We start from the raw sequence: 130,232 nt of genomic DNA on the forward strand, positions 1-130,232 counted from the left end.
AAAACCAGAATATTTTTGGATCTTAGAAGCTCCCTGTGTGCCTCTCCCTGAGGTAGCTACCATCTTGTCTTTTGTGTTATCATTTTGTATTAGTTGGGGGATGGAGAGGATAAAGTGCTGAAATAAATATATTCAACATTGCATTAAGAAATAAGGAAGTTCTGGGGCCTTCCCTGGTGGTGCAGTGGGTAAGACTCCATGCTCCCAATGCAGGGGGCCCAGGTTCGATCCCTGGTTGGGGAACTAGATCCTGCATGCAGGCCGCAACTAAGAAGCCGCAACTAAAAAAAAAAAAAAAGAAAGAAAGATTCCACATGCCGCAATGAAGATTCCGCATCCCGCAACTAAGACCTGGCGCAGCCTAAATAAATAAATAAATAAATATTTAAATAAAAAAAGTTTTTCCCATGCCAGTCCGATGTGAACAGTTCAGGTTGGCGGGGCAGCTCTTATTTTATGTGGTCATTCTGGGAACCTGATTCCTTACATCTTTGTTTTCCGCTGTCACTAGGGCATTTCACCATCTGTATGGTTGAAGCTGTCACTGGCACTTGTAGGTGCCAGTGGCAGGAATGGTAAAAAAGATGGGGGGGCGCCCAAAAGTCTTAGACCCAGACCCAGAAGCAGCATGTCACTTCTACTAGGTCCCATAAGCAAGACCGTAGTCACATACTTAGCACCTCAGAAATGCAGTCCATCTGGACAGCCCTGTGCCCAATAACAACTCTGTTACCAGGAGAGAAGGGGAGAATACATTTTGTGATTTTATCACCTTGGTGTATACCTTGCAACAATATCTTTCAGTAAATAAAACAAAGAGAAAACTAAATGACAAGAAGATACCTAGCTGTGTAAAGAAAGGACAGTGTTACCATGATCCGATGGAAGGTTTCCAGGGAAATATAAACTAAAGAGAGGTTCTAGGTCATAGCCTGGCTTCAGCTTCCGGAATTGTTTACAGGAGCCCCTTTTGGGTAAGATCAGTGGGCAATTATGCAGAAAAGAGTTCACAGAGCAGGCCTGAGACTGCTTTCCTTAGAAAGGTTGGCCCTTGCAACGTTGGCCCTTGGCTGGCATCTGGCAACTTGGATTTCAGGAGGGTTTCCACCAGTCCCTAAGTGATAAGTGTGGTTCCTTGTGTGTAAACTATTTATGCAAACAATATGGCTTGAGTTGAACACCAGCTTTCCTTCTGGGACTCTGGAAGTCTGGTGTGTGCTAGGTGGAGGGTGACTCCAATCAAAAGTCTGGGTAGGGCTTCCCTGGTGGCGCAGTGGTTGAGAGTCCGCCTGCCGATGCAGGGGACGTGGGTTCGTGCCCCGGTCTGGGAAGATCCCACATGCCGCGGAGCGGCTGGGGCCATGAGCCATGGCCACTGGGCCCGCGCGTCCAGAGCCTGTGCACCGCAACGGGAGAGGCCACAACAGTGAGAGGCCTGCGTACCGCAAAAAAAAAAAAAAAAAAAAGTCTGGGTACTAAGTGTCTGATGAGCTGCCATGGTTGACATGCTTCATGTGCGCTGTCACAATTTGATGCTGGAGGAAGTAAGGTAGCCTGTGTGACTCCACTTGGAGAGGACTCTCGGCTCATGCCTGGTTTCCTCTAGACTATACCCGTTCCTTTTTTCTTTTGCTGATTCTGCTTTGTATCCTTTTGCTGTAATAAATCACAGCCTCAAGTACGACACTGTGCTGAGCCCTGTGAGTCCTCCTAGTGAATCCCCAAACATGGGGGTGGGTCTTGGGGAACCTGTCGCAGCAGGGTTATGAAAGTGTGCTGGGAAACCCAAGTGTCACCGAGGTTGGAGCATTTGACTGGACTGTAGGGTGGGTCAGGTTCAGGATGTCTCTCGGGACTGATGTCAAGATGAATGGGATTTGCTGTATTTTTCTGCTTCTTAGTTCGTCTTGGCCAACCTCCAACTCTCAGGAGTAGTTCAGAGAAGAGTATTTCTACGGAGTGAAATGAATGCTCTCAGTTCATTCAGGTGGCAGGGGATGGGAGGGAGGGCGGGAACTTCATCAGTGCATGGTCCAGGCAGCTAAGTACAGATAAGAATCTGGGTCAAGATAACCAGAGCACTTTGTTCTCAGGCAAAGTGGGACTACAATGGCGGTGGGCATCTCGGAGGCTGCTCCCATCTGAACTGGTTGTCCTTTACATCTGATGCAGAACTATTCATCCTGGGATCTCTTTTCACGTCTTCCTGGGGGCTTCCCATGTCTCTCCCCCAGAGTTAGAGGTCTCCTATTTCCTGTACTGTTTGCCTTTCTATGGTTACTCTCTTCTTTTGGTGGACACATCCTCTCATTGCTTCCTGAGAGAGGGCACAGGGAGGGTAAATCCCATGTCCAAACATGTCTTTATTCTGCTCTCATACCTGATTGATGTTTGACATGGGTTTAGTTACAGGCTGGAAGAAGTATTTCCTCAGAATTTTGAAAGTATTTCTCCACTGTTCTCCTTCATTCAACACATTTATTTTCCCAAATATTTATTTATTTATCTAGGCTGCACTGGGTCTTAGTTGAGGCATGCAGGATCTTTTAGTTGTGGCATGCGGACTCTTAGTTGCGGCATGCATGCGCAATCTAGTTCCCCGACCAGGGATGAACCCAGGCCCCCTGCCTTGGAGCGTAGAGTCTTAAGCACTGGACCACTAGGGAAGTTCCAAAACATTTTTTAAAAAATAAATTTATTTCTTTTATTTTTGGCTGCGTTGGGTCTTCATTTCAGGCTTCACTGCAGGCTTTCTCTAGTTGCAGCGAGCAGGGGCTACTCTTCACTGTGGTACGTGGGCTTCTCATCACGGTGGCTTCTCTTGTTGCGGACCATGGGCTCTAGGCGCGTGGGCTTCAGTAGTTGTGGCACGAGGATTCAGTAGTTGTGGCTCACGGGCTCTAGAGCGCAGGCTCAGTCGTTGTGGCGCAAGGGCTTAGTTGCCCCGCGACATATGGGATCTTAGTTCCCTGACCAAGCATCTAACCCTCATGCCCTGCATTGCAATGCAGATTCTTTACCACTGGACCGCCAGGGAAGTCCCTTATTTTCCGAAGTTTCTTACAAAAAAGGTCATCCTGGTCTTGATTCATGGATACAGTGCCTATTTACCTGAGAATACGAGCATTTGTTTTCAAATTTCATCTCTTTGCATGACCTGTTTTCTCCAGCAATGCTTCTTTTTGTTCATTTGTTTTGATCTCTAAAACTCACGTTTAGGGGCTTCCCTGGTGGCGCAGTGGTTGAGAGTCCGCCTGCCGATGCAGGGGACATGGGTTCGTGCCCCAGTCTGGGAGGATCCCACATGCCGCGGAGCGGCTGGGCCCGTGAGCCATGGCCGCTGAGCCTGCGCGTCCGGAGCCTGTGCTCCGCAACGGGAGAGGCCGCAACAGTGAGAGGCCCGCATACCGCAAAAAAAATAATAATAATAAAATAAAATAAAATAAAATAAAACTCACGTTTAGAGGCTTTTCTCGGATGTACGGATAATCCTTGGTGGTCTGCTTATGATTAAGAGACGGAGATTAAAAAGCTGGTAGATCTGAGCACATGGTCTTTAGGACTTTCAGAGTTTGGGGTTCACTGCAGGATAATCGGCATGGGCCATTTCTTGGGGGAAGCTTTTATGCCTGTATCTCGGGAATTGCCAGATTCTCCAGAAAAGAATCTAAAATTTCTGTATTGAGAGTAAAGACTTGGTTGTCAATATCCTGGGAGCCTAGTGGGCATATTCAGTAGTCACATGCTCACTTAATCCTCATATTCAAGACACTACTTGTGACCTTAATTTGGCTTACAATCCCCTGTACAGAAACTCTTTGTTTTGCCTTTCCCAGAGAATAAACTTTCAGATTTCTGCTAGGATGGGGAATCTAGATTTACAAGGGTATATGTTGGATAAACTCCAAGAAGTGGGATTGCTGGATTGAAGAGTACATAAGTTTTAGTATTAGTCATTGCCAAATTATTCTCTATTGAGCTTGTACCAATTTACACCACGACCAGCAAGATATGAGAGTATCTGTTTCTTCAGACCTTGTAAACAGCAAACTTTTTCACTTTGAAAACAGATGGAAAATATTTTATTTTATTTATTATTATTTTTTTTTGCGGTATGCGGGCCTCTCACTGTTGTGGCCTCTCCCGTTGTGGAGCACAGGCTCCGGACGCGCAGGCTCAGTGGCCATGGCTCACGGGTCCAGCCGCTCCACGGCATGTGGGATCTTCCTAGACTGAGGCATGAACCTGTGTCCCCTGCATCGGCAGGTGGACTCTCAACCACTGCGGCACCAGGGAAGCCCTATCTATGCTATTTTAATTTACATTTTTCTTAAGTCTGAGATTGAGTATCTTTTCATGCTTGAGACATACTTCCATTTTGTTTCCTCTTAAATGTTTGATCATATCCTTTTGCCCACTGGATTGTTAGCCTTTCTTTGATTTCTAGGAGCTCTTTACTTTTTCCAGTTTCTTGTTTGTTGATTTTGCTTACAGTGGTTTATCAAAAGGAAAACTTTTTTTTTTTTTAATAAAGCAAACACTTTTCTTTTCTCTGCAAAGGTGATTCAGAGAATTCATATAAAGGCAGGAGAGGGGCAGCTGACCGGGAAGTTTCCAGTGCAGCTTGCGTGACACAGCCATGGGATCAGGCACGCCTGCTGGGCCTTCTGCTTTCCCTGATGGGAGTGGCTGACTGGATGGGCAACCTCAGCCTCCACCGTGCCTGCCCTTCCCTAGGTGCCCAGTTAGCAGGGCTTTGGGCCTAGCCTGAGCTCTATCTATCACATCTGAGTTTGGGGGTGTTAGATACAGGGGGAGCAGAAGAAAACTGCCTGTGCTGAATCATGTCTTTCCTTGTTTTGTTTTTTTCGTTTATTTTGTTTTGGCGGGAAAGGTCCCTGCAAGTCCCCTTCCTGGGCTGGGAAGAGACCAAAATGCCATAATAGCAGTAGGGATGACAGCGTCCACCACAGATGACCTTTAAAGAACACAGGTCTGAATTGGGCCGGTCCACTTATGAGATTTTTTTTCAATGAATACGTACTACAGTACTACACAATCCGTGGTTGGTTGAATCCAAGGATGCAGATCTGGCAATACAGAGGGACGACTGTAAAGTTATACTGAAGTTTTGACTGTGCAGAGGGTCAGCAAACCCCTGAATTGTTTAAGGGTCAACTGTATTGAGGGGGAAAAGCATTTTTTAATGTGGTCGAATTTTTTCTATGGCTTCCAAGTCTTGTGTCATATTGAGAAAGATCTTCTACTTCTGAGATTTAAAATGCCTCCCCTCATTGCTTCTATTATTTTTTCTTTCTTTTGGCCACACCCCAAGGCATGTGGGATCTTAGTCCCCCAACCAGGGATTGACCCTGCGCCCCCTGCATTGGAAGCACGGAGTCTTAACCCCTGGTCCTCCAGGGAAGTCCCTAGTTTTTCTTTTTTATATTTTAATTTTTCATCCATTTGGACTTTTTTCTCCCAGATGGCTACCCAGTTGTCCTAATTCTCTTTATCAAACATTCGTCTTTTACTGACAGATTTTCAATATTTTTTTTAAAAACGTACAAAATTTTTACGTGTATTTGTGTTTATTTCTGGAATTCTTGTTCTGCTCTGTTGATCATGTGCCTTGCTACATTATTTTATTATAGTTTTATCAAACTTTTAATATTTGATAAGGCTGATTCCCCATTTATTCTTCCTTTTAGAACTTTCATGGGTCTCCTTGTTTGATTTTTTACTTTTTCCACTTGAACGGTGAAATCATCTTGTCTAGTTTCCAAATATAGTTTGGAATTTTGGAATCACATTAAATTTATAGATTAATTTAGGAAGAACGAATACCTTTATCATGTCGAGTCTTTCTGTTCAAGAACATTGTGTGCCTTTCCACTTGTTCAGTTGTTCTTTGGAGTCCTTCTGTAGTGTTTTAAAGTTTCTACCATAAAGATCTTGCAGTTCTTATTAAGTATATTTCTAGGTGTTTTATCTTATTCGTAACTATTGTAAATAAAGCCATTTATATCTATGCTAACTGGTGTGGCTTGTGTACATAATGACTTCTGTACAGCAATTTTGTACCTAGCTACCTTACTGAAATCGCTTACTGTTTTGTAATGGTTTCTCCATTCATTTTCTTGCATTTTCCAAACAAATATCATTTGTAAATAATGATAACTTTACCTTTTTCCCTAATTTGTGAGTTTTTCATATCTGAAATTCACTTGTTTTTAGATATCCTGATTACCTCTAGCATCTGTATTCGTCTCTTAGGGCTGCTGCAACAAAGTGCTACAAACTGGGTGACTTAAACCATTTATTGTCTCACAGTTGTGGAAGCTAGAAGTTTCAAATCAAGGTACAGGCAGGGTCATGCTCTCTCTGAAACTTGCAGGGGAGAATCCTTCCTGCCTCTTCCAACCTTCTGGGGTTTGCTGGCAATCCTGGGGTTCCTTGAATTGCAGCTGCAGCACTTTGCTCACTGCCTGTCTCATGCGGTGTTCTCCCCTCCGTCAAGTCTGTCTCTTCTTCTCATGAGGACAGCAGTCATTTTGGATCTGGGCCCACCCTAACAGTGTCATCTTAATTTAAGTACATTTGCAAAGGCTGTATTTCCAAGAAAGATCATATCCACAAGCACCGAGGGCTAGAACTTTAACATCTCTTTAGGGAGGACACGAGTCAACCCATAACAGCATCGAAATGTTTTCCTCTTTTTTTTAAAAATAAATGTATTTATCTTATTTATTTTTGGCCGCGTTGGGTTTCCTCTAGTTGCGGCGAGCGGGGCTTCTTCTAGTTGAGGTGAGTGGGGCTACTCTTTGTTGCAGTGCGCCGGCTTCTCATTGTGGTGGTTTCTCTTGTTGCGGAGCACGGGCTCTAGGCATGTGGGCTTCAGTAATGGTGGCACGCGGGCTCAGTAATTGTGATGCAAGGGCTTAGTTACTCTTCAGCACGTGGGATCTTCCCGGACCAGGGCTCGAACCCGTGTCCCCTGAATCGGCAGGCGGATTAACCACTGCGCCACCAGGGAAGTCCTACGTATTTGTTTTTTTTTTTTTTTTTTTTTTTTTTTTTTTTTTTTTTTTTTTTTTTTTTTTTTTTGTGGTATGCGGGCCTCTCACTGTTGTGGCCTCTCCCGTTGCGGAGCACAGGCTCCGGATGCGCAGGCTCAGCAGCCATGGCTCACGGGCCCAGCCGCTCCGCGGCATATGGGATCCTCCCAGACCGGGGCACGAACCCGTATCCCCTGCATCGGCAGGCGGACTCTCAACCACTGCGCCACCAGGGAGGCCCCGTATTTGTTTTTTAACAGCTGCAATGTATGGCATTTACATATTTTATTTATCTAATTCTTTACTGATGGCTATTTAGGGAATTTCCAATTTTTCACTATTAAGAACAATGCTTCAGTGAAAATCCTAATATAAACTTTGCACATTTGTGCAGGTAAATTCCTAAAATTGGAGTTGTTGAGTCAAATCACATAACTACAACAGATATTTTGATAGTGATTAACAAACTGTCCTCCAGATAATAGCAATCTACATTCCTACCAACGGGGACTGTAAGTGCCTTCCTCTTAATACTTTTGCCAACACAAAAATCTGGGGCAACACTATTATCAAGTTTTTATTGATAATTTATATTTTCCAATGTGACAGTAAAAAAATTTTTTGTTTTAATTTGCATTTCTTTCATTATTAGAAAAGTTGAGCATCTTGGAGCAGGGAAGTTCTTTCTAGGCATGACAGGAAACTCAGAAGTCATAAACAAAAAGTCTGATAAATGCAACTTTTGTGAATTTCCTACTTACGTCCTTTGCCTATTTTTTAAACTGTGTTATTTTTCCTTTCTCATTGACTTAAAGAAGCATTTTTATTTTTAGGGATATTATCCCCTTGCCATATGTTACAAATATTTTTCCCAAGTTTGTTATCTTTTTAAGTGGTGTTTTGCATCATGCAAAATATAGAATAAAAATAGACTAAGACTTGTGAGTTTTGGGTTATCTTTAGACAAGACTTCCCTATTTCAAGATTACCAATGTATTTATTGAAGTAGTTTCTTTTCGGACTCATGGTTAATTTTTATATTTAAATCTTTGATCCATCTGGAGCTTATTTTGGATTGAGGAAGGAATTAGGAATCCATATTTATTTCATTATAAATGGCTAGTTGGTTGTTCCAGTACCTTTTATTAAATTAACCCTGCCAACTCTATTATATCTCTTCTTTGTTGTTGTTGTTGTGTTGGGTCTGTGTTGCTTCATGCGGGCTTTCTCTAGTTGCGGGAGTGGGGGCCACTCTTCATTGTGGTGCACGGGCTTCTCATTGCAGTGGCTTCTCTTGTTGCAGAGCACGGGCTCTAGGCGTGTGGGCTTCAGGAGATGTGGCACATGGGCTCAGTAGTTGTAGCACGCAGGCTCAGTAGCTGTGGCTTGTGGGCTCTAGAGCACAGGCTCAGTATTTGTGGCGCACGGGCTTAGTTGCTCTGCATGTGGGATCTTCCTGGACCAGGGCTTGAACCGGTGTTCCCTGCATTGGCAGGCGGATTCTTAACCACTGCGCCACCAGGGTAAGCCCCGAAACAGATTTTTAACTTAACAAATGCATCTTACTTCCTATCACAGGCCCCCAACCACTACTCTACAGAAGCCTATGGCTAGAAATCACTCAACTTTACTGGCTGCTTCTCAACAGCCCAGTAATGTTACTCCAGAGAGTAGCTGAGAAGTTCTTCTAATCACATATAAGCAGCATGTTAATTTTTTCTTTACATACAGCATACCAGCTCTTTTGTTTTCAATTCCCTTCTCTCTCTTTCCTGTTTAAGGTTCTCAGATAGAAAGTTAGAAATTGTTACTGAGGCTATTAAGCTTGAAGGTCCTTGCTCTAATCTCTAAAGAGATAAAAAAGTTCATTGGGCTGCTTGGTCATTGAATCTGTAACTGGAGGAGGTTCACAATGAAAAACTAAGTTAGCACAAGTTCTAGCCACAAAAAGCGATGTCCTAATTTGGGTGCAGTTCTAAGAATACTCTAAGAAATAATTCAACTGGTTCTGTGTCTGTGAGTGACAGACAGAATGTCACAGCCTTGTGATGACTGATTCTCTCATTCTCTTCCTATATTTTTTCCTTCATTACTGTGGTTTGGAGCCCACATTTCTGTCTTATCTCTAGAGTCTAAGACAATTAAAACAGCACACATGGAATTGTATTTATATGAGGTGGGGGAGACAGCTGTGAGTCTTTTAAGGCTGGGAGTAGAGAGACTGGGTAATAGATAGAGGTGTTTCATTTTTAAGTGGAGAAAAAGAGCACTTCTGTTGCCTAGTATTCCTTGCTCAGCACATTTGCACTGCATGGAAGGAAGCAGCGGAGCAGCAGTGTGGGAACTTGCCTAGGAGACAGGGAACATCACTGCTGAAGCATGCTGTCCTGGAGCGCACAAGAGGGACTTGCTACCAGAGCATGGGGGAGAAATTTGTTTTGAAAAGAAGAGATGCCTCTTCCTTTGATTCTGGAAGAAAAGAGTAAGAATGGGTTCAGAGAGACATAAAAATGCAGGTACAACTTGGAAATTGAGGGAGGTTCATGCCTCATGGCAGATTCCCAAACTTTCTTGTTTCTCAGAGCCCTTAGCGTCTCAGTAATTTCTTCACGTCACCCCTAGACCAAAAGAACACCTAACAGTTCTGTTTATTGTTTATTAGGTGAGTCCAAACAACCCAATACGTAAGTATTTATTCCTAATAATTTAGTGGCTGTTCGAAAAATAAACTGGGCCCTGTGTAGTTTGCTCTAGTTTTGATTTAATAGCACATACAACTCACTCATTTAAAGTGTATAGGGACTTCCCTGGTGGTGCAGTGGTTAAGAATCCACCTGCCAATGCAGGGGACACAGGTTCGAGCCCTGGTCCGGGCAGATCCCACATGTCGTGGAGCAACTAAGCCTGTGCACCACAACTACTGAGCCTGCGCTCTAGAGCCCGCGAGCCACAACTACTGAGCCCCTGTGCCACAACTACTGAAGCCCGCGTGCCTAGAGCCTGTGCTCCGCAATGAGAAGCCACTGCAATGAGAAGACTACACACCACAGCGAAGAGTAGCCCCTGCTCGCTGCAGCTAGAGAAAGCCCATGCACAGCAATGAAGATCCAACACAGCCAAAAATAAAATAAATAAAGTGTATAAAATTCAGTGGTTTTGGGCTTCCCTGGTGGCACAGTGGTTGAGAGTCCCCCTGCCGATACAGGGGACACAGGTTTGTGCCCCGGTCCAGGAAGATCCCACATGACGCGGAGCGGCTAGGCCCGTGAGCCATGGCTGCTGAGCCTGCACGTCCGGAGCCTGTGCTCCGCGACGGGATAGGCCACAACAGTGAGAGGCCCGCGTACCGCAAAAAAAAAAAAAAAAAAAAAAAAAATTCAGTGTTTTTTAGTATATTCAGAATTGTATGGGACTTCCCTGGTGGTGCAGTGGTTAAGAATCCACCTTCCGATGCAGGGGACACAGGTTCGATCTCTGGTCGGGGAACTAAGATCCCACATGCTGTGGGGCAACTAAGCCCATGCGCCATAACTAATGAGCCCGTGTGCCACAACTAGAGAGCCCACGCGCTGCAACGAAGATCCCACGTGCAGCAACCAAGACCCGATGCAGCCAAATAAATAATTAAAAAAAAAAAAGACTCATGCAACGATTGCAATCAATGTTAGGACATTTCTGTCACTTTAAGAAGAAAGCCTGTACCCATTAACAGTCAGTTCTCCTTCCCCCTCACCCTTCCAGCTCTAGGCAACGACTAACCTATTTTCTGTCTCTAGAGATTTGCCTGTTCCTGACATTTCATATAAATGGAATCACATGATATGCGGCCTTTCGTGTCAGCCTTCTTTCACTCAGCATGTTTTCAAGATTTATCCATGTCGTAGCCTGCACTGGTACTTCATTCCTTTTTATGGCTGAATAATATTCGAGTGTGTGGCTAGACCACGTTTTGTTTATTCATTTATCAGTCAATGGAAATCTGGATTGTTTCTACTTTTTGGCTATTATGACTAATGCTGCTATGAACATTCGTGTACAAGTTTTTGTGTGGACATATTTTTACTTCTCTTGGGTATAATATACCTAACAGTGTAATTGCTAGGTCATTGGTAACTGTTTAAACTTTTGAGGAATACCAGACTATTTTCCAAAGTGGCTGCACTGTTTTACATTCCTACCAGCAGGATATGAGGGTTTGAATTTCTCCACATATTCATCACTTGGTATTACTGTCTTTTTGATTACAGCCATCCTAGTGGGTGTAAAGTGGGATCTTATTGTGGTTTTGATTTGCATTTCTCTGATGACAATGATGCTGAGCATCTTTTCATGTGCTTACTGGCTATTTGTATGTCTTCTTGGAGAAATGTCTATTCAAGTCCTTTGCCCATTTAAAAGCTAGGTTGTTTTTTGAGTTGTAGGAGTTGTCTATACATTCTACATACAAGTATCTTATCAGATATATGATTTGCAAACATTTTCTCCCATTCTCTGGTTTGTGTTTTCTAGTTTTGAATTTTTTTAAAAAAAACTTTGAATTAAAAAAAATGTTTGCTAGAGAACAGACTTGTGGTTGCCAAGGGGGAGGGGGGTGGGGGAGAGATGGAGTGGGAGGTTAGGGTTAGCAGATGTAAGCTACTACATATAGAATGGATAAACAACAATGTCCTACTGTATAGCACAGGGAACTGTATTCAGTATCCTGTGATAAACCATAATGGAAAAGAATATAAAAAAGAATGCACATAGATGTATAACTGAATCACTTTGCTGTACAGCAGAAATTAACACATTGTAAATCAACTATACTTCAAAAAATTTTTTTAAATTTAAAAATACATGTTTGCTTCATCTGAATTGCTATTCTTCCCCTTTTAGTAATGTATAGTTTAAAAATGAGCATATTGGGACTTCCCTGGTGGCACAGTGGTTAAGAATCCGCCTGCCAATGCAGGGGACATGGGTTTGAGCCCTGATCCGGGAAGATCCCACATGCCGCGGAGCAACTAAGCCTATGTGCCACAACTACTGAGCCTGCGCTCTAGAGCCCTCAAGCCACAACTAGTGAGCCTGCGCTCCAGAGCCCACGAGCCACAACTACTGAGACCTCATGCCACAACTACTGAAGCCCTCGCACCTACAGCCCGTGTTCCGCAACAAGAGAAGCCACCGCAATGAGAAGCCCGTGCACCACAACAAAGAGTAGCCCCTGCTCGCCGCAACTAGAGGATGCCCGGGCACGGCAACGAAGACCCAACGCAGCCCAATTAATTAATTAATTAATTAATTAATTAATTTTAAAAAAGAGTATATTTTTGTTACTTTACTCCAAGAAGTTTCTCTTTTGAGACCTGAATTCGAATTTTGTTTCTGCTAATAGCTAACTCTAGGGTAGTAACTTGGACAAGTCACTTCATCACTCTCTTTTCTCACGTGTGGACAGGAGGTAAGGGTACCTCTTTCACCAGCTTGTGCATGAAGACCAGAGGCTGTGTGAGCTCTCGGCCTAATGCCCATATAATAGGCGCTTCCCAAAGGAGCTGTATTGGAAAACCCTAAAAGAGCTCTTTAAAAAGCACTTTTGGGCTTCCCTGGTGGCACAGTGGTTGAGAGTCCGCCTGCCGGTGCAGGGGACACGGGTTTGTGCCCCGGTCCGGGAAGATCCCACATGCCGTGGAGCGGCTGGACCCGTGAGCCATGGCTGCTGAGCCTGCACGTCCAGAGCCTGTGCTCCACAACGGGAGAGGCCACAACAGTGAGAGGCCCGCGTACAGCAAAAAAAAAAAAAAAAAAAAGAAAAAGCACTTTTATTGCAAGACGTGTGAAATAAGAAGTATTGCATCCACTTAATAATGATTATTTAAGAAAGAATAAGATGCTTTATACAAGATCAATTTGTACATATCATAACTGAACAATCCCAGTGGTGTCTCAGTTTAACCATTCTGCAAATCTGAAGCAGAAAGGTGGAGCACTCTATTAAGGACACTATGTTATGCGATGTTTTCCAAATTTGTTTTCAAGACTCACAACGGTGTTATAAGGAAGTACCAAGTCATGATGTACTAGTAGAATAAACTCATCCAACAAGATAAATCTGGGAGCTTGGTTACTGTACATAGTGAGTCAGTAAGGAAGTCGAATGTGGTTCCTAAAGACACCCGTCTATGCCCGTTTCTCTTTATAAGGTCACTGTGGCAAACACTATTTCTCTTCAAGGTTAAAAAAAAATAAAAAGCTTTTCAGCATCTTAATGAATTAATCTCTGAATCAGAAAAACAGTAAGTTTGGTCTAAAGTGAATACTCCATATGTACTAAGCTGCAAAAAAAAGGTATTTTTTCATCAACAAATATTCCTCCTCTTCTCCTCCACCTCCTGGATTGTCCCACTGTTCCCACTCGCTCCCCTGGTGACCAGATCCAGGCTTTAGATACCATCAGCAAAGGACTGGCAAATACATGCCGGCAGGCCAGACTTCTCTCCAGACCTGATTATTCAACTGCCTCCCGGACATTTCCTGTAAGTGCCTAATAGACACTCCACATCCAACATGCTCAAAACTGAACTCCTGGTCCTCCTTTCAAGATCTACTCTTCTCCAGCCTTTTCATCTCAGTTCATGGCACTTCCATCCTCCAGCTGCTTATGCGTATTGTGGAGTCATTCTTGACTCCCCCATTTCTCCCACGAGGTCTGCTGAGAAATTCCATTGATTTTGGCTTTACCTTCATAAAACAACTACGATTCTCTAGCCCTTTTTCTGGGGGCGGTGGGGGGCGGGGGCTGCACTGCGTGGCTTGTGGGATTTTAGTTCCCCAACCACGGATCGAACCCGGCAGTGAAGCTCGGAGTCCTAACCACTGGACGGCCAGGGAATTCCTTCTTTAGACTTTCTTAACCTCAACTGCTACCACTCCCTGAGCAAGCCTCCATTACCCTTGGCCTGGATGAACACCGCTAACCTCTGAAGTGGACTCCCTGTCCACTCTTGCCTCCTTTAGTCTACACTCAAGCCAGCAAACAAGTGGATTCTTTTTTTTTTTGGCTTCGTTGGGTCTTCGTTGCTGCACGTGGGCCTTCTCTAGTTGCGGCGAGTGGGGGCTACTCTTCGTTGCGGTGCGCGGGCTTCTCATTGCTGGGGCTTCTCTTGTTGTGGAGCATGCGCTCTAGGTGCGCGGGCCTCAGTAGTTGTGGCACACAGGCTCAGTAGTTGTGGTGCACAGGCTTAGTTGCTCTGCGGCATGTGGGATCTTCCCAGACCAGGGCTCGAACCCATATTCCCTGCATTGGCAGGCGGATTCTTAACCACTGCGCCACCAGCGAAGTCCACAAATGGATTCTTAAACCCTGCAATGGCTTCCCCGCTCACTCTGCTCCAGCCACACTGGCTGTCTCGGGATTCTTTAACATGCTATGCACACTCCTGCCTTGGAGGCCCTGGGGGACTTTTTCCTCTGCTTGGTCAGCTCTTTCCCCAGATCTTCCCATGGCCCACTCAGTCACCTCTTTCAAGTCTTTGCTGAAACGTCACCTCTCAAGGAGACTTATCTTGGCCACCACATTTTAAACTGCGAGCTAGTCAGCACACTCCCAACCCCCCTTATCTCGTTCTACTTCTTTTTGCTAGCACAATCACGACATGATTTATTTATTCATATTGATTGTTTATCTTCTGTCTTCTCCTTACAAGAATATAAACTCCATGAGTGAGGGATTTATGTTTTCTGATGTATCCCAAAGGCTACAACAGAGTGGCATATGTAGGCGCTCAAATACATATTCGAAGAGACAAAGAATTTTAACAAGGTCCCTCATATGTTGGAATGTGCATAACAATCTTGCTGAAAGGCAGCAGTGCATCCTAAAAGATAAACATCAATACAAGACAATTAGCATATGCTGATAAATACCAAAAGAAGATACCATTTTAGTATAGTACACAGGACAAATGAAAGCTCAGAGAAGTTTAGAGTGGTAATTTTTAAATTTGAGGGGAAGGTGGTCACACCTCTTTGAAAATCTGATGAAAGCTATAGACTCCGATGATATAATGAACATGTACACAAAATTTTGAATGCTATTACAAGAGGTTCAAACACTCCCTGATGCCAGCTATGCTGAATGGAGAATCCTTGGTTTCAAGGATTGTTTTATCACCCAGGGCTTGGGAAAGGCTTGGTGAAGATGGGACTCAAACTAGCTCTTAAAGAATAGGCCATGAAGAGGAAACAAGAGGAAGGTCTTTTCAAGCAAGAGAAAGGGCTAAGCGTGATGGCAGAACAGTCTGACTGGAATGGAGGATTCATGCAAAACGTAAGGACAGGCTGAGAACTGCTTGGTGTATGACTTAAATAACATGGATATTCAAAGTCTTTGAGAGTGTTTGGGCAAAAGAATGTAATGTCTAAAGCATTGTTTTAAGAAAATTAATTTGGTAGTTGTTTATAGGACGAAAGTTGAGAGAAAAAAGTGAAATTAAGGAAATACTCATGAAGCTATAACGATTCAACTTTGAAGATGTGGAAAGGGAACTGATAAAGTTTAGAGGCGGATGAATTTGAGGCACGAATCCATGTAGAAATGCCTGGTCTGAAACTGAAAATCAGAAATAAACTTTAGGTCAGGCCCAGTTATATAAATTTGGTGTTATTTATTGAATCTATGAGTGTGGGGGGAAAAATGACAAAAGTATTTAGAGATTATTCAGAGGCTTCGGATGGGACAAAGTGAACAGCCTATTATTACTGTGACCTCAATAAAATGTTAAATTTATGTAGAAGAAAACCTTAAGAGAAGACTAAGGTATACAGGTATTATGGGTAATTGAAAGTTGGTAGTTAATTTGAGGGCTGCTAATATAATTTTTATGTTTTAATTTTTCTTGCTGAGGTTTTTTTTTCCCTCCAAAATGTATTATTACGCTTTTTACTCCTTGGTAACTAGGGAACACAGCTGACTTATTTTTAGATGATTCAGGAGGTCACTACCACTCAAGGAGAGTATACACATTTCCAATGTAAAATAACATGGTTATAGGAAATTGGAATAAATCCATGGGACCGCAGAATACATCCTGGCCATTTTATTTGTTTTTGTTTTTTTTGTTGGTTTTTTTTTGCGGTACGCGGGCCTCTCACTGTTGTGGCCTCTCCCGTTGCGCAGCACAGGCTCCGGACGCACAGGCTCAGTAGCCATGGCTCACGGGCCCAGCCGCTCTGCGGCATGTGGGATATTCCTGGACCGGGGCACGAACCCGCGTCCCCTGCATCGGCAGGTGGACTCTCAACCACTGTGCCACCAGGGAAGCTCAATCCTGGCCATTTTAAAAGGCTACTGATATCTTTTTGACCTTTAGCAGAAGATAGATAACATCAAAACAACTGTAACGCAAAATTTTAGGTGTTTTAGGTATCTATTCCTTTTTAAAAACTTACTTATGTATTAATTTTGGCTGCGTTGGGTCTTCGTTGGTGCGCGCAGGCTTTCTCTAGTTGCGGGCAGGACTCCTCTTCGTTGCGGTGCGCGGTCTGGTTATTGCGGTGGTTTCCTTGTTGCGGAGCACAGGCTCTAGGCGCGCGGGCTCAATAGTTGTGGTGCACGGGCTTAACTGCTCTGTGGGATCTTCCACAGACCAGGGCTTAACTGCATGTGGGATCTTCCTTCCACAGACCAGGGCTCGAACCCGTATCCCCTGCATTGGCAGGCAGATTCTTAACAACTGCGCCACCAAGGAAGTCCATAGGTATCTATTCTTTAAGTAGGATTTACTCCAGTGCTTTTTTGCCAGCATGTACAAAGGATACAGGATGTTACTGTCAAATGCATTATTACCTCATTGGCACAGTTTCCATTGTCATTACCTGCTTATGTATGTAAGATGTTTAGGATTCAGACTCCTCTTTAGAACCTACTGCCCTCTACCTCTTTTGTGGCCCTCCAGCTATGATTTGTACTTAGAGGGATAAATCATTCTTGGTGTAACAGATGTTGGCTCCCCACCACCCCCACCTGAAATTCTATCAGGATGTTTCTGTCACGTTAGAAACTTTCGTATTCTACTGCAACATGCCAAAAAAACCAGCTACAAAACGGCGATTGTTTAATCTGCAACATGTGTGCCGGCCTTACAATTTGTTTTTCTGCCTTACATTCTAGACCTAGTACAGTATATTCACACAACTATGCCTAGTGAACAATTCTGCAGATTCCACTTGAGCCTTAAAAAAAAAAAATCAACAGCCTCAAACTTTACTAAGAACTCTTCATAAACTGTTGAGCAAGAGAAGTGAATCATGCTTAGATTCAGCCTCTGGTTCCCAAAGCCATTTCCCGACCTGACCCGACCCTCCCTTCTCTAAACACCTGGTGGAGACAAACTTAAATAGAAGCGCCAACACAACCTGCTTTCCTTAAAATTAGCCAATGCTCACTACAGATAGGTATTCAGATATTTGACTTGCAAACACAGATGCTGTGCATCTATACGCTCCTCTCCCCTCCACCCCACCTTAAAAAAAAAACCAAAACAAAACATGGTGAAGAGGAAAACTGAGGTCCTTCAGTACCTTCTCGGAAACTGACTCGGGGAGGTGCACAGGGGTTTCCTGACCCGGGCATCCAGACGACTGCGCGTGGTGGCCGAGGGGAGACCCCAGAACAGGGGGACCGGCCCTCTCCCGGACTCGGGGCTCCCCCGCACCCTCCTGCGGGTGGAACACTGGGGCTTGAGCGCTCGGTTCACGGCACCCCACGTGCTGACCCCGAATCTGCGGCGGCAGAGGCGGCTCTCTCCTCCGCTCCTCGGGGTCCCGGGACCTCTCAGGACAGGGCCCGAGGCAGCCGAGGAGGCCGCCGCGAGCTCCCTTCAGCGGCGCCGACCGCAGCCCCGCTGCGGCTTCCCCTTGCCGGCTCAGCCCGGCCGGGGCGGCGGAGTAGGCGGCACCACTAGGCCGCCCTCGGACCCCAGAGAGCAACACCTGCGCCGCAGAGGGGTGGCCCGGCGGCCCCGCCCGCGGGAGGAGCCTGCGGACGCCCTGCGCGTGGAGCGCGCCAGGTGAGCACGCCTGCGCAGTCGGGCCGTAAACAAGCCCGCCCCTTCTCCTCGCCGGCCTCCGCGGGGCCGGCTCGCGGGTGGGAGGGGCCAGGAGGAAGGGGCGGGGGGAGGGCGAGAGCCCGGGACGGCGCCTGCGCCGTGGGCGTGATCCGGGCACTTAGGGCAGGATGAACGCTGCTTTCCAAGATGGCGACGGAGGGAGGAGGGAAGGAGATGAACGAGATTAAGACCCAATTTACCACCCGGGAAGGTCTGTACAAGCTGCTGCCGCACTCGGAGTACAGCCGGCCCAACCGGGTGCCCTTCAACTCGCAGGGATCCAACCCTGTCCGCGTCTCCTTCGTAAACCTCAACGACCAGTCTGGCAACGGCGACCGCCTCTGCTTCAATGTGGGCCGGGAGCTCTACTTCTATATCTACAAGGGGGTTCGCAAGGTACCGACCCGGGCGTCACCGGGGCTCGCCAGCGGCGTGGGCAGAGGCCAGGAGCAGGGCGGTGACAGCGGGGGCCAGGGTGACCGATGGGCTGGCCGTCGCTCTTACTTTTGAGTGGGCCGGTAACTCCACTGGAGTGCTCCTGAGGAAGGGGGATTCGGGAGTGAGGAGGGTGGTGGCGGTGGTGTTTCGGGGCGGGGGGGCGATGGAACGGGACCGCGGGGTGCGGGGCTCCGGCTGGGAGGCCCCAGAAAGGGCCGGCTGCCGCCCCTGCGGGTCCGTCAGGCTCTGACACGGCCCGGGAGCGGGCCTGCGAGTCCCCGGAAGAGGTGGGGTGGCCGTCTGGTCTGCTGAGACCGCCTCGCCTCCCAGGAGGGTGGAGAGTCTCGCTCTGGGTTAGAGACCAGGGGCTCGGGGCGGCTTGGGAAGATCTGTAAGGCGGAACCGGGGCTGGGAAGCGGAGGACCTGAGACTAGGTCAGAAAGGACCTGCTCGGCACGAAGGGCTACTCCACTTGCTGCCACACTGACACTTCCTAGGAGCCTCTCCTTCTGGTGTTAACACTTTGTTTCCAAAAACATCCGAGGGAGGACGGCTGTCACTGCCTCCTCGAAGGGAACCTTCTCCTGAGAGAATGTTAAAGAGGGTCCTCCTGTCCCTTATAGGTATGGGAAGGGCTGAGTACTACTACAGTTAAGAGGTCCAAAAGATGTTTCCAGTGGACTGGGCTGGTTCATAGGGGTTGTGTGTGAGCGTGCCCAGATCAGTCTTGTCCAACAAGTCAGACTGTGTCCCAAACAGGGAGGGATATGCCTTCAAAGCTACTTCACAAGAACCATTATTCTTGGCGGGCGATTTAACAGGAATGCTGTCAAGCATGTAATCATCCTTTAAAAATATCTCTTTAAAAGAAGCAACTTATTAGAGCTGTTCTTTCATTGGCTACGTAACTTTGTTCTTATTGAGAACTGCTTACTTCTGAGATATGTGGTCTTTGAGTTGACTCTTGGAAGAGTGAGGAAATTAATGCCCTCCACAGTACCTGGGCGTGGGAGAAGGTGATAACAGATTAATTTATAAATAGTCAGTTAGTGTGAAAATAAATTGTGTATATTGAAGGGTGGACATTTTCCAGGATTTACTGTATCCAGAAGCAGTAGGTTTTTTCTTGGTTACACGAACTAGGGATGTGACAGTGGTATCTAAATGTAGATACAAACGTGTTACAAATGTAACAAGTTGTCTCATTTGTTCGAGGTGAGTTTTTGTTAGTGTTTATGATAAGTGTACTACTGTGTTTGAGGTGTCTTGTTATAAATTACTGAAAGTAAATCGCTTGACTTTACTTTTTCGGAATTGGAAAAGTGTGAAGTAATTAGTAGTCTAGAAGCTGAAGTTTTAGTCCTGTCCCCAACTTTGTCACTGACTTGTTCCGTGACCTTGGAAGAGTTGCTTAACTTCTATCTGCAGCTCTTTAGAAAGAGAATATTGCGGTGCACCCGTTGTGATTCATAGCATAATGACTGTAATGAACTTTAAAGACCCGAAACACTCAGTAGATGTAAAATATAGTTAAAATAGTCATTAAGAGCATCTGTCAAACAGGAGCTGCTATCTTGACATTGATACAAGGACTGAAAGGATCAGCTTTTTCTCTGGTAACAAGTTTAGAATTTTAAGTTATTAAATGGATTTACATAAAAATTTTAAAGTGCATAAAAACTAAATATATTAACGATTACTAGTGTAGATGTTACCTTTTTAAACAAGTTTTCTTTTAAAGTATATTATTTCTGAAGCATTCTAGTGGCAAAGCTTATCTGGATCTGGTAGCTCTGGTTTGCATCATAAAAACATCTCTTGCCTGGAAGTATCATAATAGTGTCCTCTTTTAGTGGGATACTATTGAATGAAGGATAAACTAGGAGAGCTTTTCAAAGCTACAGCAAAAAATTATTTTAAACAAGACAAATCTTAAACATGTAGATTTGCCTTCAGCTGCATAATTTACTTGAGCACATTAACTTTTTTGTAAAGCTTCATTTTCATGTGGTAGTATCTTGTAGATATATTTGCGTTATATGGTGGACATTTCAACTGTCTCCTAGCCACTGTAATTTTTTAAAAAATTCATTTTCCATGAATGAGTTTGCATTTATTTTTTGTTATTTCTGAATACAAGTGATTGTTTTTGTGACTTTTTTTCTGATTTTAAAACAGAGCAGATACTTTTCCTTAATCAAAAAACCAAATTTTACTTTTTGGGGTTATGAGTTATAAATCCATTTTTGACATTTAGTCGTTTTGACTCTTCAAAAATTTTTTTCTTTAGGGCATATAAAGTTTTACAACAATTAATCAGATTATTTAGAACATTCAGAAGGTTTAAATTGGATGAATACATTCAATTTAAATCTGCACGTGAAATGAGTGGAAACTAGGTCTTTTTATTATTTTATTAAAGTAGAGTTGATTTACAATATGATATTAGTTTCAGGTGTACAGCATGATGATTCAGTATTTTTACAGATTATACTCCATTAAATGTATAAGATAATGGCTATAATTCCCCATTTTATGCAATATATCCTTGTTGCTTATCTATCTTATACATAATAGTTTGTATCTCTTAATCCCAGATTTAGGAGGTAGTCTAAAATCTAAGCTAAGGAGTGTAATCTTCGTCCCTTTAAAACACAGGTCAGTTTCTAGAGCTAGAAGGCACCTTCAGTTTATGGAGTCTCACCCTTCAGAGAAAGCCAAGGCTAGAGAGCGTGTGCAAACCTGTGATGCAGTTTCTTTCTCATGGTAAAGAATTCATGGTAAAGCAGCACAACTGAATCTAAAGAACTGTCTTAGTGAGAAGAGACTGATCTAGCTTTTTGGTTACACAGATAACCGTATACTCCAAGCACTTCAGAATTTACCCCAGCGTTTTACCCTATGTTATCTCATTGAATCTTGCAATCCTGTGAGGTGGATGAAAGCATCTTCTTTTCTTTTTCTTTTTTTTTTTGAATTTTTGAATTTTATTTATTTTTTTATACAGCAGGTTCTTATTAGTTATCCATTTTATACATATTAGTGTATATATGCCAATCCCAATCTCCCAATTCATCACGCATCTTCTTTTCAAAGCTGAAGTTCGGAGTAGGGTTTCTTGTGTGAGGACATCTAGTTTTGTGAATTTGTTTTGCTGAGCTAAAAATAATATGAACATTGATTTAGTACGGAGGGTGAACTCAGCATTTCAGCAAAGATTTGAGTGACTACCAAGGGGATGTGGGGTAACCAAAGATGAGTGAGACACTGCCCCTCCTCCCAAAGAACTTTCAGCTACTAGCTTTCAGATCTCTTTATAGCATACTTTGCTTTCCTCTTTTTAAAAAAGAGGTGGTCTTAGGATAAAGATGCCAAAGGTACTGGGCTTATTGTACCAACCCTTTCATCTTATAGAGATCTGTTTTTACATAAATGCAAATGGCCACTATTCAGATCTAAGCTTAAACATCACTTCCTCAGCATGTCCTTCTTTGAATTCGCAGGCTAGATCAGTTTTCCCTGTTACACGTTTTTATAGCATCCTGTACTTTGCCTTTCTAGCACTTTTCTCAATTTGTAATTCTCTGTCTCTTCTGTAAACAAAGCTCCCTTAGAACAGGATGTCTTTTCTGCTTTCTCTGTCTTCCTAGTGCCCAGCACAGCATCCAGCATAGAGTAGACCCCTACTGTTAATTTGTTGAGTGAATGACTGGATAAAGCATCTCTGTCCATCTATGTCTTACTTTAAAAAGATCTTTAGGAGCTAAAAATCTGTTCTATTTCGGGCCCAAAAGTAACAGGTATTTTTAGTAGCTCACATCCTTTTTTTTTTTTTTTTTTTGGCGGTACGCGGGCCTCTCACTGTTGTGGCCTCTCCCTTTGCGGAGCACAGGCTCTGGGTGCGCAGGCTCAGCGGCCATGGCTCACGGGCCCAGCCGCTCCACGGCATGTGGGATCTTCCCGGACCAGGGCATGAACCCGTGTCCGCCGCATCGGCAGGCGGACTCTCAACCATTGCGCCACCAGGGAAGCCCACCCCACCTTTTTTTAATTGAATCAAGCAACTATTTAAAGCTATACTCAGAATTACTTAACATTCAAATCAAAGAGCGTTTACTTTTTTCCCCCCACCTTAACATTCTAGGCCACAAATATACTGTCCAGAGATTGAAGCAATTCCTACAATAGATGAAAGGTAGAATTGGATGGTGTCCAAGGCCTTTTCAACTCTTAAAGTTGTATAATTCTGTGCTCAGTAATTTTTAAATGAAAATGCATCTTTGTACTGGGAGATGTCTTCATGTCTTGGATTCTTTGCCTACTTCTCTGAATGGGAATTGGGAAGAGTGAGGTGTGTTGTGAAAGCAAGTTGAACACATAGTGACTCTAGGTCTTTATGCTAGAAAAAGCTTGTGTACTCACCAGGCTGAGATGAAGCTGGGGCCAGAAGTTCAGTTAAGAATAACAGCTAAAGGGCCTTCCCTGGTGATCCAGTGGAAGCAGACTCCGCGCTTCCACTGTAGGGGGTGCAGGTTCAATCCCAGGTCCGGAAACTAAGATCCCACATGCCACAAGATGCGGCCAAGAAGTAAATAAATAAAAATTAAAAAAAAAATAGCAGCTAGAATATTTTTAGAGCTGGAGTTATCCAGGAGGGTAATGGGTTGGCTTGAGAAAGAATGAGCATTCTGTATAGGAAATATTCTGTGTCTTTATCAAAGACTGCAGGACTACCTGTTGGTGACTGAGGGATTCATGCTTTGTGTGGGAGGGTGAACTAGATGCCTTTTAAAGGTTTTTACCCACAGACTAGTTTTAGATACTGGATTGCTCCAGAGAGGATCATATTCGCACCCTTCTCCCCATTTGTTATTTTCACATCTCTCTGCTCTCCATTTATTATTTAGAAAAAGGCTTAGAAGTCTAGTTTTTTGTTTTGTTTTTTTTTTTGTGGTACGTGGGCCTCTCACAGCTGTGGCCTCTCCCGTTGCAGAGCACAGGCTCCGGATGCGCAGGCTCAGCGGCCATGGCTCATGGGCCCAGCCGCTCCGCGGCATGTGGGATCCTCCCAGACTGGGGCACGAACCCATGTCCCCTGCATTGGCAGGCGGACTCCCAACCACTGCGCCACCAGGGAAGCCCTAGAATTTTTTATATCAAATTTACTTTAAGAAATTTTGTACTTAATTTAGTAGGGCATATGTGGAATTGGATGGGAATCTGTTTTGTTTTGTTTTTGTTTTTCCCCATTAAGGGCCACTTAATGACTTCTGAAGTATTGATATAAAGATTTAGTTATTTGACTATAGCATCTTCTATACTGAGGGAAAAGCATGTTAATTTATCCCTTAAAGCAGGCTTGAGAAACTTTCATATGATACCTTGGTTCTCTTGACCTTGAAGAGGAGGATGGTGATGAGATTTTGAGAGACTCCATGGGTGGATGTAAGCAATGGTAAGCTCCCAGAGTGTGTCATTGAGATCCATGAGCTAGTCATGAATTGTCATTTTTTCAGTAAATACTTGTGGGGCACACCTACCAGATACGAGGTACTAGATATGTTTTAGACGCTGGGTATAGACAAAGTCTTGCCATGAAGAGATTTGTCACCTATATTTATTAACATTGAGTTAATCATCTCATGCCTTTATTTATTTATTGTGCTCTGGTAGAAAACTTGAGCAAGAATCAAAACATAGTTAGTGGATTTTGTCACTGACTAGTTAGGCTATATGCCTAAAGAACCTTATTTTAAAAATAAATGTAGGGCTTCCCTGGTGGTGCAGTGGTTAAGAATCCGCCTCCCAATGCAGGGGACACGGGTTCAAGCCCTGGTCCGGGAAGATCCCACATCCTGCGGAGCAACTAAGCCCTTGTGCCACACACAGCTACTGAGCCTGCGCTCTAGAGTCCGCGAGCCACAACTACTGAGCCTGCGTGCCACAACTACTGAAGCCCGCGTGCCTAGAGCCCGTGCTCCGCAACGAGAGAAGCCTGTGCACTGCAATGAAGAGTAGCCCCCACTCGCTGCAACTAGAGAAGGCCCGTGCACAGCAACGAAGACCCAGTGTGGCCAAAAATATATAAATAAAATATATAAATTAAAAAAAAAATTTTTAATAAAAATAAATGTAAAGATTTTTGTAGTCTGATATTTGATGTCTTAGAGAACAGTTTTATTTGTGTTTCAGCTAGGTTAGTTTGTGCAGAAATATCCTATTTGTTTATTTAGGAATAGATATCAAAAATAGAAATAAATTGGCAGACATTCTCAGTTTTAATTTTCAGGACATTTAAAATTCAGAATATCAGTGACAAGTTATCCTCTGAACATTTGGCATCTATTTTTCATAATAGAGTGCAAGATGCGTTTTGCTTTGAAAAAAGTAATCCTCATTCATCAAGTGTTTATTGCTGAATTGTTATATACAAGTTACTACTGTCTGCTTTGGGTGATGTGACGGTAAATTAAGACACTCCCTGTCTGTAAGGAGCTTGTATTTTTGTCTTGATAATTGTAAGGTAAAGTAGGTGTGTGCTCAGCACATGGCATAAGCAGTATAGGCATCAGGTGGAATTAAGGAGTAAAGGTGAAATGAAGAGGTATTTCTCTGCCTAGTGGAAGAATTTTGGGTTGGATTTCAACTAGATGATTTGTCCCAAAATGTTGTGTACAGATCACATTTTTGTAAATTTCAAAATGTGTAACCTTGTATTTCTTTTCTTTTTTTTAAATAGATTTATTTATTTATTCAGTTAGTTAGTTAGTTTTGGCTGCGTTGGGTCTTCAGTGCTGCCCATGGGCTTTCTCTAGTTGCAGCGAGTTGGGGCTGCTCTTTGTTGCGGTGCGCGGGCTTCTCATTGCGGTGGCCTCTCTTGTTGCAGAGCATGGGCTCTAGGCACACGGGCTTCAATAGTTGCAGTGCATGGCCTCAGTAGTTGTGGCTCGTGGGCTCTAGAGCGCAAGCTAAGTAGTTGTGGCACATGGGCTTAGTTGCTCCGCGGCATGTGGGATCTTCCCGGACCAGGGCTCGAACCCATGTTCCCTGCATTGGCAGGCAGATTCTTAACCACTGCGCCACCAGGGAAGTCCTATTTTATGTATAGTAGTGTGTATATGTCAGTCCCAATCTTCCAATTTATCCCTCCCCCCCACTCTTATAGCATTTTTCTCAACTTCACAGCTTCTCTTCCAATTGGTAATTTGTAAACTGAATAATGTTTTGCATTGTCAATTCTATTTTGTAATATGGAATTTTTAAAAGTAGGGTATATTGTAGTAAAAACAGGCCAAATCAGTCTGTGCTACATTTTATCTTGTTTTGTAGCAGTAGGAAAATGTACTTGAAACTATAGAATTTATGAGAAAGAAGCAAGAACCATTCACGAGGAAGGAATTTTTAAGGTTCTTGTATTTTAAAGTAAGAATAGGAATATTTTAATGTATTTTCAAGTAACCAAATTGTAGGTTATCACTGTGACCTTAAGCTGTTTTTCTTTTGGTTGGTTCACAGCCAGCTCACTGTTGGGCTGTGTGTGTTTTTTGTTTTTCTGCTACAGCAAAACTGGTACAGGTGCTCATTCTCTACTTACTTTGATCTTCGTTTCAGAGGCTCTGTCATGTCTTAATGTTTCATTTAATAGATATTTGAGTGGTTTTATGTGGAAAGCAGTATACTAGACTATGGGAAATCAAAGAAGTATGACATTATCCCTGACCTTAAGAGGATCATCTTCTAACCAAGGAGACAAGATATCCACACACTCATTTATTCTATCAAGATTCGAGTGTCTGCTCTATATTGTTGTTGAGACAGAATCTCTGCCATCAAGGAGTTCACAGTCCAGTAGAATAATAAATGGCTTGTCCATCCACCTAACATTTATTGGACCTATAGGCCCAAAGACAAATAAGACAGTCCCTGGCCTAACGTGACTACAATCTAGTGGTAAGATGGATGAGTAAATAGTGGTGAGATGTACGGTGTCTGCTATTTTAGACAGTATTCACTTCTTAGGGCTTTTTTTTTTTTTTTGCCACACCATGCAGCTTGTGGGATCTTAGTTCTCTGACCAGGGATTGAACCCGGGCCCTCCACAGTGAGAGCACCGAGTCCTAACCACTGGACCGCTGGGAATTCCCTAGGACTTCTTAATCTGATTAGAATTTAGGAGGTATGTCAACCTAGATGGAAAGAAATATTTTACATCCTTATTTTTAACTGAACTTCTAACTGAATTTTAACATGTTCTTCAATTATGAATATAGGCAACAAATCACAGTAGTAACAGACCTGTGACTTTATCACCAGTGAAAGTCACAGATGTTTGCCTGTCACATTATGGTTGTTGCAGACATAGCAAGTATCATTTGTACTCATCACTGCTCTGAAATTACTGTAGTTAGTGGATCTGCTGCTAGATCCTGTTACTCAATGTGAAATAAACTTTAAAAAATCCTAAATTTGTTTAATGTACTACAACTGTATTTTAATATAATTGATCTCCTTTGTAATCTTTTGTATTTAAAAACATTATTTTGAGAAGGAGTCCATGCACAGAAAGTTTCAGCACCCTGATTAGATGTCTTGGCTTACCTTCTTTAGTGTCGTGTGTGATTGAATGCGAGGAGGGTAACTGGTTTCTTCTGTCAGGTGAAACTTTTAGCTCCGTGGAGAGGTCTTTGTGGTGCTTGTGGTGGTGTAATGTTTTACAAAGCAGTTGAATACGTAGAATTCTGAGTTGGTTGTGCCATGTGCTTCCTTTCGTTTTCCTCCTCATCATTCTTTGCCCTTGCTGTGCAAAATAGAAGGAGAAATACAAGAACTGCTCTACCAGATTGACTCTGTGTTCCTTTTGGTTCAGATGATTGATTACATTGTAATGTTTGTCGCAAACGCAGTGGGAACTTAGGTTTTAACAAGGTGACCTTTGAACTCAATTCTTATGGGTGGGTGCACTGCAGGGGGAGAGGATTCTGAACCAGGGAACTAGACGCCCAAGGCCTAAGGATGTGGCATTGGATGGCTCCTCCTGAAAGTCGGGAGCCGCTCTGGGATGGTTGAAGCTTGTGCAAGTCTTGGGAGGATAAGATTATCTTCCTTGGGGCTTCCCTGGTGGCGCAGTGGTTGGGAGTCCGCCTGCCGATGCAGGAGACGTGGGTTCGTGCCTCGGTCTGGGAGGATCCCACATGCCACGGAGCGGCTGGGCCCGTGAGCCATGGCCGCTGAGCCTGCGCGTCCGGAGCCTGTGCTCCGCAACGGGAGAGGCCACAGCAGTGAGAGGCCCGTGTACCGCAAAAAAAAAAAAATGAAGGGACACAAGGGAACTTGGAGAGGTGTTAGGTATGTCTGTTACCTCGATCGTGGTTATGGTGTCATAGGTGTTCGCATATGTCCAGGCTCATCACATCGTACACATTTAACATGTGCAGTTCTTTGTATATCATTATACCTTTATAAAGCTGTCAGAAATACATTTTTTGTGTGTTTTAATTATGTAAAACATTTATGTGGCTCTAACATCGGAACTATAAAACAAGGTGATATTCAGAGACCTCTGGTTTCCATTTCTGTCCGACCCCTCACTCAGTTCCCTTCCTCTCCCTGTAGAGTCATTTTATTTGTTTCTGACTCATCCTTCTCTTATTATAAGAATAAGATGATATTTGAGCAGAGATTTGAAGGAATTGAAGGAGCATACTGTGTATGGTATTTTGCATCTTGTTTTCTTCTGCTTAATGGTATATACTGAAGATCTTTCCTTATTAGTAAATAGAGAGCTTCTTCACTCTTTCTTATAATTGCTTTACATTCCATGCTGTGGATGTACCATAATTTATTTAACCAGATGACTCTCGACTTAATATTTTTTAAATTACAAATAATGCTGCAGTAAATAACTTTGCGTGTATGTTATTTTGCACAGCGGCAGGTATATCTGTAGTACGTATTTGCAGAGGAGATACTGCTGAGTCAAAGGGTAAATGTGTATATGTTTTCAGTAGATATCATCAAACTGCCCTCCACAGGGAGGGGTTGTACTAATTTGTGTTGCATCACAGCCACAGCCTTACCAACAGTGTGTCACCAGACTTTTGCATTTGATCTGATAGGTGAGAAATTAGTGTAAGTTTGGTTTTTCCTTGTACCAAGTGAGGTTGCGCATCTTTCTATATATTAAGTGAAATGTGTTTCTTTTTTTATGAACTGTTTCGTATCCCTTACCCATTTTTCTGTTGGGTTTTTGGACATCTTGGGTGGGTTTTTTTGTTTTTAAGGAGCTCTTTATACATTAGGGAGATGAGTCCTTTGTGATAATGAATTAACAGATTTTTTTTCTTCTCAGTTTGTCCCCTGTCTTGTAACTTTGCTTAGGGGAGTGCATGTGTAAGTGTGTTTGTGCTTGCTTGTTTTTGCTATGAAGAAGTTTCATATTTTTATAGTTAAGTTTGTAAATTTGTAAATTTCCTTTTATAATTTTTTTATAATTTTGAGCTACAGTTTTATTATTTAGGTGTTAACCAGTTGCCCTTCTCCAAGGTTTAAATAAGAGGGAAAAGATTTACATGTAAAAATTTAGGCTTAACAAAGACTTTTCTGGAAGCAAGAGATGAACCTTAGAATGTGCTATACAGCAGCTGGTGGACAGTGATTCACTAGTGGTTTGGGGATTTAGCATACCTTGACTATATTATAATGTTAGGTGTGTTTTGGTTTGCAAGTAACAGGAAACCCAACTCAAACAAGTTTAAACTTTATAGGGGATGCGTTGACTTATGATATTGAAAATTCCGGAGGTAAGGTGGGCTTCAGATGTGGATTGATTGTGACACCAGCTCTGTTTTGCTGAGAGTCTCCGGGTTTTGCTTTCTACTGTGTATCAACCGGCCTTCGGTGGCAGAATAGTGGTGGGGTGCTAGGCTTTACGTTTCTGTGCCACATGGACCACATTGAGAGCCAGTACCCAGGATGAGAATGAACAGTTCTTTTAATCACTTTCTCAGAAGAATAAAGAAGATTGTTTCATAGAAGCCCCCAGCAAACCTCCTTTGACTCATTGCCCCAAACTGGATTACCAACCCATTCTGTGGCCAAGGAAATTTGCAGTATTTGACCGGGAGTCTTGACTAACCCACACCTTTAGCACGGGGGTTGGATTATCTGATATCCTGATTGCTCTGGAGCTCATGCTGGAGCTGCAGTGTGGGTAGCTACCAGCCAGGAGAATAGATCTGTAGATCAATACTGGGTGGGCAACCAAGAGATGCAAACTACACTGAAGGTCTTACACTGCGTTAGGTATTGGGGACCCAGACATAGTAGACATAGCTCTTTCCTCAAGAGAAGAGCTCATGGTGAGATGAATCAGTAAAGCAAGGAATACAACACACTGCAGTTGCACACTGAGCACAGCTTGGGCTGTGTGGTGTTTCTGCGTGGTTTAGAAACCTCTCTTTCCCTTGCTCTTGCTGTTGGACTATTATGAATGTCCTCCCACCTTTTCACAGTGTTGGAATTTTTTGTTTGAATCTTTGTCTCCTCCACAAAACGGTGAATCTTGAGGGCAGAAATCATCTTATTCATCTTATATCCATTGCAGTGCCTGTACATAGTAGGCATATTGTGTTTGATTTTAAATGAATGAGTTGGTTGAACTTAGAGTCCCCTAAGGACTTACTGGAGTAAATTCAGTAATCTCTCAAGATCCCTGTCACAAGACAAACGTGGTTAGTGTTTGTTACTAAAGCTCACAGAGCTAGGCTTGCCAGCCCCTTTTCATTGGTTGAGAGGCTCTTAGAAATTAGTCACAGCCTCAAATCTTGTGCTGTTAGAGTCCTTCTGGGCTAACCCAGGAGGCAGCTTCGTCTGGTGTCTTGATTGCCTGGTGCTAGCTTTGTTCAGAAGCGACATCTTCCTTATCCTGGTGTCCTGGAAAAAAGTGCTCAAACTCTCCCTTCCAGTCCCTTCTTCCTTCCCACTTAATTCTAGGAATTGTACAACTCCTTACATTTTTTCCCCCTCTGGATTTTGGAATAGGTGTGCATGTAGCTAGCAAGACTGAGGGCGATATTAGCTCAGCTAACTAAAAATTGGTGGGTGTTATGCTCAGGACTTTCCTTGGTGTGGCCGCAGTTTGCAGTCCCAGAGAGCTCGGGGGCGGGGGGTGCGGGCTGGGCTCCGCCAAGTCCTGACCACGACGCTGCACAGGGAGCAGCACTAGACTAGGCGTAGGTCCATTTGCTCCTGGCGTCCCTCTGGAGCCTCTGCCCTTAGACTCATGCCACCTCTCTCTTTCTTCCTCATGGCCGTGAGCCGACTTCCTAGCCGCCTCTGCTCATTGAGCACCTTGGTACCTGCCTCACAGCCTTCCTTTCCACTCCAGTACCTGCCACCATCCTGGGTGGTTTCCCGTCCACTGCATAACCCATCAAACACCTTGGCATCTCGATGTCTCGTCTTCCATGTCCACCCCCAGTGACCTCCTGTAGTCCACCTCTGGCGCTGTCTTCTCTAGTGACACTCTGGGTCTTGTCATCAGCTGAGATGGCTTCAGCTCCACAATTACTAATTCAGATGGAAACGGTTGTCCCCCCGCTCCAGTGCGTCCTTGGCTCCCACTGCTCTAATTTCTTCAGGATACAGGTCACTCAACGTCAGGCTGCCAGATCCATTGGACACCATGCAGCCCACAACTTCCTTGACCTCTCAGCAGCATTTGACACAGCTGATCATCTTCTCTTTATTGAAACCCTCCTTGTCGTGACACTTTAGCCTTGACTTCCTTTCTCCCTCTCTGGTCCACGTGCCTCTGGCCACTCTCTACTTCACCTCTGTCCGTTCCTTTTGCTCTACCTAGTCTGTAACTGGATTTCCCTGTGGCTCAGTCCTATTCCCTTTTCTTACTCCCATTATATGGAGTACAGATACTCCTCTGTATCTGTATCTTTTGTACATAAAATTGTTTGTTTGTGCCTTTTCTCACTGCCCCAAAGGAAAAAGTATTTATTGCAACAAATTAATCCAGTGGGTATTCCCCTGAAAGCACGCATCCGTTTGTTAGGGCAATTAAAACTCACACTACATGTGCTCCAGCAAAGCTCCGTCTCTGTCACTGTCAGCTCTAGAGCTTCCTTCTTGATAGTGACTTTTGCCAGTTCCTTCTGCTCCTGTTGTCTTTTGCTTTCTGGACCATCTGTCAGCCATCATGTATGTGGCCATCTCTGAGTTGGAACTGTGGCCCCCTCTGCAGAGGGACGTGCTGTGGAGTCACTGGGACACTCATGTTTCTGCCATTCTTAGGCAGCTACTGGCCTCACTCACCAGCTTGAGCTTCACCCCTCATTCATATTTTAATTTTTTCTTGAACAGACTTCTAAGAGTTTGTCAATTAAAATTTTGTTTCACAGAATCAGCTGTTTGTTTTCTGTTTTGTAATATATGTTACCTTTACTTCCTTTGTTTTCTTTAGATGTACTCTATTCTTTTTCTAGCTTTCTGAATTGAAAACAGAGGTTATTAGACTTTCTTACTTTTTTTTTTTTTTTTTTTTTTTGCGGTATGCTGGCCTCTCACTGTTGTGGCCTCTCCCGTTGCGGAGCACAGGCTCCGAACGGACGCGCAGGCTCAGCGGCCATGGCTCCGCGGCATGTGGGATCTTCCCGGACCGGGGCATGAACCCGTGTCCCCTGCATCGGCAGGCGGACTCTCAGCCACTGCGCCACCAGGGAAGCCCGACTTTCTTGCTTTTTAATGATGTGCTCAAGGCTGTAGAAATCCCTCTTACGTATTGCCTTAACAGTCACCCATATGTTTACACATGTGGTAATATCATTGTCATTAAGGTCTAAATATTTTGTAATTTCCATTTTTTTTTCCTCTTTAACCCTGAATTTCTAAACAAGCATTTTTTTTTTTGGTTTCTATTCATGGTGTTTAGTTTTGTTATTAACTTATTCACATGGTGTGGTCATAGAATATGTTTTTTTGATACCAGTTGCTTGAAACGTAATGATCTTTTTCCTTGTAACCTAATTAAAATGTTCCATGTGTTTTTAAAATTTTTTAAAATTATTTATTTATCTATTTTTTGAGCCACACTTTCATTCATTTATTTATTTTAATTAATTAATTAATTTTTGGCCACATTGGGTCTTTGTTGCTGAGTGCGGGCTCTCTCTAGGTGTTGCAAGCATGGGCTACTCTTCACTGAGTGCGCGGGCTTCTCATTGAGGTGGCTTCTCTTGTGGAGCGTGGGCTCTAGGCGTGAGGGCTTCAGTAGTTGTGGCACGCAGGCTCAGTAGTTGTGGCACGCAGGCTTAGTAGTTGTGGTGCATGGGCTTAGTTGCTCCGTGGCATGTGGGATCTTCCTGGGCCAGGGCTTGAACCGGTGTTCCCTGCATTGGCAGGTGGATTCTTATCCAGTGCGCCACCAGGGAAGTCCTGTTTATTTATTTTTTGGCCACGTGGCATGTGGGATCTTAGTTCCCCGGCCAGGAATCAAATCTGTGCTCCCTGCATTGGAAGAGCACAATCTTAACCACTGGACAGCCAGGGAAGTCCCTGTTCCGTGTTATTATTTTTTAAATTATTTATTTATTTATTTGGCTGCGCCAGGTCTTTAGTTGCGGCACGGGAGATCTTCATTGTGGCTCGTGGGATCTTTTTTTTTAAAAATTTTTTAAATTAATTTATTATTTTTATTTTTAGTTGCATTGGGTCTTCGCTGCTGCGCGTGGACTTTCTCTACTTGCGTTGAGCGGGGGCTGCTGTTTGTTGTGGTGAGCAGGGTTCTCATTGCAGTGGCTTCTCTTGTTGAGGAGCACAGGCTCTAGGCACACGGGCTTCAGTAGTTGTGGCGCATGGGCTCAGTAGTTGTGGCTCTTGGGCTCCAGAGCGCAGGCTCAGTAGTTGTGGCATACGGGCTTAGTTGGTCCATGGCATGTGGGATCTTCCCGGACCAGGGCTCGAACCCATGTCCGCTGCATTGGCAGGCGGGTTCTTAACCACTGCATCACCAGGGAAGCCCTTGTGGGATCTTTATATGCAGCATGCAGGCTCTTAGTTGCGGCATGCGGGATCTAGTTCCCCGACCAGAGATTGAACCTGGGCCCCCCGCATTGGGAGTGCTGAGTCTTAACCGCTAGACCACCAGGGGAGTCCCTCCATGTATTTTTTTTTTTTTTGCAGTACGTGGGCCTCTCACTGCTGTGGCCTCTCCCGTTGCAGAGCAGAGGCTCTGGACACGAGGCTCAGTGGCCATGGCTCACGGGCCCAGCCACTCCGCGGCATGTGGGATCTTCCCGGACCGGGGCACGAACCTGTGTCCCCTGCATCGGCAGGCAGACTCTCAACCACTGCGCCACTAGGGAAGCCCTCTCCTTGTATTTTTAAAAGAATACATATCCCCTGTTTGTTAGCCTCAGGGTGACATATCTCTGTATGCGTGTTTGATAAAGTTTTTAATGCTGTTCACACTGTCCATATCTTTACAATTTTTATGACTGCCTTATTTATCAATTTCTGAAAGGTGTGTTAAATATCTCACTGTGATATTCTGTTTTCAGGATTGGAAATTCTGTTTCCAAAATTCTGTGTTGAGGATTGGAAAATCAGTTTATTTTTTGTTAGTATTTGCATGGAATGTCTTCCTATCCCTTATTTCATCTTTTTTTTTTTTTTTATTAGTTTCTGCTTTATAACAAAGTGAATCAGTCATACATATACATCTGTTCCCACATCCCCTCCCTCATGCATCTCCCTCCCTCCCACCCTCCCCATCCCACCCCTCCAGGCGGTCACAAAGCACCGAGCTGATCTCCCTGTGCTCTGCGGCTGCTTCCCACTATCTATCTACCTTACGTTTGGTAGTGTATATATGTCCATGCCTCTCTTTCCCTTTGTCACAGCTTACCCTTCCCCTTCCCCATATCCTCAAGTCCATTCTCAAGTAGGTCTGTGTCTTTATTCCCCTTTTACCCCTAGGTTCTTCATGACATTTTTTTTTTTTTAATTCCATATATATGTGTTAGCATACGGTATTTGTCTTTCTCTTTCTGACTTACTTCACTCTGTATGACAGACTCTAGGTCTATCCACCTCATTACACATAGCTCAGTTTCGTTTCTTTTTATGGCTGAGTAATATTCCATTGTATATATGTGCCACATCTTCTTTATCCATTCATCCGATGATGGACACTTAGGTTGTTTCCAGCTCCGGGCTATTGTGAATAGAGCTGCAATGAACATTTTGGTACATGTCTCTTTTTGAATTATGGTTTTCTCAGGGTATATGCCTAGTAGTGGGATTGCTGGGTCATATGGTAGTTCTATTTTTAGTTTTTTAAGGAACCTCCATACTGTTCTCCATAGTGGCTGTACCAATTCACATTCCCACCAGCAGTGCAAGAGTGTTCCCTTTTCTCCACACCCTCTCCAGCATTTATTGTTTCTAGATTTCTTGATGATGGCCATTCTGACTGGTGTGAGATGATATCTCATTGTAGTTTTGATTTGCATTTCTCTAATGATTAATGATGTTGAGCATTCTTTCATGTGTTTGTTTCATCTTTTTTATGTGGATTTGTTTTTGCTGTTTTGGTCCTTTTGAATGTTTCCTATTTCACCGTTATCCGTGACACTTTCTTCTTCTCTACCTCTCTTCCTCCCCCACCTACTTTCACTCTGTCAGGAATTGCTGTGGATTTTATCTCTAGAGTAGATCTTGAATACATCTGCTGCCTTCACTCATCTCACCTGGGCACCATGCAGCCTTCTGGCTGGTCTTTTTGCTCTTGCTCCCCTCTCATTTATTCTCTATACAGTAGCCCGAGTGATCTTTAAAAATGTGAATCTGATTGTCGCTCCCAGGCTTAAAATCTTCCAGTGTTAAAATCTGTTCAGTGGTTCATGTTGCTTTAGCATGAAGAACAAAATTATTAACATGGCCTCCTAGGCCCTGCGGGAGCTGGCTCTTGCTTACCGTATCACCCGTTTTTCCCTCTACTATATCTTTCTGACTCACTGGCTTCCTTTTAATTCTTCTGACAAGCCTTACCCTTCTTGCCACAGATTCTTCTTATATACCGTTTCCTTTGCATGGAAAGTACTTCCACTCCCTGCCTCTTCACCTGTTTAATTTCTGTTCCTTCAAATCTTAACTCGTATGTCGTTTTCTTCCAAGCCTCTTACCCTGACCCCTGACTAGGCCAGGTCTTCTGTTATCCTCTACCAGGTGGTCTTTCTAGCACATGGCACAATAATTTTTTAAAAAATTGAACGTGGGGCCTCCCTGGTGGCGCAGTGGTTGAGAGTCCGCCTGCCGATGCAGGGGATACGGGTTCGTGCCCCGGTCTGGGAGGATCCCATATGCCGCGGAGCGGCTGGGCCCGTGAGCCATGGCTGCTGAGCCTGTGCATCCGGAGCCTGTGCTCCGCAACGGGAGAGGCCACAACAGTGAGAGGCCCGCGTACCACAAAAAAAAAAAAAAAAAAAAAAAAAAAAAAAAAATTGAACGTGAAATTTAATGTCCCTCTTCTCCCCACCACATAAACTAGGTTGCAAACTCAGGAGGGCTGATTTTACTGATTCATTCCTGAAACCCCTGTGTCTAGCTCAGTGCCTTCGATGCATAATAGGCACTATATAAATATTTGAATGAATGGATAAACGTATAAGTGACTGTCGTTTGTTTATTGACAGTGGGTAGATTATGGTAAGTATAGTATCTTGTATGTAGTTGGCATTTGGTTAAATACTCTGACCTTTCTCATCATGTTTTGTGAGATATATTTAAAGAATAGCAAACTGTACCCCATTTCTCTTTAACTTATTCCTGTCTTCCCCACTTGGTGCATGCGTGCATCTTACCTTAGCACTGGCAATGGGTAGAGGCATGAAAGAATACTGAGAATTCTGCTCAGTTTAAAAGGTTTTCTTAGAAGGAGAGTCTGCTGATCATTCAGATTACTAATAAGCTTGCCCTGTAGGAATTTTTTCTTCATTGGCAGCAGTAAAAAGGAGAGATTTTTTTCCTCCTTAAAGTTAAAAGTAAGGTATGTTTATGGTAGAAAATTTGGAAAATTCAAGGAAGAAAAAAACCCTGTATGCCACAGTTATTAATATCTTGGTGTTTTTCCTCCCAATCCTTTTTTGGTGCTCAGTTATATAATTCAGGTCTCTACTACCTAATACTGTGCCTGGCACAGTGTAAATGCTCATTAAGTATTTAGAGAATGGACCCAGGTGTATGTTCTATTTGGTATGTGGATAAGCATTGCTTTTCGTTGATGGTATTTACAACCCGTTTTAGAGTCACTGAGCTTTGTATGAAGGTGTGACTTTTTTTTTTTTTAATGAACCTGTTAGATCATTGTAAAAAGTTGCTTGGGCTAAATACTTTGGAGTCACCTTTGACTTCTTTCTTTTTCTTAGTCTACTTGCAACCGTTCAGTAAAGCTTGTTGGCTCTGCCTTAAATTATATCCAGAACCTGATCACTTCCCACCTCCACCCACTACCTTGCTAGTTTGAGGAAGCACCGTCTCTCACTTGGATTGTTACAGTGAGCTCCATGGGCTCCCTGCGTCTACCCTTGCCTCTTACGGTCTCTTCTCCTGATGGCAGCCAGAGGGATCTTTTATTTTATTTTTATTTTTTTTGCGGTACTTGGGCCTCTCACTGTTGTGGCCTCTCCCGTTGCGGAGCACAGGCTCTGGATGCGCAGGCTCAGCAGCCATGGCTCACGGGCCCAGCCGCTCCACGGCATGTGGGATCTTCCCGGACCGGGGCACAAACCCGCGTCCCATGCATCGGCATGCGGACCCTCAACCACTGCACCACCAGGGAAGCCCCAGAGGGATCTTTTAAACAATATAGGTCACAACACGTTTCTCCACTGTTTAAAAATTTCTAGGGACTTCCCTGGTGGCGCAGTGGTTAAGACTCCACATTCCCAATTCAGGGGACACGGGTTCAATCCCTGGCCAGGGAACTAGATCCCACATGCATGCCACAACTAAGAGTTTGCATGCCACAACTAAGGAGCCCACGTGCCGCAACTAAAGGAGTCTGCCTGCTGCAACTAAGACCCGGTGCAACCAAATAAATAAATAAATAAAATTTCGAATGCTTTTCCATATCACTTAGAATAAGACCTAAATTCCTTATTATAATCTGGTACCTTCCCCCCCCCCCCCCGCAATGAGATTTTCTGCCACACTCTTTCTCACTCCCTCCGTTCTCCTCCTTGAAGGGGAGTACGTCCCACCCTCAGAGCCATTATGCGTGCTGTCGCATGCATTATGCATTCCTTCTGACAAGAATCCTTTCCCTGGGTAGCCAACAGGGCTGGCTCCCTCGCTGCTTCATATTTCTGCTGAAGTGTCCCTGTCAAAGAAGCATTCCGATACCTCTACCCAGAAAGGCTCTATAATCACCCTTCCACCTCAGTCCCACAACTCCCTTTACCTGACTGAATTTTCTTCATAGCCCTTTCCACTCTGATGCTCATTTGATTATTTGTTTACTGGCTGCATCCCTCCTAAGTCCACGAGAGGAGGGTTTATCTGTCTTCCCTGCTGGGATGCAGTGCCTACAACAGTGCTTGGCACACATAGAACTCAATAAGTATTGAGTGGGTAGTGAAAGGAACTTATTATCTCAGGTAACATAGTGAGAAAATCTTCATTTAGAACATAGGTATTATCACCCCAAAGTTCATAGCAGCACTATTCACAATAACCCAGACCTGGAAGCAACCTAAATGTCCGTTGACAGATGAATGGGTAAAGAAGATGTGGTACATATATACAATGGAATAGTACTCAGCCATAAAAAAGAATGAAATAATGCCATTTACAGCAACATGGATGGACCTAGAGATTATCATACTAAGTGAAGTAAGTCAGAAAGAGAAAGACAAGTATCATATTATGATATCACTTATATGTGGAATCTAAAAAATGATACAAATGAACTTACATACAAACCAGAAACAGACCCACAGACTTAGAAAACAAAGTTATGCTTACTGGGGGTGGGGGGTGGATAAATTAGGAGTTGGGGTTAACATATACACACTACTATATATAAAATAGGTAATCAACAAGGACCTACTGTATAGCACAGGGAACTCTATTCAGTATTCTGTAATAACCTAAATGGACAAAGAATCTGAAAAAGAGTAGATATATGTATATACATATAAACGGAGTCTCTTTGCTGTACACCTGAAACTAACACAACATTGGAAATCAACTATACTCCACTATAAAGTAAAAATTTAAAAAAGAACATAGGTATTCTGACTTCTCATAGGCATATTGTATTTTTTAAATAAGTAATACATGCATGTGGTTCAAAGTTCAAATGGCATGCAATGAAACATCTCTCGTACCCTGTCCCCTAGCCACCCTGTAACCAGGGTTATGTTCATGTGTATATTTCCAGAGACAGCTATGGTTCTACACATAAAATCACAGATATATTCCTCCCTCCTTTAAAAAAAAATTGTAAGTTTTAGCATCTGTACTGTTTTATACCTTATTTCTGTTTTGTTTTATAAAATATATTTTGGAGATTATTCTTTGTCAGTGTGTAAAGAGCTCTTTATTTTGTGAATAGCTGCACAATATCCCATTGTATGACTGTACGATAGTTCCTTCTTTGATGAACACTGAAGTTGTTTCCAGTCTTTAGCTGTTACGGACTATGCTGCAGTAAATAACCTTGTACATATCATCACTTTGCCCTGTTGCTAGTATATCTGAGGAATAAATTCCTGTGAGTGGAATTGCTGCATCAAAGGAATGTGCATTTGTACTTTTGATAGACACAGATTATCTTACACAGGTTGTACCAATTTATACTTCTGGCACAGTGTGCTATTATTTGATCTTTGCCAGTTTGATAAATGAAAAGTGATATAAGCATCATTTCATATATTTAAGAGCCATTTGTATTTTCTGTGAATTGTCAATATCCCGTGCACATTTTTCTACTAGGATTTTGGTCTTTCTTTCTTTCTTTTTTTTCTTTTTTTTTTTTACTTGTAGGAGCTCTCCTTTATGTAAATTAGCCCTTAATTTGTGATCTGAGTTGCAGACATTTGGTTCCATTTGTCATTTGTTTTCTGATTTTGCTCGTGGTGGTTTTTCCTACGTAGAAATTTTATTTTTTAGAGGAAAATGTATTAGTCTTTTCCCTTTTGGCTATGGGTTTGGGGTCATACTTATTAGCCCTTCTAATTTTATTTTTTTAAATCCTCATGGTTTCTTCTTGTACTTCTGAAGTTTCATTAGTTACATTTGACATCTCTTTGATACTGCTGAGATTTATTCTGGAATAAGATGTGAGATGGAGTTTCAACCCCCCCCTTATTATTATTTTTTTTACAACAATCTTAGCATTTTTTTATTTCTTATGTCTTATGTGGAAAATAATCTGTCAGCAGTTTTCTGCTGAACTCTGAGTAGATCATGATGTCCTATGTATTTTGTCATTATAAGTTGTAGTTATCTTTTTGTGTGTGTGTGTGTGTGTGTGTGTGGCACTGCGTGGCTTGCAGGATCTTAGTTCCCCAACCAGGGATTGAACCTGGGCCACGGCAGTGAAAGCACCAAGTCCTAAGCAGTGGACCACCAGGGAATTCCCAAGTTGTAGTTATCTTTATCTTACCAATGTTGACTTAAAAATAATGATTGAAGTATAGTCTGTTGGTGAGCATTGTTTTGAGATAAATTTTGTAGGATTTTCAATTGGTAAATTAAGATTAGTTGGACATACATACACTACCAAATATAAAATAGCTAGCTAGTGGGAAGCAGCCGCATAGCACAGGGAGATCAGCTCGGTGCTTTGTGTCCACCTAGAGAGTGGGATGGAGATGCAAGAGGGAGGAGATATGGGAATATATGTATATGTATAGCTGATTCACTTTGTTATGCAGCAGAAACTAACACACGATTGTAAAGCAATTATACTCCAATAAAGATGTTAAAAAAAAAGATTAGTAATAATAGGTATAATGATAGCTAATTAATATTATGTACTACACTAAAGGAACATGTTTAGTAAATGATATAAAACTAAAGAAATAAGAGATTTTACCCTCTCATTTGAGTGAATCGTGTTTGAGGTCTCTTAGCTTCCTTGATTAATGCATGGCTGTGCCACGTTAATAAATAGGGTTTACTGGGGCTTGATTCTCGTGTCTAGTAGGCTCCCTTTATGGGCAATCATCTCGCAGACTGAAGGCTCTGAAGGTCCTGGCTGTAAGTGATGGAGGATGCTTTGGGATCACCTGCATAGACTCAATGGTGGTCCTTCACTACCTATTTCTATGCCACCTTGCCTGGCCTTACCTATTGTTGCATCTCTGCTTGAAGTTGCCATTTTCACCATGTGGTTAACTTTTTCAAGGTTTGTAATGGCTCACTTTACTAAACTATCAAAAATCCAAGCTGAGCCTAGTAAGAAATTTAGCCTACCAATGGCCTCTTCAAAATCTTTCTGACAGTTCTCGTAATGAGGTACTTAACTGGCCAAGCTGACACCTTGTTGCCCCTGTACACTTGTGTTGTCTTTCTGTCTTGGTCTTTTCTCAAGTGCCATCCCACACCTTTTTGCTCCCACACCTTTTTGCTCAACTATACCATTGCCTAAATATTTGACTTGTCACATTTTTTTTTTTTTTTTTTTTTTTGCCGTATGCGGGCCTCTCACTGTTGTGGCCTCTCCCGCTGTGGAGCACAGGCTCCGGACACGCAGGCTCAGCGGCCATGGCTCACGGGCCCAGCCGCTCCGCGGCACGTGGGATCCTCCCGGACCAGGGCACGAACCCATGTCCCCTGCATCGGCAGGCAGACTCTCAACCACTGCGCCACCAGGGAAGCCCGACTTGTCACATTTTCAAAAACAGAAGGGTTCCTCTTCTCTGTTCCCTTAAAGCAGAGGTTCTCTTACAGGTGGTCCTCAACTAGCAGCATCATCATCTCCTCAGAACTTGTGTAAATGCAGATCTCTGCCCTCCCCCTTGACCAACTGAATCAGAAACTCTAGGGGTGGGGCCCAGCACTCTGTTTAACTAGCAGGTGATTCTGATGTGCTAGTTTTGTTTTTTAAAAAAATAATTAATTAATTTGGCTGCGTTGAGTCTTAGTTGCAGCATGCGGAAACTTTGTTGTGGCGCGCGGCTTCTCTCTAGTTGAGGTGCGCAGGCTCAATAGTTGTGGTGTGTGGGCTTAGTTGCCCCAGGGCATGTGGGATCTTAGTTCCCCGACCTGGGATTGAACCTGTGTCCCCTGCATTGGAAGGTAGATTCTTAACCACTGGACCACCAGGGAAGTCCCTGATGCACTAAAGTTTGAGAACCACTGCCTTATGGGATCTAATTCAGGGCTCTCCTCATAGCTTTAACACTCAGTTAAAGATTATTGGCCATTTAATTTGTGGATTATATTAATAGCCATTGATTAATTTGTTTATCACTCCGGTTATCATTTATTGAACACCTACTCGGTGCTGGGCACTAAACTAGGTGCTTTCACATACATTGTCTCATCCTCACAAACACTTTGCAAAATAGGGAGTGGCGTTTCCCACTTTATATATGGATGAGAAAGGGGAGGCTCTGAGGAATGAAGTAACTTGCCAAGGCGGCTGGCTACACAGCTGGTAAGTGGCAGCGTGAGATTTCATTGGGTCTGTCAGACTCCTAAGCCTGTGTCCTTTCTGGCACATCACACTGCCTTTCATATAAAACCTTGTTCCCAGAGAGTACATGTGAGTCTGTGGCTGTCATGTGGTCATATAACAAATGGTTGTAATGCACATGATTCTGGACTTCTCCCCTCACATTCTTTTTTTTATATATATAAATTTATTTGTTTTATTTATTTATTTTTGGCTGCATTGGGTCTTCGTTGCTATGTGGGCTCTCTCTAGTTGTGGTGAGCAGGGGCTTCTCTTCGTTGCGGTGCGCGGGCTCCTCATTGCAGTGGCTTCTCTTGTTGCGGAGCACGGGCTCTAGGTGCGCAGGCTTCAGTAGTTGTGACACAGGTTCTAGATCGCAGGCTCAATAGTTGCGGCGCGTGGGCTTAGTTGCTCCACAGCATGTGGGATCCTCCCGGACCGGGGCCCGAACCCGTGTCCCCTGCATTGGCAGGCGGACTCCCAACCACTGCGCCACCAGGGAAGCCCTCCCCTCATATTCTTAACCCGATCTACTAAGCAACAACCTTCTAGCTTTTTTTATTTTTAATAGAAACACAGACTGTTTTATTTCCTTTTCTTAATATTCATTTACTTAACAGTATATCAGAGAATTGGGAGGTAAAAGAGACTTTGAGATCATAGTCCAGCCTCTATATTTTCACACATCTAGTCATTACATTATATGTGCTACTCAGTATTTTTGTCTCAGAAATCAACTTGTATTTTCATTGAGGTATAAATTGGTATACGACACAACTCTGGCCTGTGCACTTGTATTATTTTTGCAACTTAAAAAAATATGTTACATTGAATTTAGAAAAATTTTAATTGGTTGGGAAAAGTAATTTTGCTGGCTTTGCTTTAGCCCAGCTGTGTTACGAAAGTGAAGTGAACACGTGTTAGCAGATTGAGCACCGCTTTGACCCAGGGGACAGCTGCCGTCTCTGGTGAGGGGAGAGGCCTTGTTATTTAGGCTCTGTTTGCTCCTCTCAGCTCTTGGACCTTCGCTCCCTCACTTCCAAACCCCCACCCCTCCAAACACATTTTTGGACAGGCAATTAAGTAGAAAAGTACATTTATTTTAAAAATTCCTACAAGGAATTAAGCGCTTATTTCCAAGCTTACTCACTGTACTTCTTGGTTTGAATGCATTTATCAAATGTGAATTGATATTATTTGCTTAATAATGATAATAGCTAATACTTAGGTAGCTTTTTGAGTGAGCACTATTCCAGTCACTTTACATATTTTAACTCCCTAATCCTCAAACATTGTATATAGTAGGAACTATTGTATTATCCCCATTTCCCCATTTTGTGGAAACAGTAGTGTGGAAAGCTAAATAACTTGTCCAAGCTCACAGCGCTAGGAATGGCCGAACCCAAATCAAACCCAGGCATCCTAGCTCCACAGTCTGTGCTCCTAATCGCTCCTCAAAGTGTAATGTAGGTTTTCAGCCAGAGCTTTCTCTGTAACATGTCACTTTACATTTTTGAAATGGTACCCTATTCAGTGTTTTTGTTTTCCTGCGTTAGGGCCTGTGTGGAGGATGGGATTGATGTGTGAGCTTCCATAGAGAAATAATTTAGGCCCTTCAAAAATGTCAAATTGGGCTTCCCTGGTGGCACAGTGGTTGGGAGTCCGCCTGCCGATGCAGGGGACACAGGTTTGTGCCCCGGTCCGGGAGGATCACACGTGCCGCCGAGCAGCTGGGCCTGTGAGCCATGGCTGCTGAGCCTGCGTGTCCGGAGCCTGTGCGCCGCAACGGGAGAGGCCACGACAGTTAGAGGCCCGCGTACCACAAAAAAAAAAAAAAGTCAAATAATTCAGGTGTTTGCTAGGGACACAGGCAGAAGACCTGTGATGAAGGCAGGTCGCCTTCTGGAATGGGGCACACCAGGCTTGAGAACAGCCTCACAGCGCCTTTCTCAGCCTCGTCCTGCACCAGGACGGGCCCTGGCTGGCTCTGTGTGCTTTGCCATGCTCTCCCTCCTCTGAGGTCTTGAGTGTGCCGTGGTTTTTCGCCGCCCAACGAGCATGTATGTGCTTGAGGTCTGAGAATTTTGTGAGAACAGCACAAGTACTCAGACTTGCTGTGGACAACAAGAAAATTTGGGGATGTCGTGTTACTGTGTGTCTCTTCTAATTTAAAGGCAAATCTAGCGACAGTACTTTCCGTGGAGGAGAGATGAGATCTTTCCATACCACCCTGAAGACTGCCTTTTAGTTTATGGCCACTTATAAACTTATAAATGCTGCTTATGGGACCGGCTTGTATTTGGAGCCTCAGCCTTTGTCATAACCATGGGTACCACCAAGCTGAGCTTCTGGCCTGCATTTCTTAGCTTTCAGTGTCTATGCAGCCTAGCTTAAAATTGCTGCCTATTTCTGCCATCCTTCTTGTACTTGCATACAAAATTTGGGTACATCCCTGCTGGCCAGAATTTTATTAGTGGGCATTTGGCTTGGCTGCAGAGGGAAAATTTTCTGGAAGACAGTCAGGGGCTTTGGAAAGAGCTGTGGGAGTGGGTATTGGCCTTAGTTGCTCAGGACAGCAGCTCCAGAGCTTTGACTTATCAAGAGGCGAGCAGCTCCCTTTCTCCCTCCTCCCTTCTCAGCCTGGAGAAGGCTCGCAGCAGTTGGAACTTGGTGCCAACTAAATGAGCATCATTTGGTTTATGCTAAGCTTAATGAGTTTTGTGAAGTCTTGTGTATTTCTTCACTCTATGTTGTAAATAATATAATTTCAGGTTCTGACAGCTAGTTGTTAGGTCTGATGTAGAAGCAAGAAGACCACAGGTGAAAGGAAAGGAGACGGAAATGAGGGCTTTGGGTTAGGCTACTCTAGTGCTTTTCCTGAGTTTACTGGGTATAGAGCTCCATGTTCAGCTGTGGTATGAATTGATTTTGTGATTTTAGACAATCTACTTCCTGGGTCTTAAGTTGTAACATCTTGAGAGCAAATGTGACTTTTTAAAAGCTCCGCTCCAGCTCTGTTTGTCTGTCTTCTGATTCTGTGAATGTGAGACTTAGGTTACCTATGTTCACATAAGACCATTGTCTACAGAGATATGTTACAGAATTATTCATGCTGGGAAATGAGTTGCATCTTCAGTCCACTTCTTTGTGAATAGCTTCATATTTAACTTTTTAAGCTAGTAGTTGCAATTTTTTAATTATGTATGTTTTATTATGTGAGTTGATGAATGATAAGTGATTAGAGTGAAGCAGGTGTGTGATTGTCGCCAAGTGCTACCTTTTGGATTATGGTTGATTTCAGGCTGCAGTTTGAAACTGCTTATTCAGCTGGTTGCCCTGCTAACCTACATTTAAAATGCAGTACTGTCCCCGTGGAGACTACAAATACAATACTGTCCCTCTTGAGCCTAATATTTTTATTTCAAGCCTCCAGATTTTAAATGTTAAAATATTGCCGAATACCAAGGGAGAAATTCTACTGTGTAACCTTTTTATCTATTTCTTCTGGATTGAGGATAATTTAGGGCCTAGAATCTCTAGAAAAACATGGGATTGATGATAAATTCGCAGTTCAGTTCTTGTGAGAAAGATGGGGATTCAATTTTAGACCTACATTAGAGGCAAAATTGGGAAGTAAACTTGGAACAGATTGAATTTCCCAAAGAGGACTCTGGGAAAAGTTATCTGTGTTCGCCACTGTAGCAAATTAGGAGCACACAGTGAATGCTTCTCACACTGTAGTACTATTTGAAGAGTGACACAATAGAACCAGCCACGGCCTCCTTATCTGTCCCCTGAATGGTTGGCTTCTTTAAAGAATTTTCCTGTCCTGTCTCATCTCATTGAGTGACATCACTGGTGCCAAAGAAACATTAATAACAGACACCAGCAGCCGTAATTGGTGTGAAACTTATGATTTGGCCAGTTCAAAATATATCATCACCTCTTGGTGATATATCATCCCTGCTCATACATTTACTTCGTGTAACCGTAGGCTTCCTTTTATGGTGAATTTTACTGTTTGTTCACAAGGCATGTATTTTCCTGTGGCTCTCTGCTAGGCCATGACATGCTTTTAAACTACCAGAATGATTTTCAAATAGTTTCAGTTGGTTTTTTGGCTTGTGTTTTCTTCTTTTTCTATTTAAAAAATTACACAAGTAATATATAATTATTGAGGAAAAGTTAGAAATTAAGATAGGCAAAAAATTGTCATCTAAGTACTACCCCCCCTTTAATAACCACTTTTAATACTTTACTGAATATCTTTTCAGATTGTTCTCTTTGCAAACATATACATCTCAAACTGAATGAAACTTTTTTAATTACGGAAAATTTACAACTTACACAGAAGTAGAGAGAATGTCTCCCAGCTTCGCCAGTTGTCTACATAAGGCTAGTCTTATTTCATCTATTATCTCACCCTTACTGCATTATTTTAAAGCAAACCCCAAACATCATCTGTTTTCTTCTGTACTTTTTCTACAGTACATAGACTGGAGAAATAAAACCATATTTTCACGTGTAAAAAATTTACATTTGATCAAAGTCTGTTCTTTGACAGATTCATAAATCTGTCAAACCTCAGTTTCTATTTCCCAAGAACAAGATTTTCTCTTACATAACCCCAGTACTGTACATTTATCAGAATCTAAATATAACTGATCTAATCTGCAGTTCACATTAAAATTTCACTAGTTACCCCCATGCTGTCCTTTAAGAGCCATTTTCCCCTGGTTTGGGAGCCAGTCCAGGTTCACAGACTACAGGTAGTTGCAGGCTCTTCAGTCTCATTCAGTGCTCGGTAGTTTCTTCTTTGTTTTCACGACCTTGACGTCTTGAAGAGTTCAGACCAGTTATTTTGTAGAATCTCTCAGTTTAGATTTGTCTGATATTCTTGTGATTAGATTCATAGTCTACAGTTGGGGGGGGGCACCACAGAACCACTGTTGTGTCTTTCTTGAAGCAGCAGGTCAGGAGACACACGATGCTGCTTTGTTCTGGTCACAGTGGTGATGTGAACATTGACTAAGGTTGTGTTTGCTAAATTAATCCATGGTCAAGTTCCACTTTTCTCTTTGTAATTGATATGTAATTTGTGGAGGGATACTTTGGGACTACATAAATACCCTTTTTCTCCTCAGACCCTTATCCACTAGTTTTAGCATCCATTGATGATTTTTGGCTGAATTGGTTTATTACTGTATTACTGTGATGGTTATAAAATGGTGATTTTTCAAACTCCATTATTTTTTTTTTTTTTTTTAATTTTTTTTTTTTTTTTTTTTTTTTTTTTTGCGGTACGCGGGCCTCTCACCGCTGTGGCCTCTCCCGTTGTGGAGCACAGGCTCCGGACGCTCCGGCCCAGCGGCCATGGCTCACGGGCCCAGCCGCTCCGCGGCATGTGGGATCCTCCCGGACCAGGGCACAAACCCGCGTCCCCTGCATCGGCAGGCGGACCCCCAACCACCGCGCCACCAGGGAAGCCCAAACTCCATTATTTTTTCCTTCTACATTTATTAGGTGTTAGTCTACTGTAGGGAAAGCTTTTTTCCCCCTCCCCATTCATTCATTCATTCATTCATTCATTTATTTATTTATTTTTTTTGTGGTACGCGGGCCTCTCACTGTTGTGGCCTCTCCCATTGCGGAGCACAGGCTCCGGACATGCAGGCTCAGCGGCCATGGCTCACGGGCCTAGCCGCTCCTTAGCATGTGGGATCTTCCCGGACCGGGGCACGAACCCGTGTCCCCTGCATTGGCAGGCAGACTCTCCACCACTGCGCCACCAGGGAAGCCCCTTCTCCCCATTTATTGATATTAGTATGAACTCAGATTCTTATTTTATTCCATGAAAGTTCTGTAGTATTGTTTTTATGTGTAAATTGTCCCATCATTGACCAATGATAGTCCCTCTGCTTTGCCCCCTGAGTCTTTTTTTTTGGCCACACTGTGCGGCATGTGGGATCTTCCCCGACCAGGGATTGAACTCGCACCCCCTGCAGTAGAACCACTACACCACCAGGGAAGTCCAGCCCCTGAATCTTTTGGACACAACTTCAGTAGTCTTTGATAGCTTTCTTGCTCAGCGGTCCAGAAAGATGTTCCAGATTCATCTTGTGCACTTCCTGCCCCATACCTGGTATCAAGTGTATAGGAGCCTTGGTGACTTTGACAAATAGCATTCGTGACACAGTCTGGGCACTAGGATTTCCTATTGCCATTTGGTCATTGCTTTTATACATTTAATACGTCTTATGTGGAAAATCTGAATTCCTAATGACATTCACATAATTAATTTTTTGTTTTATTCTACAAGACATTGAGAATGACAATATACTGGGACTTCCCTGATGGTGCAGTGGTTAAGACTCTGTGCTCCTAGTGCAGCGGGCACGGGTTCGATCCCTGGGCAGGGAACTGAGATCCCGCATGCCGCACGGCACAGCCAAAAAAGTAGAGTAACAATGTACTGTTATTGCTAACAGTATGACTACAGTATGAATACAATTTTAAGATTTCTTTATAATTCTTTTAATCTTTTGAATCCTATTTTTTATTGTTTCATTTTTCACTTAATATACCATATAACATCCTTCTTTGCTGGTAAGTAAATGTCTTCATTTTAAATGGCTGCATGATATATTTACCCATTTCATTTTTCAAACACATAAGATGTTAATAATGCTTTGTTAGAAACAAACCTGAGTTGACTGTCTTTGTATGTGTGTTTGATCATTAAAAGTATTTATTTATTTATTTATTTTTTTGTGGTACACGGGCCTCTCACTGCTGTGGCCTCTCCCGTTGCGGAGCACAGGCTCCGGACGTGCAGCCTCAGCGGCCATGGCTCACGGGCCCAGCCGCTCCACGGCATGTGGGATCCTCCCGGACTGGGGCATGAACCTGCGTCCCCTGCATCAGCAGGCAGACTCAACCACTGCGCTACCAGGGAAGCCCAAAATTATTTTTTAATTTAAGGATAGCATCCAAACAGAAATGTGTATAAATGTAAAGTTCTGTTAGTTTTTCGCAAAGCAGAACCAACCCCAGATTAAGAAACAGCATTCCGGGCTTCCCTGGTGGCGCAGTGGTTGAGAGTCCGCCTGCCGATGCAGGGGACACGAGTTCGTGCCCTGGTCGGGGAGGATCCCACATGCCGCGGAGCGGCTGTGCCCGTGAGCCATGGCCGCTGAGCCTGCGCGTCCGGAGCCTGTGCTCCGCAACGGGAGAGGCCACGGCAGTGAGAGGCCCACGTACCGCAAAAAAAAAAAAAAAAAAAGAAAAGAAACAGCATTCCTAGCCACCTGGAGCCTCCCTGTGGCCCCTTCCCACACTCCTGAAGGGGTGGCCACCGCCCTCACTTCCAGCATCACAGGAGTTTTCCTTATTTGTGAACTTTATATAAATAGAATTATTTAGTATATGCTATGCTTCTTTTATAGCTGGCGTCTTTCACTCAAGATTATTTTTTGAGGTTTGTCCATGTTTTTTCTCAGTGCATGTCTTCCATGGGTATTCACCTAGCCTTCTGTGGATGGGCATTTGTGTTGGGCCAGCTCTGGGCTATTACAGATAGATTACACACTTGGAAAATATTTTCTAAGGACAGATTCCTAGCAGTTGACTTTGTGTTTAAAGGAAAGGAGGCTTTTCCTCCATGCTGGCAAATTGCTCTGCGTGAAGGCTGGCCAGTTCACACCCCCGTCACAGTTAGGTGATGCTTGCCCCTCCACGTTCGTGTATGTGCTCGTCTTACTGGTCCACGTTTTGAAACTGGCTGCTATTGCATTACTAGTGCTGTACCAGTGCATGGTACATTTCAGGTGCCCAAAAAGGCATTTTTAATCTGGTAGGGGAAAAAACATCAGAAACGTCCGAGTGGCTGTCATTGAGGTAGCCTATAAGACAGTTATGTCCCCCCCAAAATTTGACTTAGTTGGGGAGATAAGACATGACAGAATGACAAACAGCAGAAGTGTCAAGTGAACGGTAGTTCCAGTGATACTATAAAACTTTAGATGAAGGGAAGAGCAAAGCTTTTCTCCACAGTATATTTAGAAATCGGGCAACTCTCTGTAACTGTCATTGAATTGAGTCTGCTTTCTTCACCTGAGGCCTGGCTGGATCAGAGAATAACTATTTGAATTACAGAGGCCAAATCCAGTGTTTTGGCCGTTGATTTTAGTGGCTGATCTCCTTTCATTGTAAGATAAGTTTAATGTGCTCTCTGGCTCTCTTGCTTCCTATTTGAAAACCCAGCAATGTACTGGCTCCAAAGTACTGTCATTTGGTGTAAAATTACTGGGACACATCAGTGCCATTTTTTGAAATTTCATATGGTGCAGATTCAGTAGTTCATTGTTCCACCTGAAGTTGGGTGACTGAAAAGGTAGCAACTTGATGTGATTGAAAGCACAGTTCTAAGGTCTGTGCAACCTTGGGCAGATCACCACCCCTCCCTGGGCCTCAGTTTCAATGTAGGATAAGGAAATGAGTGTCAGAAAATTGCAGGGCCTCTACACAATTGGAGATTTAGGGCATTTCTCGCTTCGAATGGGATCTCCTCTGCAGAGCGCTGCTTGTGTTGCTCAACACCTTGATTGAGAAAATTGAAAAATCATCTGTGTGCCGTGCCAAACATAATAAGCTCATGGGCATATAAATGCCAGGAAGGCAGTGGGATAGCAGCTAAGCAGCATACAGGAACTGCTCACTGCCTTGGAGGGGTCTTTACTCTACCAGTGTTGTCACAGCACTTTCAGAAGGTCACAGCATTTCTCCCCACCCCCACCCCTTTTTGGGGGAAACTTTAAAAATACCTATTTTCTAAGAATTTGAAATGAGTATCTTTTGCAGAAATGAAAGCCTCTTACCTTTTCTTCCACTTGAGATGTTGGTATTCCCTTGGGAATAGGAATGCATATGTCTGCATATTTAACAGAAGGGTTTACTAAAAATAGGTCATTTGAATATGTCAGCATTTTAATGGGGTGAGATCTGGTGTTAGAATGTGTGCAAATTGATTTTATCTAATGTTTATTCATAGTTTTTCTTTAATGAAGAAATCAGTATTTCATTAGCCTAAATGAAGCACCAGGACAACCATCTGTAGCGTTTCGCATTGTGATAAGAGCCTTAGCCTGAATGTGGAGTGCAACATAAGAAAACGAAGAGATGGCGAAGATGTTGCAGTTTAGTAGCTTATCAAGTTCATTTTTGAAAGATCACTCCGGGGGAAGAGGCGCAGGGTTTGCATAGCTAACAGTTTTTACGTGACAGACTGCCTTGGGAAGAAATGGCGTGTGATAACAACAGAAGTTTATCATTTCAGCAGACACTTGACTGACAGTGCTGGGCCAGGGGAGAAGATGACGCTTCACATAATCTCAGCCCTGCTTCCTCTGGGTGGCGGCTCCGACCCCGCCCAAAGCAGAGTTCCAAAGAAGGAGCCTTCTCTGGCTCCTGTGAGAAGTATTTCTTTGGTGAACGGTATGCAATTCCACAGATCATTGCTGTGAAGATTTCACTGAACACATTTTATGCATTTTGTGACTATGCATCTCTTCCCATTTTGGAATGACCTAAAGGTGGCGCCCCTCGCATTTTACGTCTTGTTATTTGCCTGTATTCTGATGGTGGATGGCATTGTTCGTCCCTTCTCTCTCCTTCCATGGAGTTCCCTGCCCCACTTCTCATGGCCTCGCTGCTGCTGTCGTGCACAGGAGAGGAGCCTTGGAATGTGAGCGCTGGGTGCTCATTCCGGGGTCAGGACTGGCAGAAGACTGCTGGCAGACGACCTGACAGTTGTTTTCAGTAAAGGGAGTGGGGCTAGTGTGCCAATGCAAGTGTGGGCGTGTGCTAGTGTGTCTGACAATGAAGGAGGAATGGAGACCAAGGAAGGGAAGGTACTGTCTTGTTTTGGAAAATTATATTGGAAGGAAAACATGCTCTAAACTTGGCTTCTGCTGTTTTTCTCCAGGAAATTTAGGGCAGAAAGAAATATCCCTGTTTTTCCTTAATTTAGATTTCTTTGAAAGTATTAACGAATGATGAGAATTTTCAAAGCCTCTCTGATAAGCAGCAAGTCCTTATGTATTCAAAAGGAGAAATATGAGTTTTCACTAACTTTTCTAAAGTCCCTTTTAAGTGTCAGGTATTATGCTTGGGATTATCTCCATTTTAAGAAAACAGCCCTGCAAGGCAAATGCATTGAGAAGGTGGGTCTGGAATCTGGGCCAAACTGAGCAAGGCTGGAATATTTGATTGCCTCTTCAGCAAGCATAGGAGCATGGAGTCACACAGTAATAGAATTTTAGACTACGTGCTACCTCTGATGTTACCTTGTCAACTTCCTGTCATAGCACCGCGGTGCAGGAGAAGGAGCATAGAAGGCCTAACCTCCACCACTGGCTGCTGCTTGACAGCTGACTCTGTTTCTCTGTTTATACAGTGGGAGGGGCCATAGTTCTTGTATGCACAGGTTCGTCATGATGGTCAGAAGAGTTGAGGCTTGAGGGTGCGCCCTCTTGAGGCTGCTCTGTAAACCGTCCAGTGACTTTCCGGGATTTGCTTATGGAGGTTGTGTTCTTTCATAGATGGGCGCCCAAGAAGGCATTAGTTGTTAGTTAGGCTTTTGGTCAGCAGAAGGATTATATATTTGCTTTTATATATATGTCTGGCTCTGAGTTTCTTCTGGTTCCCGTCACTTTACTTTTCTTTCCCGTTTTCGGCATTGTTTCATTTCTGCGGCAGATACTTAACAACGTCTTCTGTGTGTCAGGAGCTTTCTTAGGCATCGGAGGTAGAGTGGCGAGTAAGACAGACATGCTTCTGACCTTTCTGAAACGCTGGAACGGTACAGTTGAGTGACCTCTTTTTTTCCTACTGGGATAAGTTATCCCAAACCTGACTTCCTAATACCCCTGATATCTCTTTTTTTTAATGTGTTAGACCCTAAATACCATTAATGCCAATTATGCAGATATTTTGACTGTAACTATTGAACTGAAGAAACTATGAGAAAGATGAGTTGTGGGGCTATTTCACAAGATTAGCCTGGTTTTGTGTCTACTTCAAGGGCAGGTGGCTTGGACTGTGGAATCAGCGTCTGTGCAGTGCCTTACAACTGACTGTTACCTGAGTGTTAAACTGCTCACCTGGGCAGTGAAGATGTTTGAAAATCACTGTTTGGTATTTTTGTCATTAGAGCCCCAGGTTATTTTCCACTGTGCTGAAGAAGGTTTAATAAATAGTAATAAATAGTACATTGATCTTTGTTCACAAAGCAAATATAACAGCTCAGAGTGGTCTGAGTCTCATTTCATTCACTCCTGTGACCGGGAGGCGTTTCCGCAGGATGACCAGCTAGGTGTGGTCCAGCTCCAGACTGTAGACAGATCCCTCTCAGGCTTTAGAAACCCCAAGCCTGACTAGGTTAAAAGTCTCCCCCAGGAAAAACTGTGGAACAGTCTTTATAATGTGGTTTATTTTGGATCCCAGGTCCTGAGATAGGACTCCAATTGTTCCTCGTCTTTCCAACTCGGTGATCTTCTGGGGCACTGGGAAGTAATCCCCTGTCCACTTTTGGCTCCTATTTTGGTTGTCTGGGATGTGGTCAAAAGGAACGGTAATAGAAAGCACTACAGCAGTTCTCTTTTGATTTTCAAATGGCATAATGGAGACCTTTGATGCCACTGGAGCTGCCCCTGCTATTTTGGGTTAATCCATTCAGGCAGTCAGTGACTGAGCAGCCTCCTGACTTTTTTGTTGTTTTTGAAAGGACTTTCACAATATATGGAGTACAGTTCACATATTACCGCTAGTAGATGTGGCACATGGGGATAGGCACTCAGTAGAGGCCCAGTGAAAGCCTGCCTCCCGAGGTGAGATCAGGAGGAAATAACACTGGCGCTGCGGTGAGCAGCATCTGTGTGATGGAGGGGGGAGGGGAAGGGAGTGCTGTAAGTGAAAGGAGAAACGTAAGGAAAGGCAGGAAGGTGCAAAGAGCGCAGGCAGCTGTGCACACGTGCTGCCCTTGCGGGTGGTGTGTGTGAAGGGGCAGGGGATGGCGAGGCCTGCAGGAGGAAGGCCTGTGGATGCCAGCCAAGCAGTTTAGCCGTTGGTACGGCCGGGCAGAACCGAGGAGGTTCGGAGTGGGAGAGTGACCGAAGTCTTCATGAGGATTAATCTGGCAGGTGTGGGGGAAGAATGGGAGGTGGGTAGACATGGGTGGAAGGAGCCTGGTGCTAAACCCGTAAGCTGCCCCTAGGCTAGCAGGGGGCCCGGAGGAGGACAGGCTGCTAGCAGGGCTCTGAGCTGGCATGGGGGGTGCCAGGTGGGGGACCCAACCGAGGCGACAGGCTTAAAGCTCGGGAGAGGGGCTTAGGAGGGAAGAGAGTGATTTCTGGTGTAGACAGGGTGAGCTTCTTGTCTGGGTGGGCATTTGGCAGCTTTTAGATAGGCCAGTAAAAGGAGTCTCTTCTGGCAAGTTCTGTGAGACGGGTTCTCTCTGAGGTGATTCTCTGAAGGGGAGAGAGAATGTGACATTTAGGGAAAATAAAGCCCACCTTTAGTACCTGCATGCCTCCCACATACCATCATGTGGCATACATTTTTCAGAAGAGGTCTTTCTGAGATTATTTTCCATATCACATCAAATGCTTCTGGGCACTCAAGAGTATCAAGTAGCAGGTTCCCATGACAAGGGCTCGGCCCGGGCCCACCCTGTGCCTTCTCTGAGCTCCTGGAATGGCTGTGAAAGGGCGCCCGTGGGAGCCCATTCCCTACTGGTTCAGTCCCTCCTCCATGTTCCTGTCGGCTCCCCAGCATTCCCTGGGACCGGGCAGGGAGCTGGGGTGAAGGTGGGAGCTGCAGCAGCTTGGTTTCTTTTGCAGACCTTTGTGTTAAATGTTTGTTAGTTCCATGCTAAACCCACCCAGCTGACTTCATGTCTTGACAGTATTCGTCATGAAGAGAATTCCAGGGATTTTAAGGATCAAAAGTTCAAGGAAAAAAGAAACATGACATTTTAAAGCTTGTACTTATTGACTGAGGATTGGGTTAACCAGCTCTGTTTCTGCAGTAGGAATTTTTAAACCATCATTTAAATTTTTTCTGTTGAGAATGAGACACTGACGAATTAATTGTAATCGTAACTCCTTATGTAGAAACTAATGAGCATAATGATGAAATGTAATTGAAAAATTGAAAAATTTGGAACAATCGCAGTTTCATTTGTGAAACAGATATTGAGCATTTATGACAAACTGGATACCCTGTTGGGGCTGAATAACCAGATATTCTTACCAGTTCTTACAATTCTTGTCAATTCTTAAAATTGGTAAGGCTTTTAAATAAATTGGTTCTGCTATAAATTCACATTTAAGAATTTAGATAATTGGCAATAATTAGGATGCAAAGCACTAAAAAAATACCAAAGTATCTGTAGCCTGTCTATGCAGGATTTACCAGAAAGCTGAAAAACAGAAGTAATTTTGTGAAATAATACAATAGTAACTGTTTAATAAAGAAGTTCTGCTTTTTAAGGAAGTTTTTGTTGTAATTTTAGTTGTAATTCTAATTGACGATAACAGACATAAAACAATACTGTGATCACGTAAGTGATTAAATACTAAATTTTGTGGAACGAACTAAGTACTTGAGAATTGTGATCAAGGAGCCAGCTCAGGAAACGGTAGTTGGGAAAATGCTTGCTGGAGGTGACGGGACTTGAACTGATGGGTAATACTCCTGGGATCAGGGGCAGAGGAGACTATCCCAACCAAGGGGGCGACTTAATGAAGCCAGGAAGAGGGGAAGTCTGCCTGCACCAGACTCAGCACACCTGGTGGGGGGCGGGGACGGGTGGGACATGGCCCTCGACCCCTTAATTCCTTCCCCGGTTCCTCAGCCGTAAAACATGGATGGTATTAGTGCTGACTCTGAGGGGCGGACTGTGAGATTAAACGAGATGATAAGTGTGAACATCCTGGTGCATAGAAAGTGTTCAACGGACAGAAGTTGCTGTTGCTGTTAGGGGAGATGGATGGGGCCCAACCACGAAGCGCAAGACTGCTTGGGAGTTGTCGTATTCTGATGTGATGGAAATTAGGAAGCCACTGAGACATTTGCCCCCAGGTAGGATGTGACAGGGATAAATTAATAATGGTAGCTACCGTTTGAGTGCTGATGTGTGCTCTGTGCTTTATATCCATTACCTGCGGGCATTTCCACGACCCTGCAGTGGAGCTAGTGGACTTTGTTCTCTGTGGCTCTGGGAGAGGTGACAAGCACCTTGCCCAAGGCCACCTAGCTACCAAGAGGGAAGGCGAGGTTTGAACCCAGGCCTGGCTGGTTCCAAAGTCTGGGCTCTTTCTCCTTCTACCAGACTGCCTTGACCTGGGAAGCCATCTGTCAGGGGCTGACGACCCCACGGGAAAGGAGTGGCTGGCTCAGGTCGTTGTTACTGCTACTGAAAGGGTGGTGGGTTCAGGATTCCCAGTGGCACGCCCCCACCCCACCTCCTAGGAAAATAGGAGGAGGAGGAAGAAAGAAGACAGCGGCACAGCAATGGAAAAAGAGACAGAACTCGGTGATTGGCCGTAAGAGGGAAGAGGATGAGAGGAGCTGGAGGTGACGGTGCTGTTGGAAACGAAGGCAGGCACTGGTGGACCCACCTTTCCCTGCACCTGGAGTCGGGCTCCAAAAAGCCCAGGCACCGCTGGGGGAGTCCCCAGGCTTCTCGGAAGAATAACTTCCTGTGGGTACACCCCTCGCAGTCACTACAGGGCTCACAGTAGGTCTTGCTGGGTGTAAGTGGCATGTTGCTTGGCTAACGTTCTGCTCTTCTAGTGCCATCGGGGTCATTGGAGGTTTGCGGGGGAAGGAGTGACCTTAGGTAAGAGATATTTTTGTGTTCCTTGGGCCTCGGTCTACTTTATGCCTTCTAGGACAGTGCTTCTCCCACCAGTACTGAAAGACCAATTCTTAAAATTTCCAGTCCATCTGGGCTGATACTTTTGTAAAATAAAAGAAGGGTTACTAGAAAACCTGAAAAAGACATGCAGAATGCAAACTTGAATTTTTTATTATTGGATTCAACAGGTATAAAATCACTCTGTCACATTGCCGTAAAAGTTTCTAAATGCTTATTCTCAATCTGTGTACTTAATTTGTGTGTGTGTGTGTGTGTGTGTGTGTGTGTACTTAATTTTGACTGTAGGCTAGCAGACTGTTCATGGTCTGGTACACCGTGAGAGCAATGATCTAGAGAGAAACTTTGTTAAGCAAAATTAGTAACAGGACGTTTTTGGAATAGATACTCGATTCGAGAGTAAAAATTGTCTTTCAGTTGGCATTTAAAATACTTTAGACGTGTGTTCCTGTGTGATCCAGTGACATCTGTGACAAATGACGTCTTTTCAGTAACGTTCCATATTAGGGGGCAGGAATGTGAAAGAAATATACCAAGAACTGAGGCTAACATTGTTATTGTAAGGGATCCATACGTTTAAAACTAGTAGCAAATACTTGGAAAAACTGGTGCTTTAAACTTTCTCTGTGGTTCTGAGAATCATTGCATTTCTTTTGCTCATTTAAGTTATATTTGTTCTCTCTGTTAATGTTTGGCTTGCCTTTGAATTGATTTTTATATTTTGGTGCATAATTTTATGTATATTGTTTCACGGGGTAGTTTCATTTTTTAGTATAAATTTATTTATTTATTTTTTGGCTGCGTTGGGCCTTCGTTGCTGCGCGCAGTCTTTCTCTAGTTGCGGCGAGCGGGGGCTGCTCTTGGTTGCAGTGCGCGGGCTTCTCATAGTGGTGGCTTCTCTTGTTGTGGAGCACGGGCCCTAGGCGCATGGGCTTCAGTAGTTGTGGCACACAGGCTCAGTAGTTGTGGCTCACGGGCTCTAGAGCGCAGGCTCAGTAGTTGTGGCGCACGGGCTTAGTGGCTCCGCCGCATGTGGGATCTTCCTGGACCAGGGTTCGAACCCATGTCCCCTGCATTGGCAGGTGGATTCTTAACCACTGCACCGCCAGGGAAGTCCACGGGGTAGTTGCTTAAGCAAACTAAAAAAAAAAAAATTCTCGAGTTAACATATGCCGATATAGAGATCATATAATAATTTAGTTCATATTTCAAATTTGATTTTTGACTCTATCTTATATTTCGAGCATTTTTACTTTCACTGCTGTTTCCTTGCACTGAGATCATTTGCTGTGTTGTTCCCTTAGCCTAGACTTCTCTTTCCCTGCCCTTAGGGCCCAGCCCAGGAGCTGCTTCCCTCCAGGCAGACTGTCAGCAGTGAAGGGGCCCCTGTCTCTGGCATCCGACTTCTGCTGAGCACCCGCTTCCTTGCCCACTGTCCCTTTTCTCCTTGCTCCAAAGTCAGGACTTCCTTTTGTTTTGCATCATACTATATATTACACTTTTCAAGGCTCTTTCGTGTATATGTTCTCTTATTTCATCCTCCAGACAGTACCATGAGGTTGGTAGAACGGATTCTCTTCCCCATTTTAACTGAGGTGAGGCAGGGAGAATGTCCACATGGCATGAATCTTCATTCCTTTGCCAGGGCTCCCAGGGTCACTTGTGCCACTCAGGTCCAGACTGCCAAATGCTCAGGTTTTGAGCCTGTCATTTTGAGGTCCTCTTTTTTTACACTATATTTGTTATCTGAAAAATCTAGAATTCTCAGTGCAGTGTCACAGGCCTCTTTGGAAGAAAAAAATCTTCAGAACCTAACCCTGGGGATGGTCCGTAGAGAACCAGAGCTGTGAACCCCGGAACTGCACACAGGGCCAAAGTGGGTGTTTTAAAGGATGTGTTCAGTTGTCTCCACCTGTGATTTTCAAATGACAGTGGGAGGGGTTGGGTTTCCTTTATTTCAACAATAACAGCCCAGCATTTTGGATTGTACAGAAGGTTTCTCATGAACAGAAGATCCTGCTTTAAAAGGGGTGAGGCACTTTGAAAAATCACATTTAGCCCAAGTCAGGAGTCAGAATTTGGAGTGTGTGCGGTGTGTTTTCTCCCCATCCCCTTTATGGTAAAACCGACCTGGGTTCCAAATCCAGCCCTTCCACTTACTAGGTAGGTATGGTGACCTTGGCTGAGTTATTTAACTTCCCTAAACTTGTTTTCTCATCTGTAAAATGGGGAAAATACTATCTATTTTGAAGGATCATTGTAAGGATTAAGGATGATGCATGTACCAGACTTGGAGTGTGGGCTCGACGAGTGAAAGTTACTTGGAAGCTGATGCAGAAGAGTGTGACCCAGTACAGGAGTCGCTGCCCGTGTATAACTGGCCATAGTAGTGGTTCTCAGCCTGAGTAGGTGTCAGAATCACCTGGAAGACTGTTTTAACTACAGCTTGCTGGGTCCACCCTGCCTGCCCCCTGTAGTTTGATTCATTTGGTGTGGTGTGGGCCTTGAGAATTTGCATCTCGTGAGTTTCCAGGTGATGCTGCTGCTGCTACCGCTGGTCTGGGGACCACGATTTGAGAATGACTGGGCTGCAGGTGAACTCACCGATGAGCATTTAGGTGCTGTAGCTGTATTTGAAAGCCGAGCTTTTTATGTGGTTAAAGTTAACTTTGTTAGAAAGTGCTTGGAATGCATTTCGCAAATACTGAATTTGGTATCTCAAGGATTTTTCCTCCTGAAGTCCAGGAGTCTTTGTTAAATATACTTGAAGAAGAATAAGTTACGAGAGTGACAAGTTATAAACATATTATGGATAGTCAAACAATATCAGATTGGCTGAGGTATGTGAAAGTGCTTTTATAAAATGCTAAAAACCGCAAAATATTTTAATACTTTTTATTTTTAAGATTGAACATCATAATGGAGTATAAAATAGTGTAACTTAGATTTCTCATCTCAATGTGCTGTTTACCGTGTGTATTTTTCTCTTTCTCCTCCAGGCTGCTGACTTGAGTAAACCAATAGATAAAAGGATATACAAAGGAACACAGCCTACTTGTCATGACTTCAACCACCTAACAGCCACAGCAGAAAGTGTCTCTCTCCTAGTGGGCTTTTCCGCAGGCCAAGTCCAGCTTATAGACCCAATCAAAAAAGAAACTAGCAAACTATTTAATGAGGAAGTAAGTAGCACCCTGTCTTGGCTGTCAAGAATCCCTTTAAGAATGTATACGTTCTTACCGAGGGTAGTGGGCCTTACTTTACACTGTGAGCGAAGCCCATTTTCCATTCTCAGATGTCCTACCTAGTATATTACCCAAGTTTAAATGTGGTGCGTTAACTTGTTGACTTTTACCTGTTCTTCCTTGGGCTGACTGTTCTGTGCATTTTTTATGGAGATGCTCAGGTGTCTATAGCAGGTGCTTTAAACATGTTTTTATAATGGAGATAGGGATGAGACTTGTATGTAGCTTGATATTTATAATTTAAATAAGAAAATAAAGAATTTATTCACATCACCAAAAAATTTTGTGCAGATCAAAGAACTTGATAATATTTCCTTAGGTTGCTTAAATTGTAGCTAAAATTTGGTGTGTATGTTTGACAGGCGTTTGACTTAGAATTTGTTCTCTTGCTCTTGTAAATGTTTGCTATTAAATCACCTTGACATGGTTAGAAATCCTGGCACTTACAATTGGATCCTATGACATAGCTTTTGCCAGTGTTGTAGCATGTGCTGGGGTTTCTAGTGTCTTCAGTTTCATTCTGGCAGGAGCCTGAGATATCTGAGCTGTCCATTCAGGAACATGTCAGCCATTAAACATAGTAGATATAAGTTGCCAAATAGATTATATTTTTATAAGCGATTGGAGTGGCTTTTCAGCCCCAAGTATTGCCATTACATATCTGACGTACTTCCTCCTCTGGGCCGGTATGACTTTCCTAGTAAATGGAAAAGATGAGGCAGTCTTGCTGAGTTAGAAGCCCTGGGTTGCAGTCTACTTGTGACCTCAACCCTGGTGTGACAAGGGCCAGGTCACATGGATTCCTCTCAGGAAGGGCAAGTGGTTTTGATTGTTGCATGGTTTTAAAGTCATTAACTTGGAACAGAAGTGCATTATAAATTCTGATTTTTAAGAAATAATTTTGTCTGGGGAAGAACACTCCACAAATTGCAGTTAAAATTCGGACTCTTCTGCAGTCCCCATGGTACATGCCGTCCATGCATAGCCAGCATCCAGCCACGGTGCTCCTGGTTGGCATTGCCAGTGGATTTGGTGAAATCTTTTGAACCATGCCATCTCTTCTTCTAGTTTCATCTGGGTTGACTGGACAAACAAAACTTGCCGTCTGGATTGACAAAAGTATTTAAACCCATTTTCTGTTAAAAAAAAAAAATCTTAAGCAGAAAATTATTCTATTTACCTAAACATTTTATTAACATCATTTGATGGAGTGACTTCTAAGTAGCTGGATGATCTTTTTGGGGGGGGGGAGAGTGAGGGCACAAAACTAGACTTCTCTGCATTCTTAATAGAAACTGTGAATTTGGCGTCATTGTGGGGTTTTATTTGTGTTTAGGTAGGGGACGTGTTTTTGAGGGGGAAGGGATTGGAGCCATGTAAAGGGCTGTTGGTAAACAAGGTCAGGAGGCTGCTCGGCTGAGGATGGCACAGAATGCCACTTAGAGAACAAGAAGGGTTTGTGTGTCATCACTGGGGGAGGGTGGAGCAGAGACCACAGGGCCCTGAGAGCGCTCGGACGCATCAGATAGACCCATTCCTTACTCAGGACAGCTAGACTCGGACGCATCAGCTAGACCCGTCCCGTACTCAGGACGGCTGGACTCGGACGCATCAGCTAGACCCGTCCCGTACTCAGGACGGCTGGACTCGGACGCACCAGCTAGACCCGTCCCGTACTCAGGACGGCTGGACTCGGACGCACCAGCTAGACCCGTCCCGTACTCAGGACGGCTGGACTCGGACGCATCCGCTCGACCCGTCCCGTACTCAGGACGGCTGGACTCGGACGCATCCGCTCGACCCGTCCCGTACTCAGGACGGCTGGACTCGGACGCATCAGCTAGACCCGTCCCTTACTCAGGACGGCTGGACTCGGACGCATCCGCTCGACCCGTCCCGTACTCAGGACGGCTGGGCTCGGACGCATCAGCTAGACCCGTCCCTTACTCAGGACGGCTGGACTCGGACGCATCCGCTCGACCCGTCCCGTACTCAGGACGGCTGGGCTCGGACGCATCAGCTAGACCCGTCCCGTACTCAGGACGGCTGGGCTCGGACGCATCAGCTAGACCTGTCCCTTACTCAGGATGGCTGGACTCGGACGCATCCGCTCGACCCGTCCCGTACTCAGGACACAGCTAGACTCGGACGCATCAGCTGGACCCGTCCCTTACTCAGGACACAGCTAGACTCGGACGCATCAGCTGGACCCCGTCCCTTACTCAGGACACAGCTAGACTCGGACGCATCAGCTGGACCCCGTCCCTTACTCGGGACGCAGCCGAGTCACAGGCTGGAAAGCAGCTCCTCACTTTTAATGAGTGAAGCATGAGTTACCTCCTACTCTTTTTACATTTTATTTGAAAAATGGCTGTTCAAAGTGCTAGGATTGTGTGCGGTTTAATGCCAACTTGGCATTTACAGCTTGAGGCAGAAATGGATTGCCCTTCACAGTAAGGACATTCTTTGGCTTGTATGGGTAACAGTCTCATCAGATTTTGGTCAGGGTGTCTAAGAGAAAGGGTCATCAGGGGTTTGTTTCTCAGAGAGTGCCAGGGATGGTGGTCGAAGCTGTCATCAGGCTGTGCTTAGCATTGGTTTGGGACGTGGAGGTTTCAAAGTGTTTTGTCTGTTTCCTCGGCTTGGGAGGGTGGGTTGCTGTCTCCATTGTGCACAGATGAGGAAATAGTCAAAGAGAAGGTAAGTGAATTGTCCACATCAGGTAGCAATTTGATGATAGTGCTGGATCCGGAAATAAATTCCACGAGCTCTTATTGGTCATAGATTGTAAGCCCCACCATGTGTGGTTGCTAGATGGGCTCTTGTCTCCCCAGGAGCTCACAGTTTAGTGAGATGGACTGAAAGGGCATTGGAACGTGTGTTATCCCAGTGTTATGAACAAAGTACCAAGGGATAATGTATTAATTGCATTCCTCAGTATGTATCAAATATCATAAAATAAAAACAAAAGTTAAGTTCAGTGGGGACAGTTAGAGAAAACTTCCAGAAGGTGACATGTGACCTGGGTTTCAAAGATGCATAGGAGTTGGAGGAGGATGAGAAAGGCCTTCAAAGCTGGAGAAAACAGCTTAGCATGTGGAGGCCAAGGGTGGCCAAACCACAGCATGTGGGCCTTGGAGTGGCAGAAGTTAAAGCCGGACAGATGAGCTGGAACCAGACTGTAAAAGCCCTTTGATACCATGCTGGGAAATTCGGATCTGACACTGGAGGCTGTGGGGGACCTTTGGGCTTTTATTTAATCAAGGGAGTGACAGGATCAAATGTGTTTTTTTAGAACTCTTGTCAGCACTTGTGGAAGGTGGATTGGAATGAAGAAAGAGAGAATGAAGGTAGCAAGACCAGTGAGGAGGCTCTAGTAACTGTCCAGGTGAGAGCTGAGGACTTGAACTAGAGTTGTGGCCATTTTCTCATCCATTCAACAGACCTTGATAGCCTACCATGTGCCCGGCACCGGGTCTGCAGCGGCAGATAACAGCCGCCCTGTGTTCCCCATCCAGAGAGAGGGGAGAGAAGTGTGAACAGCACCACACACACACATACACACAATTACAGCAAATGGTGGTGACTTGTTGTGATGTCAGAGGAGATAGAGGGCCTGAAGGAGAGACAGACATGGAGGCCTGCTTTACGGGGACGTGGGGAGCGTCGGTCTCTCGGAGGAAGTGAAGTGCTTTGAGCCTCGCCTCACCTGAGGAGGCCCCCAGGTAAGGAGCTGGAGATAGAGCGCCCCTACAGAGGGAGAGCCGGTGAAGGCCCCTGGAGGCACGAGCCTGGGGCCAAGAGACCTGAGAGAGGACGGTGGACCTGGGAGGGCGTTGTGAAGTGAGAGGGCATGAGTTTGGAGGCCCTGCCACTCAGGGCCTGACCCGGGTTTGCTTCTTCGAGCTGTGGGATCTCACAGAAGGGAGCAGGAGGTGGTCAGATGGATGTTTTTGAAAATAAGCCTGGCTGCTTCTTGGAGACGCAGTTGGAGAGACGAGGGAACAGATCTTGAGATTCTGGCTCACTTACTGCACTGGGTAAGGTGGGGAAGGAGCAGGTGCTGGGAGCAGAGGTAAAGATCAGAGTTCCGTTCTGTACTTGTGACGCTTGAGAGGCCAGTAGGTGGTTGGATACATGGATATGGAGCACAAAACTAGAGGTGAATTCTGGGAGCTGTCAGCATATAAATAGTAATCATGTCCCTGAGATTAGATGGCAGGTCTGTGGAGAAGGCACAGTAGAGCAAAGACGCGTCTGGGGCTGAGCCCTGTTTATACTCCAAGATTCTGGTCATCTGCTCATGGCCTGCAAAGGAGCACTTACAGCAGTCAGTGTATTACCATGAAATTTACAGACTCGCAGCCCAGTGGCTAAGAACGTAGACCCTTGAACCCGGATGCCTGGAGCTCAGACACCCTTCTGCCACTTACTGCCTGCAGGATGTGGGTCTTCACTTCATCTCTTCTCCTCAGCCGGAAAGTGGATAAGAGCGGTCCCCACCTGGAGGTGTGGTGAGGATGAGATGTGAGCAGAGGGCCTGGAGAGCAAGCCCTGGGGAGGAAGTTCCAGGTGGAGGGGAGACTCCGAGGGTTTCTTTCACTAGAGGTTGGAGGAGAGGCTTCTTGGGAGGTGAGGTACCAGCAGTTTTGAAGGAGAAGCACAAATGATTTTCCAGGACAAGAAGGTAAGAGCAGGGCAACCCAGACAGAGAAGCAACACGAGTAAGGCAGGTGATGGGGACCGTTTATCATGACTGTTTGGTGTCTGTCTGTCTTACTCACCAGAGAGCTCCTCAGCCTCCCATCACACACATGCACGTGTGCATGTGCACACTCCAGTATTGATTGCTCTCACCTTTGCTCCTTTCTGGAGGTGTCTGGTGCATGAAAGTATAGTAAATGTTTGGATGCATGGATAGGTGGGTAGGTGAATGGAAAAGAAATTATAAGTTCCGGAAATCCACACTAGACCAAAGATAGGTGAAAATTTCTATCGGGGAATAGAGTGTATCTTAAAAGGTGATTCTTCCCCCCATTGATTAAAAAACTTAAAATACTTGTTTATAGAAAAAACTGGGACGTAGAGAAGTACAAAGAAGATGGGAAAACATCACCTAGAAATCCCATTGCTCACTGTTAGCTTTACTGTCTTTGCAATTTTTTATGTTTTTAATGAGGCAGAACTGTCAGATTCACACCTTCCATCAGAGCTGCTGGCAGCCTTCACCTCCCGGTCTGGCCCTCAGTCCATCCAGTTCATGTCAGATAGCAGAGGCGAGCCCCGCTCCCCGGGCCGTCCCAGTCATACCGAGACCCTGGCCGCTGCACCAGTTCAGCCCCCGAGGAAGGCTGGTCCTGTCTAGCCTCCCTTGGGGAATGATAGCCTAGATCCCCCGACACACTGCTTTCTCTCAAGCCTTAGAGTAGACTTTAGGTTTCTGTGTGTAGTGTTCTGTGTGTTTTATGCCCTTGACGGTATCTAACGGCACATCCGATGAGCTCCCAGACCGTGGAGCCGACCTTCACGGTAAGGGTCACCAGGGAAGGGGAGGTGCCCTGGGCAGCGCCCGGAAGGGGTGCGGAGTCCCCTTGTCCTCACTAACGGTTACGATGTACTGGGGAGAAAGTCATGAAGGGGCAGTTTCTGTGTGGTAATGAACTCAGCCTTGTTTGCCTTTGTAAAAATTCGGATTATATCTGGGTTGTATCCATAGAACAGTAACTTCAAAGGATTTTTAAGTATGTTTGGTTATTGGGTGGATGTAAAATCCAAGAAGAACTTGTCATTTCGGCTTCTTCATCCCCGGCATGTAATGAGCCCTCCCGTTCTTGACTTTCTCCTCGCTCGCAGGTTGTGAGGCCGGGGCAGCCCGCTGGGTAGGCTGTAGGCTCCTCCTGGACGCCCGGCCCTGCTGCTCCCTGTGGCTGTGTCTGCTCTTCCGTCCCAGGCTGCAGGCTCCCTCTGCACCCAGCGCCCCCAGGGGTGGGGAGGAGAGGAGGCCCAGCTTTCCAACATTCTGTCTAGTGCTCTAACAAGAGAGTGGTTCTAGGCATTCTGTTAGTTTTGTTTTTGTTGTTGCTTTTTTTAATCAAAGGAAGGAAATGAGCACTTAATGATCTCCTCCTTAAAGTTTTGAGATTGATAAAAATGACATCTGATCCTCTTTCACAGGGCTTTGAAATACCCTTTCCTAATACTTCCTGAGGGAAGAAGCAGCTGTCTTTAAATGCCTTTACAGAACCAAAGCCCTTAGTCACCGTTTTTGCTTGTGGCTACATTATGGCTTTTCCAGCAGCTGCTGTGGTTTTGGAATTGTTTGTTTTTAGTACTTCTGTTATCAGTTAATATCTGCATTGTAAAATGCATACCCAGCAACCCCCCAAGAATTTTTTCCTGCTTATCATGTTGATAGCAGTGAAAAAAAGAAAATTAAAAAGTATGTGCTTTGGAAAGCTTCATTTCAGCAGTGGTGCTTTAATGTGGTTACAGATTGATTTTTATTCTTGCTTCCTCTAAACTAGTTTAGTATCGTTAGAAAATCTTGTCTGTGAACGCCATTAAGGACGGTAGTTTTGGTGTTTGTTGGACTTTGGATTGACGTTAGAAATGAGGCAGTGTCTTCTGCGTTCAGAATATGGGGAATGTGGGAGCCGTGGGTGATCACCAGGGAGAGAAGTGGGTGTGGGAGCCCGCTTCCTGGGTAGGCGGCTTGACGTACAGACCTGGCATAGTAATGCCCAGATTTTGGTTCTGGTTTTTATGGAAGTGATTTTAAAAGTAGGCCTTTGAGCGTTGTGGCATTTCCCTCTTTAATGGAAAGCTCAGTGGTCATGCCCGAGGACCTGAGCGCCTGTCCTTCCCTGAGACCTGCCCCGCTCTCCTCTCCTTGCTCTTCCTGCCGGGGCGGCCTCACCTCAGCCTCGGAGCAGGGGGCTTTCTTCTCCTGGACCCCCGCCCAGCTCCCTCTCCGCGTCCCCTCCTGGCCTGTAGCACAGAGCTGCCCCCAGAGACCCTGTGACGGGACGGAGGGAAGCGTGATGCAGGGAGCAGAGCCCTGGCCTGTCGGACGTCCACTCGGCGTCAGTTCCTTCCTCTCCTCCTGGGACTTCCGGCTGGTTTTCTCGACTCTCCTTCTGCTTTCCTGACTTCTGTCCTGCTCGCTCTAAGTAGTCTCTTTCCAAAGCTGCACACTCTCCTCCTCTTCCTTGTACACCTTCTGCCTTGGAGAGCTCAGGATGTCGCAGATCCGGCTCCTACTGTGCACAGCCCATTTCCTCGTCTTCCACAGTCATTTCCATCAGCTGCCTACTCGATGAGGACACTTGAACTTCTCCCCAGCACAGTCACCCCTCCTCTCTTACCTGTCACCCCCCTTCCCAGTCACTCAAGCTCAAAACCTAGGAGTCTGTTCACATGCCGCCTTCACCCCAACCCCACCTCCTACTCCATCCAGCCTAGCCCACTGTTAAACAGGCCATCCTGCCACACCACCGCTGGTCAAGTTTAAGACCTTTTTGTCCACGGACAATTGTCATAGCTTCCTAACCGGTCTCTCTTCACCTCCACCATTCTGTACCTACTGACGGGAGACTTCACTTCATTCTGTCACTTCCCTTTTCAGAAATCTTCCGTGCCCCTACTGTCTGCAGCAGTACAGCCAGTAGAAATATAGTGTGAGCCACAAATTCAATTTAAAATGTCTCATAGCCACATTACATCAATTTAAAAATAGGTGATGTTAAGATACTTTATCTTGGGACTTCCCTGGTGGCGCAGTGGTTAAGAATCCGCCTGCCAGTGCAGGGGACACGGGTTCAATCCCTGGTCCAGGAAGATCCCACATGCCGCGGAGTAACTAAGCCTGTGCGCCACAACTACTGAGCCCTCATGCCACAACTCCTGAAGCCCGTGTGCCGCAACTACTGAGCCCACGTTCTGTAACTGCTGAAGCCCGCGTGCCTAGAGCCGATGCTCCGCAGCAAGAGAAGCCACCACAATGAGAAGCCCGCGCACCGCAACAAAGAGTAGCCCCCGCTCGCCGCAACTAGAGAAAGCCCGCGCGCAGCAACGACGACCCACCGCAGCCAAAAACAAAAATGTATTACTTTATCTAATACATCCAAACATTATTTCAACGTATAATCAGTATACAATTGTGAATGAGATACTTTCCATAATTTCTCAAGTCTTCAGGATCTAGTGTGTAATTTACACTCACAGCATGTCTCACTTTGGACCAGTCACTTTCAAGTGCGCAGGGCTGTGGGATTGGTCAGCACAGGGACTCAAGGTCACAGCCCAGACCCCTTAGCCTGGGACTCCATGTCCTTGAGTCCCAGCTCACAACTCCAGACCTAACTTCCTGCCTCTGCTCAGGTGCTCCAGCCAAGACGGTTACCATGCACATCCGCAGACCCACCTGCGCTGTGCTGAGCCTTGATTTGGCTGCCCGCCCCCCAGCACAGGCCCCTGTCTCTCTCCCAGCCCCGGCCCCACCTGTACTCAGGAGCTCCTCAGGGGACCTGGGGTTCTGCCAAGGGTGTTTTTTCAACATACTCAAACGCATGCTTATCCAGATCAAGGCCCCACTGACACTGGAGAATTCAAGCCCGGCAGGGAAATCCTGTTAGTTAGCTCTGAGAACTGACGAAGATTCCTTACTTTTTTTTTTTTTTTTTTTTTTGCAGTACGCGGGCCTCTCATGTTGTGGCCTCTCCTGTTGCGGAGCACAGGCTCCGGACACGCAGGCTCAGCGGCCATGGCTCACGGGCCCAGCCGCTCCGCGGCATGTGGGATCCTCCCGGAGCGGGACACGAACCCGTGTCCCCTGCATCGGCAGGCGGACTCTCAACCACTGCGCCACCAGGGAAGCCCTCCTTACTTTTTTTATTAGACATTTTCTGGAACAAAAATATACCCTTATGGTGCAGAAAGTGGGCTGCATTCTTTATATTTATTGAATAAGATGTTCTAGGTATTTGTTTTTTAATTTCTGTTCTCTAACTTTTTTGCTAAACCCAAACCAAGTGATAGCCCAGGGCAGTTTACTTCAGTGACTCCGAGCTAGGCCTGAAGTTGTGCCTCCCACTGCCCGGGGTCTGCGGGAGGGGCGCCCTGGTTTATTGACGTTTGTCGGTGGCACAGAAGGCGCCAGCCCCACTTTGGGGCTGACGGGCCTGTGCCGGATGTCATCTTGCCCAGTCCGTCCCCCTTGCACCAGCGCCTTCCGTGTCTCTAGGATGAAGAGCGCTGGGTTTGCTCCCCCATCAGCGCCCCCGCCCTTGTCCCCTCTGTGAGGACGCTCTGCCCTGCATCCTCCCAGGCCGCTTCTTGTGCTGCCCCTTTACCTCTTGGCTCAGCGCGCCCTCACCCCAGAGACAGAGGCCCTTCCAGGCCTTCCTACGTGAGACTGCAGTCACTCTGATGCTCCTGCCCGTTGTCTTCTTTCCCTGCTTGGTTTTTGCTCACAGTGCAACGCTCCTTACCGTTAGATCCTGTCCGTTTCACTATCTTTTCATCCCACTTGAACATCGGTTCCACTCAAGAAGGGCTGTCTGTCTGTTGGTGCTGTCAGTGCCTGGCACATAGTGTACATTCAGTAGAGGATGGAAGAAGGAATGAATGAAACGAGTGAGTGGTGACCAGGAGGGACACAGGCGAGTGTGCAGACCTCTCTGACCCTGCTTCTTGGTGGGTAACACGGCAATAATACCTGCCTTCCTGTGGGGAAATGAGCGCTCATACGTACACTGCTGGTGGGAATATAAATTGTTACATCCTGTATGGGAGGTAATTTGGCGATATCTATGAAAAATTATAAACGTATGTACCTCCTGACCCAGCTATTCCAGTGGGAATTTATCCTGCAAGTATATTTATACATGTGAAAATTGCCATATGTGCAGGTTATTCCTTGCTATACAAATGTCCTGCAGTGGGGGACTTTTCAAATAAACCACAGTATATCCATATCATTGAGTACTCTGCAGCTGTAGAAAAGAATGAGGAAGCTGTCTTCATACCAGTACAGAGAGACACACATGTGTGACTGCATGAGAAAGCAGAGGCGCAGACAGTGAAAAAAAGGAGTGTGGATAAACTTGTATCTGTGTTTGCCTTGTCCACACAGGAAGACACTCGCAGAGATAAACAAGAAGCTGATGACAGTAATTCTGGGGGCAAGGGATCTGGGATGGAGGAAAGGGGTGTGAGTGAGGCTTTCTACTGGATACTTTTATTAATATATATGAATTATGACTGTATGACCTATTAAAAAAATAAAAGCTTACGTTGCGGGGTTATTTTGAGGATGAAACAGCGTGTGTGCAGAGCCACTGCTCAGTGCCTGGCCGCAGAGTAGATTCTCAGGTTGGAAGTTAGCATGGCTGTCCTGATATGCCTGCCACGTACCCCAAGACGAAGTGGGTGCCCCAGCAGGGGCACAGAAGGTGGGCTCAGGTTTTTGTCCGTAAGTTACATCCACGTGTCTACTTAGAGCAGTCTCAATGCACCTTTTTAACGTGGAGTAAAGTCTTTAAATGTGTCTCATCACCCCAGTAACATGTATTTTAATAATGGTGCTATGATTATTTTTTCTCCTAACCATAGTGCTAGAAGTTTTTATGTCCATCCTTAAAATTTTCCACACATGATAGAGTAACGGTGGAGAGCTGTTGGGAAAATTGAGATTAGATTTGGTTATGGTGAAATGTGAGGTGCAGGAGTTGAAAGCCACACACAGTGCCAGGGCATGGCCAGCAGCCTGGCTCCTCAGCCTGAGGTCGCTTCTTTAGGCGCCCAACGAGGCCACCGATGGGGGTGAACCAGCACCACCCTTGGACACTAGGCCAGCAGACCAGTCCCGGTTAAGGGATCAGGAGTGCTGGGGCAGCCTGAGCCCGGTGGGCACAGCAAGGTCTGCTGGGTGGGGGTGGGCTCCCCCAGGACCAAAGCCCTGACCTGGCCTTGTTAGGTGCCTCTGACCTCTGTGGAAGAAATGGTGAAGGTCTCGTGGAAACCCTGACAGAGCAGCGCTGGGCTTCCAGGTTGTTGGTGTTAGCATAGGTCAGCTGCCTTATACAGGAAGGTCACCGGGCAGGAGAGGAAAGAGGCAGGGGGTGACAGTGTGGCTGTGACACTGCAGAGCGACAGCAGTGACCCCTGCTGCTCAGTAACCCTCGCCCGGCCCGCTAGCCCCGGGCCCTCGTGCCGGGCAGGGTCAGGCCTCTCCGCTCCTCCCTGGCTGGGACCATTGTTGGCCACCTCCCTTCCAGGGCCTAATTTTCTGCAGCAGTTTGTATGGTTCATTAGTCTCTTTGAAGAAACCAAGTGTTTTCATTTTCTGTGACTTTCTGTAAAGATGCAGCACACACAGCAGACACACAGTGCAAGGCCGACTAGGCAGGAGGCCCTGTGTCCTGGTGGGCTTCCCATCCCTGTGGCCCGTGGCCCTCTGAGGCTCGAGTCGGGGAACCCCAAGCACGTGAGAGAAGTGGGAGCGTGTAGCTCACCCGAAGCCCGCCGGGCTCCCGAGGCACCCGGTTACCGGGCTGGCAGTGGGAAGCGTCTGGCAGCAGGACCGGCTGAGAACTCGGGGGTCGTGGGAACTCCCAGCTGGTTTCTGGTGCTGTGATTTGGGGACCAGGCAGCCTCGTGGAAGCCACTGTGCCAGTGAGGCCCACGAAAGGTCTGCAAGCAGGGAAGCGTACTTGGGGGGTGGTCATCCCTTTGTGGGGGTTCTACTTGGGCCTTTTGTTCTTTTGGTTTTAAAGGCAAGACTCCCGACCTGTGCCTGTTAAAGAAACAGTTGGTCAGTGGATCACAGATAAACGTGGGGTAGAGTGGCAGTGACTAGGCACATACTCCTGAGTGTTAGTCATCTGTTTATTTTTTTAAACACCACCTTGTTCCAAAGAAGATGGAGGAATGGCTTCTAAAGATACACACGTGACAGCGACTGTGAGTGAGGAAGTTGCAGCGAGTCAGGGCCGAGGCAGAGCCCAGGGAGGGCTGCGTTGCTGTCCTGGGTGCTGCTGGCTGCACATGGACTACCCACCCCCCCAGCAGCCGGAAGAGGCAGGGGTAGTCAGCATGGGGCACGCGGGGCCGAGGCAGTGCAGAGAGCCGCTGGGGGCCCAGGGCTCCCGGCCGTGGGGACTGCGAGACTTTCCCAGGGGCCTCGTGGTGAGGACCCTGCACAGGTGCAGGAGGCCCAGGCCCAGCCGCTCCTGGCGTGAGACGTGCGGAGTGCCCGGGGCTGTCCCTCTCCCCAGTGTGTCCCGGCGCCTGGTATAGTATCTGTCAGGCACATACTAGGCTCGCAACAGTGTTTGCTGAATGACTGACTTGGTGAAACCCAGTGGCCTGACACCCAGGTGCAGTTCTAGAAGGTAATTCCACAAGGGGCCAGAATGCCTTCGCTGGCCTGACGGCGGGATAGGACGTGGAGTGCCCGGATGGACGCATCCCTTCTCACCGAGAAGCAGACAAGCTTTCTTGCTGGAAAAGTAGACCTTTAAAAGTTCTCCATTGTGATAACGTGTTCTCCTTTGTCTTCACAGAGACTAATAGACAAGTCACGAGTAACCTGTGTCAAATGGGTTCCTGGTTCGGAAAGCCTTTTCCTAGTAGCCCATTCAAGTGGGAACATGTACCTGTATAATGTGGAGCACGCTTGTGGCACCACAGCCCCCCACTACCAGCTTCTGAAGCAGGGAGAGAGCTTTGCCGTGCACACTTGCAAGAGCAAATCCGCGAGGAACCCTCTCCTCAAGTGGACGGTGGGCGAAGGGGCCCTCAGCGAGTTTGCTTTCTCCCCAGACGGCAAGTTCTTGGCGTGCGTGAGCCAGGACGGCTTCCTGCGGGTGTTCAGCTTTGACTCGGTGGAGCTGCACGGCACCATGAAAAGCTACTTCGGAGGCTTGCTGTGCGTGTGCTGGAGCCCGGACGGCAAGTACGTCGTGACGGGCGGGGAGGACGACCTCGTGACCGTCTGGTCCTTCGGAGACGGCCGCGTGATCGCGCGGGGCCACGGGCACAAGTCCTGGGTCAGCGTGGTGGCGTTTGACCCCTACACCACCAGTGTGGAAGAGAGCGACCCTATGGAGCTCAGTGGCAGTGACGAGGACTTCCAGGACCTTCTGCACTTCGGGCGAGACCGAGCAAACAGCACCCAGTCCCGGCTGTCCAAGCGGAACTCGACCGAGAGCCGCCCCGTCAGTGTCACGTACCGGTTTGGCTCCGTGGGCCAGGACACGCAGCTCTGCTTATGGGACCTCACGGAAGACATCCTTTTCCCCCACCAGCCCCTCTCCAGAGCAAGGACGCACACGAACGTCATGAACGCCACGAGTCCTCCTGCCGGAAGCACTGGCAACAGCATCACGACCCCCGGCAACCCGGCGCCCCCTCCCCTGCCGCGGTCCAACAGCCTCCCGCATTCCGCCGTCTCCGGCACCGGCAGCAAGGGCAGCGTCGCGGACGGTGCCATCGCTTCCGGGGTCAGCAAGTTCGCGACGCTCTCGCTACACGACCGGAAGGACAGGCACCATGAGAAAGATCACAAACGAAACCACAGCATGGGACACATCTCTAGCAAGAGCAGCGACAAACTGAACCTCGTTACTAAAACCAAAACGGACCCAGCTAAAACCTTGGGCACGCCCCTGTGTCCTCGGATGGAAGACGTCCCCTTGTTAGAGCCGCTCATCTGTAAAAAGATAGCACATGAGAGGCTGACTGTATTAATTTTTCTTGAAGACTGTATAGTCACTGCTTGTCAGGAGGGATTTATTTGCACGTGGGGAAGGCCTGGTAAAGTGGTCAGTTTTAACCCTTAATGCTGCACCGGATCCAGAACTTGAATAGGTAGTGATTTTTTTCTTGCGGGAGGGGCGGGGTGTACAATGAATGTGAATGACACTTCTTATTCTTAATGTAAATCTAAATGCATCAGAGCCATAATTTTGGATACTGCATGCCATGTAATTCTGAATCATTTGATAATTCACCTTAGAACGTTTAAAAAATATAATCAAACTAATTGCCAGCCAAGTCAGTCACCCTCCTGGGAGTATATAGAGTCCCAAGGTTAGCATTCCTCTATTAGACTATTTCGATTTTAGGAAAATCATGACAGTGTGGGGAAACAATGACTTTAAAATGCTAAAATTAAAATGTCTGCTTTAACTGGAATATTTTTGCTTAACTACTCAATTAGAATATTGTACACCTGATCAGAGTGTGTGTTCAATACGAACGGCCATTAATTGTCATTTATAGTCCAACTTTTTATCTTAATCATAAAATGTTTAGGAATCTATGAAATTTAACTTTAGGAACAAAGCGTTCAGCAGGGTTGATTGATATTATTTTTACATTGTTCTGGCAATCCACAGAAAGAGAAGAGCCTTAATTTTTAAAACCCATTTTAGTCATTTTATGACAATTAAAATTGTTTAATAAACATCTTTTTTCAAAGAAGCAGTTTGTAGCACTTTGATTGAGACTCTGTGCACTAAATAAACAACCCATGTTTCTCAGAGCCTGGACAGTTACCGCGAACTGCGGGCTGAGGGCGCCAGCAGTGTTGTCAGAAGTGCCTCTTGCCACACAAGCCGAGATCTTTTCTGGTGGATGTGATTTGCTTATGTTTTTTCCAACAAGGGGAAGGATCTTTTCTTTTCCTTTTTATTTATTTTATTTATTATTTTTTTTTGGTGGGTTTTGTTTTTTGGTCAAAAAGGCACATGACCGTAGGCCCTAGGCAGACTCCTCAGCTTTGTTTGTGAAGACTGATAGGCCCCCAAGGTTCAGAGCACTTGAAGTGTTTCCCCCGTTTGGGTTTTGTGTTCCCACCAGAGGGGAGGGGCAGGGGCAGGTTGCTCCTCTCTCCTTGGAGGGCAGTCGTGGTCCCGGATCTTCCGGATCATTCTCGGGATGCCCTCGGCCTCTGTCTCAGGGGCCCCACCCCCTGCCCCAGCGCCTGCCCCGGGGGCCTGTGGCTGCTGGGGGCAGGGCTGGCTCTCCCTCTGCCCAGGCGGCTGCTTCCACGTCCAGGGGAGGCTGCTGTGCTCGACTCTTAATTCCTTCAGAGCCTTATCAGCTGTGGGGGGAGTTGCTTTTCAAATTCTAGTTTTCACAGTGGATGAGAGGGCTCTTTGACCCATATGTTTCGTGTCAAGATGATAATGAGCTCATTTGTCAGCTTGCTTTGGTCACTTAGGTTTGTTTTTCTGTTGTGCAGCCTTTGTAATTAAATGTAGAGATACTGATAATTTATACTGGTTTGAGTAGCGAACGCGATTCAGCGAAGTGCCGACCTGGAGGCTTCAGTTTCTCGGCCGTGCGGGACTCTGGTTGATGGAGCAGCTCTGTGCTCTTAAAGCTGGCCCCCCACTCCGCGCGCGTCAGGGCCGAGCCGTTCACTCTGTGTCCCCCGCGCTCCCTAGGGTGGTGGTTTCTGCGACCTTGACGGCGGGGGGCAGCGTTCTTCCACGTGAGAGCCTCGGTGGCCTTCCCCGTCATGCATCACGGTCCATGGGGATGTTAATGTCCTGTCTGCCTTTAAGATATGGTCCTTTGTTCCTAAATGTTAACTGATCTGAGGTAGCAGGGACAGCCATGCTTGTGGACTGTTTCAGCTCTGGAGGCTGGGAAATTGGGCTGTCAGGTGGAGAGCAGGAACCAGCACTCCATGTGCAATTTTATGTACCTGCATAGTTTTAGAAATTCAGTTTCAAATGCTTCTGAGGCATTGAGTATGCAGTTTCAAAATTCAGGACTTTGTATTTGGCCCAAGTGGCTGAATCCCAGGTAAGTAGCCTTTACGGGGGGGGGGTGGGGGGGGTGGCGGGCAGGGGAGCGTGTCGCGCACGACCTTCCAGTTCTGAGCGCTGTGCTCCTTCCGCGCGGGCAGGAAAGCCACGGGTGGGGCCCGTGTAGCTGATGCTTGTGCGACGGGGGCTCTTTCTGGTTCCTTCTGTCCTTCAGCGTCCGCTGGCGCAGCTTACGCAGGGGGCGGTCTGTGGATGGGGGCGGGGGTGGGAGAGGCAAGAGGAGGGTGTTACTGGTTCCTTAAAAAACAAGCGCCACAACGCGCTCATAGCAGCCGGGCTCCATCTCCTCCACCCCGCCCCCAGGTTAAACCACTGTGGTCCCTGCAGTTTGGGGTTTGGGGCTTGGTCACAGTCTCGGTCTTCCAGCTGCTGCTGGTGAGTGTGTGAGTGTATCCTTGATGTCTGGCTGGGGCCCCCTGGCTGGGTGTCAGGTGCCGGGGAGGGGCCGCTCGGCCCGGCCCGGCTCGGCCCGGGCTGGTTCTGGACACGGCGGCGACGCTGCTTCCACCCACTGTGCCCCTCTGATGCCTCCGCCTTTCTGTGACAGTCAGGAGGGCAGAGCGCCAGGTGCTCTCCAAGACCAGGACTAAAGTTGTCGGCAGCTTGAGGAGACGGGGGCACAGGGGAGGGAGGGGGCGGGCGGGCTCCTCCCCTCCTCCCTCCCGTTTGTTTCGGGGCCGCCAGGGCTCCTGCAGACCCGGGTCGGGAGGGGGGTTGCTTCGAGGGGTTCCAGTCGCAGGTATATAAGGCACCAGGTATATAAGGCACCGTGGCCACTAAGGGAAATCTGGGGCGTGTTTTTTTGTAGTTTTCTCCCCAAATTTTGAGCTTCCTCACTGAAACTTTCCAGTTGTTCAGCTTAAACATTATCCTGAGCAAGAATATCTTTTCTAACCTAACCTCTGGAATAAAACAGCTTTTGGCCAGAAGAGGTTATTCCTATTCGCTCAGCACTATTTTTCCACCATGCACTGAGACGCATCGATGAAAAGCAGAGAAATAAATGCTCAGGGTAGCACGTGAGCCGAGCTGCTCCCCCGCAGCAAGAGGTGGCTCTGCCCGCCTGCCCGCCTGCGGCGACAGGACCCCTCGGAGGGCCCTAGCCAGGCTGTGGAGTCTTCTCTGCCTGCCCTGCCCTGGCTCGCCCCTTAAAGCTTCTGGGAATTCCAGAGCTGGGTTTGTGTTGTGACCTGGGCGATGCAGAGGCTTCTGAACCCACCGGCCGCCCCAGCCCCAGCCCTTCTCTGTTTCTCCTCCGCTGGGAGAGCTGGGGTGGGAAGCCTTTGGAAAACCTGGCCTCCTTTCATTTTATTTTATTTTATTTTTTTTTTATTGGGTTTTTTTGGCCTTCTTTTAAAGGCAAATGTGGAAGAGGGAGTAGGCAGGCTCTTTAAAAATAACCAGTAGCTTTGGGTTCTCGATTTAAATAGTGGTAAAGAATCTTAATTTTGGTTTTTGTGCTGACTGGACCTTCTGACATTTTTGAAGGGTTCTCCTATGAGCCGTTGACTTGGGACTAAGGATAAATGCCTTAAGGGAAGAAAAAGAGAGGAGTGGAAAGACAGGGATAAGCTATGACAGCGATTATTGTCTCAGACATCCAGAAACGATGAGGGACAAAAGGCCCTGAAGCTTTCTCAGTTTTTATGGGCGTGTAACACGCGTGCCCCCAGTATTCTGTTCCACTGCTGGGCTCCACAGCCAAGTGCAGGCTGGCAGGTGGCCCAGCAGCCCTTTCTCCCCGATTCCTCCCCTTCCTGTGGTACATCCTGAATTTTTAAGAAATTGTCAAGTACTGAACTTGCGCTGAAGTTGGTGAAGCAGCTTTATCGATGTCCGCACCAGTGTACAAGTTTCTCGTTACCTCCTGCTTGGGAGGGAGAGCTCTGATTTCCTGGTTGAGGAAGCTCAGAGTGTGAGGGCGGAGCCAAAGGGCCGGGGAGCACCGCGGAAGGAATCCTTTAAAAACCCAAAGGCCACGTTTGTGGACCTGTCTGTCCGAGAAGGAACTAGAAGCAGAGGTCGACCGTGGGTTTCCCAGGAAAAACACACGGTGCGCCGCGTCCCATTCTCTGCGGGAGGGCTTGGCCCAGGGTGGCTTGGCCCAGGGTGACCGGCCGCGGCCCCCACGCGCAGGGGAACGAGGGGCCGCAGTTGGCCTCCTGTGCAGGTTGTCCGCTGTGCCGGGCGTGTCCACTCCTGAGGCTTCCTTCCTCGGCATTCACGTGTAGGCCTGATAAGTGACCCGGAGGAGATGTCCGCCTCGGGCACCACGGCAGGGAACAATTGGCAAAGACTCCCTCTTTGTCCAGAGCACACCTGTCGCGCTGGGCTGCTTGGGACTGTCACCTGTTCAGGTAGTCAGGGGGCTCAGCCCCACCACCCCAGTGCTGGCCAGTGAGAGGGGCGGTCTGGGAGGGTGGAGTCCAGGGCTCCCCTTGCAAGGCACTTGTATCCAGCTGTTCCCTTTGAAACTCAGAGCCAAGTTCAAACCTGTATGTAAAAGCCCCTCCGGGAGAGGGAAGCTGTTCCACTGGTACTGACTTCTTATTCATTGCTGCATCTGTTACGTGGACTTTGTGTCATGGTCACATCGCTGTCGCTCGAGTTAAATATGTAAAAGAAAACTTTTCTGCATTTTTGATTTCTGTATACCTAAGTTTATTAAAGGTTACTGTGTTAGGTGACACTGTATAAAATTATATGAATATTTACCCTTAGTGAAAATCAAAACTCTTATGTATTTCCTTTTTTATATTCTCACCTAATTTCTTGAAAACTTGAATAAATTTCATAAAGAGCCTTCCTAACATGAAATGTTGGTAAATTAAATTCTTAACTGTTGCAATAATTAATGAAGCTTTAATATCAGTATTGTTACTTTATAATTTTAAGAAAATCGTGTTTCTGTTTCACTGCCTTGGTTTTTAGCTGTTCCCTTGTCACTGTCACAGCTAGAGACTTACTACATACTTGATATTCTCAAGAGCTTTGGGGTTGTCCTCTGTATAATGACATTAAATAAACGTGTGAATGAATTGTAAATGTAGATAAATTTTCAGTAGTCACTTTCACATCTGAGCTTTAAAAAAATCTCAGTGAACCAAAAAAGAAAAGCTTCTAAATGCTGTAAAATCAAGGGCCTTGTTAATGTTTATAGAACAAAGAGCCCCAGGAATTGCTACCTCTTATTACTGATTCTGAGTTTTTCCGAATTAGAAGCTTTCTAAGTGAGATGTTTGTTCTGAGCACGGGAGGTATTCACTGTTTTCTGTGACCTTCCTCTGAGCCAAGTCCCATGTGGGGAAGAACCGTGGGTTGGCTTTGCGGCCGAGCTGGTGCTAGTTCTGTGCGGAGCGTGCGCTGAGTTCCCAGGTGGTGGGCAGGCAACGCTGTAGCAGCTTTTCTCCTGGGGAGGGTTTGTCATTTTCCGTTTGCCGGAAGCGTTGTCATCGCCGTGGAGGTGGTCCTGCCTCACGCCCGGGCCCCGAGGCTCCGGTGCAGAACGAGCCCCGTGAGCGGGGCAGTGGGAGCCGGTCCTCCCGGGGTGGGAAGCAGGAGCGATGAGCACTGTCCTGCTCTGGACCGCCCCTCGCTCTCGGCAGCGCGGGCGCCTCCGGCCCCGAAAGAACCTTCCCGACAAGAGTTCCAGGCCTGGGCCCGCACGCTCCGCCCGGGGCTCGTGGGGGCAGCGGCAAGCTGCCCGGGACAGAGGCCTCGTCAGGCCCCAGGGCTCCCACTCAGCCGCCGCGTCCCTCCTGTTTCGTGAGACGCCTGGGCCTGGAGCTCGGGGCTGGCAAAGCCTCTGGAAGCGCCTCCTGGCCACCCGTCCTTCTCGGTGGACTCCAGAATCTTCCTGGCCGCGCCATCCTCCTGAGCCGCCCGTGCTGCAGGGTGTGTGGGCTCTTGCCTTTGACTCGAAGCTGCCAGAGCAGAAGAGACGGTCCGATACTCCGCCCTCAGAGGGACCTACTTGGACTTTACTACCACAGAAGCTGCATGTTTTCTCCTTAGCGCTCGAGGGGATTTTAAGCCCTGAATGCTAGTGGGTTGACAGGAGGTCTAAAAAGACGCACACGTGCACAGCATTTTGATCTTTTAAAGATAACTAGTTTGTACACCTTGAAAACATAAGTCCATTCTCCCACGTGTGGCTGCCTTTTGAAACAGTCGATTCTGGACCAGCAGATCTCTTGAAAGGGACAGACCATCTAGGGGTGCTCAGCCCCGCCCCCTCTAGCGTCGGTAGCCTCTAAACCAGCCTTCACATGGATGCCCCAAGACGGGACTCCAGCTAGAAGACACTCGAGGTCCCGGCCTGCAGAGAGGATGTCAGAGCCACAGCGGGTCACCCGGGCAGGAGGGCCTGCAGGCCATGGGCGAGGCTCTCTTCCCCAGCACGGTTCTCGCAGGAGCCCTTGACTGGTTGTACCCTAAGAAAGCCTATTCGCGGATGTCTGAAAACACCATGATCATTTTCCCTAGGTGACTTTTCCCAGGTTGAGTGGCCTCTTTGGGGAAATGTGTCACCGCCAGTGTGGCCAGTCACCGGGCAGGTCAGGGCTGGCAAAGGGGCAGCTGTCCAGTGGAGCCAAGGTCCCAGGCCACGGTGAACAGTGGGTCTGGGGCAGGGAGGGGTCCAGATGCTCCGAGAATGGCTCAGCGGACGCGCCGGTGGAGTGGGCCCCTCCCAGCCCGCACCCACTTCCTAAACTTGGCTCACTGAGTCCGGGCCTCACGTGCCTTGGAATGAAATGGGAGCTCCTCTGTCCAGCTTTTCTGTGGTTCTTTTATGCAGCGGCCTGGGCAGTGTGAGTGGCGGGAGTCTTGTGGATGAAATGAGGAGAATGTATCCATGGCTAGCAGCGGCCCTGAGGAGGTTAGCCTGGTGACGGTTCTCATGGTTTGTGCACCATCTCTAAAAGGGCCTCACTTCGCAAATACTTACCTCTTAGTCTCCGAGTGAAGTGAGAGAATTCGGGGGAGCTCCTGGAAGGTTGCCTGGAACCGGAGCCTCAAGGGTTAAGTGCTCTGTGGCAGGTGCAGGGCCACCCCTCCAGGTGAGGCTGACCCGGTGACCTGTCTGGCCCTCGGCCCTGAGCTCCCCCCGTAGCACTTCTCTGCCATCTCGAGAGGCTGCTAGTCTGCAGCAAGACCTGTCCCGGGGCCCGTGTGCACGTCACTTTCGTCTCGGGTGAGGAGGGTGATTCTGAGGGTCGACTGACCAGGCTTTGAACAGCGCCGGACGCCCAGCCCATGACCACTCCCTCGAGGGTCTGCGGTCTCACACGTTTACAGACGAGCCCATGGTAGCCGGGGTCAGATGGGGAGGCCTGCCGTGGGCCCAGCGGGACTTCAGGATGAGGCCGTTCTCTGACGAGGGCCTCTGAGACCCTCACGGTCTTTTCTTGCTGTCAGGGTCTCTGATCTCGGCAGCACCCACGAACAAAGACATGTTCCTTTGTTGTAAATTGTTTTTTAGCCAAAAGATTACTTTTTCTATATATACGTTCTTATGAAACAAGGTTTAATTCTGTTAGCTTAGTATTATAAATTATAGTCAAACCCAAACTAAGAGCTGGGGTATTTTATCAATTTTCACGTGAAATCTCTAGCAGGAATAAAATGGCAACTCTGGTGAGAACAGAACAACCTATTAAATATTAGATTCAAGAGCTGCCACTATTTCTGTAATAGGCTTCCTTCCTGGGGGTGGGGTAATAGGACATTAAGCAGGTTATTGGCTGGAGAAATCTTTTGCCTGAGTGATAAATGTAAAGCCCTCGTTTGCCAGCTGTCCGGCGTCAGGTGGAGAGACCAGCAGCTACCATGCTGCCCAGACAGCTGGAAGCCAGCAGGGTCTCTGAGGCCAGGCGCTTGATCCTCCCTGAGAAAGCCATCAGGAAGGATGCAGTCAGAGGGCAGGCCGCCCTCACGAGCAGCCACAACGGGGCAGAGGGCGGCGGGCCCTCCTCGCTGAAAAACCTGCCCCGAACTGTGCCCTTAGGTTAACACGTCCAGCCAGGCTTCCCCCTAAGAGTGTTCTGGAGCCTTCGATGGAGGCCTGCAAGTGTGTCTTCCATCTTTCTCATCATCACCCAGCAACTTCTAAAGCACAGGCTTACAGAAATAAGGTTACTTTTCACATTTTCTTTTGAATAGTGGTGTTTCCCCCGATGCCTCCACGGTGTGTCTGTCCTGCAGAACAATTCCATCTCTGAGAAGAGGACAGGGGTCAGGCCTCCCCCCGTGACAGGCTCCTGGCCTACGTGCCGGGCACCGAGCAGATCCTGAGGCCTCGCTCTGCTCACCCCGGGGAGCTCAGTCCCGGGCCGCCCTCTCCTTGCCGGTGGCTGACCCGCGAAGGTCAGAGTCCCCTTGCTTCAGACACCTTAGACCGGATGAGGTCACCTGTGGTGTGCCAGGCTTCTTCCCTCCAGACTGTCCGCGATGGACAGGGATCCGGACCTGGCAGCCTCGCTGCAGCTCAGTTCAGACGCGGCGGGGGAGCGTTTCTCCTCACCTGGGCAAAGGTTCCCTTCATCACCGAGGCAGTAAACCAGCCGTCCTCCCCTCTGTGGACTGGGCCGGGATGGGCACAGTGTCCAAAAGAGCTCCTCTCTCCCGGCGGGCTGGCCAGAGCTTTACCTCCTCTGTCAGGCTCCATCCACACCGTCTTGAGGGGTTTGAGTGAGAAGCTGCCCATCGCCGTGGAGATCAGACAGGGCTGTGTGCCTTTCCAGCAGTAACTCCGAGGTCAAGGAAAAGCGCTCCTGTAGATTCTGAGCAGGGGCGAGTTGCTAAGTTCCTTTCGCCCCTGCTCCCTGATCTTGCCTAGATGAACGGATTTCGGGTTTAAGGTGACAAACTGGAGATAAAGTGACTTGGAGCAGGACCGCGTGCTTCCCGGCTTCCCTCCAGCAAGGCATGGGCGAAGCTGAGATCGTCACCCTTCATCTGTGTCAGCCCAAGGCCAGGTGTGAAAACGCAGCCATGTTTGCTTAAAGGCGTGTCCTGTGTGCAGCATTTTGGGGGACAGCTTAAGGATGTTTGTGTTCACAGAACTGAAAATTTGTAGCTGCAGTGTTGCAATATTGTAACCTTAAAATTATTCTTAATAAATGAATGCCAAACTGTGCTGGAACTACGTGCATCCCAGCAAATGCAGGGAAATGTAAGTGCTCTTTGCTGTACAAGAGGTAAAACCCTTTCAGGGTTACCTAAGGTCACGCCTGTATTGCAAGAAACCCGTGACAGCCTCCTGCCTCTCCGTAGGAGCCAGCCCGAAGGGACAGGCACCACCCCTTACTGGTGCAGCGAGTCCCCAGGTCCACCGCAGCCAAGTGGCAGCCTTTGTCCTCAGCCTCCCCACCCACATGACTGGATCCTGCTTTCTCTACCTGCTGGGCCCTGTGGGCTGGCGCTAATGCCAGAGGGGCACCACCATCACACCACCCATCAGAGAGAGCAAAGAAAATGCCTCTTCAAAAATGCCACTAGACTCTGTCCTTGGCGGCCACCCCGGCCCTTGGGGGACTGGGCGTGCAGCTCTCTGGCCTCACTGGGCGAGCTGGCCTCAGAGCCGAGGGGACCCCTCGGTGGCCCGGAGCTGCAGCCCTTGGGGAGGCCAGTGAACAGCCCCCCTGGGAGGTGCCCCTGGCCTTTGGGTAGTGATGCTCCAAAGAACCCTGGCCCTGAGAGACCACTCTCTCCCCCAGGCCAGCCCTGCCCAAAGTGTGACACCCAAGGGCAGGGGGAGGGCAGGCTCAGGATTCTGATGAGTTAGGAATTAAGTAGATGGACACGGAGGGGCTGTTAAAACCCTGGCTTCCAAAGCAACAGAAAGCTAATTGTGCTCCTGTGAAACTGCTGGAAAGGATGAGTGACCATGACTTCCTTCGCAGCCCCGTGTTTTGCTGGATTAATGTAAACGGCTTTGTTTGCAGGGTTTAATGTCAGCCCCAAGCCAGGCCAGTTCTCCAGGTGGGACTGTGGTGTAGCGAGCCCGCTCCTGCTCGGAGGTTCTCACCCCGGACTGGGTCTTGAGGCAGCAACGACGGAGCCCAGGGCCACATGTGAGCCACGTGGAGGGCAGCGCGGAAGAGGAACGCGGGGCTCAGCGTCGCTCGGCGAATATACCCAAAGCAGCTGTTTCCATTTTTAAATCGTTCTCTTGGGGCTGCAGTAAAAAATAAGCAATGAGGTTTTCTTACTTTTTTTTTTTACTCTAAAACTCAATGTAATAAAAATGTTATATATTTTTATGTAATATATACATATATACATAGTGTGAAATGTTTCTTGGACAAGAAATCCCCTTAAATCCAACTGTTAAAAATAGTACTTCACTCTGTTTTTGCTGATTTTCTTTTTAACACCTTAGGTGTCAGAAGACAACCTGGAATGCACTCATCAAGAAAGTTGTTACTTTCTGGCTTAAATATGTAATTCAGGAAGACGGATGCTGCGTGGACAGGTTTTTAAAAATTGTTTGCACTTGAAATAGTTTAATGCTGTTAAAAAATAACTTTGAGTATGGGTGTAATGGGCCTCCAAGGTGTGGCGTGAAGATGCCCTTTTTAATCTGTTAACATTTAACACTCTTGTTCCAATGCAATCGGCTCTGTATTGTATGTATAAATAATGTCATTCTGCAATTGGGGAAATGGTCGCTTCAGTAGTACTTTTCATCTTCTAAGAGTGATATTTCTTTCTTTTTTTTTTTTTTTTTTTTTGGCGGTACGCGGGCCTCTCGCTGCTGTGGCCTCTCCCGTTGCGGAGCACAGGCTCTGGACGCACAGGCTCAGTGGCCATGGCTCACGGGCCCAGCCGCTCCGCGGCATGTGGGATCCTCCCGGACCAGGGCACGAACCCGTGTCCCCTGCATCGGCAGGCGGACTCTCAACCACTGCGCCACCAGGGAAGCCCTAAGAGTGATATTTCTAATTCACAAAATAATTATTAAAACTTTCTTGAATGTACCATTTGTTTATCTTCTGTTAAATTGGCTCCACTTTCACTGTATTGTTTTTGTTGAATTAAACGTGTACACCGTGTCCCTTGCAGCCCTGACGTGAGGCAGGCTCTTCAAGGCCGTGGCTCGTCCGGAGAGCCCGGTGGTCCTCTGGCCCCTTCGTGCTGTCTCCCCATCTTCGGCCTTTGTGGGCAGCTGCCCATGCATGCGGACTGCAGTCTCAGGGAACAGTTTTCTCCTTACAGCTTCAAGTCCACGAGTCCACCTTCTGTTGTTGGAAGATCACACACGACTCTGTACGGTGAGTGTGAAAGTGCTTTGTTAAGGATGCAGAGAAAAAAAGGCTGATGACAATTACATGGGATTTTTATTTGGCTGAAGCCAGCTGGTGAGCAGCTTGGTCATGCCCACGCCTACTTGTAGACGCTACAGGGGACCAGAATCATTACAGTGTAGCTGCCAAGTACAGGAACTTTTCTCAATTGAAAAAAAATCATACACAGTTGAACCCTTTGAAGGCCTTTTTATGTGGTCAGACTCTAAACCACGAAGTGCCTAAGACACATTTCTCTAAGTGATCCCATTAAACTGGGGGCGCGTCTAAGTGATTTTAGGCTAGAAAAGATGTGTCCACGCTCCATTGCCATCATTTCTGTGAACGTAGCAACAGGATAATGTTACTGTTGCAGAAAAATTCTCCTCAGCCTGGGTCTTGGCTTCCTTCTCAGAGGAGAGCAGGAGGGTCAGGGAGCCAGTTCTTCACCGGCCGCCGGGCCGGAAGGACTGCGCCACGGGGAGCCGCCGTCACAGGGCAGGGGAGCCTTCGCGAAAGGTGGAAACCACCGCATCCCAGGACACCCTCTCGCTGTAAGTGATGTATATGTTGGACGCATTCAGAATGCGCTTCCTATGAAAACATCAGCACATTTTAGATAGTTTGGTATTTGTCATCTTAGTCAAAGCACTGGTCTCTAAGTACCGTCCGTCACACTGAAGACCTACGAGGAAGCCACGCGTATTTCTGGAGATCAGAAAAGGCCGCCTTGGAACTCGCGTCCAGAATCCCGAGCCTTGCGGTCCTCCTGGGTCGACTCCTTTTCCTGTGAATTTCCTGCATGTTTGTAGGAAGTGACGGGTGGGTACCTGGTGGCCCCCGGACAACAGCAGTGTGAAAAGTCCAAGGACCCAGGGTGCCGCCCAGCTCTCAGCGCCCCGCCCCGAGGCTGACGTCGCTCAGGGCGGTCAGGTCAGCCCTGCTAGCTCCGCCCACCGCCCTCCATCCGACTCTGCGGTGCAGTTTGCGAGAGATGCATCCGTGCTGGGAACGCATCTCTCTTTTTTCGGCTGGTCCCTGGCCAAGTGGTCCAAGATGGCTTCCAAAATCGGCCGGCCTCCTACCCGCCCCCGCCCGCCCCGCGGCCGCAGGCCCAGGGCAGAGGGTCCCCAGGCCGGCCCCCACCCCTCCTCTCGGGAGCCACGGAGGGTCGGCTCGGCGCACCTCGGACGCTGCGTCGGCTCTTACTGCTCGCCTGGAGCGCCCTCATCCCTCGGCAGCGTCGCCCCTGCTCTGACTTCTCGGGAGCAGGTTTACATCGACAGCCGGCAGGGCCGGGCTCCTTGGACTGGGGTGTCCGCCCGCGGCCTCTGCCCCCAACCTCGGCCCCAGCCGCGTCTCAAACGTGGACGAGGGCGTCGGTTGGGGCGGTGATGAGGGAGCTCCCTTGCTCGGGTCCGTGGAGACGGGCCCTGCAGTGGCCCCGGGGAGGCTGAGATGGCCCAGCCGCCCGGCCTCTCAACTGGTCAGGTTTGGGGTGCACGGCGACCCACCAGCGCTCCGGCAGCAGGGCCCGGCGGCCTCCTGTGTCCCCAGAGCCTGGCCAGCGCCTGCCCGTCGCCAGGCCCACGGGCCACAGAGACCTGGTGGACGCAGGGGCCCACGGGAAAGCGGACCCTCCCCTGAAGCCGAGGCGGAGCCCCACGGGGCCCAGGGCACCGCGCCCGCAGCAGGGAGGAGGGTTCCTTCGTAAAAAGGTACAGCGCCGCAGAACTTTAGAGAGGCCCTTCGCGTTTATATACTTAAAGGCGGTGACGATGTCCCCGAATTGTCCCTGCACCTGCCCTCACTCGGAGCCGAGCTCAGAGCGCGGGCCCGTCCCTGGCCTCTCCCGAGTCCGCCGAGCCCGCAGCGCCCCCGGGACGCGGCGCCCCCAGCCCTCTGCCCGCCCCGCCCCGACGCCACTTCCACCCCGGGGCGTCCCCGAAGCCCCCCAGGTCTCCCCACGTGCACCAGCTCTGCCCGCCCTGGGCCCGCACGTGCCTGCGCCCATGGCTCCCCCTCCCCCGGGCACCGGGCAATGCTGGCCACGGCCTGCCCGCCCACCCCCCACCCCGGCCACGGCCACCTCCCCCAGCCCCTTGCCCTGCCCCTTCCAGCGCCCTGCCACCTCCCCTCCCTCCCCCACGGGAAACAGGTTTCTTTTTGTGCCCGCTTATTGCTGGCACCCCAGACACGAAGCTGGAAACGCCCGCAGGCCATCGGGCAGCAGCGGCCTCTACTCACGGAGGAAGCTGGGCCTTGGGAGCTGGACCGGCGGCCTGCCCGCGGCCCGCACCCGGGGGCTCCGAGGGCTGAGCGCCAGCCTGTGTCATTCCTCAGTGGACGGTCAAGTGAAACAGTGAAGCTGCACCGAAGTCTCCCCAACAAAATCAATGCCCCTGATACACTCACAAAAGTCAAAATAAAGGAATGGATAATCAGGACACATGTTTAACTCAAAATATATTAAGATGCAACACTGTAATGATAGCTTATTGTTTAATAAAAATCAAGGGTCTCCAATGGTGTAATCTGGAAGCCAAACGTGCTGGGACACTACTGGTGGTGGATGGACTAAGGGAGGCACCCTGTGCAGAGCCCTCGGTGAAACCAGGCCTAAATAACCCATAACAAAGTATAATTTGTTTTGATTCATATAAAAAATTACAAAATATTCCCTGCCCCAAATTCTTATGTTACGGAAATGAACCGAAACCCTAGAATGAGGTGATTTCACAAAGGTATGAGACTGGAACATACAGTACGGCTGCCTTTAGGATGCAAGCAGCCTCGGGACGGCGGGCTCCAGGCCCAGGAGCTGGTGCTGGTCTGGGGGCAGCTCTCCCGGGACGCTCGCTGGGGCCCGGCCGGGTGGGAGCCGCCCCGAGCAGGGGAGCCGCAGCGCCGCTCAGTAGCCTCCACCTCTCCGCTCTACCGTGGGCAGGCGGTACTGCTTCAGGTTAGGCTGGATGTCCTTCTGTGTGTCTGTCTGTTAAAGAAAGTGACAGACACTCAGCAGAGGCCGGGATGGGCGTGAGCACGGCGCCAGGGGAACCAGTGGGACGCCCACCTTCTGGTTTGGGCCAACACACTTCAGGGGTCTCAGCACCGGGAACTTCCGGGTCGCTCCGGGGGCAAACACTGACTGCAGCGCTGGGCTGGAGTAAGAGGGCTGCTTGGTCACTCCCGACAGCTTGAGTTTGGGCAGTGCCATCACGTAGGCTGGTCCGTGTCTCCTGGGATGGTCCTCCTCTTGCTTTAGGGGCTGTTTCTAGAAACAAAGCAAAGGTCAGATGAACACATGATGCTCTCCCCTTTGTGGGAATTAGGAAAAGCAAAAGGGGTTCTTTTGTACTACTTTTGCCTCATACAATTTCTTGACCGTGAGGTGTGACAGTATGGTGACTGGACAACACGCACCGCGTCCCAGCCCCCCCAGAAGTGCAGTGGCCGCTCCCTGGGCCAGGGCCAGGGCGGACAGCGGGGGAGGCCACGCTGATGCACGTGCAGCTCCAAGGGCCGAGGCCACGGTGACGCTTCCCACTCAGGTTCCCTGAGGTCGGCCAAAGCGGCCTGCAGCCTGCTTCTGTGTGGCCAGTGCGCTAAGAGTGGATTTCACATCTTCTCATAGTTGGAGACAATTTCACGGCATGTGATGATGAGACTCCAGTTTCAGGGTCCACAGTTTTACTGAAACCCATCCCCACCATTCGTTTACGTATGGTCCGCGGCGCCACCAGCCAGAAGAGTGGGCAGTTGCGCCAGACGTTAAGGCTGGCACAGCCTGAACCCTCACTCTGGGGCCCTGGCAGACAGCGTGCGCCTCGGCTCTGGCGCGGGGGCGCCCACGGCGGGTGCCAGCAGGAGAAACACTAACAGCTGACCAAGAGGGAGAGGAGGCCCGGCAGGGAGAGCAGTTAGGGGCAAAGTGAGGGAGGCTCAGCCGGGGGGCGGGGAGGGGGCTTCGTCCCCGGTTGGCGGCCTGCGCAGCTGAAGGGGAGCTGCCATCATCCGCCCTTGGAGGGAAGGCACGGGGAGAGAGCCAGGTCTGGGGGGAGAGACAGGAGACCGGGTTTGATCAAGTCTGCCTTTGGACATTCAGCTGGAGCCGTCAAGCAGGTGTCTGGACACGGGGGTCGGGATTTCTGGAAAGCAGCCTGGCTGCAGGTATACCTGCATCCTCAGCTTCCAGCACAGAGTGACACTCAACAGATGCTGGGCTGAGTGAGAAACGATGGAAGGCCACGGCTACCACGAAGCTCGGTGCCAGCCCACAGCTGTAAAACTGGGGGAGCCGAGCAAAGGGGGGCCCCGTGGCACGCGAGAGAAAGGGGAAGCTATCGCGGGATGCAGCTGTGCTTTCTACACCAGGAAGCGTGCGAGGCCACCCCTGTGCCAGGCGCAGTGCTCCTCTGGGGCCTGCTGCTCTTGCAGGGGCTCAGCGGCCGAGCGGGGGCGGTCACCTGGGCCAGTGTTGGCTTCCCAGTGCCCTGGCTAGGGTCCTCTGCAGGCACAACGTGCTTGGGCACCGGCCTGGCCCTGCGGCTGGGAGGATCCCAGCCCGCCACGCTGTGGACCTTAGCTGGTGGCGCAGAAAGGCCGGGGGCACAGAGGTGCCACCTGGCGCGGCGGCAGGTTGCTCACAGGCGCCCTTTCCAGGCAGATGTGGCACCTCCCCAGGTGGCATCTGCGTCAGAGAGACATGGGCCCCTGAGGGCGTCCGGTCCCAGCTCAGACGGCCTGATCACTCAGTACCTGCTTCCTGCCCTCCTGAGCCGGCTGCCGGTTGTTACTGGGTAGTTCCGGTGCCACCAGACGCTCGGGGCAGAGAGCGGAGGCCTTCGTCCTGGGCCTGGCCGGAGCCTGCTTCTCAGCTGCCCTACAGGACGGAAGGGGCAAGGGGTGCCTCTGCTGAGAACCCGGCCGCCACAGGGCTTGTCGGCCTCCTCTGTCCCCAGTGTGGGCTCGTGCCTGTCGCCCCTCCTCTCATCCGAGGAGCTTTTCTTTTCCTTCCCTGTCTCAGCCTGACAGCCTCTGGGCTCCGGAGCCGTGGGCCCACCCCTGCCCAGTGACTCGAGGTTCGGGTCAGACGTCACCCCCACGTCACACATGCACAAGGGGACAGAGGGGTGGAGTCCGAAGCCCTCAGGGCAGGTACTTCCAATGGCAGGTGTCGCCCAACGCACGCGCCCTGGAACCTCAAGGCGAGCGAGCTCAGCCCGCTCCCCCTGCCGTGACGCCACTAATGGCCTCCTTTTGGGGGAAGATAGCAGAAAGGAGGGAGGTGCGGGTTCCCAGAGGGACCGGCACTGTTCCCGGGAACCAGCCACCCATCCGCGTGCCCCACGGGAACCCGGCAGGGCGCCTACCTCTGTTCTCGGAAGTAGGGGTGCCGCAGGGCCTGGTGGGCAGTGATTCTCTCATCGGGATCATAGGCCACCATTGCGTGCAGGAGGGAGAGGCATTGCGGGGACAAACTGGCTGTCAGTAAAGGTATTCCTGATCCCTTTTTAAAAGTAAAATCAAAACTCATAGCTCTCGACCTGTATTAAAAGCCCAATGATAGTAAACGATCATGCCGTCATTTAGAGCACGTGGCCGGTCCAGCATCACGACCTTACAGGGACCTGCACTGAAGTTAACGGCTTACAATCTAAAAAGGGCAGGGGGCAGGGGGGCATAAAGCCCATAGAATACAAGATCCTTGTGGAAACTGTGGACTTTGGGTGAGAATGACATGTCAGCACAGGTTTGATGACAGCAGACGTGCCACCGCGGGGCCGGTGCTGGTGGCCGGGAGGCTGTGCACTGCGTGGGGCCAGGCGGTAGATGGGAACCTTTGTACCTTCCGCTCAGCTCTTCTGTGAACCTAAAACCGCTCTAAAAAAATTAAGTCTGTTTTTCTAAAAAGGGTGGGAGGTCGTGAAATTTGTTACGCTGTAAGTGTAAGAAAACTTTTTCTTGAGAAGACTAATACCACATTCCCACCAGAAAAGAATGAAATAAAGTCTTAAAAAAGAAAAAGAATCCAGCATGGCTGTCATCTCCTTACCCCCCTCGGGTTCTGGGAGCTGCTGGGTGCTGCCCACGCCCCCAAGTCCCCCCCGAGGGGTCAGCATGGCCAAGCTGCCGGGTGGCGGCTCCACAGGGTCTGTGCGTGCAGCCTGTGCTGGGGAGCCTTTCCCACCCAAAGACCTCTGTGGCCTGAGTGAACATTCCCGGGACAAAACCCGAGTGCCGGGCTCATGGGACTGTGAAGAGGCCCCTGGGGGCCACAGAGGCAGGGCGGGTCCGCAGTGGTGGGGCAGCCTGGGGGCTGTACTTACCCTTTGAACTTGGTGAGGGTCTTCCCAGCAGGCGTGCCAATGACATCGTGGATCCTCGAGATCTGGTCCAGCTCGTTGGCTCCGGGGAAGAGGGGCTGCAGGCTGGGAGGGAGGCCAGGGCTGTGGTCAGGGCGGCAGCCTCCCAGCAGAAGGACCTCCAGCGCCCCCGTCCATGCTTGGGCCTTCCTCCTCCTACTGTCCCTACGGGTTGGTGTCTTTCTAAGGGACAGGGCCACACTCCCGTATCTGTACAGCAGGTGCCTCTGCCGGCTGAGAGATGAAAGCCCCCAGAGCCTCCTTACGGCCCGGGGAGTTTTGTTGACAAAAATTCAGGCTGGGTCAGGTCGGGCTGTGTAGACAAATAAGGTTCAAGGAGGGTTTTGGTTTGGGAGCATCACGGATTTGGGAATTGTGGATAAAAGATGTTAGACCCATACACATTACAGGCCACAGAGAAGAGCTTAAAAACGTAGCTCTGGGCTTCCCTGGTGGCACAGTGGTTGAGAGTCCGCCTGCCGATGCAGGGGACACGGGTTCGTGCCCCGGTCCGGGAGGGTCCCACATGCCGCGGAGTGGCTGGGCCCGTGAGCCATGGCTGCTGAGCCTGCGCGTCCGGAGCCTGTGCTCCGCAACGGGAGAGGCCATAACAGTGAGAGACCCACGTACCACAAAAACAAAAAAACAAAAAAAAACAAAAAAAAAAACAACGTAGCTGACGGTAAGATGACTTCTATTCAGGGAAAACGGCAGGAGCTCAGGCCGCAGGGGAGCTGGACGGCTCCGAGGTGGGGCAAGCCGGGCACAGAGTGCAGTCAGCGAGGCTCAGCGTGGGCTGCCCAGCGCCCTGGGCGGATGCCGCCGGCACCAGCGCCTCTGACATCCCTCCAAACTGACTCAGGGATTTCAGCACCGGAGAAAAGGTCATTCGTTGGTGCTTTAGTATCAGTGAAATCACCACTCTCCTTTCCACAAATAACAGTCACTTATCAGTACGAATGATCTAGAATCAGAAGGCGTGTCCCGAAGGGCCCGAACGTCTGTTTTTATCAAGGGGTCAGTTGAGCTGGCGGGACTGGACGACCCGGGTCCTGCCTGAGCTGGGCTGTGCCATCCTGACGTGCGTCACCCCGAGGTTAAATCCACCCACCCGTCCTGCGTGACCCACTACGAGCAGGTGCCGCCCCACCTCCTCCCGGGGCTTCTTCCACCCGGTGCCCCCGCCGCCGGTGGACAGGACAGGCCCTCCTCCCTTCCCGGGCCTCTGCCCTGGCCCTGCTGCGCCCAGCGGTAAAGCCCAAAGGCTGGGGGAGGGGAGGACGGTTAGGGCTGGGGCTTCCTGGACTCCATCCAGCTCGCCCTCACGCCCGGGGCCAGAGCACCCCACCCGAGCAACTGCACTCTGAGGGTAGACCGGGGGGTACCGCTCGCACCCCGCCCCCAGCAGGCCCCGAGAGGTGGCAGTAAGCACGCCTCGACTCCGTTCCTTCATTTGGCTTCATCAATCCTATCGCTGATGAGGCCAAATGGAGAAGCCCACCGACCCAGGGCCCGGGCGGGCCAGCCGGAAACAAGTAACTGATCGTGTTCTTTCCTCCATACCCAGAAAGCAAGGAAAAGTGTTTGACACATTTCCTGTCGAGTTCAAAAACCACCACCATACCAGAAGGACCGTAAACTCTGCACCGTAGAGGGAGGGACTGGCACGAAGCCACCGGACGGCCGAGCCCCGCGTAGACCGGCCCCAGGACCCTGACACAGCCCCCCTAGCCCAGCAGCAGCTGCGACTCTGGAGCCACCTGGCCATCTCGTAGAGCACGCAGCCCGCGCTCCACAGGTCCATCTTGTAGGTGTAGAAGCCATCAGTGAGGAGACACTCTGGGGCCCGGTACCAGCGGGTGGAGATGTATTCCGTGTACGGCTGCTTAGAATAGATACTCCGGCAGGAACCAAAGTCCCCTAATTTCAGGACATCCTGCTGCAAGGGGGTAGAGAAGCAGGGACAAATAACATCTCATCAAGCAGCGGTTGTAATACAAACCATTTCAAATATTTATGCACCAACGGGAAAATTCCTAGCACCTAAACTAGCTTGTAGAACATAAAGTACTGGCTTTATAAGCCCCTGAAATTGCCTCTAGCAGGTGAGGAAGCGGTATTTCTCTTCAGTGGAACACATTTACAAATATTCTGGCTATGTTTAACAGACATTTCAAAATGTCTACAGGTTTTGGAAATTTTTAAGTCGCAGAGTAAGTCTACAAATGAACTATACACCCTGGTCACATGCCCTGTTATGCCTCAAACTCCCCACCGCGTCCAGTGCTTCTGGCAGCTTGGTTCCCATTCGGGGGAGGCTGGGGGCCTGGCCTACACCACATGGGATCCTTGAAGGAAGTCAGACAGCCCAGGGAAACGGGTTTCAAGGCGTTTCTTCCATCTTCTCTACCTCTCACGTTCAAGTAATAAAATTCATGCTGTCAATACATTTGAAGCCTCTGGCACCTACAGCTAGAGCAAACATTAAACAGCAGTGCTCTCGGCCAGATTATCAAGAAACCTGCCCTGACAGCCTTTTACCTCTGTTCCCATTCCCCAGTACGTTCAACAAAAATGACAAGGCATATAAAAAGGCAAGAAAAAAGTCTGAAGAGACAAAGCGACGCATCAAAGCAGACTCAGATACGGCGCAGGTTTTAGAGTTTTAGAATTCCCAGACAGGAAATTTAAAATAACTATGATTAATTTGTTAAGGGCTCTAATGGAAAAAGAAGACAGCATGCAAGTTCAGATGGGAAACGTAAGCAGAGAAATGGAAACCCTAAGAAAACATCAAAAGGAGACACTAGAAATAAAAAACACTGTAACAGGGACTTGCCCGCTGGCACAGCGGTTAAGAATCCACCTGCCAATGCAGGGGACACGGGTTCAAGCCCTGGTCCAGGAAAATCCCACATGCCGTGGAGCAACTAAGACCGTGCACCACAACTACTGAGCCCGCGAGCCACAACTACTGAGCCCACGTGCGCCTAGAGCCCGGCCTCCGCAACAAGAGAAGCCACCGCAATGAGAAGCCCACGCACGACAACGGAGAGCAGCCCCCACTCGTCACAACTGGAAAAAGCCGGCATGCAGCAACAAAGACTCAACGCAGCCAAAAATTAAAAAAATTAAAAACAAACAAAAAACACTGTAACAAAAATTTTAAAAGACTTTGATAGACTTAACACAGCCAAGGAAAGAATCAGTGAGCTTGAAGATATGCCAATAGAAACTTCCCAAACTGAAATGCAAAGCAATAGAGGAACATCAAAAACAAAACGGAACATCCAAGAACTGTGGGACAATTTCAGAAGGCATGGCACACACACTACAATGTGGATGAACCTCAAAATAACGATGCTGAAAGAAAGCCAGACCAAAAAAGAGTATATGCTATGTAATTCCATTTATAGCACGTTCTAGCTCGTCTTTGCCTGGGGACAAGGGACAGGGGGCAAGGATTACCAAAGGGCAAGAGGAGGCTTTTGGGGGCTTTGGATTTGTTTGTGAAGTTGATTGGGATGATGGATTCATGGGTGTACACATATGTCCAAACTGAGCAAATTGTACACTTTACACAGGCATAGTTTAAGGGCTTTTGAGTGAGACATATCAGAGCTCAAATCCTGACTCTTACACTTTTATATTTAGAGTGTTTAGAATGATAATTTAAACGGAGTTTATTTTTGTATATAGTATAAGAAGGGTGCCTTTTTCCAGATGTACAGTTATGTTGACGGCATTTATTAAAGTAACCATTTTTTTCCAAACTGGAAGGAAAAAAACAAACATGTTATAACAAACATGGTATCCACTGGGATTGAACACATATCCAGTGAACAGTTTTTATATTCTACTTTCTTCTGATATCAATATTTCATATAAAAGTTCTTACCTTTATTAATATATTTTCTGGTTTTACATCTCTGTGAAATATTCCATTTCTGCATTCAATATAAAAGGAAGGACAGAATTAATTGTACCTCATTCATTCAAATTCTTTTATACTATATTCTTAATGAACGGTAATACGTTTTATTAATTTGAAAGCTGCCAAGTCTCCAAGTGCCTACCTGTGCATGTGATCAAGGGATTTACACAACTGGTACATATAGTGCAGAATTTTTTTTTCTGGTAATGGGTGTCTTCTCCCTGTGCAATCGAGGAAATAGCCAAATATGGTTACCAACGATCCATATCCCCTTTTTCGAAACAAACGATGGAATCCATTTTTATTTAGCAATGTGTGAAAATCTGACTTCCTCAGTGAAAAATAACCTGGAGGAGTTCTAGGAAATATGGAGTCTATCTACAAAATATGCCATTTAAAATTCTACATACTGGCATGATTTCATTTAAAATCACAGAGCGCCAGGCCTTCTGACTGCAGTCAGAACAGTGCTGAGCGGATCACCGCAAGGGCAGCTCGGTATGGAGGTCCTAACACAGCCTCGGATGGGCCTCCAGGGCATCCGCCTTCACGCTGATGATGAGCTCAAATCCAGGGTTTTCCTCGGCTTCCTGGCTACGTGGAGATCTCCGTCTTTAAGGGGACGGATCACGTTTTCTTAACCCAGGAAGACCAACGGCCGCTCTCACTTGCACAGCCACACGTTCCTCTCTCACAGAAGGAAGCAGTCACCGGGCGCCCGGCTGACAGCGCCCTGCAGCAGCCTGCAGTCGACACCTTCTCCCCTCCTGCAGCTCTCAGGACGCTCCAAGACTCTTAATACTGCGCTCCAGCGTCAGAGCTGCCCTTGCTCTCGAAGGTGTCACATTTTACTTGATTTTAATATCAGAGGTATGTGTTTTTAAGTGATTAGGTTTTTTTTTTTTTTTTTTTTGCGGTACGCGGGCCTCTCACTGTTGTGGCCTCTCCCATTGCAGAGCACAGGCTCCGGACGCGCAGGCTCAGCGGCCATGGCTCACGGGCCCAGCCGCTCCGCGGCATGTGGGATCTTCCCGGACCGGGGCACGAACCCGTGTCCCCTGCATCGGCAGGCGGACTCTCAACCACTGCGCCACCAGGGAAGCCCAGTCATTAGGTTTTAAATCTGCAAAATATCCATTCTCACCTAACAACTCAGAAAACCACTTTCCCCTCCGTGAGCACATATCCCACTAGACATTTTTCATCCTAAGTTTGCAACTTCTGTCGAAAAATTAATGTATTCTTTTCCTCACATAACAAGACTGTTTATGTTAATAATAGAAAGTAATTTAAATTACAAAGTGTCTAAGTGCAATGAATTTTTTTCCATGGCATACTATAATCTTTTTATTCTGTTCACATAATTTATCATCAGTTTTCCAGAATTTAAATTGAAAGAATTAAAACTAAGACTTTGTCAGCTTCCCCCCACTTGAGGAATTTTATCAAACTATTATCTATATAAAGGTGAAAAGAAAGTAAAATTTCTATTCTCTGTCACACGCGAGGCTGGACGAACCTTCGTGAGGTTCGGCCCTCATCGGGCAGGGGGTCTCGCTGCCCACTGACTAGCCCAGCTCTCCAAACCCCCCTCGGCAGACTCCCTCCCAGCACAGGGCTCTCAGGACCCAGGAGCACCTGAGTCCCCTGGGGGCTTGTGAAGATACAGAACGCTCCCCATCCTCACCCCCGGCATTCCTGGTTCTGTAGGTCTGCGGCGGGGCCCCAGAAGCTGCCTTTCCAGCAAGTTCTCAGAATGGGCCGCCAGGCCTGGTCCCTCACCTTGGGAACTGCACCCCATCATATCCTGCTTGTTTATCGAAGGCTCCAGCCACATTCCCTTGGGGACGCTTCTGCACGCGCCCCCCAAGCTGTCCTGCTGCATGTTGTACTCGTGCTGCACCCTTCCCAGCCACGTCCACACGTCCACATTCTTATAGCATAAGATTGCCATTACAGTCATCTGAACTTGAACTCAGAAAAGGTGGACTCTTTTAGGAAAAGCCTAATCCATCCAATCTTCATAAGCACCTAGGGAGCTTTTAAAAAGTAGATTCCAAGGCCCAACCTAGACCCAGTGAATCACAAATCCAGGCAGGTGGGCCAGGAATCTGCATTTTCGGCTGCCTTCGGTCCCCAGGGGCGGAGGACTCTTTGGACGCCTGCCTTTCCTTTCCTCCTGGGCCTCCACTGCTCCACCCATTCACAGCCGTGGGGCAAGGCCACGACTCCCTCCCCTGGCCTCCGTGAGTGGCTGCCTGCACACGGGGGCTCCAGGTGCACAGAGGTGCCCTCATGAGCCATGTGGGCCGCTGGTCTGAACCATCGGAGTCCACACCCTTGACAAGGAGGGGACTGACCGCTGACTTTCGCACTATTTTCCCAAAACAGGACCCTAACTCGCCAGGCCCAGGACTGCATGTGGTTCCCACCAGATTCTTGCTCACAAACATCTTGAAACAAATACATACAGTACAGTTAATAAACCACTCTGAAGTTCCTTGTATGGCCCTTTACTGAATGCCAGCAGACTGCAAACAGTATTTCTCTCTTTTGGCTCTCCCGACCAAATGAATTTTCCCAAGTTAATTTTTACCCAATATTCTCATTAAGAAGGTACTAAAAATTGTCATATACAATACCAGCAATGTAAAAAATCTGAAGTGAACACAGTGATTAACTATGGCATTGGCTGTCCGTCCTAACAGAAGGAAAAGGGTCTCCAGTGTAGCCAGCACTGTAATAGAATATCCAGCACACTGCCTTCTCACAAGAGACCCTGTACCCAGGCCTGCACCTGGCTTTCCTGGTCAGGCTTGGGGGTGCATTCTGGGTCCACCATGGCACAGCCAAATGCCCACAGTCTACACTTGGGCCCAGAGGCTATGCCCTGCAGCACCGTGTGAGCACATGTTTGCCATCGGTGTTTTCCAAAGGAGAGCCTTGCCTGATGGCACACTGTTCCGAGAGAAGTTACAGGGTAGCAGGCGGGATGTCAGACTCAGCACGGAGCTGGAGCCATCATCCGCACCCCTCTCTCAACAAGACAAAATTCCACGAGGGGTCCTCCCAGTTTTGCTCTTTGAAGCTGGCTCGTCTCAGGCAAGTGCTCTAAGTCCTTGGAAGTTCAATTGCCTCACCTCTATAATGGAGTTGAGCTCACAGAAATGGGAAGAGCAAATGCAGGAACACAGAGCAAGCACACTATAAACTGTAAAGTCATAATGATGATGGTGGTAATGCCAGCAGCTGACCTTGCCTGAAGGCTACGCAAGCCAGCACTGCTCCACACACCTCACACGTATTATTACTCCTCACAACAACCCTAAGAGTCAGACACTAGGATTATCCCCATTTTATAGACAAGGACTAAGGCTCAAAGAGCCTAACCAGGACTGACCATCATGGAATGCACACGGCACTGGGCACGCTCTACCCAGTGTGTTGACGTGGGACATCCAAGCTGCGTCAACACAGCCAAACTGGAACGGCCCTTCCCAGAAGCACCAGCATTAAAAGTAACAGGATGGGCTTCCCTGGTGGTGCAGTGGTTAAGAATCTGCCTGCCAAGGCAGGGGACACGGGTTTGAGCCCTGGCCCAGGAAGATCCCACATGCCGCGGAGCAACTAAGCCCGTGAGCCACAACTATTGAGCCTGCGCGTTGCAACTACTGAAGCCTGCACGCCTAGAGCCCGTGCTCCGCAACAAAAGAAGCCACCGCAATGAGAAGCCCGCGCACCGCAACGAAAAGTAGCCCCACTCACCGCGACTAGAGAAAGCCCGCGTGCAGCAATGAAGACCCAATGCAGCCAAAAATAAATAAATAAAATAAATCTACTAAAAAAAAAGAGAGAAAGGAAATGAATGAGCACTCTGCAATACAGGGGACTTCATAAGAATGCAAACAGAAGGAGGCTCCCTCTCAGAGGGATTACCTGAGCAGGGAGCCCTGCCTCATTCTGAAGCATAGAGTAGAATGTCGAGCAGCAGCAGAGCCGGGAAAGATGCGAGAAGGGGACAGGCTTGAGGGAGGGCTGAGCCGCCGCCGCCCGCTGCGCCCTCCTCACGTCGCCCAGCCGGCCTGAACGCCTCGTGGCTTTGCTCGTTTGCAGCTGAGTTCTGAGCAGACAAGACTGCCAGAAAAACACCTCCCATGAGTACTGTGCGTTTACAGCCCAGTACCGTATATTTATTTATTTATTTATTATTATTTTTTTTTTTTCGGTACGCGGGCCTCTCACTGTTGTGGCCTCTCCCATTGCGGAGCACAGGCTCCGGACACGCAGGCTCAGTGGCCATGGCTCACGGGCCCAGCCGCTCCATGGCATGTGGGATCCTCCCAGACCGGGGCACGAACCCGCGTCCCCTGCATCAGCAGGCGGACTCTCAACCACTGCGCCACCGGGGAAGCCCGAAGTACCGTATATTTAGATGAAACTACTGCACAAATGATTTTGAGAACTAAAACAAATATATGGGAACTACAAGCTCCAAAAGATCTTAGATTAGCTTTGAAATTATTCTACGTACCTCGTATTAGTTCATAAATATTCATGTCCATAAGTTCACATATTAGTGCAAGAGAACCAGATTTTCTGTCACTGAAAAAGAAAGCAGGTTTTTAAAATGCTTTTTCTTTCTTGTCTTCTTCAGAAAAAATAATCAAATATTTAATTCATTTGTAAACACTTCTGATAAACACAAAGCACTCCTACATCAGACAAAGACCAAAGTGTAATGATTGAAACAGCAGAAGTTTTGATTTTTAATCAACGTTTCAGGCAAAAATAATTTTAAATACTAGTAAAACTCTACATCAGCCAAAAATTCTAAAAGCCCCCCTCCCCGCAATTTTTAAAGAGAAGTGTCTTGAAAATAGAAAAGTTAACTATCAGCAGAAAGAAGAAATGAGGTTTGAGGAGCTGCAGAAGCAAAACAAAGAAAGTAGGATTTGATTCATGCTCTCTGGCTGCAAATTTAGTTTTAATTTACCTAAATTACTTCCATGCGATTGGGATACATCACAGTGCAGGGAGCAAAACCAAAAATCCAGCCAAGGCAAAAAGGAGGAAGATGAGTCACACCACACCCCTGCAGTGTCACCCCCGGACCCTGCTCCAGGCGCCTCTGGTGGGGCTGGAAGGGGTCCCCGCTGTCACTCAGGACTGCCAGGAGGGCCACGTGCAACTGTGCACAGAAGTGCTTTGCAAAGTGCACACAAAGCACCCTCAGCACAGGCAGTGCTGTGACCGTCACACGCAGACTGCAGTCTCTGGACCTGGCCCCAACTAATGGCTCCGAGCACGCAGGCCAGGACGCCACACAGCCATGACAAGACGTTGCATTTTGAGTTTAGAACTGTTCAGCCTCCTGATTAAAATCTCCTGCACTTTAACGGTCAGAGGCTGCGGTTTCTCGGCTGGTTGTACAGGCCAGGCTTCCTGCTGAGGGGCGCCTTCTCAGAGCTCCAGGCCAGGACCCCAGCCCCAGCCCCTGGCAGACAAGCCCCTCCAGACAAGCTGTGCTCTGCCTTCTTGATCGACAGGTAAACCATACGGAAGCGACTCTATAATTAGAAGAGAAATTAAAAATCCCCTGAAATTATGTCAGTTGTAGTAAGAAAGGCTGCATGAGACCACACAGAGATGGCAAGTGGCAGCAATCCCTGAAAGAGGACAACAGGGGCTTTCCCAGTAGGTCACAACTCACACTCAGATGCCCAGGGCCACCACTGTCTACACAGAAGCCCAACTGCCACAGGAGAGGAACCGTTTGAATGTTGTTTGCTTTTATGAGGTGGAGTCACTGAAATGAAGGCCTTTCTATGTTAGGACTCAGATAAAGACACTGGTCCAAATAAGTAAGTGACTTAAGATAAAACAAAAATTATTATTCTCTGAGCTACAAAGCAAATATTTTAAATGGTTACCATGGTTTTCTTTCTTAAAAAGAGATTTAATAATTATCATCAAATTTAGATAATGTTTAAAGCCCCAAATATACTTACAAAACCACTTCGTGCAACGTAAGAATGTTTGGGTGTGGATTCAGGTGCCTCAGTGCTTGTATCTCTCGTAGATTGTTCACTTGCTCAATACTATGGTGTAGGTAAAAATAAATAACTAATTTATAATTCAGGTCAACTTTAAAATCAGGGTTATCAAATCATTATTTATTATCTACAATCACAACGGAAAAACTCACAAATATTTCAAGCAAGTTAATCAGATTTTATTTCTACCATTAGCAGCTGATCTTAAGTATATCTCGCTTCTACATTATCTTATAAAAATCAAGGTTCTTGTAGCTTTAGACATATATTCAAACTTTTCCCATCTAAGTTCCTGAAAGAATACCTTGGTAGTTTCTCTTACAATTAATAAATATAGAAACAGATACTAAAATTTCCTATTAATCAGTTTATAGGAACTAACTGAGCAATGTAAATGCCATCTGAAAATAAACATTTCACATTCAGACCCAGTCTTTTTTTTTTTTGAGATAAATATTTTAATTCAATGTTTTTTAAATTATTTTTTTAACATCTTTATTGGAGTATAATTGCTTTACAATGTTGTGTTAGTTTCTGCTGTATAACAAAGTGAATCAGCCATACATACACATATATCCCCATATCTCCTCCCTCTTGCCTCTCCCTCCCAGCAACTGACAAAGCAATCATTTGTCAGTTGCTTTGTTTGCAAATATTTTCTCCCATTCTGAGGGTTGTCTTTTCCTCTTGTTTATGGTTTCCTTTGCTGTGCAAAAGCTTTTAAGTTTCATTAGGTCCCATTTGTTTATTTTTGTTTTTATTTCCATTTCTCTAGGAGGTGGCAGACCCAGTCTTCTTTCTTATCTTTAATGAAGGCTGTACATTTTTTGTCAATGTCATTCAACTGGGGAGAGGTGTTCTCTTGGCAGGTGTGTCTTACTACGGGCTTTTCTTTATGAAGACTGCTCTGCCTGCCACCATGTTCACATCCCAAATTACAATACAAGTAATAGAGGCTGATGGCCTAAGGCTGGCTGTCACCACCCTCCAAACTGACTCTTACAAGAGACCCCCTTCCCCACAGCTGGGCCCATGGGGTCACACCCAGTCGAATGACTCCATCCACCAGAGACTTAGTTCCCTGACCAGGGATCGAACCCGGGCCCACAGCAATGAAAGCGCCGAGTCCTAACCACTGGACCTCTGGGGAATTCTTAGAAAGTAAGTTTTTCTAACCAATCGAATCTGTAGGAAGAAAGTCCTCAAGGTAAAGGGGAAAAGAAGTGGTTTTATTCCTATTAGATAAAATAGATTTCACAATAAGGATTGTTACCAGGTATGATTTCATGATGATATAAAGGGTCAGTACATCAGGAAGACATGACAATTATCAATGTGTATTTCTAAATAACAGAGGTCCAATGTACATGATGTAAAAACTGACAGAACTAAAATAAGACAGTTGGAGATTTCAACACCCCCTCCCATAACTGGTAGAGTAATCATTCAAAACCTCAGTAAAGATACAGAAGATCCTAACAGCATTATTAACCACCTTGACCTAACTGACATTTATATAACAGTATATTCAACACCTACAGATAAAATATGTTTTTCAAGTATGTATGGAACACTCACTCAGAGGAACAAGATGCTGGACCAAAAGATAAATCTCAATAAATTTCAAAATGCTGAAGACTTATGGAACATGTTCTCTGACCACAATGGAATTAAATTAGAAATCACTAACAGTAAGCAATCTAGAAAATTCCTAAATATTTGCAAATTACGTAACACACTTGTAAATAACCCATGGGTAAAGAAGAAATCACAAGGGAAATTAGAAAACATTTCCAAGCAAGGAATAAAGAAAGCACTTTTCAAAATGTATAGGAGGCAGGTAAAACAACGCTTAGAAGAATACTTGTGGCTTTAAACGCTTATGTTAGAAAGGAAGAAATGGTTAAAATCAATGGTCTAAGTTTTTGCCTTAAGAAGGTAGAATAAGGGGGCTTCCCTGGTAGCACAGTGGTTGGGAGTCTGCCTGCCGATGCAGGGGACACGGGTTCGTGCCCCGGTCCAGGAAGATCCCACATGCCGCGGAGCGGCTGGGCCCGTGAGCCATGGCCGCTGAGCCTGCGCGTCCAGAGCCTGTGCTCCGCAACGGGGGAGGCCACAGCAGTGAGAGGCCCGCGTACCGCAAAAAAAAAAAAAAAAGAAAAAAAGAAAAAAAAAAAGGTAGAATAAGAAGAGCAAGTTAAATCCAAAGTAGGTTGAAGAAAAGCAATAATAGGGCTTCCCTGGCAGCGCAGTGGTTGGGAATCTGCCTGCCAACGCAGGGGACACAGGTTGGAGCCCTGGTCCAGGAAGATCCCACGTGCCACGGAGCAACTAAGCCTGTGCACCACAATTACTGAGCCTGCAATCTAGAGCCCGCAAGCCACAGCTACTGGAGCCCACATGCCACAACTACTGAAGCCCATGCGCCTAGAGCCCGTGCTGCACAACAAGAGAAGCCACGGCAATGAGAAGCCCGCCCACCGCAACGATGAGTAGCCCCCGCTCACCGCAACTAGAGAAAGCCTGCACATAGCAATGAAGACCCAACGCAAACAAAAAATAAAGAAAGAAAAAAAGAAATTTATTTTAAAAAAAACAAACAAGAAAAACAACTTGGTCATGTTGCGGACCTTACACAAGTAACTAACTTCATTATCTCCAAACTAAGACTTTGAGCCACTGAGGAAAATGGTCCTCAGGAGCTGAAAGCATGCCTCCTGACAGTACTAATGAACTGGTTTATTATACCTTACCAGGACTTCATACGAGCAAAGATTACTGCAAAAGCCATTAATTTCTGGGAGGAGGTGGGGTCAGAGGCTCCAAAACCAAGCTCCGCCGGCCTGTGTGACTCAGCGTGCTTTTCCCGTTACTGACTCTCGTTTCTCACATCACCCACACAGCGGCACGAGGTGACTGTGAGGGTTCAGTTAGGCAACGATAAGCAGAGCAGAAATGGATTTTTAAAGGAACCTAAAATTATTCTTCAAGTGAATACGATTAAACTGTTTTATAATGATGATAGATACTCCGGAACTCTAAAAGCTAGCGATATTATTTTCACAGTTGAAAAATAAAACCAAAGAACAGCATAAAACTTGCGGATCAAGGATCAGTGACACTGGACCATCCAATAAATTATTAGCAATAATATTCCTAGAAATGACACCAAAAGCAGTTGTCTTTCTTCTAGAAACTATAAAGTCATTTCTTCCTGTAAATCAGAAATAATAGCAATACCCTTTTCAACGTTAGAAGCTATGTGCAATATGACTCATTCCAGATCCTCTATGGTCATTTTCTGTTTGTTTTCATTTTTTTAATATAAGTTTATTTATTTATTTATTTATTTATGGCTGTGTTGGGTCTTCGTTGCTGCGTGCGGGCTTTCTCTAGTTGCGGCGAGTGGGGCTACTCTTTGTTGCGGTGCGCGGGCTTGTCATTGTGGTGGCTTCTCTTGTTGCGGAGCACGGGCTCTAGGCGCGCGGGCTCAGTAGTTGTGGTTCACGGGCTCAAGAGCACAGGCTCAGTAGTTGTGGCGTGCGGGCTCAGTAGTTGTGGCGCACGGGCTTAGTTGCTCCGCGGCATGTGGGATCTTCCCAGACCAGGACTCGAGCCCGTGTCCCCTGAATTAGCAGGCAGATTCTTAACCACTGTGCCACCAGGGAAGTCCTGTTTTGATTTGTTTTTTCCTTTAATTTTGAAATTATTTTAGACTAACAGAAGAGTTGCAACGTAGTAAAGGAAGTCCCCTTCACCTGGCTTCCCCTAATGTTAACATCTTACACAACATTTATCAAAACTAAAAATTAACATTGGTACAAATCTATTAACTACACTAGACACTTTATTTGGATTTCCCCGGTTCTTCCACTAATGTCTTTTTCTCTTTCAGGATCCAGGAGACCACACTGCAATTAAGATGTCATGTCCCCTCAGTCACCTCCACTCTGTGACAGCTCCACAGTCTGTCTTTGTTTTTTGTTATCTTCACAGTTTTGAGGAGTACTGGGCAGGTATTTTGTAGAATGTCCCTCAATTTGGTCTCTTCTGATGTATTCTCATAATTCAACCGAGATTATGGATCTTTGGGAAGGAACACCATGGAGGTGACATGCTCTTCCAATGCCACTTTAACAGAAGGTACATGATATCAATATGTCTTCTTACTGATGATGTTAATCTTAATCATTTAGTTAAGCTGGTATCTACCAGTCTCTCACTGTAAAGTTACTATCTTTCCCTTTCTATTTTCTATTCTTTATCAGCAAGTCAGCAAGTCCAGCCCACAGTCAAACGGAAGGAAATTAAGCCCCACCTCCTGGAGGAAGGAATATCAAACAATTTCTGGATATAAGTTAAAACCACCACAGTAATTAATAAATATTTGGGAGGAGATCACTCGAGGCTGTGCAGAAATTCTTTTCTATTTATTTATTTAAACTTTTCTTGGCCACACCACAGGGCATGCAGGGTCTCAGCTCCCTGACCAGGGATCTAACCCGTGGCCCCTGCAGTGGAAGCTCGGAGTCTTAACCGCCGGACCACCAGGGAAGTCCCAGAAATTCTGTTCTCTTTAAAGTTTCACCTTACTAATTTTAGCATTCATCAGTTTATCTTGCCTGCAGAAATTATTACTATGTATTCTAATGATGATTTTCCATTTCCCTCATTCCTCTGTATTTATGAATTAGAATTCTTCTATAAGGAAGAATTTTCCCCTCATCCCAATTTGTTTATTCATTCGGCCATTTATTTACATCAGTATGCACTCATGGTTATTTGAATGAAGAGGGAGAGAGAGAGGTGCACACATGGGTTGGTATACATACACACTAGCTCTGTCTGCTCAGAGGACCCAGACATGCTGACATTCCAGGAGCAATGAGCATACCTGGTGCCAAGGTCTGATTTTCTAAATACCTTTCTCCGATAAAAGGGACCAAAACTCCTTTGAGAAATGGAAGATTCTAGGGGCAGGGAAAATACAAGATGAGCTTAGAGAATCTTGTAGTACCAAAAAGTAAAGAAGTGTTAAAAAAAAAAAAAGAAAATGATGGGTGATATCAAAGGAACATAGGAGCCAACTTGAAAGTGCTCCCCATGGCCACAGCGGGCTCAATTTTAGCTGGAACAATTATCAAATAATGATAGCACTGGATTATAATCGCCTATAGTTTTGGACATATGCATCAAGAGCAAATGAGAACTCACAAGAGAAAACCCAAAATCCAATTCCCCGTGGGTTTAGATTACACAGGCTAGCAGACACCTATCAGAACTAAGCTGGAGACTCTGTCACTGATTCTGGACATCAAAGGGCCACAGACCACCACCAACTCAAAGTGCATTTCCTTTTAAGTAAAGGAAATATGTGACAATGGCTGACAATAACTCCCCACACACACACACACACACACTTTGAAAAAAAAAGTAAAGTATCACGATTCAGTGGTATTTTATTTTAAAATATCTTTACTTATTATGGGATTTTAAAAGAAAAATGTGTTCTAATCAACCACTTTTAAAGTTAAGACAATGAATTGTTTCTGAAATATGACGAACAATCACACGTCCTGTAATGCAGGCCACCATCTACTGAGTGTCTATCACGCGCCCCGCATCGCCAGCTCCTGTCTCCTCACTGCCTTGGTCAGTCCTCCAGTGCCTCACGACAGGAAGCCAAGGCTCGGGAAGACGAGGCACTTCCAGCATCGGGGACCTGATGGATCCCGGACATGCTTCACTGCTAGGAAACCACGTCCCTCAGGTAACTCCACATTCTCCCCAGGGACTGAGGTTACCTGAAGGTACTTTTCCAGATAAATGGAGTGTTTCCGCCTCCCCAGGGGATTGCCCTCAAAGCATTCTAATTTTCTTCCATGGGAACATTTCTAAAATGTTACAGATCTCTCTACCTTCCCGAAGGCACATCGGTGACCCAGTGTGACCTCTCCTTGAGGGCTGGCTCAACAGAGCAAATTTGACTGTGCATCGTTCTGACACAGCAACAATCCCGGGAGCACCTAAAGTCTGCAGGTTGTTTGTCCGGTCCACTTTTGTATTTATCTCTTCACTAAAATAGCACCTGGCAAGTCCTGCTGTCTGCAAGTACATCTACCCCTGAGCCCGATAGCAGGAGGGACAGGGATCCGGGCCTCTCCGACGGCACAGATGCGTCACACCTGCCGCTCAAAGCCCCTTCTCGCCTCTGCTGGGTTTGTGGCGCATTTCTCCAAGGCGGCTGATTCAGGCAGAGTCTGCTCTTTGCATACGGGATCATCAGAACACGGTGCATCAAATTCTTTACCACGAGTAGTTTAAAGGTAAAGATGGGGCTTCCCTGGTGGCGCACTGGTTGAGAGTCCGCCTGCCGATGCAGGGGACACGGGCTTGAGCCCTGGTCTGGGAAGATCCCACATGCCGCGGAGCGGCTGGGCCCATGAGCCATGCCCGCTGGGCATACGCATCCGGAGCCTGTCCCCCGCAACGGGAGAGGCCACAACAGGGAGAGGCCCGCGTACCACAAAAAAAAGAACCTTTTTCTTTTGAAAAAGGTAAAGATGGAATGTGGGGGGCGGGGGAGGATAAAGAAATGCAAAGAATTCAGAATACACAGAGGAAGTCATGAGAGAAGAGAGGAAAAGCAGAAGCCCCAGTGACTTCAGAGTCTTGGCAGTGGTAGGTAAACACCATATGCTTTGGCCTGGCTCTGCCCACCTAGTGACCTAGAGTGACAACTCTCTAGTAACTTCCCATCACTAACCACCTTTCCTCACGTGATTATGCCTACCCTCTGGGGATGTCACGAGGACAACATTACTGTTCTCCGTACTCCCTGACACGGTTAACTGGCCTGTACTCCTTCCTGATCTGAAAAACTACCTTTCATACTAAGAGTTTGAAATCAAGGTCTATACCCCCAAAACACTTCGGAAGGCTCTACATCAATGTAGGGCAATTACTGTGGTTTTTTAAAACTTTGCTTTAGATATTTAGAGGCTTCAATTCCTTTGAGATCAAAAAAAAAAAAAATTGAAACCAGAGTTTCAAACCCTTTTATTGAAAAGTTTAACAGTTGCAGTAAAGCCATCATTTACTTCATTATTCTGACAGAGTTTCCTAAACACATCTGGTCTTTGACTCCTTAGTGTGACACAGGTTAAGAAGCTGCAAGCTCAAGCACTTTAGGAGGCTGCTCTGTGGGAGAGGCCACAGCAGTCTCAAAGGGGCTGATCTAGAACGGGAGAGTTGCCCTCTCCACAAACTGCGACTGGCCACTCCCAGGGAATACATTTCTCTAATCCTATCTGAAACTTATTTTTCAATATATTCAAGAGTAACTGATTTACAACTAATTAAATCACAAGGACCTCTAATATCTTTTTTTTTTTACTTTTTTTTTTTTTTTAACCGCATGGCATGTGGGATCCTACTTCCCCGACCAGGGATCGAACCCGCACCCCCTGCACTGGAAGCGCAGAGTCCTAACCACTGGGCTACCAGGGAAGTCCCCGGACCTCCAATATCTTAAATCTAAGGTTTCAATTATAAAAATCCAACCTACACACAACTCTTAGGAACATATAGACTGTTTAAAGGGAGGCATACTTCTACCACTTAAATTCTTTGTGACCATCAATCACTGATATTGTAGTAAACTTGGACATGAACAAACTCCAGTACGATAATATAAAATTAGCCTATAATCCTCACTGCCCAAAGATATGACATGTTATCACATGAATACAATTTTCCCATTAAGTTGCTCTCATCGATTTAAACCTGTGTCTGCAGATGTAGAGAACAAACGTATGGACACCAAGGGGAGAAAGTGGCAGGGGTGGTGGGGGTGGGGGGGGTATGAACTGGGAGATTGGGATTGACACGCATACACTATTATGTATAAAATGGATAACTAATAAGAACATGCTGTATAAAAAAATAAATTAAATAAAATTCTAAAATTCAAAAAAAAACGAAAACCAAAACCTGTGTCTGTATTTAGTCTCAAATAGGTCCCACGTTGCCTACCTTTCAAAGTGCTGTTTCATTTGTTTACATGCATAATAGTTTCCATCTCTCAGGTTCTGCATCTTCACAACTTCAGAAAACGTTCCCTCTCCTATTTTGCCAATTGCTTTATAGTCTATAAATGAAAACAATTATAAAAATAAAAGTTTACTTATGCATCTGTTTTGCACTCACTTCCAGATAGCAGATGTCTTTATCTGTAAAATAATCCAACGGCAATGTATTGAGGATACTTCGCCTACGTTTTCTAAGGTTCAGTGTTCCCCTCATTTCAAGAGAAACTGGGTTGTATGTTGGCAACACGCAGTCTCTGCTCCCCCTCGTGCAGCGGGGAACCACATGACCTGAATCCTGAGCAGTGAGGAAAGGCTCAGCTCCCCTACGAGGCGCTCACAGACCAAGCATCCACTGAGCCCAGGGAAAGTGGCGGGAGGAGTCAGAATGACAGTGCGTTGAACACTACTGACCGCCTGGGCAAGAGATCAAAGGACAAAAGGGAGCTCAGGAGAGAACAGCTACTTTCCAAGCAGAAATGGAAGCAATGAGAGAAGCCCAGAAAGCAAAAGTCTCTTTGGGTTGGAAGAGCTTCCGCAGCCCAAATAATAGGAGGATAAAACCAAAAAAATCTTGACAGAAAGCAGCTGTGAGACTTGACAGACAAACAACCTAGTCAGCCAAGGTTGCACCAACATCACGGGAAGGCAGCCACTCCCCACCCAACCCAGGCTCTTGCCTCAGAGAGGAAGGAGGCTCCTGCATATTGAGACAGAGAAGCAAAGCAGCAAGGCCCCAAAGAAATAAGACAGGCTTGAGAAGAATGTTTAGAAAAGAACCTTGAGTGTGGAACTGACCAGAAGCAAACAGATCAGAAACCTATTAAACAAACTTGGACCAAAAGGAGCCCATCACCTTTGGGTCCCAAACCGACATCAACACAGAGCAGGCTTTTAAAACTGTCCCCGCTCCAAAGGAGGGCCTTCGCTTCAACACCTCTTTTAGACAACACCTCTTTTACACAGAGCACATTTTTAACACCTTGTGTGAATTCTGATTTGAACAAACCAACAGAAAAAAGGCACAACTTTTTTTAGAATAATGTTTTTTAGAAATGATATGTTTAAAGATTTTAAAAGTCCTTATCTGTTAGCCAGAAGTACTAAACTGTTTGGGGATGAAATGATACTATGTTTAGATTTGCTTTAAAAGCCTATACATTCCCATTCACTTCTGCCGGAAGTATAAACTGGTATAGTCATTTTAGAGGGCAATTTGACAATATCTATTAAATATTTTAGATGTGTATATCCTTTGACCCAGCAATTCCAATTCTACAACTTATCCCGCAAAACATACTTGCTCAAGTATATGTGAGATGAGAACGTTAGCGTAACATTACTTAATAGGGAAAAACTAATGCCCCCAAACAGAAAACTGTATAAATTAAATACAGTTTCTCTATATAATGGGATGTATTGAATATATTTGAAAGAATGACACAGATACACAGATCCTTAAAACTAATGTCCTTAAAGGCAATACACATACACACACACACGCACCACAGTTTGTGGCTGCTCTGAGGGATAAGGTTGCAGGTATTTCACTATCTAAGTCAGGTATATTCCATAATGAAAGTACTATTTTATTTAAAAAACAACAATAAAAAATAAAGACTCCAGGAAAAAAAAGTGATGGGGGTAAAAATGACAAAATGTTGATCACTGTTGAAACTAGGTAACAGATACACAAGAGCATTCACTCTACTAATTTCTCTACTTCTAGCATGCTTAAAAGTTCCATGATGAAAAGTTAAAATGAAAGGGCAAAACCTCCTCCAGGATCCTCCCTGTCCATGCCCCGTCGTGACTAGCCAGAATAGAAATGACCTCCAGGAGACCCTAGGAGCCATGACATAAAGATGGTGGAAAAGCCACCAGGAGAGACTCTCAACCGGGAATACCCACGTAGGACATTCATACGAACAAGAGAAATGCCGTTCTAGTACAAAGGCCATGAGAACTGGGGCTTTAACCATTACAGCACCTAGTAAGCATTACCCTAACATACTAATATATAAATAAATATCATAATTTATAAAACAAATAGAACAATAGACTTCTCAGAATTTGTATTTGCAAGACTTCACACGTTTATATTTGTCTGAGATTTTATCCCACTTGTAAGTTACTATCTTAGCCTGCCACTGTTTCATGGATGCTGGCAGAAGACACAGCCTCTTGGGTCAGAGACAAAGGACTTCATTTCTCATGGTACAGCAAGGCATATGAGCATCAGCATATTAACATTGGTCTCCCTTGCCCCGAAGTCACACAGGGGTGACACATGGGCCCAGGTGACACCTGCACATGGAGTGGATTGCTTTACAGGAGAGGAATCTAGGGCCAATGGCCCAGCACTTTTCCAACAAGCAGTAAACAAGATGAATAACCCTTGCCATCTGGCACACTCAGCAAGAACTTGCAGGGAAGCTCAGGGCCTGAGGCAAATTGTCTTCCCAATGGTTCATTACAGTTTAATACCTACATTAACCAGTTTTGCTGATACAGGGTACTTGGTATGGGATTACTCTTATAAAAATTCATATATAGGTAATATTGATTTTAATGCTGCTTTTTTTTTTCTTCTTTTTTTGGCTGTGTTGGGTCTTCGTTGCTCCATGCGGGCTTTCTCTAGATGCGGCGAGCGGGGGCTACTCTTTGTTGCAGCGCGCGTGCTTCTCATTGCAGTGGCTTCTCTCGTTGCAGAGCACGGGCTCTAGAGTGCAGGCTCAGTAGTTGTGGCGCATGGGCTTAGCTGCTCTGCGGCATGGGGGATCTTCCCGGACCAGGGCTCGAACCCGTGTCCCCTGAATTGGCAGGCAGATTCTTAACCACTGAGCCACCAGGGAAGTCCCTAATGCCGTCTTTTTTTTTTTAGCAGATATTCATTTTTAATTATTATTTATTTATTTATGGCTGTGTTGGGTCTTCATTTCTGTGCAAGGGCTTTCTCTAGTTGCGGCGAGTGGGGGCCACTCTTCATCGCGGTGCACAGACCTCTCACTATCGTGGCCTCTCTTGTTGCAGAGCACAGGCTCCAGATGCACAGGCACAGTAGTTGTGGCCCACGGGCCCAGTCGCTCCACGGCATGTGGGATCTTCCCAGACTAGGGCTCAAACCCATGTCTCCTGCATCAGCAGGCAGACTCTCAAGCACTGCACCACCAGGGAAGTCCCCTAATGCCGCTTTTTAATCTTACTAAAAAATAACAATTTCAGTGTACATTTTCATATATACTAGCTTCAGGCTGTGCAAAATAAGAAAATCCTATTTGTAATCACATATTTGTAGAAATTGGAAAAACTACTTTTCCCCCAAAACAGCATCTAACCATGTTATTACCATTCAAAATACCATATACCACTACCAGTGTGTAGTAACTGTCACAGGAAGAAAGAAGAACCTGTAACTGCTGTGCATATGGTAGATGCCCAACAACTCCTGAAGAGAAGGGTTGAAGAAAATAATTCTGAAAGCTTTACACAGGGCTTCCCTTCTTATCCTTTAAGAAAACTGAAATCGTATCAAGTATCTTTTCTGACCACAACGCTATGAGACTAGATATCACTTACAGACAAAAAAACTGTAAAAAATACAAACACATGGAGGCTAAACAATATGGTATTAAATAATCAAGAGATCACTGAGGAAATCAAAAAATACCTAGAAACAAATGACAATGAAACTACAACAACCCAAAACCTATGGGATGCAGCAAAAGCAGTTCTAAGAGGGAAGTTTATAGCAATACAATCCTACCTCAAGAAACAAGAAAAATCTCAAATAAACAACACCTAAAGCACCTAAAGCAATTAGAGAAAGCAGACCAAAAATACCCAAGGTTAGCAGAAGAAAAGAAATCATAAAGATCAGATCAGAAATAAATGAAAAAGAAATGAAGGAAAATAGCAAAGATCAATAAACTAAAAGCTGGTTCTTTGAGAAGATAAACAAAATTGATAAACCACTAGCCAGACTCATCAAGAAAAAAAGGGATAAGACTCAAGTCAACAGAATTAGAAATGAAAAAGGAGAAGTAACAACTGACACTGCAGAAATACAAAGGATCATGAGAGATTACTACAAGCAACTATATGCCAATAAAATGGACAACCTGGAAAAAATGGACAAATTATTAGAAAAGCACAACCTTCCGAGACTGAACCAGGAAGAAATAGAAAATATAAACAGACCAATCACAAGCACTGAAATTGAAAATGTGATTAAAAATCTTCCAACAAACAAAAGCCCAGGACCAGATGGCTTCACAGGCGAATTCTATCAAACATTTAGAGAAGAGCTAACACCTATCCTTCTCAAACTCTTCCAAAATATAGCACAGGGAGGAACACTCCCAAACTCATTCTAGGAGGCCACCATCACCCTGATACCAAAACCAGACAAAGATGTCACAAAAAAAGAAAACTACAGGCCAATATCTCTGATGAACACAGATGCAAAAATCCTCAACAAAATACTAGCAAACAGAATCCAACAGCACATTAAAAGGATCATACACCATGATTAAGTGGGGTTTATCCCAGGAATGCAAGGATTCTTCAATATACGCAAATCAATCAATGTGATACACCATATTAACAAAACAAAGGATAAAAACCATATCATCATCTCAATAGATGCAGAAAAAGCTTCTGACAAAATTCAACACCCATTTATGATAAAAAACTCTCCAGAGACTTCCCTGGTGGCACAGTGGTTAAGAATCAGCCTGCCAACACACGGGACACAGGTTCGAGCCCTGGTCCAGGAAGATCCCATGTGCCGCGGAGCAACTAAGCCCGTGTGCCACAACTATTGAGCATGCACTCTAGAGCCCATGAGCCAAACTACTGAGCCTGTGTGCCACAACTACTGAAGCCTGTGCACCTAGATCCCATGCTCTGCAATGAGAAGCCACTGCAGTGAGAAGCCCGTGCAGTGTAATGAAGAGTCACCCCCACCTGCCACAACTAGAGAAAGCCCATGCACAGCAACAAAGACCCAACACAGCCATAAATAAATAAATAAGTAAATGTATTAAAAAAAAAACTCTCCAGAAAGTAGGCATAGAGTGAATCTACTTCAACATAATGGAGGCCATATATGACAAACCCATAATCAACATCGTCCTCAATGGTGAAAAACTGAAGCCATTTCCTCTAAGATCAGGAACAAGACAAGGTTGCCCACTCTCAACATAGTTTTGAAAGTTTTAGCCACAGCAATCAGAGAAGAAAAAGAAATAAAAGGAATCCAAATCAGAAAAGAAGAAGTAAAGCTGTCACTGTTTGCAGATGGTATGATACTATACATAGAGAATCCTAAAGATGCTACCAGAAAACTACTAGAGTTAATCAATGAATCTGGTAGAGTGGCAGGATACAAAATTAATGCACAGAAATCTCTTGCATTCCTATACATTAATGATGAAAAATCTGAAAGAGAAGTTAAGGAAACACTCCCATTTACCTTTGCAACAAAAAGAATAAAATACCTAGGAATAAACCTACCTAAGGAGATAAATGACCTGGATGCAGAAAACTATAAGACACTGATGAAAGAAATTAAAGATGATACAAACAGATGGAGAGATATACCATGTTCTTGGATTGGAAGAATCAACATTGTGAAAATGACTATACTACCCAAAGCAATCTACACAATCCCTATCAAACTACCAATGGCATTTTTCACAGAAGTAGAACAAAAAGTTTCACAATTTGTATGGAAACACAAAAGACCCCGAATAGCCAAAGCAGTCTTGAGAAAGAAAGATGGAGCTGGAGGAATCAGGCTCCTGGACTTCAGACTACACTACAAAGCTACAGTAATCAAGACAGTATGGTATTGGCACAAAAACAGAAATATAGATCAGTGGAACAGGATAGAAAGCCCAGAGATAAACCCACACACAGATGGTCACCTTATCTTTGATAAAGGATGCAAGAGTATACAGTGGAGAAAAGACTGCCTCTTCAATAAGTGGTGCTGGGAAAACTGGACAGCTACATGTAGAAGAATGAAATTAGAACACTTCCTAACACCAACACAAAAATAAACTCAAAATGGATTAAAGACCTAAATGTAGGGCCAGACACTATAAAACTCTTAGAGTAAAACGTAGGCAGAACACTCTATGACATAAATCACAGCAAGATCCTTTTTGATCCACCTCCTAGAGAAATGGAAATAAAAACAAAAAAATGGGACCTAATGAAACTTAAAAGCTTTTGCACAGCAAAGGAAACCATAAACAAGACAAAAAGACAACCTCAGAATGGGAGAAAATATTTGCAAATGAAGCAACTGACTAAGGATTAATCTCCAAAATATACAAGCAGCTCATGCAGGTCAATATCAAAAAACAAACAACAAACAAACAACCCAATCCAAAAATGGGCAGAAGATCTAAATAGACATTTCTCCAAAGAAGATATACAGATTGCCAACAAACACATGAAAAGATGCTCAACATCACTAATCATTAGAGAAATGCAAATCAAAACTACAATGAGGTATCACCTCACACCAGTCAGAATGGCCATCATCAAAAAATCTACAAACAATAAATGCTGGAGAGGGTGTGGAGAAAAGGGAACACTCTTGCACTGTTGGTGGGAATGTAAATTGATACAGCCACTATGGAGAACAGTCTGGAGGTTCCTTAAAAAACTAAAAATAGAACTACCATATGACCCAGCAATCCCACTACTGGGCATATACCCTGAGAAAACCATAATTCAAAAAGAGTCACATACCACAATGTTCATTGCAGCTCTATTTACAATAGCCAGGACATGGAAGCAACCTAAGTGTCCATCAACAGATGAATGGATAAAAAAGATGTGGCACATATACACAATGGAATATTACTCAGCCATAAAAGGAAATGAAATTGATTTATTTGTAGTGAGGTGGATAGACCTAGAGTCTGTTATACAGAGTGAAGTAAGTCAGAAAGAGAAAAACAAATACTGTATGCTAACACATACATATGGAATCTGAAAAAAAAAAAAAGGTTCTGAAGAACCTAGGGGCGGGACAGGAATAAAGACACAGATGTAGAGAATGGGCTAGAGGACACGGGGAGGGGAAGGGTAGCTGGGACGAAGTGAGAGAGTAACACTGACATATATACACTACCAAATGTAAAACAGATAGCTAGCCGGAAGCAGCTGCATAGCACAGGGTGATCAGCTCAGTGCTTTGAGACCACCTAGAGGAGTGGGATAAGGAGGGTGGGAGGGAGACGCAAGAGTGAGGGGATATGGGGATATATGTATACGTATAGCTGATTCACTTTGTTATACAGCAGAAACTAACACAACATTGTAAAGCAATTATACTCCAATAAAGATGTTAAAGGAAAAAAGAAAAAAAAATAAAGCTAATCATGAGGAAACTCTCAGACAAATACAAATTGTGGGACATTCTGCAAAACACATGGCCTGGATTCTGGAAAAATGTTGTCATCAAAGACACAAAAGGCAAGACACTGTGCCAGCTAAAGGACACCAAAAAGATATGGCAACAAAATGCAATTTGTGATTTTTGACTGGGATCCTGGAAAAAATAAAAACACCTGTAATGGATATTATTGGGATAACTGGGAAAATGTGAGATATAGACTGCATATTACATAACAGCATTGTATCAACATGTTATTTGTACTGTGATTATGTAGGAGAATGTTCTTCTTCTTAGGGGATACTTGCTGAATTATTAGTGGTGAAATGTAATGATGTCTACAACTACTCTCAAAAGGTTCAGCGAAAATAAATAAATACATAATTGAGAGAGAGAGAGAGAAAGAAAATGCCAGAGCACAAGTGAGATGGCACACAAACATAAGGCAAAATGGTGCACCTAGGTGAAGGGTGTATGAATATGCAGTGTACTCTTCTTGCAACTTTTCTGTAGATTCGAAATTTTTCAAAATAAATAGTTGGGAAGGAAAAAAGGAATACCGTAAAAAATATGTGTATATAAGTCCACACTATACGTAAAATATGTGTATATAAGTCCACACTTTATGTTGGTATATGCCATATACCAACTACCAACTGACAATTAGAATACAATGCAAATTAAACATTATAACTACACCTAACATTATTTAATCTTTTCACAGCAAGAGAAGTCGGAATTTTTCTGCACCTCTGGCTCACAAGCGTAAATGACAATTATATCTGTAAAGTAATGTAAAAAAAAGAAGAAGAAGACCATTCTAGTTGTTACAGTTGGATTGTCCATAATCCACAAATCGAAGCACAGGTAAATGTCTTACCCCTACCTCATTTCACAACTTCCCAGTACACTCTTTCACTAACGAGTTGTTTCAAAATTTCTATAAGGAAGTTCCGATAAAAACACTACTGCTTGACCCAAAAATAATAATAAAAGAAAATACACAGTCCAGCTTTCCTCTCAATTGTCCACTAAACCAATGTCAATAAAAGGCAGGAAGCCACACAGTAACCGCTCACTACATTACTGACGAATGTTCAAGAAAAGAATCTCAGGTTCAATCCAGCCTTTTAAAAAATTAAAAAAAAATTTTTTTTTCAGTCAGCTCCCCAAACTCTAACATAACCTCGCATCAAAATAAGTCTCGTCTGGACTCGGGTCGGCGCTGTGGGACCCCTCACGGCCCCCAGAGCAGCCCCGAACCCCTCGGGCTACCCCAGCAGGCTGGGGTTTCGAACAGCCCAGGGAGGTTTGGGGTCCCCACCCTTGGTGCCTCCCACCGCCCTCTGAGCGGCTGCGGAAGACGGTCCCCGTCCCGCCGCTACTCACCCTCTCGTCCCGCCCCTCCCCAGCCCCACTCAACTCTTCATCGTGGATGCGGAAGCCGGCGACAACCCCTTGCCGACAGTGGAAGGAGAAGAAAGGGACAGAAAGGGTGGCCCCTGGCTTCCACTCCTTTGAGGCAGGGTCCCGAATTAGGACCTCCGCGGTGGTCCCTCGATGGAGAGCGTTAGGATCCGGCCGCCATGTTGTATTCCTGTCACCCTAGCAACCGTCTGGCCCAGAACTCCTCGAGGCCGTAGCCCGCGCGTGCGCAAAACGCCCTGTCCGCGCCTACCAGCCCTACGTGTACGCGTGCGCACTGCGGCCCGCCTCCTCACTCTAGTTGCTAAGCAATCCCCGGCAGCTTCAGGCAGTTCCCTGCCTAAATTATTGTGTAGACAGCCTTCCCCGGCATCGCTCACCTCAGCGGTCCTGAGAATTTAGCGATTTGGGACCTAATGCCTGGACAACAGCCTTGAGCTTTAACTGGGCTGGGACACACTAAATAATTGTCAGTCGATACCTTTTCTTTGCCCGTATTGTTCTCATCTTACTATTGAACATCCACTAACTTTAATATATTAATATAAAATAGATAATACATTCACATGATTCAAAATTCAAAAATAACAAAAACAGAGCCAACAATGTGGAAATCCTCCCTCCCACCCCTCTGTCCCAAGTTCCTCTCCCCATAGGGTAGATCTCCCCAAAGATCTCATGTTATATGAGATCTTTTATTGTTTTATTCCATTTTTCTTATACCAACGGTAGCATAGTATAGACTCTGCTCTGTTTTGTATTTTTTACTTGACCCTCTAACTTGGAGATTTTCCCCTACCAGTACCCAGAGAGCTTTATTATTTTATTTAATGGCTATACTAGTTCATGATTTTACCATCCCTTATTTAACTTGTCCCCTGCTGATGGGCATCTAGATTAGATTGCTTCTTTTTTTTTTTTTTTTTTTTTTTGCGGTACGCGGGCCTCTCACTGCTGTGGTCTCTCCCGTTGCGGAGCACAGGCTCCGGACACGCAGGCTCAGCGGCCATGGCTCACGGGCCCAGCCGCTCCGCGGCATGTGGGATCCTCCCGGACCGGGGCACGAACCCGTGTCCCCTGCATCGGCAGGCGGACTCTCAACCACTGCGCCACCAGGGAAGCCCAGATTGCTTCTTTTTTAAAATTTATTAATTTAAATTTTATTTATCTTTGGCTGTGTTGGGTCTTTGCTGCTGCGCGCGGGCTTTCTCTAGTTGCGGAGAATGGGGGCTACTCTTCCTTGTGGTGCACGGGCTTCTCATTGCAGTGGCTTCTCTGATTGCGGAGCGTGGGCTCTAGGCGCGCGGGCTTCAGTAGATGTGGCATCCAGGCTCAGTAGTTGTGGCTCTCTGGCTTAGCTGCTCCGTGGCATGTGGGATCCTCCCTGACCAGGGCTCGAACCCGTATCCCCTGCATTGGCAGGCAGACTCTCAACCACTGCGCCACCAGGGAAGCCCTCTCACTGTCTCTTTCATGTTCCTTTCTGCCACCCAGGTAGGTTCTAAGCTCCTTGGGCAGCCCACCCGCCTGTCTTTCATCTCTTCTGGAGGCAGAGCCAGTTTCTGGATATTCATTGAATACCTGTTAAACAGGCGAATGCAGTTAGCAGGTGAGCCCCTGCCTCATCGATTCCGATGTGCATTTTCTGTTCACCTTCACTGTGGACAAGTAGTAGTGAAATCCTAAAGGAGACCAGGTGGGTCCTGATCCTGAGGAGGCATTAGAGCAAGGCGCCCCCTGTAAGTAGACGAAGCATTGGTGTGCCTCCCCAGGTAAGCAGGGTCTAGTGGACTTCAGCCCTCAAGTGCCACGCAGCCTGCACCCTGGTCCGCAACCTGCACTTCGTACCTGGAGGCCCTGGGAGAGGGAGCGTGGAAGGGCCTCTGGAATGGAAGATCAAAGCATACAAACAGGGACCTTAGCAGGAAGACAAAAAGGGAATTGGTGCGAGATTTTGCCCAGAGCAGTGGTTTTCAATCTTTAGCCTGCACCGAAATCACCTGCCTTCAGGTGACTCTGGATTCTTCAGGGCCCCACACCCAAAGTTTCTGAGTCTGTCATTCTGGGGTGGGGTTTGAAATTTCCCATCTCTAACAGAATTCCAGGTGATGCTGCTGCTGCATTTTTTTTTTTTTTTTTTTTTTTGCCGCACTGAGTGGCTTGCGGTATCTTAGTTCCTCGACCAGGGATTGGACCTGGGCCACGGCAGTGAAAGCGCTGAGTCCTAATCCCTGGACCACCAAGGAATTCCCAGCCTTATTCTTTCTTTAATTCTAAATAGACTAGGAAATGCTACTTCGAAAAGCAATTGCTGAGGAAGGTCTCTCCTTATAGTTTATAGACAGAGGGGTCGGCCTTCTCGGGTTTCAGCTGTGTGGCCTGGTTAACCTGCTTCCTTAGACCACTCATGCCCTAAATGACAGAAGAAGAAGTGACAGATGAGAAATAACAGGCTGTGAGCTCCTCCAGGGAGGGCCCCGCCCTGAGCCCCTTGCCTGCCCAGCGCACACAGTGCCAGCAGCCAGGCATACATTACGTGCTCAAAAGATGTTTGTGAAATGGAGCCAGCCTGCATCCTAGGAGCTCTGCTTTTAAAACTCTGCCTGAACACTACCTAATTATAGCCACTTGCACTTTTGACTCATTCTAAAACTGTTCCTCAGACAGTTCATCCTGTATCCTAGCATTAGCTTTTCCCTAATTTCCAATGTCGAGAGATTCAGCCAACAGGCTATGTTTAGCAGACAATCTGTTTCTGCTGAGCATCTTAACTATGTTCAAACCAGGAAATGGGCAGAAGTTAGAAAGAAAAATTAGGAAGGACAGAAATTTCAAACATGTTAACCTTGGTAAGGGGGGTAAAATGCAAATCTACCTACAGATATTAGAAATTCGATTCATTTTAGAAAATAATAGGGGGTTCCCTGGTGGCCTACTGGTTAGGATTCTGGGCTTTCACTGATGAGGCCTGGGTTCAATCCCTGGTCAGGGAACTGAGATCCCCAAGCCACGCCACATGGCCAAAATAATAGTAATAATCATGATAAATGTATCTCAGAGGAAACTAAGCATGAGCAGGAATATGAAAGAAGAGCAAGAAGAACATTAGACATTCAAATTAACACGAAGAATGGTGGTTAACCAAACACTATGAATGAGACTGTGGTCTAGTGTGGATGCAAAAGAGGCCCAATGTCAGGCCAGAGAGACGTCTATGCACTTTTCTTACAAAAAGGCACATGGAACAATAGATTTTTTTTTTTTAATGCAAGAGAAGATTTCCTAGAAGGAGAATAGAAAAGTTCTTAAAATGCGGACTTCCCTGGTGGTACAGTGGTTAAGGCTCCGCCTTTCCACTGCTGGGGCGCAGGTTCTATCCCTGGGCAGGGAAGTTCTGAATGCTGCGGGGTGGAACCAAAGAAAAAAAAGTTCTTAAAGTGCTAGGGGAGTGAGGATCACACTGGGTGACCCCAGCCAAGTTACAGGACCACTGTTTCCTCATTTCATGGACAATGAGGATAAAAATACAATCTCCAAACAGTGGTGGTGAAGATTAAATACCATGTCTGTGGTGCACTATACAATACTGTTTGATATTTGCCCGGAGTCTGAAACTGACTAGGACCCTGTGGGGCTCCAGGGCACAAAAGTCTTTCTGTGTACCCCATTTCTTGTCTGCAGGAAATATGTTTCATTCAGCCTCCACGACCTTCCCTGAATTACAAAGGGGAGGTTCAAACAGTTGCTAATCGGGAAGGGAGGGGACTCAGAGACAAGGCAGGAGCAGTCAAGCCAAGGGGCAGATGGTGCCGGATGGTCTGGGAGTCTGGGACTAGCAGATGCAAACCGGTACATATAGGATGGATAAACAAGGTCCTACTGTACAGCACAGGTACTATATTCAATATCCTGTGATAAGCCATAATGGAAAATAATATGAAAAATAATGTGTATATGTGTATAACTGAGTCACTTTGCTGTACAGCAGTAATTAACACAACATTGTAATTCAACTATACATCAATAAAAAATAAATTTAAAAAAAGAAACAATAGTGCAGCCTTGGGGCGGAGTCCTGGTTCCCCCTCAAGGGACACACATAACAATATCTTGAGCCATTTTGCAGATACTGAAGCCCCCACCAGGCAGGAGAAGTTAACTGTCTGCTGCCCACAAGCACGGAGACCCCAGACCAGTTGGAACCAGAAGGTTGATGATGCCGACTCCCACTTACCTCACCACCAACCAATCAGAAGATTGTCCACTAGCTGATCACGCCCTCTGTGAACCATTACTAGAAAACTACCCTCTCCAGGTTGGGACATACAGTTTTGAGGACATTAGCCTGCTGTGGTTCCCTTTGCCTGGCAAAGCAATAAAGCTATTCTTTTCTACTTCACCCAAAACTCGGTCTACGAGATTTAATTTGGTATCGGTGTACAGAGGCCAGATTCGACAGCAAGTCTAACACAGGCCTGGCACAGAGCAAATGTTCAATAGATGTTGTTGACTAATCAAGAAACATCATCAGCTGTCACCTGCTCTGTCATTCCTCTATGACAGGGGCAAGGCGATTTTCACTGATTATTGAGCATCTAAGACAAACTTTAATCATTGATAGGGAAGAATGAAACAGGCAGACTGACAGGGTGTAGAAGCCATGTAGCCTGTTGTTGGGGACCCAGAGAGGGGAAGGGCTTTGCCAAGATCACCCACTTGCTGGTCACCACCCAGGGCTCTGACCCGAGTCTGCGGCTTCCAGCTCCCTGTGCCTCTATAGCTGTCTTTTGTGTCTAAAAGAGACCTTTGTAAAAGCTTTGCAATGACTGTAATACTCTAAGGAAGTACATTTTTTAAAATTAATTTATTTTATTTATCCTTTTTTTGTGTGTGGCTGCGTTGGCCATTGCTGCACGCGGGCTTTCTCTAGTTGAGGTGAGCAGGGGCTACTCTTCGTTGTGGTGCACAGGCTTCTCATTGCAGTGGCTTCTCTTATTGAGGGGCACAGGCTCTAGGCATGTGGGCTTCAGTAGTTGCACCATGCTGGTTCAGTAGTTGTGGCGCATGGGCTTAGTTGCTCCACAGGGTGTGGGATCTTCCCAAACCAGGGATTGAACTGGTGTCCCCTGCATTGGCAGGTGGGTTCCTAACCACTGTGCCACCAGGGAAGTCCCAGAAGTGCATTTTTTAAAGTCTCTGGAACCAACTGATTTGTTGTAGCAAATTAGAAGCAACATCTGAAAAACTCCTCTATTTTTTTGTCTATTTTTCTTTTGTATTGTCTTTGACATAGTACATATTGTACAATGAAGCATTTCATTTCTCTTCACCCCCTTTCTTTCCTTTTCTTCCAGAATCAACTTGCAAGAAGTCAGCTTCAACACTGAAATTGTTTTGCTCTCTCCTTGTCTGTGTGTACCAGGGCCCCGAGTCAAAATAAAAATGTAAAAAGAAGGTTGGAAAAAAATTCAAGGAAATTGTCCAGGAGACGGACAAAAGAGAGAAGAAAATTAGAGAATCAACCCAGAAGGTCTGACCTCTGAAGAATGGTGTTCCAGAAAAAGAAAAGAGAGCATATGAAGTGAAGGAGATGGTCAAATCTCCTTCAGGAACATTCTTCATCAGAAATGTTGCCAGGATGAAAGGACATGTTTCCAACTTGAAAAGTCCCGTGGATGGTCAGCACAATGAATTTAACATTCATTCAACAAATACTTATTGAACACGTCCTACGTGCCTGGCACTGTTCTGGGAAGTTGGGATCCATGAATGGAGGCAGAGATCAGAGTGATGTTTCTACAAGCCGAGGGACATCAAAGATTGCCAGCAAACAACCAGAAGCTGGGGAAGGGGCACGGACCAGATTCTTCCTCAGAACCTTCAGAAGGAACTAACCCCAAGGACACCTTGATCTTGAACTTCTGGCCTCCAAAACTGTGAGAGAATAATTCTGTTGTTTAAGTCACCCAGTTCGTGGTATTTTACTATGGTAGCTCTAGGAAACGACTACAGTGTGCCTTTATTTTCATACCAAAGGATCCAACTTATAAGCAGAATGACAAGTTTTATAAGTTGAATTTAAAGCAAATGACTATTTAAAATCCAAGGTAGCGGCATAAGCCAAAGTCCCCCCCTCCGGCATTTAAAAATCCGAGTAATAATACTCAATACCGTTTAATTCTGATCATGTATGTTTGCGTTTTCCTAACTCAGAGAATGAAAATTCGGACTTGTTTGTCTTGGAAGTCCTGTAAGATGGAGTGAGAATAGCCAGACAAGTTCAGAGACTTTTGGAGAATAGCGGTGGGTAAAGGCCCAGCCCTCCGTCAGCACCGGGCTCCGAGGAGCCCAGGCGCCTAGGTGCGGAGCTGACTACGTAGATCTAGGGTGCCCCCTGTCGTCTATATTCAGTCACTGCGTCTCCCCAACCTCGGGTCTTGGCCTTGGAATAGACTTGGCCAGGAGCGCCCCGCCTACTCAGGACGCGCGGCTGGAACACCAGGAAGGAGGGTGATGGTGGCAGAGGGAGTGGGGGAAAGGAGCTGGTTAGGTGGGGACTTTCAAACGGCTGTTACTGTGGCTGCGGGATGGCCAGATACGGTACAGGATGCCCAGTTGAAGTTGAATTCCAGATCAACAACTAACAAGAATGTCCCAAATATTGCATGGGAAATACTTACTATGCTAAATTAGTTGCTAAATCTGGCAACTCTATCGGGCTGGGCCAGAAGGGGACAGTGTGAACAGAAAAAAATAACTTTATCTGACTTGCTTTTTTTGTTGTTGTTTTTGATGTGGACCATTTTAAAAGTCTTTATTGAATTTGTTACAATATTGCTTCTGTTTTATGTTTTGCTTTTTGACCCCAAGGCATGTGGGATCATAGCTCCCTGAACCTGCACCCACTGCACTGGAAGGTGAAGTCTTAACCACTGGACCGCCAGGGGAAGTCCCTCTCTGACCTTGCTTTAAAGTGTAAGGTAATTTTGGAATTAGCTATTTCATCCGTCTTGTAACTGAGCACAGCCCTATGGGGTCTTCCCGGGACAGACCCCTCCCCCTTATCTTCTGCTCTAGGAAGTATCTAGATAATAGTGTCTGATGCACATGTCCTGAGTTGTTTTACAGATGCTAAAAACCACCACCAAATGGAAGAAATTAACTACTTGATGACCACGAGCATGAAGCCCCCAGACCTACTGGTGCCTAAGGACTGATAACACCTGTGACACCATCCTGTTACCACCATCAACCAATCAGAGAATTGTGCACGAGCTGATCACATACCCTGGGACACCTCTCCCTCACTGGGCCTTTAAAAATGCTTTGCTGGGGCTTCCCTGGTGGCGCAGTGGTTGACAGTCCGCCTGCTGATGCAGGGGACAAGGGTTCGTGCCCCGGTCCGGGAAGATCCCACATGCCGCGGAGCGGCTGGGCCCGTGAGCCATGGCCGCTGAGCCTGCACGTCCAGAGCCTGTGCTCCGCAACGGGAGAGGCCACAACAGTGAGAGGCCCGCGTACCGCCAAAAAAAAAAAAATGCTTTGCTGAAACCCATCGGGGAGTTGGGGTACTTTGAGCACTCGCACTCCTGAATTCCTTGCTTGGTGCCCTACAATAAACGCTGTGCTTTCCTTCACCACAACTCGGGGTCAGTAGATGGGCTTTACAGTGAACAGGCGAGGGGACCCAAGTTTGGTTTGGTAAGAATCTGATTCCTATTTATTAAACACATATTATTGCAGACAGAGTGCTAGGCTCTGGGCATTCGGCTGTAAGCAAAATGGACAGGATGGCTGCCGTCACGGGCAGCTCATTCTACCGCCTTGGCCTACATTTATCTGTCCTAGTCAAGCGTCCCAGTCTCCAGGAACCTGCTCAACCCTCCACCACCAGCACAGTTTACTTACAGCACAGCACCTAAACCTCTCCACTCACTCTAACACCTGTCTTTGCTAAACTGAGCTCCGTGAGGACAGGATTCGGCCTGTTTTGCTCACAGCTGATTCCCTGGGCTTAGGGCATTGCCAGGGTGAATGAGTATGTTTTGACCGAGTGGCTCTTTGTCCACACTTGGTTCTCCAGCCTTCCTGGTGGTGGGGTGAGCTACTTCACATCTTTCCAGTTAAATCTCTTCTGTTAAGATTAGCTAGAGTTGGCTTCTGCTGCTCACAACAGGGAACCTTGATGAGACATCTGCCGTGGGAGATGGTTACAGTTTTCTGGAGTAATCAGACCAGAGCCGTGGACAGTGTGACAAGCTGGTGCTCCCTTCCTGTACTCCTGGAGCGTCTGCCCCAGCAGCACAGGTGGCTAGGGCCTCTCAGAAACCAAGAGACCCCTGGGACACACAGGTGGGGGAATGGCCATCTTTGAGTTTTGTCTTTCCAGCATTTTTTCTCCTTTTTTCTGCATACAGACCCTATCCCTTTGCAGTGGCTGTCATATTGCCCATTCTGCCCCTATTTTATGATTTATTCATGTGCTATATAGCAAGAGAGGGCAAAATGACAATTTCCAGACATTCCAGAAGGAGGGCGAAGGAAGAACTATGCCTTACCTACTTGAAGAAACACTGAGGAACCATTTAAAATGACATTTTCAATTACTGAACGATATGCTTATAATAGAATATTAAGTACAAACAACATAAAAATTACATTCTTTTAGGGGCTTCCCGCAGTGGTTGAGAGTCCGTCTGCCGATGCAGGGGACACGGGTTCGTGCCCCGGTCCAGGAAGATACTACATGCCGCGGAGCGGCTGGGCCCGTGAGCCATGGCTGCTGAGCCTGCGGCCCGGAGCCTGTGCTCCGCAACGGGAGAGGCCACAGCAGTGAGAGGCCCGCGTACCGCAAAAAAAAAAAAAAAAAATTATATTCTTTTTAACAAGGTTGAATTGAATCATATATATATATATAATTTTTTTAAAAATACACCGTACAGTGAAAAAAGATTCGCCAGAAGGATGCCAAGTCTCCAGTAGCCGTTGTTTCGGGGTGGTTCTTTTGTCCTTTATCTGGTTTTCTGCATTTTCCAAGCTGTATTTAGCCTCGCCAAATGCTCTTGATACACGAAGTTTCCATGCTGCAAGGATTCTCAGAGATGAATAAAAATTGCACTGAGTTGCAATATTGGAAAATCCTGCTCCCGAGTTAAGTTTTAAGAGCAGCTTGCATTTCCCCTGCGAAAGCCTCCGATCCGCTGTAAGAAGTCACCTCCCTTCTCCTTAAAGGCCCCAGGGTCTCAGTTGTTTTATCTGGCCAATGGGGATGACAACAGCCCGCCGCGGGAGCCGGCTGGAAGTCAGTGCGGCTGACTCCGCCTAGAGGCGCTTAGCCGGCTCACGGCCCGGAGCAGGCGGAGAAATCTCATAGGTATGCCGGCGGCACTAGCGCGCCAGGTGGCCGGTTAGCTCAGTTGGTTAGAGCGTGGTGCTAATAACGCCAAGGTCGCGGGTTCGATCCCCGTACGGGCCACGGGTGTGGGTGTTTTTTTTCCCTCCCCCCCGTTATGGGTTTGTTTTACAACTGTAATGTCTTTGAGAAATATGCGTTTTGAGTGCTGTGAGCCGCGTGCAAACAGAAGAGAGTCGCGGAATCATTCTGGACTCGGCCCGGAAGTTGGGGCAGGCTGGCAGGATCCCGCGCGGGCTCGGGCTGTGACTGGCTACCCCAAGTCCCCGCGCGTTGCAAGCCTGCAGCCCACTTTGGGTCTTTTTTTTAGAATGCTCTCAGTTGCCACCGCCGGTTGCTACCTAATGCAGGGCTTCTAAGGGCCCTCGGGGGGAGACCTCAGTTTTCTGGAGTTCTTAGAATTGAAAATCCAGGGTTGGAATTCATTCATTCCACACATCTTTTTTTTTTTCTGCTGTTGTTTTGTTTTTTGAATATGGAACGCTTCAAGAATTTGAGTGTCATCCTTGCGGGAGGGCCATGCTAATCTTCTCTGTATCCTTCCTATTTTAGTATATGTGCTGCCAAAGGGAGCACCATTCCACACATGGTAATGGAGAGCCTACTGCATGCCCGGCATCCTAGTCTAGGCAGGAAGCTGTAAATGAGAGACACAAATTCCAACCCACATGGAGACAGTGACCAGCCAATGACTGCCATGTTTTTAGTGAGGCCCTTCTGGTTGTGGAAGTGTAAGCAGATTGGGCAGCAGGCAGGAGAAAGAGAACCAGGCGTGGCTTTCTTGACGTGAGAGAAGCCCTTTCAGGCCTGTCATTTTGTGATCTAAGTCTGGCCACAGTGCTTGCCCTTGAACAGGTCTCAGTAACAATGATCTTAAGGGAACAAAAGAGCAAACTGTTGTTGGGCTAGGGAAGTAACAATACCAAAGATAATAAATCAGTTGTAAAGACTCCCAGTTCTGTTTCAGTGGTAAAGATTAGCCGGAAGCACTTTCTTGAGCTGTTTTGCAGAATTTAAACTTTCTTCACCAGATCTACTGGAACCTAAGGATTCATGATGTTGACCTTTTCTGACCCTCGTGATTTCAATCAACAACTCTGCCCCAGTTCTAGGCTGAATTCTCCTCTGCTCAAGCCCCTTCGTGAATATGAATATTCATATACCACCATGAATATGCATATACTACCCAAAACTCTTCATGAATATACATATACCACCCAAGCCCCTTCTGCAATTTTGCTGTTTGGATTGACAGCGCTTTGGGAGAGCTCCCTGGTGTTCTCCTTACTCTCTGCAAGTAATACATCCTTCCTTCTCTCAATTTTTGGCTTGGTTGTCTTTTGGCTCCACACCCACCAAGAGGCGAACCCAGTTTTTGGGTAACAGAAGCATCTGCAAACCTCTTGCTACTTTTTTGTTTTTCAGGGAGCTCTTAGACTTCATGTTTCTTCCTCCTCGTTCTGCAGTGTGTAGCCAGAGGGGCAGCTGGATGAATTTCTCACTCACAATCCAAGTCAGGCACTTTTAGTTTAACAAAGTGTAGCTTTTTAGGGTGAATGCCATATTATATCAGGGTCCAACTGAAACCGAAAGTGGGGTCTGGGTGCTCGCTGCTCAAAAGCCAATAAAGAGGCAAGGTTGGTGGAAAGGAAAGTTTGCTTTATTTCAGATGCCACCAGTGAGGGGAGGGGGCTGGCAGGGAGTGAGGCCGGACTCCTGTCCAAAGGCCAAATCCCCACCACTGACAACCAGTGGGCAAGAGCTTTTATAGACAGACGGAGGGGGCTACATGCAGAAACAGCACAGTCAGCTCTGACAGTCATCTTGAAATTTGTCGTGCGGTGCTCTGATCAGCGTCATCTTGATTGTTTTCAGTACAGTTAATTTTCAGTTCTAGGGTCGGTTTTTTCCCATTTCTTTGAGGCAAGTTCTCGGAGCTGTGGCAGCTTATGTCA

At 46.6% G+C, this 130,232-nt stretch overlaps 2 protein-coding genes across 9 annotated transcripts; one reads left to right on the forward strand and one right to left on the reverse strand.

Moving 5' to 3' along the window:
• Positions 1 to 18,298: 18,298 nt before the first annotated feature.
• On the forward strand, positions 18,299 to 84,300 carry WDR20 (WD repeat domain 20; the record flags this gene model as incomplete). 8 transcript variants are annotated; one of them, XM_079698855.1, is made up of 5 exons in its annotated part: positions 18,299 to 18,547; positions 60,216 to 60,398; positions 63,757 to 63,849; positions 73,025 to 74,284; positions 84,247 to 84,300. In XM_079698855.1, 5 exons carry the CDS (start codon positions 18,299 to 18,301, stop codon positions 84,298 to 84,300), a joined length of 1,839 nt encoding a protein of 612 aa, XP_079554981.1. The 8 variants fall into 8 exon arrangements, with proteins under 8 accessions (XP_079554981.1, XP_079554983.1, XP_079554982.1 ...); XM_079698857.1 differs by lacking the exon at positions 63,757 to 63,849; XM_079698856.1 differs by lacking the exon at positions 84,247 to 84,300 and having other exon boundaries at positions 73,025 to 74,945.
• Positions 84,301 to 88,498: 4,198 nt separating this feature from the next.
• MOK (MOK protein kinase) lies at positions 88,499 to 110,083 on the reverse strand (the record flags this gene model as incomplete). Its single annotated transcript, XM_079699914.1, has 11 exons — positions 109,974 to 110,083; positions 101,895 to 101,984; positions 100,418 to 100,488; positions 96,029 to 96,107; positions 95,851 to 95,899; positions 93,713 to 93,891; positions 91,917 to 92,018; positions 90,960 to 91,133; positions 90,346 to 90,469; positions 88,661 to 88,861; positions 88,499 to 88,579 (listed from the first exon to the last, which is right to left on the reverse strand). The coding sequence occupies exons 1-11, from the start codon at positions 110,033 to 110,035 to the stop codon at positions 88,499 to 88,501; spliced, it is 1,212 nt and encodes a 403-aa protein (XP_079556040.1). The 5' UTR covers positions 110,036 to 110,083.
• Positions 110,084 to 130,232: the final 20,149 nt, after the last annotated feature.

Source organism: Hyperoodon ampullatus, assembly GCF_949752795.1.
Source record: "Hyperoodon ampullatus genome assembly, chromosome: 3".
Lineage (NCBI taxonomy): Eukaryota > Metazoa > Chordata > Mammalia > Artiodactyla > Ziphiidae > Hyperoodon > Hyperoodon ampullatus.